At 37.4% G+C, this 144,179-nt stretch overlaps 1 protein-coding gene across 2 annotated transcripts; it reads left to right on the forward strand.

The window, feature by feature from the left end:
- The first annotated feature begins 27,840 nt into the window (after positions 1-27,840).
- On the forward strand, positions 27,841-109,825 carry LOC149302555 (cadherin-12-like). 2 transcript variants are annotated; one of them, XM_089482343.1, is made up of 11 exons: positions 27,841-28,077; positions 58,879-59,173; positions 86,655-86,774; positions 87,129-87,296; positions 91,340-91,527; positions 92,800-93,053; positions 93,671-93,807; positions 104,595-104,716; positions 105,576-105,693; positions 107,608-107,859; positions 109,329-109,825. In XM_089482343.1, the coding sequence occupies exons 1-11, from the start codon at positions 27,841-27,843 to the stop codon at positions 109,823-109,825; spliced, it is 2,388 nt and encodes a 795-aa protein (XP_089338469.1). The 2 variants fall into 2 exon arrangements, with proteins under 2 accessions (XP_089338469.1, XP_089338470.1); XM_089482344.1 differs by lacking the exon at positions 86,655-86,774.
- The last annotated feature ends 34,354 nt before the right edge of the window (positions 109,826-144,179 follow it).

Genomic DNA, 144,179 nt, shown 5'->3' on the forward strand with positions numbered 1-144,179 from the left:
CAATTTGCAAAGCAAATACACAAATGCCAGTGACAACACGTTTCACCCTCAAGGGGCTTCTTCAGTAGTATGGTTGAATTCAGTGTAGTGCATCTTGATTTAATTCAAAACTGTGTATATCCCTCACCAGGTTCAAATCTATTTTGAAATTTTAATTTTTTAAAAATATTTTATGTATTTATTTTTTATTTACTTGATTTATATTACGTTGCAGACCAATACACCAATGTTGAAGTGATTCATACTAGAAATCATACTTTGACCATATGGCAAACTGGGAAAATGGCCAATGGACTTATTTTTAAATTGCACGCAGGGCTTCAAAGTCCTGGTTCAGTTTTTTGGTCCCAGTCAGCACTTGCAAACAATCAATTAACATTTTTGAGCTGCAACTTTGCTGTAGGAGCATTAGTTAGAACTTTAGCAAGGTGCTAGGGCATACTCAATTATTTTTGATATGCCTTTGTGACCCGTAAACAGCATTGTATATGTACATTTTAATTTATAAACACATTGCCTGCTGTTTAGAATAGAGGACTATCAGAGGAGAAACAAGAGACAGGAGGGATTTGCGTCCTAAAAGGATTGACTGTGTTATATGTGGACACTTTTAACCCCTTAAGGACAATGGGCGGTCAAAAAACAATGCATTTTGAGCCCGTACATGCATGGGCTTTGTCATTAAGGGGTTAATATTGTAATCACTTGTAGCAATCAGAATAGGTGGCAAAGGATCAGAATGTACTGCTCTTAAGAGAAACAAAGCAGGTTTGCGAAAAGTGCAAAACCAAGTCTTGCTACATGATCTTAACAATGACCTTAGTAGTATCTGTTAGCTTTGAGGCACCTTAAGAAAGTTGATAATCTGCAGTATATACCCGATAATATACAGCTTGGGCACTCGTTTCTTCCTTTTAATAAAAATGTCCTTTAAATAATTTATTTAATATTGTAACCTTGTCTGCCATATCTAAATGTTCATTTTATAATGTAGAATGTTTTATTCAGGAGAAAGCTATTCTTGCCAAAATATGTTCAGCAAATCTAGAAAACATCTGGCCCGGCACCTGTTTAATTACTAAAATAGGTTGAACCTGAAACCTCTGAAAGCTTGTGACACCTTGCTAACTGTGAAAAGCAAGCTATGTAAAAAAAAAAAAAGGGGGAAAAAAAATCTGTTTTTGTATCTTTGTTTTTCTAAAGCACATATTTTTAACGCTTTCTACACTGGTGACATACCAGGTATAAGTTAAACGCTGGCTATATAGGACCAGTGCCGATCATACCAAGCCTCTGTCAGCGAGAGCAAGCATCCTTTCCAAGGGGATCTTTCATCATGTTACAGAAGAAGTCGAGTGGTCAGTGACGTTAAGGGTAGGGTCACTAAAATGCTAGGGCTGTGACAACATTTTGTAAGTTTTAATTAACTTGCATGTCCCCAAAAAATACAAAACAAATATTAAAAGTGATGGAATCTTAAAAGCTCCCACCCTGATTAGTAAATTTATTTTTACCAATGTTGGTGACAGTACTGTACGCAATATAATGCAATTAAGGCATACATAAGAAGTGTCAAATTTGATGATTGTGCTAAGCAAAACAAAATATAGGTAGAAAATACACGTCCACAAGTACAGCAACCTGTTTTGCACCCCTACTGCACCTGCATTTTGGATTACTCTCATCAGTATTCTAGTTGAGTATGATAAAACTTCATACGATCAAAATAATATTTATATTTATGTAAGTTTGTCTCTCTTTTTTTAAATTGCTTTGGTTGTGGGTGTTTTAAAATGGAAGGGGGCACTTGTAATGTCACTGCCTCTGATCCCTGGATGCCATCAGGTATCAGGGCATCACTGGTTACCATGTTAGCTGCCTGCCCAAATTGTCTGCCTGCTCATTGGAGCCAACTGCTGATTTAGGGCAGCCAATGGATATATGTATATATTTTTTACTTTTTTAACTTTAATTTAGTCTTAAGCTTCTTGTGCACATTGGGATTGGGGATTTATAAAGTTTAAAGCCTTAAGGTACATCCTTACCTCTGCTTTCTGGGATGAGAGAGGTTACATTTAGTAAAATGCCTTTTGATGGACCATCCTAAAAAAAAAACCAACAAAACAACCTATGACCCTCTGAGGTGCTGAGGTCCATCCCAGCACCCTTTTGCAACCATAAGGGTGGAGAGTGAAAATGATTGTCCTCCCACTTGCCAGAGATTTTCTACAATTGGGTGACAACAGGATCAACAGTGATTTTCATGGCCCTCATGCTTGGACGTTCCTTATCCCCCACCAGAAGGACTTAGAGGTGAGGGGGATAAGTAGATTTTTGAAGGGCTATTTATTTTTTTACTTTCTCCTTTATTCAACCAGGTAGGAATGGATTGAGATGATGGGACGTGAGATGGGATGCATTAATTTACCAATGCCCCACCTTGCATGGGGTATTACTTAAACATACCCCCAATAACATCTGTAACAACTAAGTAAAGTGTATACAATGCTACAAACCAATTTGAGAAGCTATTGCATCTACCCTGACCCTATACTGCTGCAGCATTAGTAACAGCATTCCTAGTATTGTAAATCCCAGACATGTGCTTATCAATCAAATTTTGCCTTGTTTATAATTTCTCAGTTAATGTTTAATTGTCTCTTGACAGAAAAGCAGAAACTGATTGGTTATTGCGATAGAAACTGAAAAAGTGTTGTAAATTGCCTGTCTTTCTTTTTTTGTGATTAGACCATCAGATCAAATAATACAATGACAAATTTACTATGATTTACAGTAGGGCAAAAGTATTTAGTCAGCCACCAATTGTGCACGTTCTCCCACTTAAAAAGATGAGAGAGGCCTGTAATTTTCACCATAGGTACACTTCAACAATGAGAGACAGAATGGGGGGAAAGAATACAGGAAATCACATTGTAGGATTTCTAATGAATTCATTGGTAAATTCCTCGGTAAAATAAGTATTTGGTCACCTACAAACAAGATATCTGGCTCTCACAGACCTGTAACATCTTCTTTAAGAGTCTCCTCTGTCCTCCACTCTGGATTAGTGGCACCTGTTTGAACTTGTTATCAGTATAAAAGACACCTGTGCACAACCTCAAACAGTCACACTCCAAACCCCACTATGGCCAAGTCCAGAGCTGTCGAAGGACACCAGAAACAAAATTGTAGACCTGCACCAGGCTGGGAAGACTGAATCTGCAATAGGCAAGCAGCTTGGTGTGAAGAAATCAACTGTGGGAGCAATTATTCAAAAATGGAAGACATACAGGACCACTGATAATCTCCCTCGAACTGGAGCTCCACGCAAGATCTCACCCCGTGGTGTCAAAATAATCACAAGAACGGTGAGCAAAAGTCCCAGAACCATACCTAGTGAATGACCTGCAGAGAGCTGGGACCAAAGTAACCCAGTCAGTAACACACTACGCCGCCAGGGACTCAAATCATGCAGTTCCAGACTTGTCCCCCTGCTTAAGCCAGTAAATGTCCGGGCCCGTCTGAAGTTTGCTAGAGAGCATTTGGATGATCCAGAAGAGGATTGGGCGAATGTCATATGGTCAGATGAAACCAAGGTAGAACTTTTTGGTAGAAACTCAACTCGTCGTGTTTGGAGGAGAAAGAATGCTGAGTTGCATCCAATGAACACCATACCTACGGTGAAGCATGGGGGTGGAAACCAGTCTCCGGATCTCAACCCCATAGAAAACCTTTGGAGGGAGTTGAAAGTCCGTGTTGCCCAGCAACAGCCCCAAAACATCACTGCTCTAGAGGAGATCTGCATGGAGGAATGGTCCAAAATACCAGCAACAGCGTGTGAAAACCTTGTGAAGACTTACAGAAAATGTTTGACCTCTGTCATTGCCAACAAAGGGTATATAACAAAGTATTGATATGAACTTTTGTTATTGACCAAATACTTATTTTCCACCATAATTTGCAAATAAATTCTTTAAAAATCAGACAATGTGATTTATGTACTTTGTTGTCTTATTCTGTCTCTCATAGTTGAAGTGTACCTATGGTGAAAATCACAGGCCTCTCTCATCTTCGTAAGTGGGAGGACTTGCACAATTGGTGGCTGACTAAATACTTTTTTGCCCCACTGTATTTGTCTAGCATAATAGGGAGCACAGTTAATATTTCTGTCTAAGTGGAACAAAATCTTAAACAGCACTAACAAAGTTTAGAAGAACTTTTTATAAGACATTTCTACAGTGAGGCTCATACAATGGAACAGAAATAATGGAACAGAAATAATGGAACTTCAGGTATGCTATTTCAAGGACTTAACATCATAATATATAAACTATAGAAAGTTCAGATTTAATAAAATAGTGGATGACTCCTGGATCTAGAGATTCAGTTCCCTGAATCTTATTATATCTAATAATTTAAAACCAAGTGCTGCATAACATTTTTTTCTATTAACTCAAGTGTGGCATCCTGTTATATGGCATGAGCTACAATGTAGTTGATATGATTTTCAGTCATTGATTGGATCGGTGATCTACTTACTCAATAGTACAGCAGTTAGTCGCATAAAATGACATCTTTAGAACAAAGAAAACCAACGTATGTTGCCAAAGCTGGTCCATGTGACCAGGGTCTAGATTATCTAGCATGCTTGTCTACCCTGTGCTGCATAGACATGGTAACATTGGTCATAATATGGTTGTGCTATATAAAGATTTGAATGTTTTAGCATATAAAATAAAATACTTATCCAATTATGAACATGTTAAAAAAACAAAATTACTTTATGTATATTAGGTCATTAAATGTATCTAAGAAGCTTAAGAAGAAAACAGATACAGATACAGTTTGTTAAATCATGATTCTTTATAAAAATTAATTTCTGAAGAATGGGCATGGAATGATTGTAATTTTATTCAATATGGCATGCCATATGTGCATTTTTATTATTATTATTATTATATTTTATTTATATATCGCCAACAATATATGCAGCGCTTCCTACAATACATATATTCAAGGGGTAGACTAGAATAAACCAAAACATTAGGTAGAGAGGGCCCTGCTCACAAGCTCTAGACTCTAGAGGAAATGGGGTGAGGAGAAACATAAGCTATGGAGAAAGCAGAGAGGTAGTGTGGGGGGGTGGTACTGGTGACAGGGAAGTTCTAGCAACTAAGATTGTACGCTTCTCTGAAGAAGTAAGTTTTGAGATTATGATGGGAGGGAGGACTAAAGGTAGAGGTTCGGTGGGAGTAAGTTCCAGAGTTATGTGCATGTGTTGTTCATAATTGGGGGTTACATGAGAGTTCCTACTCACAAGCAACTCGGAGTGTAAATGCAAGTTGGCAGGAGTAAATAGATGAGTTGGACATTTTGATCTGCCAGCTCACATTCACAAGATCTGTAGTGAAAAGAGGTAGAGTAGTCATTCATGGTTACCTGGTATCTCGAATCTGGGAAGCGTTCCATATGGCGCTAACTTATTTTATTTAATGCACAGCTAGACTCTGCTTCATTAAAAAGATTGATTCTGTTATTTACTCTGCCCTTGGTGAAAGCTGCCTTTATTTTTCTATTGTTACATTTTAGAGTGCTATGCAAAGTTAAATTTAACATTTTAATCTGCAGTAAAAACCATTATGAGAGATACTTACAGTTTAGGTGGAATTATAATTGTTACATTATCCTGCAAATCTTATTTATTTTTTTCCAATAGGAATTAATATAGGTGAACAGGAGTGAAACAGGGCTTAAATATGTCATGAAAGAAAGTTGGCAACTAGAACAGAAGGAAACTGCTGATGAGAGTTTTTTCTCCACAGTACTCGATTGTTGTTTATTGACTTTAGATGCTGAAAAAACGCAAATGTCCCTATGAAACATTCAACATCCAGTGATATACCATATACAGCTGCTAACAAGTCTATCTAGTGAGTCATTCTTTTACTACCTGTATGTTAGGTTAGGACTATGCCTAGCTCCACATTATGCTAATATCATATGGCAAATTACATGAAGACTTAAATCACAGACGTGAGTTTACGGACTATTTTAGACAATGCCCTCGTAAAGCCTAGGACAGGGATTAAATACGACTATGTATATTATTTGTTTATATAGGTTATAGGATTGGCTAAGTAAAAGATGATGGAAATAAATAAAACAGGGAAAACAAATCAACATTAAAGCAAAATACAAGATAGATTCACATGTTACAAACTTACCTAAAATATTTCTTTCACACATGATATTGTATTAATTTCCTGAAATGCAATGAAACCTTTGTAGTTGAGTTTTGGCCAACTTGGATGGGACCCATGGTTTTTTTGTGATTTTTTTGTGATTTTTTTTTATTTTTTTTCCCACTGGCATTTAGTATTTCCCTACATACATTACATAAAGTATACATTCACTCTTGTGTCTGTTGCTTAGCAATTCAGATAGCATTTTCTGTTGAAGCTGAACAGCAGTTAGTGTAATCTGTACTTGGGTCTCTGTATCAGAAATGCAAGAACCTATTGCTGGAAGGCATGAGTCTTAGCTGGTCTTTTAACTTGAAAATGTTGTGCTTGTTACCCATGTTGCATGCTATTACCTTCTCACCATGAGTCTCATGAAATCAATAACATTTTACATTTAACTCTCTATGCTGTCAGATCATATTGTGCGTAGCTTCCCCGTATACATAGCAAATTCCTTTATCCCTACAATGCTTTTAGAGACTCCTAGATATGACCTCTGGTCTAGGTTAACCCAAGCCTGCAATATAGGTTTAATCTTAAATTACCACATATCCTATGTGGGGTTATCCTGGTATCCCCAAGATATGTTAATTATATAAAGTATGATAATCATATTTTGTACAACTTTGACCCCTTAGCCTTACCATATATTGTGTATGCAAATTGCACACTGCATGCTTTAATTTTATACACAGAAAAACACTTTCTTTAAGCCATTGCAGGATGCTATCTCTCCCCCACCTTCAGGATTCAGGCAACATTATAATGTATAAAGAGTGAAATACGTGTTAAACCTGTATAAAATGGCTTTTCACCAATATATATGCATTTATTCATCTAACATTAATATTGAATCAATTATTTGTTTAATCGATTTTGATTTACTGGTGTTGGTTCCAGGTGCTCCCTGATTCATTCCAGTACCTTACATGTTATCTCATTGGCTACACCACATTACATTCTCAAAATTGGTAACATTTGTAAGGGCTTGAAACAAGTCCATGACTAGCTGTGTAATTATTATTATTATATGTTCAGATCCAGATACCTTGTATAAAGGTAGTGGGGACCCTAAAACCCGAAACCCACCAAATAAAGGACACACCACAACATTATGGATTAAATAGGCCACAGCTTTTATTAACATAACATAAATATGCACTGTGGTAGCATAATATTTACAACCTTTATAAACAGTCATACATTATATAAATAATAAATAACAAATAAAAACAAATATACATCCAATATAAACAAATCACATCCCAAATAATACAAAACTCAGCAGTACAAAATTAGCATCGTCTTTGCCAGCTCCCTCTAACATCGGTTACAACCACACAATAAGATGGAACTCGCCCCCCCCACATCCAACAATACTGACAGCTCCCTCCGCTGCCCACAATCATGGTAACCACCAGCCAACTGCTCCTGCACCACAAAATAGGTATAGATCAAATAAACAACACATAAGACAGCACTTGCATGTATAGGCCAACTGAATAAGACATCCAAACCTACATAACTACATATATAAATAATGTATGGAAACATTGCATAGCATAGATCAACACATTAACACACAAACCCAGCTTTGCATGTATAGATCAATTGAAATTCACATGTGAACTCAGCACTGATGGGATAGAATCAGACAAACAAATCCTGTATTTGCAGGTATACAATAATACTGTATGGAAACATAGCAGGTCTAGATCAGCAGAACATACAAGCCCAGCATTGCAAGTATAGATCAACTGGAAATCACATGTAAACTCAGTACTGATGGTATAGATCAAAGAACACATGGAAACAGCACTGCAGAACTCAGCAATAAAGGTATAGATAAAAACCCCTAAATTACAGGCACAGGTTACAGGTTGCACACTCCAAAGCCAGCCCTGGAGTCCACACTGCCCACATAGATACTGACCAGCACCCAGATAACACACATAAGACTTGCCATTTTTGTCCCCAAACGGGCCAACATGAGTCAACTTTGTGCGTCCTATGCCATCTTTGTCCCATAAACACCCTGGCTGTGCTATCTTGGTCCCCAAGGCTCAAGCACCCTGCTTGTGTCATCATTGCGTTTCCACACATCAATTATGCATCTATGATACATACAAATACTTTTACAGTCACTCACTAATTTGCATTAACATTTCATTCACATAATTTATTCACATAATCATTTATTCTCTCCCTCATTTAGACAATTCATCCACACATTAATTCATACTCCCTTATTCTTGCAATTCATCCACACATTAATTCATCTTTTCTCTCCCTCATTCACAGAATTTATCCACACACTAATTCATTTATTCTCTCACTCAGTCTTACTCTTTATTTATTTCAATATTCTTACTACCCAGTTTCTCTACCCCCTCTCCCTCTTTCTCACTATCTACCACCCTCTCTCACTATCTACCCCCTCTCCCTCCCTTTTCATAATCTACCCCCCTCTCCTTGCCGTCTCATAATCTATCCCCCCCCCCGAAAAACAAACAAACAAACAAATAAAAAGGGGAGGGTGGGATTGCTGGCTGTCTCAAAAAGTGGCAATTACCAGGGTCACAGAAGGGTAACCTTTTATCCCCTCAGGGACCCCCCACCCCCAAATTTACATACACCAATCACATAGCACTCACCCACACTCATACATGCTCCCTGTACATTCAGCTAATTCCCAGGGGCCTAGGTCAGGATAATAAATGAAAATATAAAAAGCTAGGGCCCGAATGGAACATTTGTGCCCTTGTTTTCTGCCAATGCTAAATACAACATATCATTATTAACGTTACTACTAATCTTATTTAAGACTTATAGTATATTAAATATAAAATTAAGGGATCGGGTGTGCATATAAATGTATTAATAAGGATTCTGTGGTAAAATTTTAATATGAGTTCAATATGATTTTTAGTAAAAGGTAGGAGGTGGGTTTCATTTTGGTTTTATTGCATGAAGCTCAATCATATTTAATAACAGCCATGAAAATTAGCTATGAACACAGTTTTGCATACACGCATTACCGATGGTTCCAGAATAAGCTGTCTAAGATATGTTTCATTTCTGTTAGAATCATTCAACTATCTCAGATTAAACAGTGTATAAGGCATCTTCCGCATTTGGTCCATGAACTAATGGAGAGTGTAGGGGCTGCACAATGAGACAAATTACAAGTCTTAGCTTGTCAAGGGACAGAAAGGGAAGATAAGAAGTAGGCCAGCATAATGGACTGACGGTGCTTTTAAAGCTGAGAAAGTAATGGTAAAATAATTTGTTCCACATGATCTAGTCCTGGTTGATGTATTATGAATAGAGCTGCTCTAGCAGAAAAAGGAAAGGTGGTTGACGTAGAATGAAATGTCCTAATAATTGCAGCCTGGTGCCAGGGATTCTATTCATAGTTTTCCAATTTCTCCTTTTATGTGTTAGAAAATCATGAATATAGATCAAAATTTGTACTTGGAATATAGTTACATATCACTCCATTTTTCCTTAATAGTATACAAAAAGATGCTGATATTGCATTGATTTCCATATGATAAATATCATTACTCTTTTGATGATGTTAACATGTGTTACATGTAACCTGCATTTGTGATGGTGTCTCCTTTTTCTTTATTGTATTTCAATTCTTTTCCATTCACTCTCTACTTTCCTTGGTTTGCTATCTTTATTATCAAGGTTTAATTAATGAGGTTCACGAAATATGAACCTCTCTACTTCCTGGTCTAATAGCTGATTTTCACAGTTTTGGGACAATGTTTTGTTTTAAGGGAAAGTGATCCCAGCAGTTCCTTCCAGATGTTATCGTTATGTGTCCATTTTGCATATACCATAGGAAGGGAAATTAAGAAGACTCCACCAGTTTCCAATGCATGTTGTTTGCTATAACAACATTATGCCAACTACAAGGTAGACACGGAACCAAGAAGGTTGCTAATTGAATCACATTGTGAATCTAAGGCTTGACATTGCCTGCTATACCTGTTAATAAATAGTAATTAGAAAGTCCCTGGGATTATTGTACCTACAGAGATATAGCTCCACAAACTCTATTACAACACAAGAGTAAGTAAACGATGGGCAACACAGAAACAAATCCGCATGTAATCAATTTAATGTCTCAGATGGGAAATAAAAAATAATTTTATCTATATTTACTCAGGTAGGCTTTTGCGTTTAAACAATGCTCAATTGGTACTAAGGGGCCTAAAGTGTCCCCCACACCATTACACCACCACCCCCAGCCTGAACCGTTGATACAGGGAAGGATGGATCCATGCTTCCATGTTGTTCACGCCAAAGTCTGACGCTGTCATCTGAATGTCGCAGCTAGAATCTTTCTTCTAGTCTTCCATTGTCCAATTTTGTTGAGCCTTTGTGAATTGTAGCCTCAGTTTTCCCAAGTAATGATAACAACAATATAATGCAATTTCACTGATTACATTTAAGGAAGTCTAGTATAAGTCGAGCTCCAGTTGTGTATTTGTTATACCTAGTTTTGTGATTCTTGAGTAATTTTGAGAAACTATGCTTCTGGTTAAGCTGCACTCTCACATAAACCGTGCTGCGCAAGCGCCAGTCTGCCTTAGACAATCTTTTGTTGTCCTGAAAACAGGTTTGCCAAAGAGGTGTCGGACAGATTTACTGCAATGCGGGACATGTGGTCACTGTACCGTTCTGAAGTTGTATCTCTCAGGTGTCTTGTTTGAATGAAACTAACTCTAGTGTACTCTAGCGCAAAATTTATTCTGAATTTACGTGATGAAGTCAGTAAGACTAATTTAAAGGAACACAAATGATGAATCAGTCATAGCGAGGACAAAAAAAATCTATAGCGTATATCAGAAAAGGGTGGGTATACTCAGTGGCGTCGCCAGAGGGAGCCATGGCCCCCCCTACATTATGCTGTGCCCCCCAGGGTGCCCCCCCAATTGAAATGGTATACCATTACACCATTACCATTACACTAAGCTCCAATTGCAGCCGATGCAGCTGACAGTTTCAAAGCGGCTGTAAAACCGCCTCCGCTGGCTGCTTAATGGCTAATGAAGGGGGCGGGCTCTTACGGAACAGTTGCTTGTCACTGCAGCATGAGGGAGAAGAGCAGTCTGTGGTGTTATGGTGGAAGAACGAAGGCCCTCAAAAAAAAGTATTTTATTTTAAATAAATAGTGGAGGTGACAGAAGGAGGGACATTAACAAGGGGGGGGCTGCCTTGGCAAAATTAAATAATACACAAAGATGGTGGCTGGGGACATAATTACACATCAGTGTGGTTAGAAGGATGTCGCATATATCAATACACAAATGGGGGGTGTTAATACACATGGGTATGGGGGCCATTATATTAACCATTACAAGGGGTTGGTGCATCAATACACAAGGGAGGGGGGCTGGCTGGGGGCATCAAATAAATTAATACACAAGGGAAGGGGGCTGGCTGGGGGCATCAAATAAATCAATACACAAGGGAAAGGGGCTGGCTGGGGGCATCAAATAAATCAATACACAAGGGAGGGGGGCTGGCTGGGGGATCAAATAAATCAATACACAAGGGTGTATTGCAAAAAATGCACAAAGGGGGGTGGCTGGGGGGGGCACAAACACACAAGGGTCAATACACACAAACAACAAAGCAATGTGGAAGTCATTTTTTATACTATTAGTAGGTTATCCCATCCTGATGTGGGGGTCCATGTGGCAGCAGAGCCTGTCCTGGTGTATGTGTTTGGGTGTCAGTGTGGCAGACCCTGTCCTGATATGTGTTTGGTCATCTGTTTCCTTGCACTTTACTTGCTGTAGAGGGTTAAATAGAACTTTGTAATTTTTATTTATCCAGATTTTGTGGTCACTTCAGAGGACAAAACTTTCTAGGCCCAGAAATCATATTTACATATATTGGCTGCAGGGACTAATAATATATATCTTGAGTAGAGGCTAATATTAATATATGTTGGCAGCAGGGTATAATTTTTATGTATATCGGCAGCAGAGTATAATATAAGTATAAACTTAAAAGGGGTAGGATAAAAGCGCTAAAAGCAACAACAACAACAACAGCAAAAAAAAAAAAAAAAAAAAAAAAAAAAAAAGTCCTTTTTAAAACAAAGTTATTATAGATGATGATGTAGCAGCAGAACCACTTGCCAAGGTTTCCTCTTCTTGGCTTAGACAGGTAGAGTAGTTCACAAGGGGGTTAGTGGCTGCGCTCTCACGGATGTGTATGAGATATATAAAAGAAAAAAAAAAAAACACAATAGTGCAATATGTCTCAAAGCTTATTTGTGTTTGAAATAAAGGCCAAAAAGGGCTACTCACATTTGGTAGGGGCTTCTTCAGTTAGCCCCAAAGTATACGCTTGGGCGATATAATCCTCGCCTTAAAGATTTCTTTGGCAGCACTATGTAATATGGGCTTCTTCAGTTAGCCCCAAGATGTGCATTTAGGTGGTATAATCCTTGCCTTGGAATTTCTTTAGCCTCAGCCTTTGAAGCAGTCTGGAGTGTCCACAGTTCCTTTTTGGTGAGCAATGATAGAGTTGCTCACTCCTCAGCGCATAGGTGGTAAAATCCCCACCAAGGATATAGTTGTGGCTGACAAGATATTTTGTCTTATAAATTAAAAAAGGTCCAGGAGCAAGATATAAAATAATACACAAACGCGTTTCGCCTAGCACTCTGAGGAAGCCTGTGCTAGGCGAAACGCGTTTGTGTATTATTTTATATTAACCCTTTGTTGGTTTTTATTGTTTTTTATTACCAAAAGTTTAAAATAAATAAGTTTTTTTAAAAACTTTTTTTATCTTGCTCCTGGACCTTTTTTAATTTATAAGACAAAATATCTTGTCAGCCACAACTATATCCTTGGTGGGGATTTTACCACCTATGCGCTGAGGAGTGAGCAACTCTATCATTGCTCACCAAAAAGGAACTGTGGACACTCCAGACTGCTTCAAAGGCTGAGGCTAAAGAAATTCCAAGGCAAGGATTATACCACCTAAATGCACATCTTGGGGCTAACTGAAGAAGCCCATATTACATAGTGCTGCCAAAGAAATCTTTAAGGCGAGGATTATATCGCCCAAGCGTATACTTTGGGGCTAACTGAAGAAGCCCCTACCAAATGTGAGTAGCCCTTTTTGGCCTTTATTTCAAACACAAATAAGCTTTGAGACATATTGCACTATTGTGTTTTTTTTTTTTTTCTTTTATATATCTCATACACATCCGTGAGAGCGCAGCCACTAACCCCCTTGTGAACTATAATATAAGTATGTATCCGCAGCAGGGGCTAATATTATTATATATCCACAGCAGGGGTTAATATTAATATATATCGGAAGCAGGGTGTAATATTGAAATATACTGTCAGCAGGGGCTAATAATAAAGGATGAAAAATAACTTCCAATCAGGACGCACCTAAACAGCAATATACCGTATTGGCTCGGATATAGGCCGCCCCAGTATATAGGCCGCCCCCTAAAAGTTTGGTGCTTTTTTAAAGAATTTTTTTTTTCTTTAAAAAAGCACCAAAAAAACATGCTGCCACTCTGCCCCCCCCGAGATATGCTGTCACTGTCCTCCCTCCCCGAGATATGCTACCACTGTCCGCCCCCCCCGAGATATGCTGCCACTGTCCCCCCCCCCGAGATATGCTGCCACTGTCCTCCTCCCTCCCCGAGATATGCTGCCACTGTCCTCCTCTGCCCCCCGACTTACCGGAGCTGACTCCCGGGTGTCTTGCGAGGCCGGCGGGGGACATCTACGCAATACGCGTATACAACTTCCGGTGCCGGTGAGGTAAAACGCATCGATGCGCTTAGACAACCTCCCGTGCCGGCACCCCCCCGTGGGAAGTGCTGGCAGGGGAGGCTGTCTGAGCGTATCGGGGAGTAGGATGCAGGTCCCCTGCACCGCTGCGGGGGATCTGTATCCTAACCCCGCTGCCTGCCCGGCGCCCGGGACTGCATGTCCCGGGCGTCGGGCGCTAGACCCCGTATATAGGCCGCACCCCCACTTTAAAGACTTAAAGTGGGGGAAAAAAGTGCGGCCTATATCCGAGCCAATACGGTATATGGTCTCCTAAAAGTACTTTTAGTGTGCAAGTTATCCCAGAAACGGGATGTGGTCTGCTTCTCCCATTGGGTATTTTTTTATACATTTTAATCCTTATCAGGGAATGAGGTGAGTAATTTTTTGCGATTTTGTAAGTTGCACTTTTCTCCAACTTGTGCAGATCTGCGGTTGCAAATCTGCATTTAACCAAGTCTTAGTTTAGTCAATAGATCTCACTGTGAGAGAGCACCGCACAGACAGGTCTGTGCCAATACATTACTTTGTTCCCAGTCCTTTTTTTTATTCTAATTCTGCACAACCAATTAGCACAGAGAGATCATAGATGTCAACAATAGTCATTGGTCCATGTGTAGGTTTAAAAAAATCAGCTGTATTGTTAATTGCAGAGTGATACAATTGCTAATTATAAACTAAATGAGTTTAAACTTGGAAAGACAGCTGCCAAGTCAAAATATTTTAAGGACAGTCTACTCAGCAATGATGAAAAATATACCATCAAAAAAATCTATGTCTTGAAGACGTTGCACCTTCAGGAAAATCAACAGGAGTACTTTCTTGTAGACTCCTTGGATTTCCCATGCAAACCAGTGCTGGAGTTAGCTGGTGGTGAGCATACAACTGTTTTATGTGTTTTTCTTGCAGATTTGTATATACCCACTAGGACTTTATAGTAGTCTGAATTTATACCCTGACATACCAAGGCAGATGAATGTGTGTTGGGCAGGACTGGCTACCTTACAACAGGGGTTTTGTCCTTTTTATGCTGCTATATTAATGCCTCATATGGCAGAGGGCAGAGGTAGGTAAAGTGTCCATACCACGGTATCCGTGACAAAGCTTGGGGAAGCCACTTGCACTTACGTTCTTTTACAAAAAAAAAGATTGCTGCTTGCCCATGCCTGTAAGCAGTCCTAGTGAATGTAGGATTTGTGAAAGTTACTGAAATTAAAAAATGTCTTATGATTATGCACAGAAAATTCACAGTTTTCCGATTATACTGATAGGTTGGTACCCTGAGGATTTGAGATCACAGATAATTAATTTATCAATTTTTATGTAGCATGTAATACAGAAAGGATCGAAGCACCTCTGCAGTTTGTTAATCTGTAATATGCCATCTTTATAGCAGGAAGATACTATGCTGAATTTTTGTTATATTTTACTTAATGTACCTAAACAGAAAATTCCAGGAGCAAAAAATTGATTGCATACATCTTCATTCACAGCGTAACTAAAGGGCAGAAATGAAATAATAGATTCTCGAAAATACCAGGCCACTGATTACATTATATGCTGCACACATACAGAATTCTCAGTTTTGAATGAATATCAATTGGGAAACGGGAAATAACTTGCACATTCTTTCATATTTCTAGCATCTCATTTGTTATACCAGCTACTCAGTAATTTAACAGATTATATTAAAAAAAGAAGACAAAATGTAGAGAAACCGCTGCTCGTCATCACGTATGTTGGTCCGAAATAACATTTTATTTGTTAGCCGTACAAGAAATGAATTTCATTATGCAAATATGTATTTTCACATCTCCATGAAAATCGTACTAATAAAAATTTCTGGGCCAAAAACCCAGGGAATAATATTAAAAACATATTCAGTAGAACATTAGACCTTCAATAATTACAAGATTTTTACCACTGTATCCCTTGAAATGTGTTTTTTTTGTTAATGACTAGACATATTACCTCGGTACAGCTGCCATTGTGACCCACCCATGACCATGCCTGGAAACCCAAGGTAGCCGACTTAAAGCTCACCCTCTTCTGTGGGGTTGGCTTATTGAAGGTTTGGAGCTAGCACGCATAAGGGAAGGGCCAAACAGCCTTTAGTGGGTGGAAGATAGGAAATGCTAAACATTGCTCCCTGGCCTAGAAAAAGAAGAAATGACCCGGTGACCCTGGAAAGCATGGCTTCCACCAGAGACTCTAGGTCAAAGCTGGAGAGTGAAAATTAGTAACCCTTCATACCATGTAAAGTGTGTTGTGTCCGGATTAATGAATCTCTGGTTTATTTTATAACACAGCTTTCAACAGACTTTTTTTTTTTTATAGGCATTTCTGCACCCAACAGATACACTTCCATTGAAATTCAAGTCAAAAACCTTTATGTAATTAATTGTTATATAAAAACCCATTCAAATATAGTGGCTTATTACGGAGATTTCATCTGCCTAACTAGTCCTGTTTAAATTTTTGCAAAAACAACTGTTTTTGATACTCTTCAACATTCTTAGGAGTAGTTGGTTTTAAGTAGAGAATGGCAATTTTAGGGATAAAGTGTGGGGGGGGGATTTTTGATGATATTATTAACAGAGCTAATTCCATTCTATTTCTTATATAATATGTTATTTTGCAGCTGCATGTTAGCTATTTGTGTTTTAGCTCTTTTATCTTAGCCCAATCTACTACTAACTGTACTACAACAATGGCAGCCTCCATGTCTCCAGATAAAGGACGTTTATTGGGACAAAATGAGATAAAAACCATTATCATATTATATAGCACTGTATTTTATGCTCAAGTAGAAAAAATATTTTGTTTTCCATGGAATTTCCTCTTTAAATATAAAAACGTGAACGAAATATCGAATGTGTTTATTTCTCTAATAATAAATTTCTCTGTTGGATCTTTTCACAGTAAAGTGTAGCAGTCAGTCTTATTTCATGCTTTCTGTGCTATACGTGCTTCACTTTATGCACTTCTTCTACTGTAACATTGGCTAGACTACTGCAATCTCATAAATTTGAACTACTTTGAACATTTGATTTCCAAATAATTCACAAACTGCAGAAGCAGAAAAAAAATTCCAATGTCGGCAACATCCAAAAAATTGTGGCCAGTGCAGCACTTATTTATTTTAAACCCTTGCTCTTCAGTATCAATTGTATTAATAATTATCTTTTAATAAGCTAGCGGAACATAAATTAGAATCTTACAGCTTTTAATGTGAGATATTTAATTTTAAACTCGCATTATCACTTGAGGTTGAGTTGTAAATGAATTCTTAGCTTAGAGTTTAGGGATTACCTTGCAGCCACAAATCAGATGAATCCCATGCAACCACTGAGCCATATGCTTCAACAAATATTGCGGTAGCATAACCACCAAGGGGGTGACATTCAAGTCTATTGTACGCGTTGGCAGCGATGGAAGGATCTTAAAGAATGAGTAAAATGGTAATCATACAGGCTAATAACATTTTTGCCATTTGACAAAAGGTGAGACTTTTCAATATCCCTTTCAATATATCTTTGTCAGATAAGGAAAAGTGTATATGAAAAATGTTTTATCTATATCAGTGACTGTATTCTGCTCTGTAAACAAAGCTATTTGAAACCTGAACAGGGTGCCATGTACGATAGAGCTGGTCAAGCAGTTGAATGTTGGCAGACACAGCCCGAACCTCTCAGGTGATGGGGATTTTGTGGCAGTCCATAGCTGTATTTATAAAACTGACAGATTTTTATGAATATCCCACCAGGCTGCTTTCAAAATGAACTGCTTCTAAAACATTATTGCCTTTGTAAATACATAAATGCTTCCACGTGACCAGTGATCACTCACACATCTTTCAGTTCGTCAAAAGCCAATGTACATGATCTGCAAAATGTAACATAACAATTTACTAGATTGCAGTCTATCAGACAGCTGCATGCATTGCAATTTACGTTTTCTAAATGAAAGCTAAAGAATAAACGTTCTTGGTGCATACATTTCCCAAAAATGGCCAAATCACATATAGTAGTTTTAAACCGCAGTATACAAATACTAGTTGACCCCACGTAGAATTTGATGGCTTATAGAAGCTATTCGGCCAAATCTAATCCGACATTTTTCTTGGTGCAAACACTTAAACCTGAATTGGTTTTGGTCTCGTCTAAGACTCAGGATAGCCATATTCCTACCCTATGCATGTTTAAACTCCCTTACTGCATTAACCTGTAGTACTTCTGCTAAGAGGCTATTCCACACATGCACTACCCTTTTCAAAGTTCACTGTATTTGTTTACACTTTACAAGTTACACGTTGTTTACATTTTTTTTCTTTCTTAACCAATGAGCTGTAAGCATCTTCCGGAGGCATATGTAGCAGAAGACAAGCACATTTACCAGCAGTCTACTTCAAACTGTATTTTGAGGTTTCCATTAATATTAATGTAAGAATAATATATTTCTGTGTGCAGTGCTCCATGGAATAGATGATTCTTCTTAAATTCAAAACTTAGCAAAATGAATCAAACCCGATGATTTTAATCAAAAGTGAACGGCATGCTTAATATATAAACTCAATATCCACCTTAACCAATTATTCATTTCATAAGCAGGGGTTAAGGCTGTGTCAGTAAGGGAAATATTGTATTCGCCGGCTAATCTTTCTAAACCTTTCATTAGAAAACTGACCATAGCATCACAGCATTTAATTGGAATGCGGTGGCTTTTGGTGTAGTACCGTATTTGCTCGATTATAAGACGAGGTTTTTTCTAGAGCAAATGCTCTGAAAAATACCCCTCGTCTTATAATCAGACCTCAAATAGGTCTTATTATGAGACTAAGATCCAGATCCCCCGCAGCGATGCAAGGGACCTGGATCCTCCTGTGTTATGCCCCCCCAACTTACCGGTGCTTCTGAGTCCCCGGTGCTTAGTCCGGGCTGCGTGTAGAGCTCTACACGCTTCCCGGACTAAGCACTGGGGACCCAGATGCAGGGGACCTGGATCCTCCTGTGTTATGCCCCCCAACTTACCGGTGCTTCTGAGTCCCCGGTGCTTAGTCCAGGCTGCGTGTAGAGCTCTACGTGATATAATCGCATAGAGCTCTACACGCTTCCCGGACTAAGCACTGGGGACTCAGATGCAGGGGACCTGGATCCTCTTGTGTTATGCGCGCGCCCCCCCCCCCAAATGTGAAAATGCATTTTAACCCCTTTAATGCCACTCTGCCTCCTGAAATGCCTTTTACCTCCCTATATGCCACTCTGCCCCATAATATGCCTTTTAACCCCCTAAATGCCAGAGTGGCATATAGGGGTATAAGGCATTTCTGGAGGCAGAGTGGCACATAGGGGGTCAAAAGGCATATCATGGGGCACAGTGGCATATAGAGGGTTAAAAGGCATATCATGGGGCACAGTGGCATATATGGGGTATAAGGCATTTCTGGGGCAGAGTGACAAGCCTGGGGGCAGATGTGCAGGTTGGAAAAAAAAAAAAAGGAAATAAAAACAAAATATTTTTCTCAATCCATAGCTTTTATTAACAAACAATTGTTCACATAGTTTACATGAACTAACATTTACTGGTAAAACTTTTTTCCTATAGGGTCGTCTTATATTCAGGCTTTTTCTTTTTTTCATAAGTTAATATTCAGATTTTGGGGGGTCGTCTTATAATCGAGCAAATACGGTATTATCTATGCAAATCACAGCACAACAAATTTGTTGATTGCCAATATTTCCTTTATTGAGCATTTCAAATGTCCCAATATTTTCAAGAATGGCAGAAGAATGACATGGTCACCAAGAGCTACAGTCACAGTTTTAGTTCAAAGTTACTAACGTGCTATGAATATGACCAACCTAGATGATGACGGTTTCCCACTCTGTGTATGAAACATGCTGGTGTCATTGATGTGTGTGACAGTGCAAGAGTTCCTATGGTCTCATCAAAAGTCCAGTTTGTAGGAGAGACTGCCACTTGCTTAATAACATTTCCTTTGTTGTGGAGAAAGCACATGTTTTGATGCAATTCTGCAATATGACACAATCCTTTCTTTTAAAAGATCGAGTCGTATAATGCATGCTTTCAACATTTAGACAGTAGAAGTATTATTAAATAAGGACATTAGTTTTACTGTTGTCAACCACTATGACTGCTTCAAAGTGTTTCACATTCATAAACCTCACATATGTTTGTTTCTAGCAGAAAACATATTTATATATTACATTCTGTAAGTTGTATACATTATCTTTTTAGCTCAAACCAAAGTGTACCTCTTTGGTCTTTTCAAATTTTGGGGAGGTACGAGATGTCCTCATGTCATTTTGCTGCTCATATGCACTACTTGTGGCACGTCATCCCATACGGCCTATGTGTCTCAGGTGGCCTTGCCAGCATTATCTCATCAGTTTTTATGAACTAAAGTTATCTTTAAATGGGATAAATAATGCAAAACCCATTCCAAAGTTTTGGAGGACATTATTATTTTTAATAACATAAGAATATTCATTAAAAAGAAGACACTTTTTATTTAAGAAAAATGCAATATTCCAAAAAAAAACCCAACAAAAAAACATTGAGGCACAGGCATAAGAAACAGAATTGATGAAGTGGACCAGTGCCCATACATTTTTCAACAGAGATCCTGCAACAATCATCATTTATTTAAAGCTTGTCGTATAAGAGAACTGAGTTTGCTTACAATTTTGGACCATCCCAAAGTCAATACAGACTTATACAAGAAAATTTGGTATTGTGTGAGTAGGGTCAAGTACCCCATCCTGAAATGGCTACTATTCTGTACTGTACTGTTTAACTGCTTAATACATGTCATAACTGAAATATATTTGTATGTCTTTGTTTTGTTTTTTTATTCTTTTTTTATTTATTATCAGCATATTGTTTAAAAGGACTTTTACCAGTTCCTTTACACGAATGGAAATCTCTCCGATTGCACACAATTTAAATTTTATGTTATTATATACTGGGGTTATGTATAAAGAGCAATTTTGCTGTAAAATGGTAAAAGTGGAGCACATACCAAAGCAGCTCGCAAGATACTTATGCTGATTTCTCCACTTTTATCACTTTACAACAAAATTGTTATCAAATCCTTGTTCTAGGTGTATATGTATTCAATTATAAATATACATATTATATACCATTACATAACATTAGACTATGTATATTTTCAATACTATTTTTTTCCCCCCAGGGCATATATACGTCCAGAATACCATTTTCTGAAAATAGATGCCTTTTTACTTGGAATCCTTATGTCAAATTGAGCTGTGAAATGCATTATCTGTTGAGGAATTTCTGAAAGCATAAATGCTTCACAAGCACGGACCTTGGTCTCATTGGATCTGTCAGCTATGATGGGGCTCTCCAGGTCTATCTTTTAGTGGATAATCCATTCTGTATTCGAAAAGGAACTCTCTTAAACAGAAAAGGTGAGAAAATGTGAAAATAATTACTTCTCTAAGCAAAAATAACAACTCTGCACTGTTTTGAACTATTTTATCATTTGGAGTGCTTAAAAAAATACCATATCTTAGATAACTTTCAAAAATCCATTTTTGTGCTACTTCCTCAATAAAATTGATGTTGCCCAATTTAATACATATAATTTTTTCCAGTGGTTAAGATTTGTATTGAAGCTTCAAAATGTATAATAAACTACAATCAAAACATAATAGATTGTAGAATATCAAATTTTTATATATTTTTCATGATCATTATTTTCTAGTCTGTCGTCTAAGTCACAGTTTACTTGACAAAAATGTAAACTGTATTTATTTATAGGATATCCTGTAAGGAATCTAAAATTATTTCTTATTTAGGGGAATCACGGGATGAATGGTTTCAATTGAGACAGACATTTTTGATACATATTCTTATTAAATTATGATTTATGTTTCTACATCTTTAGGAGCTTAAATTGAAATATGATACTTTATTCCTCTATGGTATGGGTATGAATTAAAAAATGCATTTACCAAAGTACATCAGGGAAATAGGTTTTCCTAAATGAAGAAACTAGCTGTCACGCTATTCTTCTTCTTATAGGCTTAAAGAGAATGGGAAAAATGTCTAAATTGTATTGTTATCAATAATGTGGCTGAAACTGAATTAAATGACCTACAGGCAAAACAATGTATTGCATACAGAAATGTGATTAAATGATAAATAATTATGGATTTTAAATCCTCCTTGGGCTATTTATACAGAGCCAGTGTTGTCCATGAGTAGATATTTCCATGCAATTCATGGATCAGTATTTTCGATTAATTTACCTACTGTGTCTATAGTACAGCTCAAATGTTTTTTTTATTCATTGTCTCTTAACATTAAAACTGAACACTAAGCAGCGTCGTCCACTAGGTTTTGTCATGGAATTTGAAGAATTTACATCTCCTAAATTGTATCCTCCTTTGTACAATATACCCATTCCTCATTGCACGATCCCCTCTGAGTAAAACTCATTGTATCTCTTTAATTGTATATCAGATTTTTTTTTATTAATTTACTCATTTTGATGGTGAAATAATATCTTCTCATATCTTCATTTTAAAATGAGTGATTTCACACATAAATTGAATATTGATTTATAACACAGAGAAAATATGCCATGTAACACGGGAGGGATGCTTTTCATCAACTGCTTAAATATTTCAATAATTCATTTATTTCTGCTTTCAACATAATCTTATTGAGGGATCATAATGATGATCAGAAGTACATTGTTATAGTCCTGAAGCAGGGCTGGATGACGCCTACAGCGTTACTGTTCAAGTGATAGTTACGTCTGCCAAAAAAATTCAATATATTTGAACCAAGGTGCTTCAATTTAGCCAAAGTTTGCAGATGTTTTCAAAGTTCTTTCAGATGTATTTTTAGTTACTTTCCATTGGGCCGTTAGGCTGGCCTTGCCCCCGTGCATTAACCGCATAGTTTAGCCCTGAGTATAGAAAAACAGATGATAGACGTACTGATAAATAGATACAGTAAGTCGAAACACATCTACCGTATGTCCCCATGTAAATTACACTGAAAATTACACTTCTATCATGCCCAGGTTCCAGGATGAGTGTGATGTTAGCTGTGCTGGAATGTGGGTATGTCTGGGAATGATAGGCGTGTTATTGCTGTTAGCAATCATGTATCTTTAATATAGCAATCACACTCCTATCATGCACAAGCAGCAAACACATGCTCATCACTTTCAGCCTCCCTGTGCCCTGCCCCCCTACTTAAACATCCATGCTATCACACACACGTATTCATTCATGCAGACTCATACACCCTCCCCCACCCTTACATGAACTGCAGATCTTCCGGTGCCGCTCGCAGACTTCGTTTCCCTCTGTGTTGCTCGAACTCCAAGTGAACTTCTATTGTCCTGCCCAGGGGAGCAGGAACGGAGCAGAGTCATGTGATGTACATTCAAGGGACTCCACTGGATTCCTGTGTCCCCTCGACCGAACAAGAGACGCTGCTGAGCAATACAGATGTTAAAAACATAAATAAATGGAAAAATTAATCTACCACCATTGTATAAGTCTTATACATGGGGAAATACGGTATATATTTTACCTACATACTGCTTGTATACAGGTTTTCTTTTGTGCAGACATCACGTTCTAATTTGAACTTTTCAAACTAGCTCCTTGTGATTTGCTGGAAATCACTCATTATTTCATTAAGTGGATTGAAAGTGCAACTATAATGTGAGTTTTTACTTTTCAAAATTCCATTATGTGAAGTTACTTCCTGTAAATGTCTTGCCCTGCTAATGTGTAAAAACCCAAACTGATATGTAAAGGTCTTGACAATTATCATGACCCATTTAAAGTATGCTTGCTTCCATCTCAAGGAATTATAGCCTTGCTATTTAATTAAAAAAATAATTAAAAAAATACAATTTATATGCCTTTTACTAGCTAGTTTCTTCCTAAAATAACACAATTTTGAAGGTAGTTTCTTGCTCTTACCTTGCAGCTTAATTCATTCCTGCTGTCATGCTTATTTAGTATATTACAAGATAATACAAAATATATATATAACTTAATTTTGATTTCTAACTATATTTATTAACAGCTCCATCTGTTCTCTAGTTAGGACCTGTAAAAATTAAGACATTAACTATGAATTGAAAAATAATTTTGAACTCATTAATGTTCATTATTGGAGTTCTAAAATCAAAATGTATTATAACCTCTGTATAATGTTATTTTTTCACCCAATATTATATGACTTAATTGATCTAGGCATCTCTTTCTCTTATCAGAATTTGGATGTGCCCTTGGCCTGGAAAAGGACAGTGTGTTGTTTAAAAGCAGCCTGTTCCCTGGAAAAGAGAGCACCTCGTCTGTTTTATTTGTAATGATGTAAGTGACTTTACATTGTAGATGATTTTTAACCCCCTGATGACATAAGAAATATAATATGAATACTATGTTTTCTTTAATGTAATAGTCAACACGACAGAGTAATACATTCAAACCAAAATCATCTGTGTTGTTATATGCATTCCACATTCAGTAGATATTAAGATTCAGCTTGGCCTGGAATGCCATCTGGATATGTCAGGATTCCACTGCATCTGGTCTTAGTTGAATCCTGCCAGTGTTGGCTTTCACTGACAACCATGGAGCTCTTGCCATTTCACCTAGAACCAATTGGTATGGTTCCTAGTCATGAAACCCTCACGGCTGTCATATATCAAGTTTCATGTGGGAAAAAGTCATTGTTAAATAAACACTGGAGCTTGTCGGCAGCTTTGTGTTATCCACTATTAAGTGGCATATTACAAATGTGGTTTATTGATCTGATTTTTACTGATCTTATTGATTAACCCAATTACGCATTTAGATTTCATATTTTGGTCTAATCTGTTACTTTTTTCATGTGTTTCTGTTGCTAGTGAAAAGTTGCCAAGAGATTACAAATATAAGAGCAAATATGGATAAAGGTGTTAAATAACCACCTTTACCACATTGCTGTCATAAGGCACACATAGGCCTAATATTGCATGTACCTAACTGTATTTGCTGTTATGTTTCTGTGTTAACATTTCACATATGTAATTAGTGTACTGTACTGTATTGTCATTTTACCTAGATATGGTTGAAATTTCACGCTTACTCATACTGTTTTAAATCTTTTTAGTGGTTTACTTAATGTGCAATGCAAACACTGTAAGATATTCATTGTATAGCGAAATATACGGATGTACAGTATGGTGCAAAGGTTTTAGGCAGATGATCAAAAATAGGCATGCTAATTGTTTATTTTTATCATTAAATAAAATGCAAAGTGAGGGAACAGAAGGAAACTAAATTAAATTAAGAATTTAGAGTGACCACCTTTCAAAACAGCATCAATTCTTCTAGGTACACTTGCACACAGTTTTTAAGGAACTTGACAGGTAGGTAAGTTATTAGGTCAAATGACTTATTGATATTACTGGGATTTGGTATGCTTTGTAAAATTATGGAATTATGATTTACCAGAAACAAAATCTTTGCACATACTCTTGGCTTGACTTTGGTGATTGATACTTGTAATATTTTAGTCAGTTTAACTGTAAAATTTGTCAATACATTTGTGTGAAAATGTGCCAAATCTCATATTCTTCCCCATTAATAGCAGAAAAGCTTTAAAGTTTTAAAAGTAATTCCATACAAGGGACCTCAGATAACAAAAGTTATTAGTCTTCTGGGTCCACTTTATATATAAACCTGCTTGCTAATTTTTCTATGTCACACTCCGTTTCCTAAACTTTTATTTGAATCAGGTGCCATATCACTGACAAATCATCTGATAAAAGGTGACCTTCTGGCAGGGCTGTATCTTGGCCTAGGCTGATTAGATCTAGGGCGCCACTTTACTGGTCACTTTGGCAAAAAGGCAGGAGCAGTGACGTACTTGGGAGCGTTCCAAAATTGTTAACAAAAGGCAGCTCCAGACAATAGGACAAAAAGGATGAAGTCCTAATGATAACAAATGGACAGTGGCTATAGCCACAGTACGTACATTTTTTGTTTTCATCTCACAGGTTGGACTTCATAAAATGTCTACTTTCATGTGGGCATGAATGATGATTAGATGATGTTGTGAGTATAGAGCCAGACACAGCTCAGAAGCAGTGAGACACAAGTGACTTACACTAATTCTTTATAATCGCACATGTCATCTATGTAAGCACCATCATCTTCATCATCGGCATCATATTGTACAGAAACTGCCCTATGCAGAAACTCTATTAGGGACGCTAGGTACATGCCTAGGGCCTCTGATCTCTGTGGGGCCTGGTGCTCTAAAGGATAATGTGCTGACACATACAGTAACAGTAGCTGCAATTGGTAGGCACAGAAGATTAGTGGTCTCACTTTTACTTGGCCCATTGAGCAATGCCTCTACAGGGCACATGTTTGACTCTTTGTTATGTGGCAGAGGGACTGCCTCCCCCTAGTACACCTAGGCCAGAATACATAATACAGAACATACTACTTCCATGCGTTTCGTATGTGGGGGAAAATTGCCAGTCTTTAACCAGGAGGCTCAAAATAAAAGTGAGCTACCAAAAAACCTGTAAATTGTTGATTTGTTGAATCATTTTGTAAGCTTGGTGTATAAGAAGTAACAAAATTTCAACATACACTTCACTTTATAACATAGACCTATTATGCTGGAATAAGTATATCCAACTTTATAAATAAATCTACAGGACTAAACATAGTCTGAATCATGATTTAATAGTAAATTTATTTTTTGTGGATTAACTGGCCAAAAAAAGTATAAAGAGAAAATAAGCTTCGCTAAGTCCCAGTCTCTAAAATATTGTTTAGAGTAGCCTGCTGCCGACAAAGTAATATTTTGGAATAAACATTAATACCAAATTATTCAGTCTTTTTATGGTGTGCATTTTTTGTGTAATTGGGATCTTATTGAGTTGTCATGATTTGGTTCATAAAATCTTTATAGTTTTGTTTTTCATGTTGTGCATATTTAAATGTAATATCATATGTTTTATTTCATACACAATAAACTACTTTTATTTTCATGTGGCGTCTGCTAACGCCTTTCCTCTCATTTTGCATTACTCAGCTGTTGTTCAGCCTTACATGATTATATGCCTCCACTTTAAATGAATTGCGTCATTAACAGTTGAATAATGGTAGTGCAAACGAGCAAAATTGTCCCTGTTGCAATTTCCCTCAAAATTGCATGCGTTTGATATGGTTTATGCATAAAAGCCTCATAAAGCCTTATCAGAGTGTGATGCAGATTAAACTGGAAATTTTCTAAAACTGTTACATATTTTCTACAAAATTGCATTCAGGAAATTGATATATAAGACTAGATGAAGCGGCTGCCAGTTATTTGAAATGTGGCAATCATCTAGCTGCAACACATTTTTTCATATCACTGCATCCAGAAAACAATTAACTGTTTAGTGCCAATATAGTGTATTAGGAATTCATTAATATATATATATATATATATATATATATATATATATATATATATATATTGCCAAACATGTTTAATATATTTTTTGTCTTTGTTTAATTCCAGGTATTCATTGATTAATATTAATAGGATGCCAAAGCTGTTAAGCGGAGAAAACATAAGTTTTGTACATGCTTTAACACAGTAACAGCCCAAGGTAAAAAGGGAAGAAACATACACCTCAAAACTGGATCCCACACTTTTGCAATAAGTGTTGGAGTTTTAACTACCTGGCTGTAAGGAAGTCTTTTCCAATGCTTACAAGGAACTGCTTGTCGCTGCTTCTTTGGTTCCTTTTTGATGGAGGTCTGTTAACGCCACTGCAGTCACAACAGCCACCACAGACTTCAGCATCCAAGCAGAAAGAAAATGTTATTATCACCATGTCGGGAAGGAGATCAGCTGCTCAGAGAGTTAAACGAGGCTGGGTGTGGAATCAGTTCTTTGTACTTGAGGAATACATGGGCTCTGAACCACAGTATGTGGGGAAGGTATGGTATTCTCTCTTTTATTTTATCTAGGTATGGTTAAAGTAAAAACAAACAGTTGACCAATGTCTTCTTAGCTGTCATAGTCCTACAACGGTTCATACCTCCCAGCAGCCTTGTTCATCCTCTCATCCCCATTCAAGCAGTCCTTTCCTATTGATTCACTTCCTCCTCAACCACCGATTAGATTGTAATCTTGCAAGAGCTGGGCCCTCTTCTACGTTTGTTCCACTTTGTCATTGTGTGTGCTTTTAAGTGATTCCACTGATTGTAACAGCGCTATAGAACATACTGGCGCTATATAAATGTATTAAGAAAGTGGAGAGTGCGTTTGTAAGTGAGTAATTGATATCTGTGCTGTAAAGAGTCTAAATTTTTTTTCAAACGTTGGCAGCTATGATACTGATACCGCTTTCTAGTAAACCTATTATCCTACTGGCTCTTCCTGAAATTTTACTATACTCCCTGCTAGCCTTTATATCACCCAAAAGGATCAATCTAAAATTCCTTTCTTCTGATGTAGATGTTGGAGCCCTTGGATTTTCGTGTCGTAAATGCATTATTTTATACTTGACCGCATTATATTTTACAATTTAAACAGTAGTCCATTCGTCTACTTTTTTTTTTTATTTAATAAAGTTACATTTGATTTGTACCAGCCTGTGATGTTAACCCTTTCACACATTTTTGTGTCTTTTGGAAAAAGGCATACCTTCCTTTGAAGTAATATAATTAAGGACTATATTAAATAAAATAGAACCTGTGACTGACCTGGAACTATAATAGTATCCCTTCCTTTCTTTGAATGTACTTTATTTACTACAAACCTCTGTTTCCTATTATTTAGCCGGGATCTTGTCAACCAACTACTTTTAAGTCCAATCCCAACATATGCATTTTATGAAGTCACTTACGGTGTAGGGCAGTATCAAATGCTTTACTTAAATCAAGATATGCTACATCCATTTCTTTACCATTATCTTTTATTTTAGTTATGGTGGCGAAGAACTCAATAAGATTGTTTCGGCATAATCTATTTGCAATAAAACCTCATCTTATCTATGTGTAGGGTTTCCATCAATGTTCACACTGCTGTTGTAAGACATACAGGCCTCTAGTTCCCAGAGTTATTATTTTTTACTGCATGACCAATGTTTCAGTCATTAGGAACTACACATTAAGGCAATGATTGAATAGTTAAGTGAGTGATGCTGCATGCATGGGCCTCAATTTTGTGAAATACCTTTGGATGTAACTCATCTGAACCCACAACTTTGAATCTGACCTTTAAAACATTATTTTCTGTAAAAGGAGACATGTATGATCTGTCACTGTCTCAACAGCATGTCTCCCAACTGTCCCACTTTGCACAGGGCAATTCCGATTTTGCTATTCTGTCCTGCCAAGCTGTACCTCTGTCTTGCTTTTCAGGACAGAGGTAGAGCTCAGGGGACAGCAGGATTCAAGACCCAGTGGTCCAAATTTCATTCTCAGAATTGTGTTCGGTAGGTATGCAACAGGGGTGTGTTCGTTCCACAACTAGCTTTAAAATCAGAGCAGAAATAGTTATTTAGACAGCCTGCAATACACTGACCTCTGACTCAAAAGCACCTAATTCCATTACAATTCTAAGTCTAACAATTCTGCTTTTTGTTGTTCCTCTTTCTCTATTATACCTAAGGAATGTTTTTCCTCCCACTGCCTGGGCTTTCTCCTCTGCTCAAGCTTAAGCTTGCCTAACTATCATTGGTTCTATGTATACAATGTGTGCTCATAAATAACTATGGAATTCATTAGAACGCATTATTACCACTTTAAAATAACCCAATTTTGCACCAAGAAGCCTTGGGGGCCTCTAAACCCCTAAGCACTCCAACAGGGATCTACGTTCCCATCTATACTCCTGAAGATATCAAATAAACTTCTACCCTTTTAACCAAGTGTATTCTCCTTCTAAAATATCTGCTACCTCTCCTAGTCATGTTTCAAACATACAGACTTGCATATGCCAAAGGGAAAGGGTGCACAATCAAAAGCTGTTGGGCCAATGAGTCTTGGCCTGTTTGTCAACTCCAAAAGAGTGACATAGTTCAAATTAGGACACAACAAAAAGGTACGCAGAAGAACCAACTCCTCTAATATTAAAAGGGAAAGAAGTGGCACCAGAACTCCAGCACAAATGTTATCGTCAACAGAATACCATATTGTCAAAAGTAATTTATTAATGCATCAGCAAGGACAGTAGAAAAGTCAATCAGGGACATCATTAGGCACTATTAGCACAAAATGCATTAGTTGTTGCATTTTTGTTTGACTTTTCTACTGCCCTTGCCTATGGATTAATAAACATTTTTTGACAATATAGTTTCATTGTGAAGATTAACCTCTTTTCCACATTGATCGCCTCCCAGCTGCCACAAGCAGCTTCAGGGACGGGGCAGAGGTTACTTCAGTCCCTACACCAGTGTAGGGACCACCCATGACCCTCCCTACTGCAGAAAACAGACAACAATAAAATGTAGAGAGAGAGAGGAAGAGAGAGAAAAAAAGAGTGAAAGCTATACTTTTTTTCACAGTCGGCTAAGAAAAAAAAAAAAGCAGACATCAATTAGCTTTGCACTGCATAAAGGAAAACAAAGTAAGTAACACAGCATCCAAGCAGTCAATAAATGTGATACAGCATATTGCAGTGATTGTAAATTATGTGGTAAAGGAATATAAGAATGCTAAAACTAATCACACATTAGGAAACAGGCATAGAAGAAGGAAACAGGAGATTTTGAGGTTAAGCAAAATCCAGTACCTGCTGCGAATCAGCCAAAGTAATGCTCTTTATAAGATATACCGTATTTGCTCGATTCTAAGACGACCCTGATTATAAGACGACCCCCCAAAATCTAAATATTAATTTAGGAAAAAAAACAAAAAGCCTGAATATAAGACTACCCTATAGGAAAAAAAGTTTTACTAGTAAATATTAATTCATGTAAACAACTTTTTGATATTTAATAAAAGCTATGATTGAGAAAAATATATATTTTTTTATTTGCCAACCTGCCCCCCCAGTTATGCACATCTGCCCCCGGAAATGCCTTATACCCCCTATTTGCCACTCTGCCCCATGATGTGCCTTTTAACCCTCTATATGCCACTCTGCCCCATGATATGCCTTTTAACCCCCTATATACCAGAGTGGCATATAGGGGGTTAAAAGGCATATCATTGGGAAGAGTGGCATATGGGGGGTTAAAAGGCATTTCTGGAGGTATATATATATAAAACTGCTAACAGCAATCACACTCCTATCAAGCCAAGGCAGCCAGTACATGCTGAAACCTGGGGATGATAGGAGTGTGAGTACAGCCTCCCTATGCCATGCTACTACCACCACCACCCTTACACATCCATGCTATCACACACTCATTCACAAACATTTAAATACTCATTCATTCCACACATACTTGCTCAAAAACCCTCCCCCACCCCCTTGCCTGAACTGCAGATCTCTCACTCGAGGACTTCTGCAGAGGCCCGGCTGTGCGAGCAACTTCTCTGGCCCCGCCCCCAGAGGAAGGAGGGGGAGGCAGAGTTATGTGACGCTCTTCTAGCTTCCTGTTCTCCTGCTGCTCGCGACCAAAGCACCGGTAAGCAGCCTTGATTAGAAGACGACCTCGATTATAAGACGATGGGTATTTTTCTGAAAAAAACCTTGTCTTATAATCGAGCAAATACGGTATTCCCATACTGATGAGCTATATATATATATATATATATATATATATATATATGAAAGTAAAAGGGCAAACCAAGGATTTCTACTCGAAATAAGAGACAATTTATTCACACATTGTGGGTATCACAATGGAAACTTACCCTTGTTGATACCCACAATGTGTGAATAAATTGTCTCCCTTTTCTCAGCAGAAACCATTGAAGTGCTCCTTAGACATTGGTTTAAAGTTGCACCCAGGTATGGATTTATAAACTTGACACTGTGTGTGTGTGTGTATGTATGTATGTGTGTGTGTATATATATATATATATATATATATATATATATATATATATATATATATATATAATGCCATGTTTGATTAATACCCTAAGAACCAGCAAAAATAGTAGGTAAAATAACACATTACTGAGCGTAAGAGCTCATGCGTTTTTTTAAATTTTTAGATCTCTGTCTTCATTTTACCGTCACCAATCTCTTTCAATTCATTCCAATTTATTACCTTTTCTGGGCATTTCTCTTTCATTTTAGCCCTGGTGCCATAATTCACCATGTCACTGTACTTCCTTTATCATTCTTGGTCTTTCAAATACCTTCAACTTTTTTTTTTTTTATCTTCTGCAAGTTATGTCACAACATATAATGGGAAAAAAAAGTGTGCCAGTAAATTATGACATAAGAAATAAGAAAACTTTGTGTTATAAATCTCTGGGGTTGGTTACAGGCAATTGGGTACAGTTTATTGACATCAAAAAAAATCATGAAAAATAAATGAAGAAGCCTCTGAAACCATGTATAAACTAAATTTCTTTAGTGTATATTTTATTGTAAGTTGGTAATGAAAAGCATCATCTTAATATTAATACCCACTGGTTTTAAACACTAGGGGAAAAAAAAACGTAATCCACGTTTGGCAGCTATATTTTCAGCATTCCGTGGAAATGAGACATGAGGAATGAGACAGTAATCGGATATGTTTCTTATGGATATGATAATGAGGACATTAGCAATTCCCCCATTTGTTTATTTCATACGACAGCATGCCAGAGATTTATACAAAGAATATTACGGAATAATAACGCTCATACATTTTGTCTTTTATCTCTAAGGATACAGATTGCACTTTACAAGAAGCAAAGAATAATAACTGGTCATTGGCTTTTTAAGGTCATTGGCTACATGGCAGAGGTCAGCCTTTGTGCACCACTTCGGCCCAAACTAACCTGGTTTGGGTTCATTATCATTTATGTCTCACCTAACTTGTTTTTAGAAGATAATAAAAGGCAAACAGAGGGCCAGGAAATAATTAGTGAAAATGGACAATTAAATGTCATCTCCGTGAAAAAAAAAATCCATGAAGCCCTAGATTCTCTGTTTTTATGGAAACACAGGTCAGGGAACATCAAGATAAGCCCCGTGTCTCCTTTTTGAGTGTTGGAAAGGATTCTTGTCCAGTGTACTTGTAGGGATACTGAAGTATTAAGTGCTAACAAGATGTAAGTAAGAATGCACGGAAGAGTTAAAACATGTTTCTGATCTCCCATAGCAGGGCTTGTTTGAGATGCTGAATTTGCAGTCACAGAGCATGACATAAGGTTCAGGTATTTCATATTACAATAATATTGTTTGAAGAAATTGACAGCCGCATTTAAATGTCTGGTTGGAAGGTCAGTCACTGGCAAAACAGTAGACATTTTGAAAGAGTATAAGGAATCAAAAGGTATACAAGGAAAAAAAGTGACAACTTGTATTGCCAGTCAATTTGCAACTACGGTTTTGAAAGCTAGGTAGTATTTCATGAGTGGAAAAAACGGCGATTTGGAACAAAGTTGTAACTTGAAGCATAGTAATGTCTTGCTGAAACAAAAGTATTCCTTCTGAAAATTTTTTTTTTTTTCCCTTTTATTATCAAATATCCAGGATTGTCCGTGTTTTACATATAAAGGGTTACAAGTATATATCTGGAGCTGACATAAACCAACAATTTTTTTATATTGCCATCAATAAAAAAAGATGTATTTGAAGTTTTGGCTAAAAAAACACATACACACTGTAATTGATAATAAATATATTCCAGATTGCACAACTTTTCATATATTTTATAATACTTTGCAGAAAAAATGACTTTGTTCTATAAACCTGGGTAATATCATATTGAGTCAGAATTGAGTTTTTATAACGTTATTTGGTGGAGAGTAACAGAGAATCGAAAAGCCTGTATTAAGGTTGTTCCTTAGAAATATTGTCGAAGAGCACGGCTACAACACTTGTAGCGCTGGAAAGTTAATACATTTAAATGCTTTTTTCCATGAATTCTGAAATTGAATTCTGTTGTCAAATTAAAACAGGCTGACAAAATGAAATATAACAAGCGTAACTAAATCTACGCATTCAGATCAAATTAAAATAAGGTAATTGCAGAGCAAACCATGGCATCTGCAGATTGATATCTCATATTAGTACCTTTTATAGTTAAAATATTTTTAAGCTTTGTATATATCGCTATATATGGCTTCAGTTATAAATACTTTACATAAATCATAACAGACAACATATTGAAGGGGTAGATTACTGTCCCAGACAGCATCATCAAACAAGAATGCATATTAAGGTATTAAGTGAGTATGTTAATATACATTCTTTATTTATTTATTTATTTTTTTCAAAAAATAAGTTCCTTTCCTAATTCATAGTTGAACACTTTTTGCTGCAGTGGTAGGAAAGAGCTCCCATTGAAATCAAAGCCAGCACTTTCCACACATGCACATATCTGCCCCTTGATATAGCATGAACCAGAGCTGGGGCTGACTAGCCGTAAATATATCACGCATCAGCAGATGTGTTCTGCAGAATCCACTGCATGCATTTTGCAAAAGGGAAACTATATGAATATTAAGGGATCCATGAGCTATTATATGCATTAAAGGGCAAATGATGCTGCAGTGTCCCGTTATTAAAGGTGGTAAATAATTATTGTTAGCATTTGCTCATATTCCAACAGTATCCAGTATTTTTATGAAGTGTTTAGGGTATTTCTCATACATTATGTACTTTCTAGAATACTTGATACATTGTTGATACTTAAACAAACCAACACATGAAGGTAAATGGAAAGTTGTTACTGTCGCAGCTTCAAGCATAAAAACATGTATTTATTAAAACTACTTATAGGTTCTGATTCTTTGTTTCTTAACCCCTTCGCGACCTTTGCCGGTTCAGGACCGTCATAACAAGAAGGTCACTAAATGACCTTTGACGGTCCTGAACCGTCAAAAAATTAAATAAGCTTAGAAAGTGATCAAGGATCACTTTCTTCGCTTAAACGGCCTTGCTGCAATGCCTCGATGTCGAGGCATTCAGCAAGGCCGAGATCGGCATCGGGGGCCATGTCTGGCCCCTCCCCGGGGCGTCAACAGCCGCCATACATTGACGGACGCCCGTTTTAAAAGCGTTTTAAACTTAAATGGTGTCGCTGGAATGCCTCGATCAGGAGGCATCCAGCGACACCAAACACTTACCTCTGGGTGGGAAATAAAACAATAAAGACGAAAAAGTTCGCTAGAGGGTCTCCAGACCCTCTAGAGAACTGGCTCCACTTGCTGGCTGAATACAGGTACTGCATTCAACCATGCAAGTCAATGGAGCCCAGCTTTCTAATCACTATGTGATTAGTAAAATATTCAAAAAAAATAAAAATAAATAAAAAATGGAAAAATTTTTTAAAAAAAATGTGCTAACATTTAAAAATAATTATGCAGTGATGTCACTAGATGAACCATCCAGTACTAGCAAAATGTGTAAAAAAAATATAAAAAAAGTATTAAAAAAATAAAATAAAATTAAAAAATAAAGTTTATTATTTTGAGCAAGTGCTAAAAATTCTCAAAAATCTCAACAAAGAGTTAAAATAAAAGCACTTCAAATACCCAAGGGGTGTCTAATATATAAAAAAAATGGCTGATGGGGTAAATTGGAGTGGCCTAGCTCAAATATAGGGCATAGGTACAGACTGACCAAAATGGAGAAAATAAGCGCACTTCCCAAATGTGGCATTTTAAATCTGAAACAACCCGACAAACCCATGCATGTGGGGTATCACTGCACTCAGGAGATGTTCCTGAACACACATTGGCGTGTTGTTTGACAGTGGCATATACCAGGACCTGTATATCTATAACTAAAGTACAATTTGTGTGAAAAAAAAAATTACTATTACAAAGTTTGACAAAGTGTAGTTCTATAATTGGTGCATGGAAAGGGTTAAAATAACAGCATTTGGAATACCCTGGGGTGTCTAGTTTTCAAAAATATATGGTTTGAATGGGTTAAATTGAGTTAACCGGCTTCAAAGATATTCCAAAGAGGAGAGGGAGGCACAATGACCAAATGACCACCTGAATTACGCATGCCCCAAAAGTAGCCTTTTACCAGCCAAACAATCTGACAAACCCATGCATGTGGGGTATCGCTGTACTCAGGAGATGTTGCTGAACACATATTGGGGTGTTTGACAGTGACATATACCAGCACCTGTATATCTATAACTAAAGTACAATTTGTGTGGAAAAAAAAATAAAAAAAATTACTATTACAAAGTTTGACAAAGTGTAGTTGTATAATTGGTGCATGGAAAGGGTTAAAATAACAGCATTTGGAATACCCTGGGGTGTCTAGTTTTCAAAAATATATGGTTTGAATGGGTTAAATTGAGTTAACCGGCTTCAAAGATGTTCCAAAGAGGAGATGGAGGCAGACTGACCAGATTTGTTAAAAAAGATTTGGAAATCATAAAACGCTGCTTGTACTTATTGCCCTATAACTTACAAAAAACAGCAAAAAAACATAAAAACATTGGGTATTTCTAAACTCAGGACAAGTAGTAGAATCTATTTAGCTAGTTTTTTTACTTGCTTTTTTAGGTGAGTAAAAGATTTTTCAAATAAAAGTCATAAAATGTGTTTTTTTTTCAATTTTTCACCATGTTTTTTTTATTTTTTTTTATAGTAAATAAGATGATACAATCAAAATAATGGTATCTGAAGAAAGCCCATCTTGTCCTGAAAAAAACAATATATAACTTATGTGGGTACACTAAATGGGTGAGGAGAAAATTACAGCTGAACACAAGCACCACAAAAGTGTCAAAACAGCCTCGGTCCCACAGGGTACAAAACGAAAAATGAGCCCGGTCCTTAAGGGGTTAATCGCCTTAATTGTTTTGTAGATATGTAGTTTAAGGTTAGTGGCTACAAGGGCCAGAGCCAGCACTTGGTGACAAATGTATTGTTCTTATGTTCTTTCCTTTCTCCTTACCCACTATTACCAGAGAAGAAGAAATGAGATGTAAAATCCATGCAGATCCTGAGACCAGGAATTTAATACTTGTCTCAATGGTGTTCATATGATGTGGGTTTAAATATATATATATAAAAGTATTGGAACACACCTCTCTTAATTATTGAATTAAGGTGTTTTAATGTCACAGATCTGGGTCACCAAGTGCCAAAGCACATGGTACGTGAAAGTCGGCAACCCTCTGCTGACTCCATAGATCAAGAGTTCCAAACTTCCATTGGCATTAATATCAGCACAAAAACTGTGCAGCGAAAGCTTCATGGAATGGGTTTCCATGGCCGAGCAGCTGTATGGAAGTCTGCCATCCGCAAGTACAATGCCAAGTATTGGCTCAAGTGGTGCAAAGCCACATGCCGCAGTGGAAACGCATTCTGTGGAGTGACGAAACATGATTCTTTGTTTGGCAGTCTGATGTGTGAGTCTGGGTTTGGTGGTTGCCAGGAGATTGTTACGTGCGATCGGGCATTCCTTTCCGGGTTGCGTCACTGCTTATGTAACCCGGAAGGTCATCGGAGGACAGGATATCCTCTGTAGGGGATATCCTGTCCTCCGATGAGGCACAGACCCTGCAATCTATATGCACGTCTGTGAGGACCTGCATAGAGATCACAGTGTGATCAGTGCAAGGGGATCGCGGGGAGGGGAGTGAGAAACCATGTCTCCTACCTCCCCCTCCCGTCCTGAAACGGAGAAGCAGAAAAAAAAAGTTAATTCATTTAAAATATAATAATAAAAAAATCATTAAAATAATATAAATAATAATGTGAGCTAAGTGATGTCATTGTGACATCACTGGCATGTTCACGAGGTCCCTAAGAGGACCTCTAACCATTTTTGTGTAAAAAAAAAAAAAAAAAAAAAAAAAAAATGAAATAAAAAAAAATCTATATATATATATAAAAAAAAAAATAATCATAAAAAATTAAAAAAACCTTACATCCCATTGCCCTAGCATAACACCTAGCCAGTATAACCCTCCTGCCCCCGTTCACAACACCCAAACCCGTTTAGCCATAGGCATAAAAATTATACAAAACATTTACACCTTATAGTATGCTCCCTGGTGCTGGGAAAGTATGGAAAATCTATATAAATTAGGTATTTCTGAAATCAGGACACCTGAATTGATACATTTGGATGGAATTTTCTGTCACTTTACCTAATTTTGTGAGGATTCAGAGGGAAATGTAGGTGTTTTTTTCTATTTCTTGCTAGTTTTTACTAAATTTCGAATTCTAAATTTTCAGCTAATCATCCAACTATGGTATCAAAAGAAATCTCCATCTTTCCTTGAAAAAACAATATATAGTTTACATGGGTATGCTATGAAAGGGGAATAATTGCTAAACCGACATACCGCAAAAATGGCAAAATTGCTCTGGGACATGAGGTACCAAAACCTCCTGGGATTGAAGGGGTTAAAACAGTGAGTTTTAAGCCAACTCTAACATTGAGTGGCAAAGAAGCAGAACTTACAAAAAATGTGACATTATTTATATCTCTTCTCAGCAATTTTGTTACTCCATTTAAAACAAAATTATGAAAGCTAATTGGTGTAACGTGTGCAAGATCCATGTCTTATCAAATCAGATCGATTTTTTTAAATCTTTTCCGATTCAATTACTTTAGTCAATTTGTATATGTGATTAAGACGTAGTGCTGCAAAATATATTTGAATCTATCTTGATTTAATCAAGGTACTGTCTATGAATTATACAGGCAAAACATTATTCTGGCTACCTTGTAAAATACTCAATTTAATTAATTAGGTCACAAAACAGACAAAAATTCTAAAAACAAATCAAGTCATTTTCCTGAAGCTATACCAACTGTAATTTACAACTTGATGAAGGAATAGTGCAAATGATTTTTTTGAAATCCTCTCATTAACAACAATATTATCACTGCATCTTTCAGTATAATATGTTGCGTGAAAATCCACAGTATTATTATGTTGGTCGCTATAATATTTTTACCGTCAAATATAATAGGATAATTATGAATGCGTACAAAATAGAAGTCCATTATGCAAATTGAAATAATTACTAATTATTAGCACAGTATAACGATGGCAAGAAATAAATGCCCATTCATCCTAAATTAATTTGAGAGCCGTTTTACGATTATTATGAGCTGAATTAAAATATATTGGAACATTGTAATTGTGATGAACGCACGCATTATTTTAAACTTGCACAATTGACTTTCAAGACATGAAGTGGAACAAAATTGAAGTCTAAAAATATCACTTTGAGCAAAATTAGGAGTTAACTATGCAAAATAATTTACATTATGTCTAGACTGTAAATATTCTTAACATAATTTTGTCTTTGCATTTGGTGTGGGGGGGGTGCCACTTACAGGATCCGCCCCGGGAGCCAAATACTCTAGGTACGCCCCTGGCGTTAGTTTTAAAAACTATGGCTCGTTGAAAATAAAAAGCATTATTGATCCAAGTCTCTCAGAATTTTTCAGCACAATTCATGTATTTCTGACACCATAACAGATGGTATTTTTTAAATTAAATTTACACATATATTGGTGAAATAGATTTAACATCTTATGTAGAATCTTGCATTGGCACAAGATGGTCTTTACTTATTCTGTGAACCTTGCTTTCTACATCTATCATATTATTGTCTTAAAGTGTAATTTATTTATTTTTTTGTAGATTTACACCTCCAACCTCTATCTCATTTTTCTTTGTATTTGCAATACTCGTTCTAGATCACAATAGTCACAATCACCATGTTTACCTAAATATTTTCAGCGTTCTAAATTATAAACTCTGTCTCCCTCTTAACCGTCTCACCCACAATCCACCATAAATGCTGCTGCCAGACTTATCTTGCTCTCACATCGCTTTACTAACGTCTGTCCCCTCTGTCAGTTTCTTCACTGGCTGCCTGTGCGCTTCAGGATTCATTTCAAAATCCTCACTCTTACTTTCAAAGCCCCTCACAGCGGTTCCCCTCCCTACATCTCCTCACTCATCTCTAAATACACTCCTAACTGGTCTCTTCGCTCATCCAATGATCTCATTCTATCCTCTCCTCTGATTTCTAGCTCTCATGCCCGCTTACAAGATTTCTCAAGGGCTGCCCCAGTCCTCTGGAATGCCCTCCCCCGGCCTATCCGTCTCTCCCCCTGCCTTTTATTCCTTCAAAAAATCCCTCAAGACCCACTTCTTTAAGGACGCTTACAACATAGCACATTAATGCCCTCCCATATTCCTTTAGCTCACCTTTCCTAGTCCCAATACTTTTACTAGTGTGGATGGTCTATTCCTAACAATGGCACTTTTACCTATTGTGTAATACACCCTAAATCCCTCTAGACTGTAAGCTCGTTTGAGCCCTCCTCACCTGTTGTCTCTGTTAGGCTAGGTTTCCACTTGTTTTTTTTTTTTGCTAAAAACGCCCATAAAAATGCCAATTCAGCCACACAGCGTTTTTTTTTTGTGAAAAAATGCTGCAGCCAGATGTTAGCTGTTCTTCAATAGGAAATCGCACCATGCCATATCCACTTGGCGTTTTTCTGTTTGGCGTTTTTGTCAGTCCTCTTTGGCGTTTTTCTGCTTTTTTGGGCTCTGTGGCAGTTTTTCAAAATCGCAGCATGTTGACACTCTGGCGTTTTTTGCAAGGAAATCTTGGCGTTTTTCTCCAATAGAAGTCTATGGGAGAGAAAAAATGCCATGAAAAAGCCATGTGGGTTTTTTGCCTTGGTGTTTTTTATGGCGTTTTTTTCAACAGTTACAATGCAGAGGATGGACCCAGTATCTGTGTGTCCTATGAGAAATAGGCTGGAAACAAACAGTTTCACACAAAACAAAGTTCATATTGAATTTTACACCATTTGGAACAAACATGCCATTACAAACAAACATACCCAACTGGATCCTGCGTGCCAAAAGCAACAGCAAACAATTTGCACAATCATTTGGGGCCAATCTTCCTAGAGGAGCAGACATTCGGAATAAAGCATGCCTTACAAACCACAGAAAAGAGACAAAAGGGTCCGCCGGGGCGTTTAAGTAGAACTCTGCCAAAGAAATGACATCAGGTGAGGGCAGATACTTGCCATTTATCCTAATCCCTTTTAGCTGGGTGAAACTTCTAACTTGTAAAGGCAGGAAAATGCAGTGGCAGTTTTCTTGGCGTTTTTCATCAAGAAAAAAACCGCAGGACAAAAACCCAAGTGGAAACCTAGCCTTAGTCAATTTGTTATGTTATATACTACTTGTTATGTCCTGTCTACCCATTGTACAGCTATAAAAAACAATAAGTAATAATAATAATAACAATAATATAAACCTAATGCTGAAGCTATGCTATAGGTCTTAAAAGACATTGTACTGCCATGTAAATAAAGATATCTGAAGAAAGTCATGAATATGTAAATGGTGTTTGGGCCTATGTAGAGCACAATGTAGGGATTAAGAAGACCTATAATGGCTGCTACATAGTACATGAAATCAACCCATAACCCTCATAATATGATTGGGGAGATTTGGCTGTGATCATACCTGGGACGTTTCCAAAGTATGTTGGGGAAGTGGCTTCATAAGGGAATTTTGGTTAGCTGTGCGTGGGCAGCCTTAAGTGGGTGAGGAACAGCAGAGAGAGTGAAGGGGAAGGGAAGAAGACTGGGCATAGCCAAACACTGCTCCTTTGTCCAGCTAAAAATAATTCACCCAGAGATCCGGGGAAGCAGCATTTTGCCTGGAGACTCCAGGTTAAACAGAGATTTTGCAGGTATGATTATTAGTTTAATTGTTTTTTACTTTACTGAGAAGATGTAAGATAAGTGGATCAGCCTTCCAGCAGAAGTCTTAATGGTTAATACAGTGAGGGAAATATAACGTGCATGGGGTAGGCATAAAGCTATCCTAAATCTAAGATGAGACCAAGGGCTGATTAAGGTTTGAGACTTTACCCTGGGGAAAATGAACAAACTAGGTGGGCAGAATATCTGCCGTCAAATACAATGTTTCTGTGTTATTTTTTCTGATTTATACTTTCCCTGACCCCAACCACCTCACCAGCAAGACCAATACAATATATATTAATACAATATATAAATATAAGGCTTTTGATGTGATATCTGGCCACAACACATCACTGCAGTTTTAAGTATGTTTGACCATCATAAAACAATTAACATTTTATTAAATAAATTGTAAGCTAGTGAGCAGGGATCTCTCTACCTACTGTATCGGTTTGTCTGTGAATTCTAGTTTTGAATATATGTCTTGTAAGAAGCATAAGTTGTCGGCGCTATAGAAATAATAGTAATAAAATGTAATCAAGACAAAGAACTGTTTCATTTGTTTGATATATTCTTTTTAACAAGTTTTTGTGCTTTTTTACCCATTTTCCATGCCTTGCTGTCTTTGCCTTTAAAGCAAACATTAACATTGGTGCAAAATGCAGAAAATTATTGGTTGTATAATTTGATACTTATGAAATGTGCAGTCCTATAAAGCTATTTTTACTATTCTAAATAGCTTCTTGCCGAAATAGACCTGTTGGAGCTTTGGTATTCTGCCACACATGCTCCTTTCAAAAAAAAAATAAAAAATACTTTTTACAAAATGCACACACTTACAATTTTTATATCTCGAGCACTAAAGGGATTGATATTTTTAGTATCCATTTATTTGTTGGATTAAATTATTCGGTTTATTGTATTGCACATGTTGAGGCTTCAGATAATTGCTGCCCATTAATGTGAAGTTATCAAAATATATATATATATATAATACAGTATAGTATAATAATATGAAATATTTATTCATAATTTTAATTAAAATAATATAATTATTTCCTTATTATTGAACATTCCATAGCTTCAAACAATCAGAAGGAATGTTAAAAAAAAATCTATTTTGCTAAAAACAAAACATTAAAACCAGTACATCACTATGCTACACTTATTGCAAGGTTATTATAGGCTAAAATAAAAATCAGAACAAATAACTACTGTTTTTACATGGCTGCACATAGCTGCTAGCTGGAAAAGAGAAGATTTGCATTTTCAGTCACTGAGAAAATACATTTTATTAACTCGAATGTTAGAATAACATCAATAGCTAATGACATGCGTGGGAAATATAATTCCTGGGGAGCATGGATACAACACAACTATTGGGACTGTCTAAAAATATGAGTGTTTCTCTTTTATTGGTAGTAATCAGTAAAAGTGATAATGGCATTGTTTTCACTTCTGTCCTGTTTCCTTATTTTTTGTCACTTTTGGTATTGTTTTTTTTATCAGCTATATAAATATTTAACCCTGTTTTTTTCTGGAATATCACTGCATGACATGGAACACCCGATTTTTTTTTTTTTTTTTTTTTTTTTTTTTTTTTTTAACGGCAGCACCTTTAACGCCATTTTTACTTAAAAACCTTGACCATCCCTGTTGTAGTCATAGAGTAGTTTTTAACTCATTTTTACAAGAGTGATTATTCCCACAAGATTAGATTCCAGGTTGAATCAGTTAAAACACATTTCAGGCAGGAGGAAAACATCTAACCCAATCATCCTGTTAAAGGGGCAACTATAGAGAACTGTGTAGGCCATGCAATAATCTCTTATATAAAAGTTTGTAAGGAAAGTAATCAAGTAATTCTCATGTAACCCTGGGCAAAGCCCCTGATTGCATGCTGGAATGATGGATGGCCATATCTAGTTTATATGTTCCACTATATGTCACTGCACCAGTCTTTAAAGACAAAGGTTACTTATTCTGCTAAATGGTAGCATTTTCACTAGAATCTGCTTCTGTTCAAAAACCTTTAATCAAAATGATTTAACATGAATAAAACAGCAACATGTGACACTGGAGCAATAATATATATTTTAATTGCAAAGTAATATAACAGGAATCCCCATGTAGACTATAATGAAAAAATGAAGTTAAAACATAATGTATATTGGCCCTGATCACTAAGTTTTTTTCTTTAAATCGAAAAATTGCCAGTTTGACCTTAAGCATATTTGTCACCTTTTTAATGTACACAGCGGTGCTAAAGCTCTCTTCACACCTTGATCTTAAAAGGGAATATCGATGGAAGGTTGGGCATACAATGGTTATATGGCCTGGAATGATAAAGATCATAAGTAAGGAATCATTCATGTAATTAAATTCTTCTTTAAGACACAAATGAGCTTAACTGCTCTGAGATAAAGGATGTTCTTTGACCAATGATTGTATAGAATGCCCTCTATTCTAGTACTCGGGTCTTGTACAGTGATTGTAGAGGTGCGAGTGCAGTAACACTAACAGTGTTTAAATGCCCAGACAGATGTTCAGACATTTGTTTCCTGCAGTGTCGAAGCTGACATCAGACACAGCAAAAGAGACCCTGGTGGATCTGAATGACTTTGCAGGAGTCTTCAATGACCCTTCCAGCTTTATGATCACTATGATAAGCAATAAGTGTTTCTACCTTTTCATAAGACAACAATTAAAACAATAATGAAAATATAATAGTAAAACAAATAAAATAAAACATACAAATAAATTATAGGAGTCATGTAATGTCAATGTGACATCTTAAGGTGTGCCTGCTAATTACAAAAGAGCTGTCTTCTCAAAAGACCCCAAGAGAATTTCAAGTCATGTTACATTGCTCTCTGGTGAAAGCAGTGCAAACAAAGTTGAAAAAAAATATTTAAAAAAACTTAAAACAAAAAAGTTAATAAAACATACAAAAAAAAATAGCTGTCCACAACCCAAAAATAGTATAAAAAATAAAAGTGTTGTACGTAAGGCACAACGCTTTTTTATTTTTTATAACACGGCCATCAGTAACGTAAAGAAAAAGCCTACGCATGTGTGAGTAAGAGTTAAGTTAGTGATGAACAAAGACATTAGCAAAAGTGCTAAAAATGCTTTGGTTCCCATCTGTCAAAAAAAACAGCCTTGGTCCTGGAGTTGGACTAGACCACTAAATATGGAATGTCAAGGACATGCTTGTTGGCCCAAACACTGAAAGAGATGCTGGGTTGTAGTCAGTATGGTTCAGGCTAATATTCCCCCCCTACTGAGGAACTGGTCAGAGACATATGTTAGCCTAATGACACATTTTTGTTGCCACCTAAGTGAACATTATACAAATAAAAAATCTTCAAAATATCCCAGTTCTTTTAAATGACCTTCAGCCCTATCTTCCACTAATTAAGCACTTTTCATTGTCATCTACAACTAGTATGGCTCTCTCTGATCCTTGTGTTTTAATTTCCCGTCTTCTCCTCGAGGCTGTAAGCTTGCAGACTTGACCATCACAATTCCCTAGTGATCTGTAATTTAATGTTATACAGAGTTGTGTTTTTCTTAACAATGCCAAGTGATACATTGGTTTGCTACTTAAATTGCTATCTATATCATACAGTACATAACTTATACATCGCGTTCCTTATGCTTTCTGAAAATAACACATACAAGAGCACATGACTTTCCTCCCCTACTTGCCTACTTGTCATCAGGAAAGGTTTCCTGTTTTTTGTATTACATAAAAAGAAAATACCATTTCCACTCGAACAAGTGACTTTTGATAGACCACTTTAAGCTCTTGTTACAACCTACTGCCTTACTCATGTCTTCATTTATATTACTAAGGTGTCAGTACCTGAAGTCTTACCAACACTATTTATCCAGTGTTTTCTCGGTTTCTGTTATCTCCAATGTTTCACTCGGAGAGGAAAAACATAGCTACAAACATTAAAGATTCCTCTGAACAAAAATACACTTCCCTCATAAACAATTTTGAAACCAAACAAAGAACTCAGTGCTAAAATAAAAGACCAGAGGGTTATATTACATTTCCACTGCCAACAGAAATGTACTGTCAAATATATTTTCAAAAGGTTTAGTTTGCAGTTCTATTTCAAATACATCTATTCTAGATTTACATCTTTGACAAACAATTTAAATGTACAGTTCTATTGCTAAAACATTTACATTAACCCTTTCAGTGAGAACACGTTACACTGTACCTTCTTGACATGCTGTCCCAGAAGTGCCAGGAATTTGGATTATTCCATTAAAGTGGGAACTATGATATAAGGGAATTGCTTTCCTTGTTTTGAAGGAAGTGAATAAATATACTCCATGTGAGTCCTTTGGTGTAAATCTGAAGGGCACATGTAACGGGGAAAAAAAAAACAGAAGGCGAAGATTCCTTCAAATTTCCCTTTTCATTACTTTCCAAATAAATGAATACTAGCTGAACAATTAAATGATAAAAATACATAGATAATATATTAAAATGTATTTTTATTTATTTCTTTTATTCTCAATCATATAATATCAAATAAAGTTCATAGTCTTAGTTCATAAAGTATAGGCTTTGAAAACACAGGGACAGCTGTTATGGTAGCCAGTCTTCAAGTCAACCTGTGATGGGGCTGTTAGAGAACAGGGTCAATACCCAGGCTTTCCATTAGAGTAGAGTGCATTCACATCTCGCCCAAATGAAAATTGCTGCCCCTTCCAGCTTATAGTTAAACTTTTTATGGAGTCTTAGGTAACCCTCTTGATTATATGTGAATAATAGAAAAGCACATCTATACTATAATTGCTTCCTAGAAACAAAATTGAAAAGTGGGAACATACTACCCCAAAAGGTATTGGACCATAACTAGTTACATTTTATGCTAATCCAAGAGGTCATATGAACACTGCTTATACAATATACAATGCAAAAATAAAAGGATTGAAAAAGACGGGTAGAAAACAGGTCAGAAATAAAGAATCAAACAGCTTGTGGGAATTTCCAAAAAGAATGAAATACTCTGTTGGAATTTCCAAAAAGTCTGCATGTTAGCAGAAATCTGTTTTTTTCCCTGCATGCTGGCCACAATAGATCAGCTGGCAGCATGCTGTCACTTTAACTTAATCATGTATTACATATGTATGTGACTGAGATGGCTAAGGGCCTATTAACCTTTTATTTATGTATTATCATTATTTTTACAAAGAGTAATGTCTGAAAAATATCTAGGCGGCTCACCTTAGTCAGGTTCCACTACATGATATCATTTATAACTACAGAATCCTGCATTACCATAGATAATGAGTTAACTTTTTTTTTTTTTTTAAAAACAGCGAAAATAAATTTGGAGGCTTAAATATGAGAGATAACCATTAATCTATATACTTATTAATGTATACATGTATTATACATATTTAAATACAACATTGCGCTGTTCTTTTTTGTGTTTTTTTTTCCCCATCATGGAATTCTTGACTTTTAAACTGAAACCTAACATTTTGCATTCTACTCACAGCTTGCAGCTGTTAGTGACTAATTTATTCCCATGGTAATGAACTAAACTAGCAATTTAAATGTCATTGGGGCATATTCATTAAAGTCCAATTTTGTCAATGTAAAATAAGAATGATATGAGAAAAAAACCAAAGGACTGAGAATGATAGCCTGTGCAGGTGAGAATGAGAGATTAGTACCTTATATAGCTCAAAACATAGCCAAGATATCTAAATACAGGCAAATATTATTGGATTATTTGGTGTAATGTGATATGGCTAGTATGCTTGCAGGTAAAATTTCAATCAAGCAGAAATTATCCTTAAAATGTCAGTGTTAAGTAAAATGTTAATGTCTACCCAAACTGATGCTGTTGGCACATGTTTTGAAGCTTACTTATGAACCTCGCTAAAACAAAATTAACATTTTTCTATGTCAAATCATTCTTTACTTTTCTCCTACGTCCTGTACCCCTTAATTAATGCACATTTAAATTAGAGTTATTAAAGGGACAGTTTAATGTTCTAGACAGCCTTGTCAGAAACAAATGCATATTAAAATACTTTATGTTTACTTAGGTTCATGAAAGTTTTACATTGTGGGTATACTTCTGTAATTTATCATTGACTAATTTTGCTTTTTCAGTTGTGTTTAAAGGCATTACATATAGGTTAAAATGTTACTGGTTTCCCCAAAACAAACCACTGCTGTAATGTAATGTAAATAAAATAATACAGATGCTCAGCGATAACAACCAGAGAGTACCGAACACTGCAACAATGTATTGTTATAATCACATGAATCAAATGGTCAAACGTGTTGACTTAAACTTGCTAATGGATGCAATCTTTGTTAGCACTGATTCTGACACAAAACAATACAAATTGGAAGAGAGGAAAACAAATCCTTGCAGCAGATGTATCCAAAGTGATATTTTCCAATCTCTCATGACTCATGATCTGTGACCTAAAATCTAGACCCCCAATGATTCTGTATCCCAATTAATTCCCATCCACTCAAGCAGCCCTATTAATGCTCCTGTGTTGTTAATCAAAATACCCAGAAATCTTGTTATGATACAGCGAGGCAGCCCCTTCAATGCTGCTTGCTGGTCTGTTATAAGCTAACAAACCCTGACAGTGTCCTATGCTGTTTACTCTACTGTGTACGATACACTTTTATTGAAGTCTGACCTGTAAGCTAAACGTAATGCCCATTACACTACAAGTCACTACCTATATTCGATGACCGTTACATGCACCGTCATCCAGCCCCTGCATCAATTTTTAATGCCACGGCTGTTCTTTTACTCTGGTCTGCACACAGTTAAAGAAAATAGCGCACTTGTATTTGTACAATAGTCTCGCCTGTATCCTATTGAACATGAATAAATGATAATGGCTTGTATATGTCTGATCCTCGCCCCGGAGAAAGAAAACATTAGCAATACCACCCTGTCATTAAAGGCAGGAAATATGATTTTTATGCTTATATTTCATAGCATGCTATGACTGTACAGTGTTTATAATCAATGCCTCAGTTTCCAGTCCATCAAGCCCAGCGGAATTTTTAAATCCACCATCTGCAAAACAATGCTTGTCCCCAGGGAACTGAATGTATTAGATATTGGTTGTGAAATGACTGAATACAACACCGACCTATATTCATAAGCAAGGTCATGCCCCTGGGCCATGTAAGTGATTATGTTATCCTTCTAGATGGTGATACCCATTAGTAACGTTGGAAGTACAGCAGGCCAATTTGTTTAAATGGTTGCCATCTAGGCAGGATATCAAAGAAACTTTTAGTGTATTAAAAGATTTAATACACTTCATATAACTAGAGGTGAATGTGCAAGAGAACTTTGATTTCTTGAAATTATTCGACTCTTACACCACTATGAAAGCTGTCATTGAAAAACTCATTTTAAATTATTACATAATTTTAAAATGATTGGCATAGTTGATAAGTGCAACCCAGGTAAACAAGTTTGGCAATTCTACTAGCTGGATGCACAGAATTTGTACTGCAAATCTTGCATGCTCAGCACGAATAGACAATTTGTCCAGGCATCCTGCCCCATTCAAAGCCATTCTTCCAGGGATCCTCCTAAGCACAAATATTGCAAAACAAGCACTTTTTATTTCCCAAACACATGTTCTCTGAAAATGTTGGGTATTTAAGAAAATTCTTTTAATTCTTTTTTATAATTATAATATAATTTATAATAAATTCAAGTAACTTGAAAATTCAAGTGGTGTTTTATACTAGTCATCTGAACAGAATGTAAAAACATAAGACATCATTTTGTGTTAAGCTCTTTCCATGATGAATGTACAAAGTGAGTTACAAAAATCATATGAACACTGGCAAATTTAGGATGCAGGATTCATTCACCTGCAATAAAATATGTAAATGCTTCTTGTGTTTTGTTGCAGAATAGGTTCTTTCAAAAGCATGACCACCTGCCTAATATTGTGTAGGTCCCCCTTTTATTACCAAAACCATTGCTCAATGGTCCAGTTTGTTTGCTCACGTGCCCATTGTAGGTACAATCTCCAATGCACTGTGTATTCTGATAACTTTCTTTCAGAACCAGCATTACTTTTTCAGCAATTTGAGCTACAGTAGCTCATCTGTTGGATTTTAACACACAGGGCCAGCCCCCCCCCCATGCATCAATGAGTCTTGGCCACCCAGGACCCTGTTGCCGGTTCACCGCTTTCCCTTCCTTGGACCACTTTCTATAGGTATTTACCAATGAAGAGTGGGAACATGAGCTACAGTGCTGGAGATCCTCTAACCCCGTTGTCAAAATTTGGCCCTTGTCAAAGTCTCTCAGATCCTTATGCTGGCCCATTTTTCCTGCTTCTAACATATCAAGATGTTTTACTGGCAGGGGGAATGGCTCATTGGCACCTCAAGCTCTCCAATTGGTCTACCTCAGGACACATATAGTTACATAGTTATATAGGCTGAAAAAAGACACGCGTCCATCAAGTTCAGCCTTTCCTATATCTGTTAATTTGTTGCTGTTGATCCAAAAGAAGGCAAACCCCCCCCAGTTTTGCTCTTTCCAATTTTGCACTAACCAGGGGAAAAAATCCTTCTTGACCCCAAAATAGCAGTCAGATTTCTCCTTGGATCAATAAGCGGTTTTCCCATAATTAAAGATTATATCCCCAAATATTATGTTTTTCCAGGTATCCATCCAGTTGCAGTTTAAACGTCCGTACAGACTTCGATAAAACTACCTCTGCAGGCAGAGAATTCCACATCCTTATTGTCCTTACTGTAAAAAACCCTTTCCTCTGCTTTAGTCTAAATCTCCTTTCTTGCAGTCTAAACGCATGACCACGTGTCCTATGCATAGTCCTGTTTATGAACAGATTTCCAGACAATGGTTTGTATTGGCCACGAATATATTTATATAATGTTATCATATCCCCTCTGAGGCGCCGTTTTTCTAAACTTAACAGATTTAAATTAGTTAACCTTTCTTCATAACTATAGTCCATTCCTTTTATTAATTTTGTAGCCCGCCTCTGCACCCTTTCTAGTGCTATGATATCCTTCTTTAGAATAGGTGCCCAAAATTGCACAGCATATTCAAGGTGCGGCCTTACCATTGATTTATACAGAGGCAAAATTATATTATTATCCCGCGACTTGATGCCCCTTTTTATACACGACAATACCTTACTTGCCTTAGCAACAGCAGACTGACATTGCACATTGTTGCCAAGTTTGTTATCTATAACAATTCCCAAATCCTTCTCATTTGTCGTTACCCCTAATTCACTACCGTTTAGGGTGTAAGTTGCTTGTGCATTCGCTACCCCGAAGTGCATAACTTTACATTTGTCTACATTGAATTTCATCTGCCATTTGTGTGCCCAGTGCCCCAGTCTATCTAGATCCCTCTGTAGCACAGTAATATCCTGCTCGCCCTGTATAACTTTACCATGTTTAGTGTCATCTGCAAACACAGAAACATGACTTTCAATGTCTACTGCCAGGTCATTTATAAATATGTTGAATAAAACTGGTCCCAGAACAGAACCCTGTGGGACACCACTTACCACTTTTGACCAGCTTGAAAATTTACCATTTATAACAACTCTCTGTTCTCTATCTCTAAACCAATGTTCTACCCAAGCACAAGAATTTGCATCTAGACCAATTTCCTTCAGTTTGAATACTAACCTATTTTGTGGAACTGCGTCAAACGCCTTGGCAAAATCCAAGTAGATTACATCCACTGCAACCCCCTGATCTATACTTCTACTTACTTCTTCGTAGAATGCAATTAAATTAGTTTGACAGGACCTGTTTCATAAAACCATGCTGATTTTTGCTAATACTGTTCTTCCCAAGGAATTCTTGAATATTATCCCTAAACAGCCCTTCAAATACTTTCCCAACCACGGAAGTTAAGCTCACAGGTCTATAATTTCCGGGCACAGAGTTTGAACCCTTTTTGAAAATAGGAACCACATCTGCCTTTCTCCAATCCTCTGGTACAATTCCTGAAAGAAAAGAATCCCGAAAGATTAGAAACGGAGGTTCACTTATTTCCTGACTCAGCTCCTTATATTGACCACCTACCTGAATCGCCAGCCGCCTGTACGGAGGGAGACCCCCCTCTAACAATCAACAGCCGCGGCCATGGGGGACAGGGACACCCCCCTCCATTAGCCAACAGCCGCAGCAGCTGTTACTGTTGGTAAGATCAAGAACTGCAGGCATCTATCTATAATACACTCAAGATGGCCACCGGAATCCACCAAATTCATCAGACTTTTTATATTTTAGGGCCAATACCTCTAATTGGTGCCTAGTCACTTCCCATCCTTCAAAAACCCTTAGTAGTCATCAAGACTTTGCCCTCTGATGGTTTCATAGTGCTACTCCTCAGTGCGCATTCTGGTTTTGTCTTCAGTGTTTGACCTTGGCTTGTTCCTGTTTACTCTGACCTCTGGATTCCTGACCTCAGCTCGTCTATAGTATTTCCTGACCTCTGGCACCCTGACCTCTGCTTGACTTTGGCCTTGCACCCGTCTGCTCCTTGTGTCCTACCTGCATCAGTGTCTCCAACCTTGCTGTGCGCGACATATATATGTTAAAATAAGCATGAAATCTAAAAATGAGAAGTATATTGCTCTAAAGTTTACTGATAACTTTTGTTATGTTACTTCCAAAACAATATATTTGCTTTGGTTTCCTTATTATAAGTAAACGGCTTTTTTTCAAATCAAATTTGAAATCTGACCTTGTAAATTACACTTCTCTGACTGTGACAAGAACAGAAAACAAGAAAAATATGTCAGTCAGGCAGAACTGTGTTTATGAATCGATTCCTCAAACGCAGAACACATTCAGCCCATGGCTCTAAATTTTCTGCATGTGGATAACGCAGGGTCTTTTTCTTCATAATATAATTTTTTATGTAAAAACAAAGACTCATTTTTTTTAAAATAAATATTAACACTAACCCCAGGGGATTACTCATTTGTTTTATTTTTTTTTTTAATAAATAATGCAGTTTGAAAACCTTTTTCCTGAAACCTCTCAGCCAAATTGTGCCTCATTTTTAACCTTTTCTTTTTAAAATGGAACCTAACTGCAAAGGTGTCTCAAGGGTGATCGTGTAATAAATCTATGGAAATTGTAATTCAGAGTGCAATGGGAAAATACGTTTTGATGCCCACAAGGTCTAAAGCTCTAATCCCTTTTTACTATAAAATTCTAGTTTTACATTCACTTGTACATTATGAGAAATATTGATCATGCTTGGAAGTAACATTACTTCAAACAAAAGCTGTAGGGTGTGCGTTTCATCTCAGTGGGGAATATAACTTCTTTTTATATATAATTAGCTGCTAGAATATGTCATTCCAAACCGACTTTGCAAAGATAAGACACATTAATCAAATGTTTTGTTAAACTATAAACTTTCTTGATGAATTAGTGAGAAGCAAAATGGTGACATGTCTATCTATAAATAGCAGCTTCTATTTTTTTATTGGATTATGCTAGTTTTAAAAATGAGCAATCATTAATATAAATGCCTTGGAGGTGAGAGAGGAGGATATTATAGAAACTTTCAGTGTATTAAAAGATTTAATAAACTTCATGGGGGAACAAAGTCGTTTTTCATATAACTATGACATGCTTGTTTATTTTTACAATATGAAAAAAGACATCATGGAAAAGTTGAGTGGTATTGGTTAATACAGTTAAAGAGAATACCATCAAAACGTTAAGAGTTTAATATTTGCTTATTTGGTTTCATAATGAGTAATTACGTTTGAAGTATTCACTGCCCCCCCCAACAATATGACTTATTTCTCATTTTGTGCCTTGGGGTAGCTGAGTAATATGGCATTTTTTTAGACGTATGTGACTCATGGAACCGTTTATTAGGGATGGATGTTGCTAGAAGTATATTAAATGAAAGTAACTCACAAATAACATATGTTATGTGTTGACCTTACTCCTTCCTTAAACTTAAGGATATCTTATATTATCACACAGAACTTAAGCTTTGTCCAGTGAACCAGAGACTGTAAACTGAGACCAGCTATAAGGATTTTGGGGAAAAAAAGTGTACTGTATTTGCTGAAAAAGACCCCCTCGTCTTAAAATCGGGGTCGTCTTATAATCAGACCTCAAATAGGTCTGACTATGAGAATAAGATCCAGATCCCCCGCAGCGCTGCAGGGGACCTGGATACTCCTGTCTTATGCCCCCCCCCAACTTACCGGTGCTTCTGAGTCCCCGGTGTGTAGCTGGGACAGCGTGTAGACGTCTAGACTGTAGACTTCCGCTGCAGCCAGAAGGAGGTGCGGTTAGCAGTGGGGGTTGTCTGCGTCCATCTCGCAGACCTTCCCCGGCTGTCAGAGATCAGAGTTCCCCACACCGGTGCACGGGTGAATTCTCTCTGTTTACATGAATTAACATTTACTGGTAAAACTTTTTTCCTATAGGGTTGTCTTATATTCAGGCTTTTTCTTTTTTCCTAAATTAATTAGGGTCGTCTTATAATCGAGCAAATGCGGTATATGTTTCATTACTTATTTTTTTTTTTTTTTCTTGCAGCAATAGGCGCCTCCCCATCAAACTTCAGGTGTCCAATCTGGACCACCTTTGTTTAAGGACAGGGTAGAAGGTGAGTGGGATTAGTTTATCGAACCCAAATGCAAGGATACGGCATCATATTCTGGAAAGGAAAGGAGTTAACGTATCAGTTGGCATCCCTAAAGAACTGTCTTTAGGGATTTTTTTTAATGACTGAAGGCAGGCTGAAATTTGGATAAGCCAGGGAAGGGTGTTCCGGAGGAAGCAGCAGCTTTGAGAAAACCTGTAAGCATTCATGAGAAGTAAGAGGACACAACACAGACAAAAATCATTGGATGACTTGAGGAACCAAGTATAATTATATGTGGAGATAATTGAGTAGATGTAAGTAGGGTAGCCACTATGAACAGCCTTTAAAATGAGTCTTGAATTATACAGACAGCGGTGAAATCATTTAAAGAAAGGATAGACGTTAGTGAAGAGATGAGTAAAAAAAATAAGTCTGGCAGCCCTTTAACAAATTTACAGGTTTAATCTATTATGTTGTAAATGTGTGTTTACAAGTCTCTACAGTCAGATTAAAATATATTTGAAAATTAAGTCTTAAAATGCTCTTGCATCCTTTGCTTCTTTCTCTGTTATAAATGAACTAACACCCCCCAATATTTTAGGTACCCAAATAAGGAGTTGGGGGTGTGGTTAGAGGCAGGGAGGGACAGGACTAAAGGCTGGGATGGTAATTCACCCACCTTATCTGAGAAGCCTCCTCGTGCCACTCAGTTGAGTGACAACATGGAAGCTCCTAGGGTCAGTCAGAGGAGATCAGAGTATATGCCAACTGGCCTATGACCCCCGTTGTCGCAAACTTAAGTGATATAAATATTTTGTTCCTTAATATTGTCTGTGACAGAATAACCTGTCATACAGGCCCCCAAGGTACTGAGATAGCTCCAGCCTGGCTGCCAAACAAAGATAGCACAGGTAGGAACTCCATTGTTTAACTAATCCCATCAATAGGATTGCTGCCAGGAGAATTAAAGGTTGGGTGGTATACATGTATCTGTTTATCTATGTTAATAGAGTTCTGTGGATATATGAGTCTATGTTTTACAACAATAAAATGTTAATTCCTGCTGTACTCAATTGAAGGTAGTTGTGTGTCTACTTATTGGGTACACATAGCAGGGTTCCAAGGTGTGCATGGGGACAACAGGAGGATGCATCTGGGTGATCTCTGGGAGGGACTACAGCTCTCTTGGTGAACCTGTTACACTGTCTATGAAGATATTCAAGACTGTCTAATGCACAGTGCTATATATATATATATATATATATGTATATGTATATGTGTGTGTGTATATATATGTATATGTGTGTGTGTATGTGTGTGTGCAGCACTATGATCTAAACAGCATGTTGAGGCTATAACAAATAATTAATTGAAAGCACAATAACACTTATTTCTCCAAATATGCTCTCTGTTTAAAGCAAGATCATTTAAAAAAAAAATAACACAGTTACAATACCCTTAATCATTTATCTTCTTGCTGAGCCTTTGGGAACAGATTGTAGTGTTTCCATGGTACATGATAGTTTCATTGCTTAAATATAAAATACTGAGTATGCTTTTAACAAAATATATTTATTTGCTGTATCTGTGGGGTGTACTGCAGTAGGTTAAACAAAATGTGAAAAAGGGTTGAATTTATTTATTTGTCTGTTCACCATCACATAACATGTTGATGGCCTATACCTCGGTAGGGTAACAGATGTTCTAGCATCCCATAATCACGACTCAGGAGGCATCAGTGCCTTTTATTGTCAATGACAAGAAAAAATATAAGTCATATGTAGAGTTTATATTCAAGGATTCAATAACATAGACTATCCCGCACCTGTGTTTGTATAGTATGTTTTTACTAAGCTGATTTTAAGTATAACTCTGGTTTAACAGATACATAAATATGTATAAATAAGAATTTTTGCATTTACAATGATTTAAGTAAAGGTTCTCTTTCTCTCTCTCTCTCGCTCCTATCTCTCTCTCCTATCTCTCTCTCTCTTCTCTTCTCTTTGTTTAGATTGGAGATTCTAGGTATCTCCAGTTTATGCAATTTAATAGTTGAAGGTTTACAATGTAAAATCAACAAGTTTATAATGTAGAAGTAGGGGCTGTCGTATAGCACCGCCAGATTAGCCCACTTACATGCATTTCTAGCATTTTCTCCCATAGTGGCAGGATTCAGTTCTGAAACCTAACAAACAAGAGGAGGTTGTTACACGAATGTTTTATGTTACTGTACTTAACATACTTTGCCCATTTAATGCAATATTAAGGAAAAACCAAGATAAAGTATGGAGTGGCATACTCAGAAAAGCAAGATCTTAATGTAACTTCATTTAAGCAAATAAAACTGAAGGTATAGGAAATAGAAACAAAAGCATGGATAAATAGTATGTACTGTTTGCCATATAGAGCAAGGATAGATTCAGTTTTGAAAATGAAATAGGTCTTTGTGAATTTGTAATCCTTACAGTGAAAAGGTAATGTTTTTGGAAAGTTATTAGCTGTTGCTTACAAACTCTTATAACATCTGAAAATCAGTGTCCAAAGATTTATATGTATTCTATTTACTATTTAAAATTATTGGAAGACTGGTGAACCCTCTGGGAGTGTTGACAACTCCAATGAGGAAGAGACTGTGCAAAAAAAGTCATCCACGGGAGAGTTGCAAGGCGAAAACCACTGTTGACCAAGAAGAACACAAAGGCTGGTCTCACAAAAACATCTTGATCTTCTCTAGACTTTCAGAAAATTATTTTGTGTAGAAGAGCCTCATTACATCGTACCACCAAACACTGTGATAGTCTGTGGCTGCTTTGCTGCTTCAGGACCTGGGGACGGCTTGCCATAATTTTGGTCTCTACCAGAGATTCCTGAAGGAGAATGGCCGGCCATCAATTTGTGTCCTAAAGCTCAAGTGCTGTTGGGTTATTCAGGAAATGATCTGAAACACACAAGCATGTCTACCTGAATGGCTATAAAGAAATAAAATGAAGGTTTTGGAGTGGCCTATGATATGGCATGACCTCTGTACTTTCAATAAATGAAATAATTTAAATGTTGCATTTTTTTGTTTACTTGCATTGTCTTTGTCTTATAATACAATTAGTTGGATGATCTGAAACATTGAAATGTGACAAATAAGCAACAATAGAAGATATTGGGAAGCAGCATTGTATATATATATAATGTTATGTAGACACTACTGTTGACATGATGCATCCTAACCAACTGTGTATTGCTGATCACAGTGACAGAGAAAGTGATTGTTTCCAAGATTTTCCTCTAGAATGATGAAGCAATTTTTCACATATCCCAGCATTTATCACCTATCGGTTCTGTATTCAAATTGAATTTACTGCTTGTCAGTCACTTTAGCATGATAAATTATTTTCTACCCACAACACTATAACTTTTAAAAATAAACCTGCACATAAATCCAAAATAAAATTTCTGCTTGAAGAAAATGTCTTAGATATATTCTAGTATTTTAAATGCTGTATATATTTGCAAATGTAGTTGGGAAGTGAACAGGTGATCAATATTTTATTTATTTTATTAGTTTTATTAGAATACTATTGTATATTGTATCTTATTGTATTTTAAGATTAAATGGATATTGTGTCTAACAAAAGGATACCTGCCATTATATACTGTTACAGTCTTTCCTGCCTTCAGTATTGTTGATCTAAAAGGACCTAAGCCTTATGACGCCTCAACATAGTTATAAAGATAAAATCTAGTGGGCATTTAAAGTTATTTTAGTGACAATATAATTTATAAAGTGACAGAAGGACATTATTGGTATTAACATTAAACGGTACTTAGTGATTTAGACTTTGTGCCATAAAATTCTTGTTTTTCAAAAAAGTGTTCATAACACTCCTTATATACCATGCCCATACATTATTTCTGCTATAAAATATTAACCAATCCTTGATGGTATTACATTAAGGTTAACCCTGTGCCTATCACATGCATGACAACTGTATCTCGTTTCCTTCACCCTATTTGATGTGGATTGCAGGGAGGTAATGAGATAAAACCCTGTATTTAAAACCTACATATAAAATTTACCATCCATGCTTGATGGTATGGGGGGATTAAAAAATTATAAATAACCTTATAAGAGGCATGAAGCACAGAGGTAATTCAGATGCTACCTCATACCTGAAGAACAAGAAGAGTAAACTTGCAGGTGGTGAATGAGTAAATCTATCTGTACCATTGAAAGAGTTAGCATTTAGCAAATGCAATGCATTGCTCACAGATTTAAAGGTATCTCTCTCTCTTTTGCAGCTTCATTCAGACTTGGATAAGGGTATTGGGTCTGTAAAGTATACCCTTCTTGGCGATGGAGCAGGAACAATTTTTACAATTGATGACACAACGGGTGACATCCATGCAATTAAAAGTCTGGACAGAGAAGAAAAGCCTTTCTATACACTACGTGCACAAGCAGTGGATATAGTTACAGGAAAACCAGTGGAGCCAGAGTCAGAATTCATTATCAAAGTGCAGGACATTAATGATAATGAGCCAAAGTTTTTGGATGGTCCTTATGTTGCCAGTGTTCCAGAAATGTCTCCAGTTGGTAAGTTGGGCATTTAACTTTTATTATTTTGTCAGTATTAAGATCTTGACATATATTTAATTAACAAATAAATGGAACCAGAAGACAGGCATTACACAATCCACACAACGTCCTGTAGTAGAAAAATTAGCAAGATGCTAAAATGTTATCTCTGTAAGAAGGTTCATTTTTAAAAGCCCATAGTAAAATATTAACACGAACTTTCAACTTAATATTTTCTGATTAGAAAAAAGATAATGTTGTTACATTTATGTACAGTAGCATGGACTCTTGCTACACCCTTCTCAAAACATAGGGGGCTATTGTGTAATGATATTTTGGTATATTGGCAACTTTTGGTATTAAATACATTGCTTTACATCAACATATGTAATGAGATGTTCATAAGAATATATAGCCTGTGCTTGTCAGTCTTGTTGTCAACCATATCATAGGAAATATAACTACAAGATGGTAGAGCTATACTTATCCTAGGGTGACCACATTGACCATGTTTGGGACCCATACATTTTATTATTTTCATTAGTAATATTACAGAAGGTCTTACAAATATGGTACAGTATGTACTTTTTGCAGATGATACAAAGGTCTGCAACAGTGTAGATTTATTTAAGTAAATTAGAAGAATGGTGAGAAAGTGAGGGTGGCTGAAGTTTAATGTTGATAAATGTAAAAAAAATGCACTTGGGACATAAAAATCCCAAGCCAGAATAAAGCATTGGGGCAACTGTTCTGTCAGAGACAACAGAAGAGAAGGATTTAGGATTAAGTATTTCTGATATTAACAGGATCCTGCCATGTTTAGCTTGAGGGGGGATGCAATAGAAACACTTACAAAAGGATTAACAAAGTACAGGAGGCAAGCTTATTTGAAAGGAGGATCAATGTTAGAACAAGGGGTCATGGTCTAAAACTAAAGGGTCAGGGGCTTAGATGTAAAGTAAGGAAGTCCCTCAGCAGAAGTGGTGGAGACTAATCAGAGGCGTATCTAGGGTATGGCAGCTATGGCTCATGCCATAGGCGCCATTTGAAAGGGGGCGCCAGTGAGGCGGCTTTTAAACGCCGTCTTTTTTTTTTTTTCTTGATGCGGAGGAGAGAGAGGGGCGCCTAGCAACGGCTCGGCGCCCCTCATTCTCCTCCACGAGCCCTCTACCTCCATCCCAGTGCTGGCATTTCATGCTGAGCGCCGTAATATGACGTTATATTTCGGCGCTCAGCAGTGAAGCAGCGGGCACCAGCGAGCGGCTTTTAAACACTTTTTTTTTTGATGCAGAGGAGAGAGAGGGATGCCTAGCAATGGTTCGGCGCCCCTCGTTCTCCCTGGCATAAAAAAAAAAAAAGACAGCGTTTAAAAGCCACTCGCTGGTGCCCGCTGCGTCACTGCTGAGCGCCGAAATATGACATCATATTACGGCGCTCAGCAGTGAAGCAGCGGGCACCGCAGCAGTGCGGGAAGACAGAAGACTCCCATCGCTGGACCTCAAGGTGAGAGAACTACAAAGGGGGAGAGGAAGAGGGTAGTAGGGAAAGGGGTTAGAAAGTGACAAGTGACAAGGGAGGGAGAGGGGGTAGTAAAGAGTGTGAATTAATGTGTGGAAGTTTGGACAGGGGCGCAATTTCAGTGCTTGCCATAGGCGCTATTTTTACTAGATACGCCTCTGAGACTAATACAGTGAGGGAATTGAAACAGGCATGGGTTAGACATAAAGCCATTTTCCCTATAGGGCCTGACCATACACCGACAGGGGTTTAAACCCCATACATCAGGAAAAATGGGCAGACTAGATTCTAGATTCTAAATTCTATGTTTTGAGGGCACCTAATTTTCACACATTGCTGACCAGCACATGTAAAATGCTGTCCACTGCGGTATGTAGAATGTAAAAACTCATTGAAGGAAATCAGTTACTTAGCTATACATCTTAGACACTGGAAGACAGCCCAGTGTGGGGGTTAGCAATATAATAAAATGATGTGTCCTCAAAAATTTGGACAATGTGGCCACCATAATTTGCCTGCTTTTACAGTCAAACATTCTCCTGTGGTCACAGCAATGAGCTGTGCAAGGCAGTGGTGAATCCTGGCCTCCATTGACTTTATTAAAAGGGGCTGAGCGCCCCTAAAACACAGCGCAGATATGGAATCATATAACTTCTTACTGTACCTTGGAGACTGGACATGGAGAAAAAGTGCACTGGGGCACTACGCCGGGTCAGGCCTAGGGCAGCCCCAAAGGTAAATACATTACTAGTGCAAGTTACACAAGTTTTGTTTTTAACCTGGCTATTGGATGAATCCATTTACTAGGTAGCCATTGGCTCATTGCATTACTAACATAGGTAAAACTTACTAAGTATATATATAAGGCTATATGTTTTTGATTACGAAAAAAACCCAGTATTTTGTTTATATGTGTCTTAAAATGCCGTATTTAAATATTATGGGATTAATTGTAAATTAAAAATGTGATTTAAATATAATATTTATTATGGCTTTCCGTAACTGCTTTAAATGTCATGCATTAAGCAGATACAAATAGACCTCAATAGAATAGTGCTGTACTGAACTAAGTACTGAACCAAATATTGGCAACTTTTTGTTAAGTGTCATCAGAGAGGAAGGGTTGAACCAGAGCCTGACCTTAGGAGGGGCACTCACACTAACACACACCCAGACACACTCACTAACGCACACATCCATACACTCACACCAACACCAACACAACTAAACACACACATTTAGAAACTCAGAGCAGCGAGACAGAGGCCTCGCGCTCCCACTGCAGGACTTCTGTAAGATTCTGAGAAGGGGGAAGAGGGGGTAGATAGCGAGAAAAGAGGTAGTAAGAATATTGAAATAAAAAGTGAGAATGAGTGAGAATGAAAGAATGAATGTGTGGATGAATTTTATGAATAAGTGAAAGAATGAATGTGGATAAATTGTGTGAATGAGTGAAAGAATGAAAGAATGTGTGGATGAATTTTGTCAATGAGTGAGAGTATGAATTAATGTGTGGATGAATTGTGTGAATGAGTGAGTATGAATTAATGAATTTGTGAGAATGCATTACTGAATATGTGTAAATGATTTGTGTAAATGAGTGAGAAATGTGAATGAAAGTGTGAATTAGTGAGTGACTGTTGGTTATATGGAATGGTTATATGGCCATTTCCAAACCATGTTAACTCCATCACTCTACAGTGAGAGATTATTCAAAAGTGGAAAACATCCAAGACACATCCCAGCAAATTCACCCCAAGGTCAGACCGTGCAAAAGAAGTTGCAAAAAAACCCAAAAGTTAAACCTCAGACTACAGGCCTCTGTTAAATGTTAGTATATGACAGTACAAAAAAAAAACTAAACAAGTATGGTTTGTTTGGAAGGATTACTAGTAGGTTTGCAAAGTTGGATCTGAACAAACCACAAGACTTCTGGAACAATGTCCTTTGGACAGATGGAGATGTTTGGCCATAATGCACAGCGTCATGTTTAGTGAAAACCAAACACAACATATCAGCACAAACACCTCATCCCAACTCTCAAGCACAGTGGTTGAAGCATGCTGATTTGGGCTTATTTTGCAGCCACAGGAACTGGGAACCTTGCAGTTATTGAGCCGACCATGAACTCCTTTATATACCAAAGTTTTCCGGAGTTAAATGTCAGGCCACCTGTCTGACAGCTGAAGCTTGGCCAAAACGGGGTCATGCCACAGGACAATGATCCAAAGCACACCAGCAAATCTACAACAGAATGGCTGAAAAATAAAAGAATCAATTTGTTGCAATGACCCAGTCAAAGTCCAGACCTCAACCCAATTAAGATGTTGTGAATTTAACTTTGTAAGAGAGCTGTAGATAAGCAAATTGCCGCAAACCTCAATGAACTAAAGCAACGTTGTGAAGAAGAGTGGGACAAAATTCCTCCACAACGATGTGAGAGATTGATTACTTAAACTTATTGCTGCTAAAGGTGGTTCTACCAGCTATTGAATCATATTGTGTACTTAGTTTTTCACATATGGCTTCCCCATTTTGGCTTTATTTTTGGTGAATCAATCATGACACAGCGTAATTGTTATATGTAAAACCATAGAATATAACCTTTGGCATACACCACGGGGACAGCCTCATCCCTGATGGTACTTCCAAGAGGCAGTGGGGGTTGTCTACACGCATCGCGCAGAGCTTCCCCGACTGCCAGAGAGGAGAATACCCTGCAGCGCAGCCGGGGAGGGTAGACAACCTCCCCTGCTACCGGAACTTCTGTCGGCACTCGGGTATAGACGCCGGTGGAATTGCTGGCAGCAGCGGAGGTTACCAAACAGCGCAGCGGGGTATCTGGATCTTAGTCTCATAGTCAGACCTCTTTGAGGTCTGATTATAAGACGACCTCGATTATAAGACAAGGGGTATTTTTTTTTAGAGCATTTGGTCTGAAAAAAACGCGTCTTATAATCGAGCAAATACAGTAAGTAAGCATTTGTTCTCATTTTGACTTAATTAAAATGTTTTTTTTTATATAGATAAAAACAAATTAGCGTGTGAACAATTAAGCACACTACATCAGAAAAAAACTATAAAAATATCCTGAATGAAAAGGTGCTTTTCTAAGCAAAGATTTGTTCATAATGTGTAATTTTAGAATTCATTTTTCTTGATTAATATATGTTCCTATAACATTCTTAACATTTTTACCTCTTCCCAATAATATTTCTTTATTACACACACACAAAGTATTTTGATTGCAAAAGTTCACAAAGTCATTGCATGGTTGAAGTGATTTGTTTGTCTTGTGATCACCACTATGAACTTTTTATTTGGATATGACCATACTACTGGATGATGGAATGATTACCCATTTATCACAGGAAAGCTGCTTCAGCTCTGATGAGTTTACTGAGGATCATCGATATACGTCAATCTTGAAGTTTATCCATAAATTTTGTATGTGAGCCAAGTCTTGGCTGATAGGGTTACTCAGCATTATCCATTATCTTCTTATTCAATCATTGCAATGTGACTCTGTTTTAATTCATTGTCCTGTTGAGATGAGAATTTAACTCGATTCTAGAGAGTTTAATTTGGATGAGGCATTTCTTCTTAAAGAATTTAACTTTGGTTACCCCCTCCATCCCCGATCATCAGGATATTTGGATGAGTATCATATGACAATGGACCACTTTATTCATGTAATTTAGTAACACGCTTATTAGAGTCCATTTTTTTATTGGAGTCAATGGGAGCAGAAGCAGCCAGTCTCATGTATGCTAGCTGAACAGTGGCATGGTACTTATTGTAGACATATAGATTGCTTATCTTAATATACTTAGTACACTGTCCTGTAGCAGTAACATGTAGCAAAGAGTATATGAATACGTGTATTATTAAATATTGTATGTATTAAGAGTTTGAGTCACAATGAAATGGATTATTATATGATTCCAATTGTATTGAACACTAACCTTTGATATATGATATGGACATTTTAAAGAACTTTATTTATACCTTTTATACCGCACGTGGGAAATATGCATTTATTAATTACATATTTTCATTGTAGGCTGTCTATGAATATTACAAATCTTTTCAGATGATATGATGAACTGAAAAGTTCACAAACTATTCTACATGAAACTTCCAGGCTAATTATCTTTTTTTTGTAATGTTAAGGCTTTATTTAGACAGGACCGCAATTAACAGATTACTGTAAATTGTAGAATTCTTACTGAAAAACTTTTAGCTTAGTTATGGCGACCTACAATTCTACTAGGACCTCATTAACAACTTTTTTCCTTATTTCATAGGGGATGTTTTATGAGTCATGTTTACGCTTCTAATTTGTAACTAAATCAAATTTAATTTCATTTGACATCGTAAGGGTCACTACGTTTTAGTCAACTTTGTCAGTCTCCAGTTTCAGCGTTTTGTTCTGCCCTGGCTACCTACTATGCTGAATCAGAATGTTACTCAGATGAAGCGTCTCGGGGAATGCATTGTATTCTGGAATGGACCATAATCCTGACAAGTTCAAGAAGATTTATTGAAATGTTTGGATTTTCAGTTGAACTCCTTAAGTTCCTTCCTTCCCACATTGCTGGCTAAAAACAAACAAATAAACAAACAATACAACCCCTGTACATACCGCCTTGCCATTTTGCAGAGTGCTTTGTGAAGGCTGTCTCAATCCTTAAAGAGGCAACAGCCTGTGAGCTATTTTTGGCTGTGTCTGCCATACAAAACATACCTTTTTTAAATTAAAGTTTAATTTATTTATTAATTTATAGCACCAACAGATTCCATAGCACTGCTACAAAAAGAGGTAGTGAAAAAAAAAATGACAGTTTAAAATGACATAACACACATTAACACATACTGAGCCTTGCTCGCCTAAGCTTACAGTCTAGTCACAGTGAATAATGACAGTAGAAACATTTTGCTTAAAATCTTTCAAACTCAGTCAGATTAGAATTTTATATAAATATTTTACAATTTTTACACACAAATCAGAGCTTATATTAAGACATTTTCAGATTTTTCAGCTCATATAAAACTCCATCTACATTATAGTGGCCAACCAACATAGTATTTTATTGTCACATTAATCTGCAGATTACAATACCATAATTGACTGTTATTTACTATTTGTTTTAAGTTGTTAATAAACGGAATCATTCAGTTAACGATGTGGCATTTATCTGCAATAACTATAATACAAAGGTAAATGACATTATGCAATAGATGGATGAATAGATAGAAAGTCAGTTTTTTTTTTTAATATTCTGTATATAGATACTGACAGTTCTGGATAAAATTCAATAGAATGACAGATATTAAATTACCAGGCGCTACATTTGAAAACATTGCTCAATCTCGGGTAGCGATTGAAACCTATGAAATGTCAATCTTGATAGCCTGCAGCGCTTTTTGTTTATTACTGAAATTATTTTGAGCACAATGTTGTAAGTTACTGTATGTGCCTAGTGCGTGGAAGAAGATAAGGATGCCCAGTCCTGCGTATGTTGATGCTCTGTCTGTAATCCAGTCATTAGTCAATAAAAGACACAAATGTATTCATATTAATTTAAAAAAAAAACCAAAGGCAACATAAAGGCACCACACCAAACACCTTAAACAAACAGATTATGAGTTAAACTTCAATATAAACTGAATTATATTGGTATTCAATGTGCATTGCCCAAAAGGCAGAATGAATACCAAAACTGGAAGTGTCATACAATTCCCATGAATAAGTCAGAGCAGTTGCTGGATCTATAAAAAACTCCTGGACCTCAGAAGTTGATTAATGGACAGCAATACCGTCATCGATTCAGCTTGTTCTGTAGTTTGGATGCTTCTCAGCAGTGTTGGCCACCATTATTGGGTATAATGTTAAACTGGTGTCATAATTTATTACGACCTTGACATGTGACCATCAAATAAGATGTTTTTTGACAACATCTTTTGAGTGCCAGGGGTCAGAACCACATTTTTATAAGCCAATTTCTCCAGTTTAGCTACAGGAGGATTTAGCTAAGGAAATGTATAGACACTTAAGGCAAACAATGTATTCCATCACATCATATAATGGTAAACATAAATGCATTATTCTCCCTTTATAAAGCAATGGAAACGGTAAAAGTAACTAACTGGTGGTGCCAGCTCACCCCTTGTTGCTGGAAAAAACTTGCTAGTGTTGGCGCTTCATAAGGAATAGGGATGCCCCTGGCCGACAGTCAGCCTGTGCACAAGGAAGAGGCCACACTAAAGGTAGACATGAGTAAGGAGTGGATAACCATGGTACTGTTAGGGCAATATGCAAACAGCCAAGAGTTAAATAAGTAATATAAATACATGTGTACAGGGGACCTGGAATCCCTAGATATATCAGAGCTGCTTATCTGTTTAGCTGGATATTTGACTGAAGTAGTGCTTATCCGTTGATAAATGGGTATTTAGAGTCTGTTGTCCTGCTCTGTTATGAAAGACTCAGAGAATCAAAAGAACTTATGAAGGTATTAGATATATAATTGTTGGGATCTAAATGAAAAATGTCTGGTACAGAATTTCTTGCTATCATACTGAAATCCATACCTCTCACAAGAACAAAAAGCACAATCAAACAAACTACATTTTTTTTTCTAAATAAGTCTCAAGATCTTCAGTACATGTGTTTACCAAAAGTATAATAGGCTACTGAGTTACTCTGGTATTACAGACTACGTGCTTTCAATTTCATGCATTTTTGGTCCTGATTCTGACCAAAAAGTATTGGAGGTGCAAACCAAGAAGTCTGTGCTGTGTGCATAATAATATCAAAATAAAATATGGAGCTGTTATTCAATTCTTTCCAGGGCTGGTTTTTATTCCAAGTAGAGTAAAATGCACCAAAAGTCTTAGCGTAGCCCAGGGCAGCTGTTGCCTCTTCTGCCCTCCCTTTGACAGTCCTTCCTAACCCCCCCATATGGTTGTACATAGTTGTGGCTTGCACCCACAACATATGTCAGGGGTTAAACGCCATAAGTATGGGGTAAAACTCTACAAATATAATACTCTTTTTGCACCTCTAGTACACCTATTTTTGAGGGCTACAACATCATAAGGGTCTTTCTTGGTGGCTGTATCAAAGCTGTAGCCCACAAAAGCTCCTAAACCAATTTTTACTTAAATGTACTTAAAAGCGAAAAAATAAAAATAATGAAAACATGTGTGCCTGTTTTTATTTATTTATTTATTTGTAATGAACAAGGCATCCATTTTATTGCAATTACTGATTTGTAGACTTTAGCAGCATCAGATATTTTTCCTGGATTCTGGCAAACTAATAGATTACCAACCACTTAACAGACTACATTTGCCGCACCTGATCCTTGAGCTCCTGATCTGTCGTGAATCATACAATCTCAAAATGTTTAATACTGTTACAATATTTTAGAATTATGAATGGCATAATGATTTAATAAGTGTATCCAATACGTTATCTGTTGGCCCACAACGGACTGATTATAATGATCCTAAACTAGCCAAAATATTTCTTTTGGGACGATAGCTCTAAAATTAAAATCTTCAAGTTGAAATTGCAGTTTGATATTACGTTCAGTTATGCTTCAGGGTTCATAATTTTGAATTATATTATGAAGTAAAGTAAGGTAAAATTTGAGGCAGATCTTTCTAAGCAATTCAAGAAATAGTGACAAACAAAAGAAAGCTTCTGTAAGAGACAAAACAAAATACATATTTTACATTGTTACAGTAATATTGTTAAAATATCCCTTAATTGACTAGAATACGTGCTTCTTGGGTGCTATACTGTAATGATGAGTGAGACCTGGTCCATGATAAGAAGCACTGCACATAGTAGTAAAAAGAATGTAATTAGACGTAAGTTTGGCTTTGTCTAACTTAAATAGCCCCTATTATCTTTTAAATAATGCCGCAAATTTTATAACCCAAAGGTTACTTCATTACATTAGCCAGTTAGAAAAAAAAAAAAATTAACACATTAGGCATTACATCTGCAGTATTGGCTTGGACAAACAGTGTAGGCTAATAGACTTGCTACTGTTGCATCCCCAAAAATCCAGGACATGTGTGAACAATCTTTCCAGAAAACAGTGCAAAATAGGTCAAATATAATTTTAATTCAAGTGAATTCAATGAGCAAACTGTAGTTAAATCAACAAACTGTAGTTTGAACTTCAAAAATGTTTTATTAAGAAATACGTGGCTTGATTCAATAACCTTTCTAAACTGTGATGGTAACATTAATCCCGAATCAGTGCTTGCGGACAATAGTAAAAAAAACAAAACCATACAGTATTAGCATTACTTGGATGGATACATTATACACATATACTTTAACCATAATGCAATATTGTCCAGAATCCACATGGCACATCTAAAAATAATTACCTACAGTTGGAAGCTGGAATAAAAACTTTGCAGAAGTGAAATAGGAAAGAAAAAACACAGAATACGACAGTATTGAAGAATCCAAGAAATTACATAGTTATATAGGCTGCAAAAAGACATGCGTCCATCAAGTTCAGCCTTTTCTATATCTGTTCATTTGTTGCTGTTGATCCAAAAGAAGGCAGAAAACCCCCAGTTTCGCTCTTTCCAATTTTGCACCAACCAGGGAAAAAATCCTTCTTGACCCCAAACTGGGGTCCTTGGATCAATAAGCTGTTTCCCCATAATTAAAGAGTATATCCCTGAATATTATGTTTTTCCAAGTATTCATCCAGTTGCTGTTTAAACGTCTGTACAGACTCCGATAAAACTACCTCTGCAGGCAGAGAATTCCACATCCTTTTTGTCCTTACTGTAAAAAACCCTTTCCTTTGCCTTAAATGAAATCTCCTTTCTTCCAGTCTAAACGCATGGCCATGTGTCCTATACATAGTCCTGTTTATGAACAGATTTCCACACAATGGTTTGTATTGGCCCCGAACATATTTATATAATGCTATCCCTTCTGAGGGGGACCTCACTCTTCATTTCTGAAGAATAAGAAAAAAACACCTACCTGAGGTAGAAACTGTAGCCCTGCAGTTACAGATTCCCTCCTACTCTGTTGCATGACAACTCCTGCCACTGATTGGCTGCTCATTACACTTGGCTGAAATGAGCTTTCAGCTGTGGCAACAACTTGTGCCAATGCCAATAAGAAGGTTTCCTTTTAGCTTATAAGCCACACAGTGGTTTAGGTATGTAATCATTGAATGTATAAGTGCAGTAACCGGTTTTTATTTTTAATTAATTTATTATTTATGCCCTGGGAGTTGAATTTAATTATTTTTTATCAAGCCAATGGACTCCATGGAATAATGTTTTTGTCTTTAAAGGACCACAACATTAGACTGACTAGCGTCACATTTGAAGGAATAACCCACTTTTAGAGAAAACTAATTTTTTATTTGAGTCCAAATTCTCTGTGAATGTAGCGACATGATGTGTTTTGACATTAATTTGGCACTAGATAAACAATGAGCAAGTAATTTTATTTTGTTGATATATCAATTATATGTTTCATATGAATGCATATATCTTTCAGGAAAAAGAAGTTCATTTTATAGATGACATTTATGCCAAAGCCAGGTTTGTTCTTTTCAGTGATAATAATAAGCTAGGATAAGGTCAAACACTAATGTATAATAATGAATTTTATTATTAATCTGTCTACACACACAAAGGATCTAAGGAAATGTATTCTTATTAGAATAGCTTTGCTCTTAATCATGTTAGGTTTGCTTTGTAGATGTTCAGTATAAACAAGTTTCATCCATAATAAAACACCAGTCTCGCTAACAAAGCCACCAGTATGTCAAGCCTATTAACTTTTTCATCGTGTTGTATCTGTGTTCAGGCTCATCAGTATGCAACGATAAAGTAGAAATGTAAAAATGTATTAGTGGGTTTATGTCTGCCTGTGGTGTAGATGCTCTAAACTTCTGTTGTCAACAAACTGTTCACATAAAACAAACTTAATTTTGAAGTCAGTATTTGACATTTTCGTGAAAAGTAACGCTAAGGTTACTGAAAAAAAAGATATGAATTAATCTGAAACTGTTGGACTATTGATTCGAAGTACAGCTTGTAATATATGAACACTTTGAGTGCTAGAGGCCAGAAAGCTTTGAAACAATGCCTTTATAATGTCTACTGGGCATAAAGAGTTAAAGTCTGTATGATATAGTAGAACCCTTTGTGCCAGCGTTGGCCACAATGAAAGGTCATCTGAGCAATTGAACTCCACCCAATGTAGGTTAACCAGATCTCGCCCTTAACTGTGTACAATTATAAAAAAGATATACTGCAAGAGAATAAAATTAGCTTTGGGTAATCTTTGTCTTCTCTTCCTTTCTGTTAAATACATGGTGGATGTTGATGGAGGAGGTTTTTTGGCGAGGGAGTTGGTTTCCCCCCAGCTTTGTGAAGAAAGCACCTGACGGCTATTTGTCTTTTATTGTTTTTTCTTTATGCAGTACTATATTCGGAATATATATTTTCAAATAGCTGAACCTAACCTAGACATGTCAGTACAGGTTACTGTTTTAGATGTGTTAAAGTGGTGTAGAGAAATGATAGAGGAAGTCCACTGTAGGCTATTTGATATTTGCTATAGGCATTTATGGCTCTCTGTAATTGATAGTAGTGTATGTCATTGGTTGGATGTTAACTGGGACATCAATTTGAGTTTCACTATGGGTGGCCATGAGAGCCATTGTGTCAAAGACACACCTATGTTTCATATAATGCCTACCATCATATCTAAAGCGTTACCCAGAGATATTCCTGAGTAATTGATTCATTCAAGTTCGTATGGCCTGCATATTTTATGGTAGGGCTTAACATGTTACAGGTATATGTGTTCTAAAAAACATGGCTGATATTGTCACCCTGGTTTCTCTGTGGTAAATGGACACACAAGATATATGGGAAGGCATGGCTGCCTGCCTTACCCAACTGTCGCCTTGTGATACTAGGGTTGAGAGGTGGCCACGTGAAAGCTGCAATGTTTCACTGTTTTTTACTCTCCCTGGGACATTGCTGGGAGATCACAGGATCTCCCCTACCAGCAACAAGAATCATGTGTCTGAATTAACTTACTACATTATTCCTACATTTGACATTTTTCTAAAAGTTTTGTTAAAGGAGTTGCTGACATACGATCGACGAGCTGTGACATTGACTTAGCTATCTCAAGTGAAAATGTATGCTATTAAAAGGCAGGAATTTATAGTACGTGATAAATTTTATGTACAGATAATGTTGCATGATGTGCTAGCACAGCAAAAAATACTGCTATACTCTCTGTGTTTCAATTACAGAACATTAAGTTGCTTTTAATTGCATAAAATCTATATAGCGGGGCCGCACAATTTTGTAGCCAAAATAATGGGATGCCACATCAAATGTCGCCAGGAAAACCAGTTGTATATATAATATCTGCCCCCCCAAACTCCCCTATGGGGAGCAGATGCAGAATGCTACCAGAATGCCAGCAGGGTGAGGACCTCAAACAGCATACGTTTGGATAAAGTAGCATGTGCGCATACATTTGTGTTGCAACATTTTACTTCGTATCAAATTATACTGCAAGATACAAAAATAATCGTACTAAAATTTCACAACAGCCACCGATGATATTTATTTCCTTCCAGAGAATATTGAGAATATTTGTTTACGAAAAAAGCATTAAATGTAATATAATAGTCCCGTTGTTCAGTGAATTTTGTTATTTTATAGCTCTGTATCTGTACGTCTTTAGGGAGTTAGTGCCGCGTCTGATGTTGAACATGTTTGCTAATAGCTTGTGTGAGAATCGACACTAGGTGGTTTCTAATTAGACACCCCCAGATGGTAAAGCAAAAGCAGCTGCAATCCCAGCTGGAAATGCAATGTATGAGATGCTTCTCCTGCTTTATGCGGTGGGGTCAATATGTTTTATTTGTAAGATTTACATTGAAGACTATTTCCTGCTTCCCATTCAGCAGTAGAATTTTGTCTGTCTTAAGACATTGTCATGCAGATAGTTATGTTGTAAATTTTAAAACAAGCCACTTGCGGAATTTATTTGTTTCTTAGAGTGATGCTTCTGCTTCTAGAAGTACAGTATTGAGAAAGATCTAATTCAGTCCAAGCTGGGAATTCCTGCTCTGTGAGCCATAACACCTGCATCAGCAGAGTCAGGAGTTGTGACTCTGATGTACATTAACAGTTTGCTGCTGCTGCAGAAGGAGAAAACCAACAATACTACAAAAGTCACTTGCAATCCAACTTGTTTATGGTAAAGGCAGTATAGCATATAGAAAGGTTACACACTACCAAACACTACCAGATAAATTATGCCATACATTACAATGCAATTGATGTTTTCTGAGAGGTTGAAGGATGCTACCTTCTGCCCTCAAGCCCTCACTTCTATAAGCTTGGTCTACAAGGTCCTATGAAAATGTGTCAAATGATAAGCTATGACTGCTCAAAATGGATAGAAACATTTTGAAGCTACTTATCAAGTTCTAAGTGGTACCGTTTTGTAAGTGGTACTGCTGCCCCCTCCATGGCTGTCATCTTCGCTGATGTCATGAAGGCTGTTACTGCGTCCTATGGAGACTCTGCAGTCTTATATAGCGTAAAGGGGATGGTTGGGGAGATCAGACATCCCGCTTGTAACTGGCCAATTGAGCAATGGTGCACTGGGAGCGGGGGCTGATTGCCTACAAGGTAATTTTTTTTTTTTTTTTAAGGGGGACTACTGTCCCTTTAGTATGTGGCCCCTGTTCCAAGTTGACCTAGGCTAAGCTCTACTGCTTTAACTACTAAATTACTACATTACTGACATTACTACAACTATACAGTATATGTTAATCAGATCCCACAATGGCATATTTTTCTGTTCTTAATGGGCTTGAATTTGAAGCACACGGATTTCCTTTGGTATAAAGCACACAGTGTTGTGCATGGCATCAGTTGCTCATGTGTAAATAGCTTTTATGAAGCCATTATTACTTATGTTCAGAAAGGGCTCATAATTCCCCCCCCCCGATGCGACTGAAATGCCATTAAGTGTAACAACTTCTATACAATGGTGTCCTTTTCAGTTGCTTGACATATTTGAGTTACATTATTCAGTGCAGACTTATATTGCCAGAAGTTCAAACAGCTTAGAAGAAGACTGCTGAATTTCCCCATTAAACTATGGTTATAGTGCTATTTATAACAAGACGTCAATGAATTCTTCATTCTTAAGGAAACTGGCATATGCAAGTAGAGTTTGCAGAGGTTACCATAAGGCCCATCAAGTGTGTCAGGATTTCAATTTAAAGAATATAACAAGTGCCTGAAGATCACGAATTGTGATGAATCATTTTTCCTCAAATGAGAGCTGAAAACAGGGCAAATCAGCATTTCGATGTTCTACAAAAAACATTTTTATGGTAAAAGCTTGTCCTAAATGTGATCATGTGTGCCTGACCCTGATGTGCATATGGGATCTCATAGAGAAATCATAATAGATGTCCACCAGTATTAAGTCCAAATACATATTAACATATTTGCCATAGACCAAAACAAAAAAAAAAATGTTTTGCTCCCACTAAATCCTCCTCCAGATATCTATGCCAATAAGATTTTTTTTTTTTTTAAATGCCACTATAATGATGTGTGCACAATGTATTAGAAACCAAACATCAAATATGAATTACAGTTTAAATATTTAAAATCCTTTAGCACAAACAGCCATGGTCATTATTCATTATTAATTTTTTACAAGAAGGGGAATTCTACCTCATTGCCTAACTCTGGATGTTTTTTTTTGATGTTCGTTCTTGCATAACCATTGAAAACATTAAAAACACATTTTTATCATGTCTCAATGACAATCCCTACTGGATCATCTGCTGATCCAAGCAGGGGGATTTCTTTGGGATGCGCATTTAGTACATATGTGTACTTCAATTCTTGGTTTCCTGACTGCTTAGGCCTACAGCTGTAAAGAACACCTCAGCACACTACTTAGGCCAGCTGTAAAACAAGGAAACACTTCTCCAGAACATACAACAGGAAAGGGCGAGAATGATGCCAAATTAGGAAAGTGATGTCAATTTTACATTTACATTCTATGTATATTGTGTCTCTTAGTATTGCTATCACACGCAAAATAATCAGTCTGAGGTATACATTTAGTAGACAAATGTAAACAATATATCAAGAGACATATTAACATATTTGAGCTGCCATTCTCCTTCTTCTGGTGTCCATTACACCTCCCCTCATTTCCTATTGTCTCTTCTCTTGCCCTTATGTCCCCTTTCCCCCTACTTATACACCAGTCAATAGCAGAAGATAATAGCGTACTATGTTGTTAAAGGGGCTGACAGCAATATTCCATGTTGTTAACAGGTCATATGACCCATTTTACTACAATAGTGCATAGCAGCATTATGAACTTCCAGGGTACCATCGGGATCATTCATAGTTGTATATGCTGCAAGGCTGCATTTCTGATTTTGTCTCTTTTTAAAAGTTTTATTTCAGAATTATAATTAGGTTCCAAACCATGTCTGCTATCTGTATATTATGTACTGAAAAATGTACAGTGAATAGCACAGAAATGTAATGCATTGCTTACTTACTGTTAACCTAAACAACAAATAAAAGAAAATCTAAATGTACAGTATTAAATACAGTATATAATTTTGACATTATTCCATTTTTTTTATTCTTACACATGAAATAGAAAAAGGGGGGTTAAATAAAATGTTCTCATTTTAATCTCCACTTTACATTTTAGTATAGATTTTGTAAACCTATTGATCTCTGACTTTATGCTGTTGCAAACGAGGAACTTAACATTCTGCACAGCAACTATTGCCAAAGACGAACAAACTGACAGTTCATAATAGAAAGCTTTTGAATATATACACAAATGCATTTATTATTATATTTCTTCAGCGTCTCGCCAAAAGCAGTTACAGATTCAGCAGAATTTCATATTTAGAAACACATGCTTTTTTTCAGTTGACAGAGCAGAACTGGAAGAGTGTAAGCACCGAAAATCAAAGTTTATATTTTATTCAAAACACATACAGGGATTCCTACAGAAAACAAATCTCACCTTGAATTTTGTAGCGTTTTATCGTGAAAATAAAACCACCAAATGTTGTTAATTCTGTTGTGTTGGGTATGCTTTCTTAACAGCAAGATGGTTCAACAGAAGGTTGCCCTTGAAATGATTCATTAGTGGTAGTGTGTTCTAGAAAGGCATACTACAATTTGTATGCTGCTTCAACTGACAACCATTCATTTTTGGTCATTAATAGAAAAACGAGTTACGCCAAACCTCTTTTGTATTATGTTAAAATGAATAGTGGCCCGCACTTCATCTGTGTTTCTCTATAGAAACGGTATTCATTATCACACACACTATGTTGTCTAATGATACAAACTAAATATGTGAAGCCACTTTTTTATCTAGATTCTTGTCCTCATTGGAATTTGATTTATAATATATATATATATATATATATATATATATATATATATATATATATATATATTTAGCAAAATACTTGTATCCAGGCTAAGCAAAGAAATAAGCTTTTTCATTTTCTTCCATTCTATATTTTGTGTGTGTGTATATATATATATATATATGTATATGTATATATATATATATATATATATACCGTATTGGCCCGAATATAGGCCGCACTTTCCCCCCCCACTTTAAGTCTTTAAAGTGGGGGTACAGCCTATATTCGGGGTCTAGCGCCCGACGCCCGGGACATGCAGTTCCGGGCGCCGGGCAGGCAGCAGGGTGAGGATACAGATCCCACGCAGCAGTGCAGGGGACCCGTATCCTATTCTCTGATATGCTCAGACAGCCTCCCCTGCCAGCACTTTCCACGAGGGGAGTGCCGGCGCGGGAGATTGTCCGAGATATGCTGCCATTGTTGCCCCCCCCCCGAGATATGCTGCCACTGTCCTCCCCTCAGCAGATGTGCTCACGTCTGCACAATGTGCTTTAACAATCTCCCTTGCCGGGAATTCCCATGAGGGGAGTCCCGGCAAGGGAGAGTGTTAAAGCACATCCTGCAGACGTGCCGGCAACGGAGGTCGTTTACGCGCATCGCCGCAGCCGGTGAACGTCCACACGATGCGTTTTACCTCTGCCCCCAAGACTTACCAGAGCAGACTCCCGGGCGTCTTGCGGGCCCGGCAGGGGACATCTGCGCAATACGCGTATACAACTTCCGGTGCCGGCACATCTGCTGAGGGGAGGACAGTGGCAGCATATCTCGGGGGGGGGGGGGCAACAGTGGCAGCATATCTCGGGGGGGGGACAGTGGCAGCATATCTCGGGGGGGAGGACAGTGGCAGCATATCTCGGGGGGGGACAGTGGCAGCATATCTATTAAAAAAACTTTTTCTTTAAAAAAGCACCAAACTTTTAGGGTGCGGCCTATATTCGGGTGCGGCCTATATCCGAGCCAATACGGTGTGTGTGTGTGTATATATATATATATATATACTTGATTATAAACAATAGTAAACAAAGACAGAATTTGATGGCAAAAAGAACCATTTGGCCAATCTAGTTATTCCCTTTTTGGTAATATAAAGATTCAGGATAGCTTTGTGCCTATTCCAAGCATGTTTAAACTCCCTCACTTTATTAACCGCTATCACTTTTGCTTGGAGGCACTTATCTATCACCCTTTCAGGTAAGTAAAATGTCCTTACATCACATCTAAGCCTCTCACTCTCTAGTTGTAGATGATGACCTCGTGTTCTTACATTCTCCTCCTTTGTAATAAACTTCCATCCTGTACCTTGGTAAATTATCCTTTAAATTGAAATGTTTATATTGAGATCCCTTAGTCTTTCATAGTAATGTTTAACGTGCAAACCATTTACCATTTTAGTAGCCCTCCTCTGAACTTCAAAATGTTAACATTTCTTTAGCCATAAATTAAAATGGCAGAATCTTACATACTGTCTCCCATACACAGGTAAAACCTGTGCTACGGATCCTTACCTAGTTTACTGAATATGTCTGTTACCACACTGACCTAATTACATGACAAATTAGTCCCTTTATCAAACTCTCCTTCCTGTCTTGCTTTTTTTAAAAAAATAAAAAAATAAAATGCTTATTCTATCTCTGAAATACACCAGTCATGGTTTCTACAGTGAGGAAGCACTAAAAAGCTATCGGGAAAAAAATAAAATATGTAAAAATCAGATAAAAGCAGCAAAATTGGAGACAGAAAGACTCATTGCCAAAGAGAGTAAAACAAACCCCAAAATGTTCTTTAACTATATAAATAGTAAAAAGGTTAACAATGAAAGCGTTGGCCCCTTAAAAAGTAATGAGGGAGAAGTTATAGACGGGGATCAGGAAAAAGCTAATCTATTAAATATATTCTTCTCTGCTGTATTCACAGAGGAAAATGAAATGCCAGGTAATATACAGCAGGATGAGATAAATGCCCCAGTACATGTCGCCTGTCTAACCCAGGAAGAAGTGCAGTGCCGCCTAAAAAAAATCAAAATAGACAAATCACCAGGTCCAGATGGCATTCACCCCCGCGTTCTAAGGGAGTTAAGTAATGTAATAGACAGACCCCTATTTCTAATATTCAAGGACTCTATAGTGACAGGGTCTGTTCCCCAGGACTGGCGCATAGCAAATGTTGTGCCAATATTCAAAAAGGGGACAAAAAGTGACCCGGGGAATTATAGGCCTGTTAGTTTAACTTCTGTTGTGTGTAAACTGTTTGAGGGTTTCCTAAGAGATGCTATTTTGGAGTATCTCAATGAAAATAAGTGTATGACTCCATATCAGCATGGGTTTACAAGGGATCGGTCCTGTCAAACTAACCTGATCAGCTTTTATGAGGAGGTGAGCTCAAGACTGGATCGGGGTGAATCGCTGGATGTCATATATCTTGATTTTTCCAAAGCATTTGATACGGTGCCACATAAAAGGCTCGTACATAAAATGAGAATGCTTGGGCTGGGGGAGAATGTGTGTATGTGGGTAAGTAACTGGCTCAGTGATAGGAAACAGAGGGTGGTTATTAATGGTACATACTCTGAGTGGGTGACTGTTGCTAGTGGGGTACCACAGGGGTCAGTTTTGGGTCCTATTCTTTTTAATATATTTATTAATGACCTTGTAGAGGGATTGCATAGTAAAGTATCAATCTTTGCAGACGATACTAAGCTCTGTAACGTGGTTAACACAATAGAGGACAGCGCACGATTACAAATGGATCTGCATAGGTTGGAGGCTTGGGCTGGGATGTGGCAGATGAGGTTCAACACAGATAAATGTAAGGTTATGCACATGGGGAAGAAAAATCCAGGCTGGGAATATGTATTAAATGGGAAAACACTGGGGACGACTGACATGGAAAAGGACTTAGGAGTTTTAGTTAACAGTAAATTTACCTGTAGCGACCAGTGTCAGGCAGCTGCTGCTAAGGCAAATAAAATCATGGGGTGCATCAAAAGGGGCATAGATGCCCACGACAAGGAAATAATTCTACCCCTGTACAAGTCACTAGTCAGACCACACATGGAATACTGTGTACAGTACTGGGCACCAGTGTACAAGAAAGATATAGTGGAGCTGGAGAGGGTTCAAAGACGGGCAACCAGAGTAATAAGGGGAATGGGAGGACTACAGTACCCAGAAAGATTATCAGAATTGGGGTTATTTAGTTTGGAAAAAAGACGGCTTAGGGGGGACTTAATAACTATGTATAAATATATAAGGGGACAGTACAGAGATCACTCCCAGGACCTATTTATACCCAGGACTGTATCTATAACAAGGGGACATCCTCTACGGCTGGAGGAAAGAAGGTTTCTACATCAGCACAGACGGGGGTTCTTTACAGTAAGAGCGGTGAGATTATGGAACTCTCTGCCAGAGGAAGTGGTGATGGTAAACTCAATAAAAGAGTTCAAAAGGAGCCTGGACGTGTTTCTTGAAAGCAATAATATTACAAGTTATGGATATTAGATTAATAGGGACAGAACGTTGATCCAGGGATTTATTCTGATTGCCATATTTGGAGTCGGGAAGGAATTTTCCCCCTGGTATGGGGCAATTGGCATCTGCTTCATAAGGGTTTTTTGCCTTCCTCTGGATCAACACAGTAGGGACAAAATATGTATATAGGTTGAACTTGATGGACTTTGGTCTTTTTTCAACCTTATGAACTATGTTACTATGTTACCATCATGGCCTCCCTCCAGAATACCACCTCTCAGTATAGAGTCCCCACAACAAACTTTTCTCAAAGGGGTTTACACTTCTTATATTTTCATCAGTAGATGCAGTCTTATCTCCTTATGTAGCTGGGTACGAGGTGTCAGAAACCTCTATAGCACTGTAAGGACATGTCTCAGGACAATATTCTGAAAGGGCAGCAAATTAATTTTATAGCAGAAATGTGATAGACTGTGGGACATACTTCTTATCTACTACTGTCCAGAATCAACTGTAGTCCATCTGCCATTTCTAGGAAGTCTCCGAGGAAATAGCACCCGCTGATTTTGTATCAGACTGGAGTTGCTGAGTTTATAAATCTCAGCCTTCAATTTATGAAGGTATGAAAAGAGAGAATTTGTTACAAGTTGTATAGCATTTCACACTTTTTATGCCATGTTATCTCCCATTATCATGTCTACCCATAGGTAGACTGCGTGAATAAACCAGGAGCCCTAAATGGGGAAAGTAACATAAAACTGGAAAAAAAGGTAGTGGGCCAGATTCAATTTTTAGATTTAAATACATCATATGTTTTAGAATAGCAGTCCTGCAATCTGAAAACTGAATACAATTGATGTAAATATATGAGATTTATTAATGCATTACTGTTTTTATCTTGTTTTTTCATTTGCCATCTATGGAAAAACTGCTCTTCAATTCCTTCTGATAGATTTGCCTCTATATCAAGTAGTGTTTATAATCTTATACCCTCTGCGGGTCCTCGGGTAGTGGTGGTTGTTTGGATTGATAGCATACAGAAATATAGGCTTCAACAAGACCCCTTTGATCCTGCTAGTATTTTATAAATGAAAATGTTCAGGACCGATTTTGCATTTTGTTGATTTTCCTATAATGTGATTTTTCCTATAATTTACATGATTTTTTTTTAAATCAAAGATCTGTGTACATGAAAGAAGTCACTAAAACAAACTTTTGCGACAAAGATCTCTGCTTTGTAGATATCTGGTGATGATATAACGGTATACAAAAAACAAAATACTGTCTGCGCTTCTCACCCTAATAAAGTTGGCAACAAATATATAAACATAATATAAATGAGAGGTTTTGGTTATATGAATTGACCAAAGCATAATTAAGCTCACCCGCCACGTCAAGGCACACTCTCAATAGGGTGAGAACCTACTCTCACCTCCTACATAGTGGGCACACAAAGCAGTTTATACTGCTACCAAAACCAAATTAATGTGTTGGGGGAGGTGCAATTAAACCTCCTCCCATTTAACCCCTGGACAGCAAGCTGCAACCAGACTAATGAGGAGCCAACAACCTCAAATATGTGCAAACAGGGAAAAGAAAAAATGTCGGTGCGCTAAGCTAGTCTCAGGCTCAAATAATACAAATGTATAATATGAGGCCTACCAAACAGTGTGAGCATGCTGCAAATACAGTGTGTTGGCTGTACAATGTATACAAAAAACAAAATACTGTCTGCGCTTCTCACCCTAATAAAGTTGGCAACAAATATATAAACATAATATAAATGAGAGGTTTTGGTTATATGAATTGGCCAAAGCATAATTAAGCTCACCCGCCACGTCAAGGCACACTCTCAATAGGGTGAGAACCTACTCTCACCTCCTACATAGTGGGCACACAAAGCAGTTTATACTGCTACCAAAACCAAATTAATGTGTTGGGGGAGGTGCAATTAAACCTCCTCCCATTTAACCCCTGGACAGCAAGCTGCAACCAGACTAATGAGGAGCCAACAACCTCAAATATGTGCAAACAGGGGAAAAAAATTAGATTAGTCAGGGTGCCCATGCTGACCCCTGTTCACTGCTGAAACCGCCACAATGGGCACTTGAGCATAAGAACTGGACCATGGAGTAATGGCATCAGGATGCACTATGGGAAGAAGGCAAGCAGGCAGAAGCAGTGTGATGCTTTGGGCAGTGTTCTGCTGGGAAACCTGGGGTCCTGCCATTCATGTGGATGTTACTTTAACATGTACCAAATACCTATGCATGTTGCAGACATTGTACAACCTTTTATGGACACGGTATTCCCTGATGGAATTGGCCTCTTTGAGCAGGATCCGCCCTGTCACAAAGCAAAAATGGTTCAGGAATGATTTCAGGAAGACAACAACATGACCTCCAAATTCCCCAGATCTCATCTGTGCTGAACAAGCAAGTCTGATCCATGGAGGCCCCATCTTGCAACTTACAGGACTTAAAGGATCTCCTGCTAATGTCTTGGTGCCAGATGTCTAGTGGAGTCCATGCCTTGACAGTGACCTACAGTGGTCTCCTCTTGATGCTCCCCCTTTCTCATTATCTCTTCCAGTTCTCTTCATCTCAGCACTCCCTTTGCTCTGGATCTCTTCTCTTTTTTCACTTTATTTCTCCATTCTATTGCCTCCCTTTTGGTTTTTAGCTCTTTGTTCTCTTTATCTTTCCATCTTTCTCTTTATCTCTCATTCTCTTTCTCTCCACTTTCTCTTTATCTCTCCCTTTTCTCCCCTTTCTCTTTTCCTCCTTAACACTTTGGTCTCTCTCCTTTCTTCTTCCTACCTTTCTTTCCTCTTATATCTTTCCCCCTTTTCTTTGATTCCTCTTTTTCTTTGTCTCCTCTTTTTTATTTACCGCATATCTTCAATTTCTCTTTATCCCTCCTCAGATTTCACTTTCTCTTCTCCCTGTCTTTCCCACTTCTCATTATCACGCCCCCTTCTCACTATCTATCCTACTTATTCTCATATCTCCCCTTTGTCTCATTATCTCTTGGTTTTCTCCCTATTTCTCATCTTATTTTATTATATTTGGCCCACCCATTTGGCACACTTTCCCTCCTTACATCACACACCCCATAGCTTAGCTGTACATTTTTCTTAGCTGCTGCAGCAGGGTCATGTGACCTCACGTTATGTGACCACGAGCTGCTTCTGCCTCCCTAGGCCAGTCTAAAATTGTTCACAAAGGGCTGGTCAGACCTGGGCCAGATTAGACGAGTTTGGACCGGCCCCGGCAGCTGAGTGCTCTATGTATGCCTCTGGTGCTGGCGGTATTAGTTTGGGGCCAGTTCCCATAGTCCTGGATAAAGCATACTTTAGCCCCAGAGTCTCTGGGGCTATGAAGTTGAGATTCTGGGCTTCAGTCCTAGTAGCCTCCCCTAGCAACGCCCCTGCAATCAGGTTATTATCTATTTTTCACACTTTGATACAGTATGCCCACATAGATAATTTTTGTGTTGTACAGAATTGCACACTGCTCTTTGTAGCTGCTGGTGTGTTTCACTGGGCACTGAGTTCTCACAATACCTTTATCTAATATGTAGCCACACACACCATTCTCTAGAAAGCAGTTGCTTAAAGATAAATATTTTCTCTGTGTAGATGGGTTTACCTTTAAACACTAGGGCTCTGTGAGGTGAAGAAAAACCTGCTAATCTGGATGGTGGCTGTTAAGAAAATGATTTAGTCGTAGTTTCTTCTAGTCAGTTTGGCATATATGGTGAAATAATAGGGACATTAAACAAAAAAAATGCATTGTGTTAACTTACGATTTTAAATATTGAAAAACAGATAATTTTGCTTACATAATACATTTTTACTTATCATGATAAACTAGATGATAAACATTTCTATATATTAAAGGTGTCTAATAGATAATTGTCAAAACATTACCATTTAAAATAAATTTAAGATAAATGTTATATGCAGTGTGTAAAGAGGACTGGTGCCACCTAGAGTTAAACAAGAAATTAGCATTCTAAAATATCTACAAATAGTCAACATTTCTTACTGCTTTTCTGTTTATTTTTCATACACACAGAGAGAGAAAAATATTGAGGGAGAAATTAAAAAATATAAATATAGAGATGCACAATACACAAAAAGACAGACACACAAAAATGCCTTCACTTTCTCTGTGCATAAGAAATATTTAGCCCATCTAGTTTTCCTAGATTGCCAGAATAGTCCATGATTCTGTATGTTTTGCCCTTGGCCTTACATTCTAGCTTCTTTGTAGACATTCTTATGTCATGAATGTGTAAATTCCTTTACTGAATTAACCTAGAGTTCTCCCTCTTTTACAATATAAATCCATCCTGTAGTTTTTTTTTATATATATTTGTGTCTGTCAGTCATTCTGGAATACCCACTCTTTTGATTTTCCTCCATGCTATACATTTTGAGATTCTTGATATTTTCTTTTTGTAAAAAGACAAAACATTATTATATGCCTTCCCTGCAATCTTTCTAGATGTTTTGTACTTTTCTGAAAATGCACTGAATTAGGTCCAGTCAACTCAGTACAAAGTGGCATTATCACCTCTTTCCCCATCTACCCCATGGTGGATCTCTACTTCTATTCTCTTGGCTTTTTTTAAACAACAAGTGTGGTTAACTTTTCTCTTGGGATGTATACTGTGTTAAGTATATTTCTACTGTATGCAAAAGCCATGAGCCCCAATTCAGAATCTTGAGGCTTTCTTCCCCTGGGAGTCACAGCCAGTTTTAGTCCTCACAAAAGGGATGTCGTCATACAGAAAATGTAGATTTTTGGATACTTTGCTATCGTAGAATGTCCCTTATAAGGAAAAAATGTTGTTAACATCAATCTAACAGTAAATATGTACTTTACTTGCACATTATGGTACTAGGAGAAAATATTACACATCTTTTCATTAATAATAATCAAAATCTACTAGAAACACTTTCACTATTTATGGAGATGGATTGCAGTTTACAAGCATAAAACCCAAACCATTTAAATTTTAGAGCAGTCAATGAAAATATAATATATATTTTTGTTGGTTAATCATATATTTTGACTCATGTTTGTGTTGTGAGGCTCAATTTTAAGTACTACCCTTCTATGAAATATTTCATTCTTGTTATTCATGCACATGCTAGCAGTACTCTGTCAGCCTACATTACTGTTATTTTTTCGTAGTTCATTTTTTAAGTTAAAGCACACAAGGGCAATGTCAAAATCTTATGTTATAGATGCATAAACACATACACAGCGTACTAAACAAAAGATGAAATTGCCATTGACATTTTTAAGGCAATGGATTCTGAGCAAGGCCTCCCTTTGCTGAACTTGAAAACTAATGATATGGCACACTGACTTATACAACTACTTTCATTATTCTAAATAAAATCAAACCGTAGAAAACAACCACATCCCAAACAAAGCGCTGTATGCTATGCATCTGATAAAGCATAGTATGAGTTATATGTCTTCTTGCTCAGAAGACAAGGACCTAATTAATCAAAGGTGGGGGGAAAAAGACCTTGATGGCAAAATGTTTTCCTGTGTTTTGATGAGCATTGTTTTTTTTATAAAGTTTATGTTAGGTAAAGTTAGTAGCTTCAACTCAAACATACACATCATGCTTCTCAACCACACAAAGCAATCTCAGCCACACATACCACACACTCACATGATCAGCTTATTAGTCTCAAGGTGCACTCATTCAATAGGAGCACTGAGTGCTACTACCACTCAGTGCCCGTCTACAGGATATTGTTGGAGAGATGCAATCTGTCTTCCATATCCTTGCTTCAGAATGTTGACAGCCATGCCATTGCTCACAAAGCTTTCTTTAATTTATTCTGCAGGCAACCTGGTGGCCACTATGATCATATTTGTCATAAGCTGTTGGCTCCATTTTTAAAAACTCTGCTCTACACTGAGCATGTTTTGTTTGTCAGGAATTAAGCTTTTTAATTTCTTACTGGAAGAAATGTAGCATTGTATTTTCCAATTTGGGATGCATTGGTTTTGGGGATTAGAACCCGACCCCCCCACCCCCAAGGATCACTGTGTCCCTCAGCAGTGTCATGTAGTACAACAACAGTGAGTGAATTCTTATAGGGTAGTCTTTTCTTCTGTAAGAAAACCATATTTTCTCTTTTCCCATATATTCACATGAGTGAAACATGAGTGCTAGGAACATTTGTTTCTGTTAGGTCTTTCTGGAATGCTAGCCCGTTACATGAATGATCCAATAGAATTAGGAATATTCATATATTGCCCATATACCTTCAACATTATACTCGTAAAGAGGTATAAAAACTCATGTTTACAAGAATGAGGTCTCTTTCTCCTCTTTCTCATGTCTAGAGCATACAGCACCCAAGTTCCATTGTCCTGTTACGATTATCTGTCATTACTTAGTGCTGTACGTATGGTACTTTGTCCATGAAATACAATCTAGAATACATAGAAGCTGTGATTTCGTCTTAACTTTGGTCACATAGACATTTAGATGATTAGACAAAACAAATATCTAACATTTTCATCACAAATATTATTAATGTAAGGTAAGAAGACACACCACACTTAACTGTACTTTTCTTTCCTTCAGTAGACCCTAAATGGTATACCTTCCAAATCATGGTATGTTTTGCGGTAGATGTTAAGTGTTAATTTAGTTTAGTCTCAGCCTACGTTTTCTGTCAAGTTTTATCGATGTGTTTGAATGAACCTCTTTTAAATGTTATTGATGTTTTGTGGTGCATTTAAAAACCAGAACAATTAATACATTGAATTGAACCATGAGCAGCACCTTAACATGTTGTTTTCATTAAATGTTAATATATTCTCAGTAAAGACGTATGGATCAGCTCATTAAGGTAACACGTCTCAGTTTGCAGTCTTTACAGACAAGTGTATAAATAAACAAGTGTGATTAATATTATTTTATTGTTCTTAGGTGCCTATGTGCTTCAGGTCAAAGCTACTGATGCAGATGATCCTACATATGGAAACAGCGCCAGGGTGGTTTACAGTATTCTTCAGGGGCAGCCTTATTTTTCTATTGATCCTAAGACAGGTATTATGATTCCAATTTTTAATGTGCACCTAAATAAATAAACCATAGTCTGTGAAATTTTAATTTGTAATAACATTATTGGTTAATCGCCATGTGATTTATTTTTATTTTTTTTTACACGTTTTTCTAAATTCACAGGTATTTGGTCACATTAACAGCAAATCTTAATAATGCTATTGTAAGTTAAGTAGTTTTAACATTGATAACCCATTTAGTTTTGCTTATGGTTACCTATTTAACACCTTCATAATTGTATTCACTCAGTTCCTCAGTTATTTTCCTATGTAAATTACCAGTATAAAATCTTATAAATCTTTTAAAATGTGCCAATATGCTATTCCTTTTTTTCTGTAGGTGTCATCAGAACAGCTTTACCAAACATGGACAGGGAAGTGAAGGAACAATATCAAGTCCTTATCCAGGCTAAGGACATGGGAGGACAACTGGGTGGACTAGCGGGAACTACTACTATCAATATCACGCTTACAGACGTCAATGATAATCCACCCAGATTTCCTAAGAGTAAGTTATGCGTTTCTTAAAATTCCACATATATGTTGCCATATCTAGCCTTAGTTTAAATATATGAAGTGGGTTCTATTGAAATATACCATTAAGCGCAAACAACAGAAAGGAAATGGCTTACTATGCAAGTTAAATATTAAAAAAAGTGTTTTTTATTAATTTTGTTGGACTGCAGAAATGTGACAAGGTGCATAGTGTGACATCTGTCCATCTGGCTTCCTTAATATGCAATCCATGTCAGTGAATATGGGTAGGCATCCGTAATTACTAGCTCTTACCACTCCAGTTAGGCCAGATAACACATCTACAAGTCTACATGCAGCAGTGTGGTAAGTGCGTTTCATGGTACACAAACTAGCACATACTAAAATATATACATTTGCAAATTGTACACTCATAAGGAACAAGACAACAATAGCAAGTAAACAGACAGCTTAATGCCCCTGACACCCCCCTACTTTAATATACATTCTAACAAACCAAATGAAAAACTTAAAAAGTTCTAGCCTTGGTGCAGCAGTTGCCCTATTTTTCCTTGGTCCAACATCAATAGGAATACTTGTCACACATGCCGCATATGCAAATCCATGGCTGGAGCTGACTGGAGGTGACTATGGGGGGATTCTGCATAATCCCCCATGCGTTTGCAAATTGGACACCCGTAAATTTAAAGGGACCAAGCAGCTATCATATGTGTTAAAGTAAATATGGCTGGAGTGTAATAGCATTTTTTTTTATTTCACAAGTGTTTTGTTTTTATTGCATGTATTTTGCTTTCTTCCGTGGAAAGACAAATTAGTCTACATTTCCATATAACTCAACCAAGAAATTAAATAGAACCAAACATGAAGGCTGAAGGTCAGCTTATGAAATATGAGTTTGCAATATACTCAAGTTGAATTAATAGGGACTCCATAAGCTTACTGTCCTGCCTCTTCAAGTGGATTATGGATATGTATCACATATAGATCAATACACTGTGATATAAATCAGGGGATGAAAAATGAAGGCAATTTATACTGGACTACTCATTCTAACACTAAATTTATAATGTTTGCTCAGTGTTTATTTCTGACTCCTGTATTTTATCTGCCTTCTTAATTTTAATACTTTTAGGCCAAAATAAATATGTGAGAATTCTTGGAATGTTGATTTACCGGTATTTGTTTTACATCTATAAATAATATACACAGTATATATACCATAACTTCACTGTTTCTTATTAAGTATACCCATACAAAGTATATAGTAATTGTTTTTAATTATTTTTCTGTGAAACCATAACATTTATTAGAACTAATATATGAAAAGTATGAACATTGGAAAAGAAAACATTTTCACAAATTAGCTTAATATTGACTTCCACAGAATAGGTGTCTTGGCTGAAGCAAAAACGGTTTATGTTCATCAACACTATTGAACTACAGTAATAGCCTACAAGTTTGTAGGTTTCTCAAGGACAAAATTCTCAGTTACACACAAACCATTTTTTTTTTCTTTCTAATGTCTTAATATATTTGGGTTGGTATATAGTAAATTTTGTTATGTTATACTGGAAGGTGATGTTTTTTGTAAACTGTTCACTTTTTTTCTAAGTTCCTTATTTTTTCATACCAGAGTTCAGATCCTGTTGTAGTCTTTGTAAACTCCAGGGATATGTCTAGTAACTAGAGGGTATTCACCGATGATGTCATTACAAGGTACATGCACTATATAACCAAAAATATATGGACATTTGACGAACACACCTATATGAGCTTGTTGGACTTCCCATTCTAAAACAATGGATAATAAATATGTAGCCCCTCCGCTTTTGAGGGTTTAACAGCCTCTACTATTCTGAGAAGACTTTCCAACAGATTTTTGAGTGTGTCTGTGGGAATTTGTGCCAATATGTTTGGTCAGACAACGATGTTGGATGAGAAGGCATAGTTCGGAATCAGCATTCCCCAAAAGTGGATCCTTATGTCCTTATGTCACGCTGGGAACTCCAGAGAACATGTTTCCACTGCTACAGAATCCAGTGGCAGTGTATTTTACACCACTCCAGCTGACACTTGGCATTGTGCATATTGATGTTTGGCATGTGTGCAGCTGCTCGGCCATGGAAACCCATTTCATGAAGCTCCCGACACACAGCTCTTGCGCCCATGTTGGTTCCAGAGGCATTTTTAACTCTGTAGTGAGTAATGTTACAGAGGACAGGCATTTTTTATGCGCCACTTCAGCACTCTGAGTATGGTCTACCGATTCATGGCTGCATGCCTTTTTATTTGGTATCCAGCAATCCCAACTTTTAGGTTGCTCATATTTTTTACTTAAGGGGAAAATTGAAGTAGGCATTTAGTTATGCTTTGGGAGCTGAGAATACAGATAATGAGGACATTTTATTACCACTTGCTGAAAATCATCAATCCAAACAAAAACAGATCATGTGACTTTGAATAACTATTGTCTCTTTCAATACTTTCAAATCAATGTATCAATTCTAGTTGACCATGAAAATTATGTTTTTTCAGATGTGTGTGCCCGTCAAGATAGATTGCTCGTTGAATAGATATGTAGAGTTAACAAAATCCTCTTTCCTCTTCATCTACTTTGAAAGTTTTTAATATTTTTAAAATTGGACATAGATTTCCTATACTAAATTAATCACATTTTGACTTATGTGCACCCATGCAGAAGAAGCTTTAAAACATGCAGTGTTGGTAAGAATTAGAACATTATTTTGGGTAAAGGTTGAATGCCACAGTATGTTCATATGTGACCTCCTTTTCTTTTAAAGCTTAGTATTGCATGTTACTCTGAGGGCTATTAATCCCTTGATGACAACTGGCATTATGGGGTTACACGAGTATAGAAAGCAATCAAGCAATTACATGAGTGTAGAAAGCTGGTGTTTATGCAAGATGGTGGTGCTCTCCAGACCCTCCTGATAACGTTGAGCCAGTGCAAGTCAATGGAGCTCAGTGATCAGTTAAATAAAATTAAAAAATATATTGAAAATGTAATTTAATACAGTTTAAAAAAAAAAATATCCCAGTGCTGTCACCATAACATCATAAGCGAAATCATCCAGTTCAAAGAAATTATGTCCAAAAAATGTAAAAAAATAAAATTGGTGCTGTATCTTCCCAAAAATCCTGGCGTGAAAAGAGTTACAATACCACCATTTGAAATGCCCTGGGGTGATCTCATTTAAAAAAAAATGGTTTGATGTGGGTAAAGTGAACTGACCGGCTTCAAAGCTGTCCCAAACGGCACATGGGGGCTGAATGACCGGTTTTGAAAAATTCGTTTTGCAATAGCAATATGCTACTGGGACGTATTGCCCTGTAACTTGCAAAAAAAAGCAAATAAACACTAAGGCATTTGTAGATGAGTAAAAAAAAATTAAAACAAAAGTAAGAAGCTTTTTTTTCTATTTTTTTTTTATAGTAGATACTATGATTAAAATACTAGTATTTAAAGATTTTGTCCTATAAACAAACAATACTGTATGTAACTTGTGTGTGTTCAGTAAATGAGAGAGACAGAAATTACAGCTAAACCTGAACACTGCAGAAATGTTCCATTGTCATGAAGGGTACAAAAAAACAAAACAGCTCTGTTCTTAAGGGGTATAATGTCTACATTCTTTAATGTCTATCCATAAACCAATAATTTGACTTCTCTTTGTGATATCAAAGTTAAACATATTTTCCAAAAGGATTGAATTTTATCACCATAGCCTGTTTTGGTGGATCAGTATGTTTTCTTTAAAGGCAATTAAAAGCAGTTTTTGAACATGTAATATCAATTGTATGGAATCATTAGAATGGGTCTATAGTTGAAATTACTATATTAATGTTTTTAAACTATTATGTGTGCATTCATAATAATAGAATTTAATAAGGGTAGGATATGTGAGCCAAAATGTCTTTCCTGAGACCAAAGTCTGCTTATATGGTGTATTGCCAATAGCTTTTGCTGCAAATGTTAAATAAAATGACTATGGAATGTTGCCACAGATGCTAAACTATATCGTCTTCACTCATCAGGTATATTTCATTTAAAAGTACCAGAGAGTTCTCCGGTTGGGTTACCGATTGGTAGGATACGAGCTGTTGATCCTGACTTTGGGCGAAACGCAGAAATTGAATATAATATTGTTCCTGGAGATGGTGGAAACCTTTTTGACATCAAAACGGATAACGACACACAAGAAGGAATATTATTTCTTAAAAGGGTAACTTTAACCACACAAGTATACAATTTTCATATATTATGAAAAGATATTGGCCATTAGTGGTTTTAAGTAACTTAACCACTAATGGTCTTTAAATAATTTAATATCTCCAAATGCTGTAAATATATTGATCTTATTAAAATGCATTATGCATGTGGATATTATAATATGTAATATTATGCTATATGATTTTTCAATTATATTGTAAGCAAATGCTATATATATGTTCATTACCGGTCAGAAAAATATACTTGCCGTTTTTACAGAAACATTGTTATTTTCACTGATTTTAGAACAGTAACAAGTAGTACAGGAGCATACAAATTGTAGACTGACAGAGGTTAGGGAACAGATTGTTGATTGGACTGTGCGCAAATGTTTTGTGAGTAAAAAAGTCTATGTCAAAGGGAATCAATAATTGTTAAGAAGCGGAACAAGAGAGATATTTAGTTTAGGGTGGAATGATCAAAATTTGGTATTGCTTGCAAAGTAAATGACAGCTCACTTTCAGTTGACTTCGTTGTGCATTAGTATTATGAATTGAATTAATTATTATTTTTAGTGGACCGCAATACTTAGTATGTTATACCAGGACTGGAATGGCAATGGCTCTTTAAGTCTTTGTTTTTATACTGACATAGCATGTGGCTGGGTATATGCATCTGTGCTGCAGGTGCCACTCTGCAGCACCTGATCAGCCGGTGGAGCCCAGTTTGCCAGATAGCCAGTCCCGGACAGTTTTTTTTTTTTCTTCTTTTATTTCATATTTTTTCAGTTAGCAGAACGTGAGGATACATGTGGTATTGCAATTTAACAAAATAAATATTTTTTTAGACACAAATACTAACTCTCTATTAACTATATCATGCAATGGAATAATACAGACGGTACTGTGAGATCTCACATTTCTATTTACTTTCTTTGCAAGCTATTTAAGAGTAAAGCTTGTAGTGAAATTTTCATATAAAGCCACTAGATGGCAGTGCTGGACAAAAAAATGTCCAGATAGTTGTATTTTTTGAGCTCTGGTGAAAAACATTTGTGCTGTAATAATTTTTATCTGACAGCACAACCTACACATGGAAAGATACTCAGAAATACTAAACATATTTGAAATAACACCATAAAACAAAAACATTGCCATTATTGGACATTACTGCAAGATCTTTGAAGATCTTAATCTTTTTCAAGTGGTGGTTATTAATATGAGCAAATATACCAATGTCTATGTATGTGTGTGCAGGTAAAATCAGAATCTTTTTATATCTTTAGCCACTGGATTTTGAAACAAAAAAAGCATACACATTTAAAGTTGAAGCTTCCAATGCACATCTGGATCATCATTTTAACTCTGTGGGACCTTTTAAAGACACTGCTACTGTGAAAATTAATGTCTTGGATGTGGATGAGCCTCCCGTGTTCAGCAAACCTTTCTACACAATGGAAGTCTATGAGGACACCCCCATTGGGACAATCATTGGAGCTGTTACAGCACAAGACCTTGATATCGGATCCAGCTCTGTAAGGTCTGTAACACATCACAAAATGCTGCAACAGGCGTTTAATATTGTATTCATTGTGCAGCTGTTTGGATTGTCCAAACTCCCCAGAAACACAATTACCTTGAGAAGGGCTGTAACAATTCTCAGTTTTAGAACTTAAGGAGACAGTGTAATGTTCCTGACAGCCCCAGTGAAAAAGAATGAATAATAAAGTATTGTGTGAGTATTTTATTCTTAAAAAAAAATAAAATAAAAAAAATCTAAAAAAAACCCTGCCTGATGTACTTGGACCTTATCTGCGGTCCAACAATTCTTGCAGCTGATTCAAGCAACTAATCTGTAGCAGGAAAGCACTCCCGTTGAAATCAGTGGGAGCACTTTCCACTAAGACACATTGGGGAGCCAATGCTGGAGCTGACCGCAGGTAAAGATATAATATGCAGGGAGATGTGTTTCTGTAACTGCATGTAATCAAAAAGCTTCAGCGGCTTCTCTTATTGCTCGGTTCCTGGAACATGTCTTCCAACTGTTGCAGTGAGAAAACCAGTTCACCTCCAGTACATTACTATTCATTTTAATAGTCTTTTTAGACAATGTTTACAGTGATATGTATATTTTCTCCCTTCATTTGTATCCAACAGATACTCTGTTGATAAGAAGACTGATATTGACAACAACTTTGTAGTTGATGCAAATGAGGGAACTGTTGCCACGAATGAGATACTGGACAGAGAAACAAATGCACAGTTTAATATATCTATAATTGCAAGTAAAGAAAGTAAGTATAACTGCTGCTATAATGTGAATATAACAATAGTAACATTTTATATAACTATTATGCATATATATATATATATATATATATATATATATATATATATATTTAAATGACTTTATGTTTGGGAGTAGCTATCATAACTTCTTGTTCTCAGGATGTGAATAGGTTTGGTGAACCAGAAAGATATCTGGAGTATGTTTCCCTCAGACCTCAGCTTCCTTAATGCTAAAATGCCCCTTATTTTTAAATCCGACACATCGAAAACAGTATACTATACTAACCAAACTTAAAGGTATTTTTAATAAAGATTTTTTTATTCTAAACCCTGTGTTTTAGCACAAAACAAGCAATTCCTTGTTATTATTATTATTATTGGAATAGGATAGAACCAAATAAAAAGTTTAGATTGATACCTTGAATGCTAACTGAAGAATAATAGATTGCAAGCTTTTGAGGGTACCTAAAATAAAATGCATGAAAAAATGTAAATTATAAACATATCCCTAATTTCAAGGTCTATCCCATGCATGTTTAAATTCCATTACTAATTTACTATCTACCACTTCTTTTCTGAAGGAACATCTGAAGGATATTCCATTTATGTACCACGTTCACGGTGAACATAAAACTAAAAAGTAGACTTTTTGTTTTGTCTTTGGACAACAAATTTCTTTTAATGCCTTTTCAGTATGGATGAAATTTGGGGGGCTTTTTACATTAATTCATACTTTCTCACTCTCACATTATCTGACACTCTCTCAATGTCTCCCTAGCTTCTCCCACAACCGCTTCCATTTCTCATTTCCCGTAGCTCCCCTTCATTTTAAAGTAAACTATCAGTGATTTTTTTTTTGTCTCAAGACAATTTGAGACAATTAAGCGTTCCAGGCGTTATTTTGAATGAGGCAATGAGGAAATATTTCACACGATTAAAGAACTACATCTGGGAAAGGCTTCAATACTTAGTACTAAGAATGATGCTTCTAATGCTGTGTTTAGTTGCAAAAGTGTTACATTCAGCAGACTAGGTAGAAGTACCTTAAAGGCTGTTATCAGTTATTAAAGAATTATTACACATAAAGTGCCTTGCTCTCTCCCAGATATTGAATTCAGATAAAATGATATCTTAACCCTTTAATGACAAAGCCCGTACATATACGGGCTCAAAATGCATTGTTTTCAATGGGTTTAGGGACCGCCCATTGTCCTTAAGGGGTTAAGATGTGGACAACAAACTATTAAGCAAGATAAACACGAGAAATTTGAGAGAAAACCCCTACTGAGATCCAATATAAAACAGTACTCTGTTTCGAACATCTAACAAATGTGTCAGGGCTTGACTAATGTTTGCAGACCCGTGCAACCTATACAGTGTGTATCGCTGCAAGGCATTCTGCATTGATGTTAAATGCGATTTCAACACATTTATTTTGTACAACTAGCGATGCAGTTTTCAGTGAACTTTAGAACTTGTTTTACTTATAAGTATGTTGTTACATTTTAAGTAAGGCTTGATAAAAATGTTACTCGACAAAGGAACACATTTCTTCTAGAAAATACAGCTGAAAGGCAAATCACGAAGCAACGCTTTGCACTAAATATTAATGTGAGTTTTGCCTCCAGATGAAGATATTATTATATGTGTCAGAAGTTTTGCCGCAGCATTGCCAAGTGTTTTACTGACATACTTTTTATTCACAAACTGCACTTGACAGCTACAGACCAAAACCTATTTTACCAGACGTAAAATATTCATGATAATGACAGATGGGATCTATTCTTTTTTTGTAACACTAGCTGTCTGCTAAGTAATTTTTTTTAGCAGTCTCATATTTGCATGATGTTTCTGAAAAAGAAAATGCTTGTAAATGAAAGTAGAATAGGGTACATCTAATGTATGAAGCAATAAATCTTTCATAATAGTTGATCACACCCCAGCCACTTTACCAAACTTACCTTAGATAGTTGAATCAGTCCATACATTGGAATCCCCATTAGTTGCTTAAGACACGTATTCTAATTGAAAATCATGTGTGTCTATTATGATATGCAGATGTGATAAAAAAAATATATACATATATATATATATATATATATATATATATATATAGGTAGGTAGAAGCTATTTTTTTATAAATAATCATGTGACTTGCACACTAGAAATAAGATATATATATATATATATATATATATATTTATTTTTATTTTTTATTTTTTTTTTTTATTTTTTTTAATACACGTTGCAGTATTTAATTGCAACCTCATAACAAAAGCGACATCATAAGAATAAATACCACAGCATACGAAAGAACAATAAGGCAGTATGCAAGAAGGCATGGCACACGCAGTAACCTTTACGCTAAATAATGCCATTCTTAATCCATACCTGTGGAGACCTTGTTAAATTGTATAAACACAGTCAAGCATCATTAAAGTGGCTGGCAACGGTGAGCACAGTACATGCAGGCATGTACAGAAAAAAGTAAAACAAAGTAACAATAAAACATGTAAACACTTGGTTGAGACAAAAAGGATTAATTCTGATAGAATAAAAAAATAAACAAACTATACATGAACATATGAAAATCACCAAATAATTGATACCTTATATTTAAATATTGAGAAGATTTTTAAAACAATATGCACCTGTAATGTCCACATTACTGATCCTTACATGTAAGTCCATGCACAATATCCAAAGCATTAATATCCTGCATCAAATCCACCAGGGTGATACTCCCAAAGATCCTGAATCAAATAAATATAGAGTTCATGTATCACATAGATAAATACTCATTGGTCTGCCATAAGGCATAATTCCCTCAAAGTGGTGTTATATTGAATCACATATCAAAGTAAAGGTGTCTGATTTCAAACTAGGGTTTCTTAAGAGTGTCTGGATAGGAGGAATTGCATGCAAAACTCATAATCTGTTAATAATGTTTATCCATTTGTCATCTAAATATGTATTTACTTCCAGAAGAACGTCTAAAAATGAGATATACGAGTATATTGTAAAGTGAAAACAATCGTCTACATCTTGGTATCCAAATATATTTTGAAGGATTGTAATACTTCTAGAGGCTCACAACAAAAAAAGAAAATGTTGTTCATATAAGTCTGCCAGGATGACACATTATAAACAAATGTTCCACCATAAAAAGATTAGAACATGGTGCCACATTGAACCTCATGGTGTATTACATTTATTTACATAGCGCCAACAGATTCTGTAGGGTTTGTAACAATAAGAGGCAGTGAAAATAAATGGTTTTAAATAACACATAAAAGGAAAAGAGGGCCCTGCTCTTACGAGCTTACAATCTAGTCATTGGTTGAGCGGTAAGTAAAACAGTGAAATAGGACTTCTTGGATAGGAATGAGTTGATTCAGCCAATGATGATCTGTAGATGTTGATCATTCCCATGACTCTGTACCCCAGAGAAGGGGCACAGCCCATGTGAAATACTGAATACAAGAGGGTAAAGATGGTAGTGTCCTGAATTTGAAGATAAAACATACCCTCAAAGCAAAAGTATTACAAAGGTTACAACGTGAGATACATAGAACCCTCATCCAGATCTTGATAAGGAGTAGATAAAAAAAAATAGATAATATAGCTTCAATGTCCTCTTCATGGGGAATAGATGTCTACCGTAAATATGCTGTAGGGTGCACCTTTGTGAAAATCATTCTATTATATACATTTATACTTACCTGGCCCTTGATTATTTTTTATTACATCAGTACTTGTCTTTGTACACATGGTGTTGCTTTTAAATACTTTCTTTTTGTTGTTTTTTTTTTTTCAATTCACCGTTTATTGCAGGGAAAACATGACATAGCACAAAATCACAGTAAAAGCGTTATACAGTCAGAGTCTATATTGGACACGAGGGATAGGAGGGGACGAGACCTCTTTCACATAAGCGTGATAGCTCCGACATATACAAACATGTGCCATAGAAAGTCAGCTGAGATATGTGCCACATTATAGTCGCATTCGAGAAACAGTGAGTAGATGCGGATTGACGTTAGAGATATCAACAAGGAAAGTACCCAGAGTACACAGAAAGTCGAAGGGTAGTACAGAGGCCCAGACAAGGCCCCATGCGTCCCTGTGCTCTAGGTAAGGTGGAGATGGAAGCAACCTACAAATAAACCTAACAAAACACGGTAGGCAAGAACATACGAAACGAAAAAAAAATAAAATATTAAACTAGACTAGATATATTGGACTGACATCGGAAGACCTACATAGTCAGGAGAGGCGAGCATGAACTCAAGGCCCGAGAGAGACAGGGCTATCGGCTAGGGAGGAAACATATGCACGCCAAGGATACCACAAGAGCTCGACCGAATGGTCGTGTCCTCTGGCTGCCCCAGTGAGAGTCTCCATTTGATAGGTAAATTCAACCTGGCGAAACCAGGCCGACATGGAGGGAGGGCTGGCAGACTTCCAGAAACGAGGAAGAGTGGCGAGAGCAGCGTTAATAAGGTGAAATTTGAGGGAGCCTTTGTAGGGCTTGTACGGGTCAGCGGTGTGATGCAAAAGCACGGAAGCTGGGGTGGCTACAAATGACAGGTCCGCCACCTCACGGATGACTGAGGACACTTTATCCCAGAAAGGCTGAATTGCCGAGCATGACCACCAGATATGATAGAGGGAGCCCGGGGAAGCATTACATCGCCAGCACATAGGGGAAATTTGTGGAAGGAACCTATGGAGATCTACGGGGACTTTGTACCACCAGGTAATGAGCTTAAAGAGAGTTTCCTGCACTCTACTAGAGACGGTCCCTTTGTGAGCAATCAGAAGCGACCATTCCCACTCTTCAAGAGAAAGAGAAATCCCGAGATCCCCCTCCCAGAGACCGAAATAGTAGGGCTTAGTAAGGGTCATCGGCTTAAGCTGAATGGCATAGAGGGCAGAAAGAAGATGCGGGGGCTCCTTGTCCGCCAGACACAGATGTTTAAACACGGTAGGAGCACGAGACCCACCCGCAAGGGCACCAGAGGAGGTAAGAAAGTGCTTAATCTGGTGATAAAGGAAGACCACCTGAAATGGGTTAGCTGCGGAGCCCGTCAAGTCTTCCAACGACCGGAAGCTAGTGCCTTGAGATACATGGCAGACCCTGAGTATACTAACAGAGGGAGGGAGAAGCGACGACATACGACTGGTAACCCCCCCTGGCATGAAATCCGGATGTCCCGAAATAGGGAAGAGAGGGGAGGGAACCGACGAGATACCGCCTATTTGTACAGCCCCCCGGAAAGCCTTCAAAGTGGGCGTAACTAACGGGTGAGGCGCCAAAGTAACATAGCGCTGTGGGTCCACAATCCAGGGTAGAACCTCTAGTGGGCAAGAGAGAGCCGCCGCCTCAATCTGGAGCCAGGGCCGTCTCGAGCCCACAGACCACTCGACCACACGGCGAAGATGGGCAGCCCTCCAGTATAACTCCAGGTTAGGAAGACCCAACCCCCAGACGTTTTGGGTCTCGTCAGGTAAGAGAAAGAGAGCCGGGCAGGTTTGCCCCGCCAAATATAACGGAGGAAGGCACTGTGGCATTTACGAAAGTAGGAGCGGGGGAGGAAAATGGGCAGCGTCTGAAAAAGGTAAAGAAAGCGGGGAAGGACGTTCATTTTGAGGATGCTAACCCTGCCAAACCAGGACACATGGGGGAATGCCCACTTAGTCAGGTCGGCATGGAGGGTGGCTAAAAGGGGGTCAAAGTTCAGGGCCTGAATTTTATGCAAGTCCGAGGGAATAAGAACGCCAAGATATTTGATATAGTCCTCCTTCCAACGGAAAGGCATGTTGGAGCGGATATGATGAGAGACGTCCGGGGGGAGGTGGAACCCCATCACCTCGGACTTGGACAGATTGATTTTATAATTAGAAAGGTAGTGGAAATGCTCAAGCAAGGTCAACAGCGCAGGAAGAGGATGGGTCGGGTCCGCAAGCGTCACAAGGACGTCATCAGCAAACAGCGAAATCACATGGGAGTGTCCCGAAATATCAATACCCTTAATCTCCGGATGAGTGCGCACCGCCTCAGCGAAAGGCTCAACCGCCAGAAGGAATAGGAGCGGAGAAAGCGGACAACCTTGGCGCGTTCCGTTAGACAGAGCTACCCCCCCAGACTGAATACCATTTACAGTAACCCGGGCCATGGGGGATGTGTAAAGGGCTCGGATACAGGTCAGAAAATGCATACCCAGACCAATCCCCTCCAGGACCTGAAAAAGGAAAGACCAGGAGACTCGATCAAATGCCTTTTCGGCATCCATAGAGGCAAGGACCATAGGGGTCCGGTAGTGTCGGGCATGTGTGATAATATCTAGAACTTTAATGGTATTGTCCCTTGCCTCTCGCCCTCGTACAAAACCGACCTGGTCCGGGTGGATCAGTTCCGGTAGTAGGGGACGAAGGCGATTGGCCAATACTTTAGCAAAAAGCTTAACGTCGGCATTGATCAATGAGATCGGCCTGTAGCTACTGCAGAGGTCTAGATTCTTATCGGGCTTGGGGATGACCACTATACTGGCATCCAGGGCTCGAGGATCGAAGGGCTCTCCCCCAGCAACAGCATTAAAATGAGAGACCAAACGGGGGCCCAGGAGGGGAAGAAACTTCTTATAGTACGTAGCAGAGAAACCATCGGGGCCAGGACTCTTGCCCGGGGGCGAGCCCCTAACCGCCGATTCAATCTCGGAAAGCGTAAATGGGTTCTCAAGCACTTTACTGTCCTCTGACGTAAGGACTCTCCGGAGATGTGTACCAAGGAAGTCGGCAGTGGCCTGAGAGAGAGCTGTCGGGGGACCAGGGGCAGGGGGAAGGTTATAAAGGGAGGAATAATAATGCTGAAAACACTCAGCAATCTTATGGGACTGGAAATGCACCCGATTGTGTCCATCGCGTATCCTGAGCAAGTAGCTCTGGGCCCTCTTTGCCCTCAAGGCCTTAGCTAGTAATTTACCTGGCTTGTCCCCGAATTCATAAAATTTGCTACGCGTCAGGAGAAAGTTGCGTTTGATACGTGTGTCAAGCAAAGATGCCAAGCGCATCCGGAGGGAGGTGAGCTGAAGTTGCAGGGACGGATGGAGTGTCAACTTGTGTCTCACTTCCAACTGCGTTATCTCCCTGGTAAGGGACAAGATGGAGTCTAACCTCAATCGCTTCGCAGCGGCCCCCATGCCAATTAAATGACCCCTCATTACTGCCTTGTGAGCCTCCCATACGACCGTCTCTGAAACGTCCAAAGTGGAGTTCTCCGCAAAATACGCGGTGATATGGGAGGACAAAGTGGATACATTATGGGGATCATCTAACAGGGACTCGTTGAGCCTCCAACTCCACTGAGGTGCAGGAAGTGCGGACACAGAAATGGATATAGAAACAGGAGCGTGGTCGCTTATAGTGGAAGGGCCTATCTCAGCAGAGCGCAGGGAGGGAAGGTGAAAGTGGGACACAAAAAAGGTGTCAATTCTGGAGTAGACAACATGAGGTGACGAAAAGTGGGTATAGTCTCTGCCGTCTGGGTGTAAAACCCGCCAGGCATCAATGAGTTGGGTCAATTTAAGATGTTTGAGTACTCTACGAATCATGGAATACGGAATACGGGATCTGCCAGAGGATGTGTCACAAATAGGGTCAAAGACCATATTGAAGTCTCCGCCCAGGATAGTTATCCCCTCCTGGAAGTCCGCCAGCCTGGCGAGGATAGAGATGAGAAATTTACCCTGTAGCCGGTTGGGGGAATAAATATTTGCTAACGTAATTTTCTGCGTCCCCACATAACCCTTCACAAAAACACATCTCCCCTCGTCATCGCTCCAATCTTCTAATGGTTGGAACCGCGCCAACTTATGGATAAAGAGGGCCACCCCTTTCGTTTTAGAGGAGGGCGAGCTCGAGAAATAGCAGTAAGTAAAGTGCTGTTCCATAAGCCGTCTCTCTGCCCCACGTCTAAAATGAGTCTCCTGAACGAATGCGATGTGAGTTTTAGAAGACCGGAGAAAGGAGCACAATTTAGAGCGTTGTTCTGGTTTATTCAAGCCCCTCATGTTGAGAGTAGTAAAGCGTAACTGATCAGCAGACATATTAGCGTCTGGAGACTAGTCAAATAGGGGGAGATAACCCCAAACAGTCAGTCCAAAAACAAAGAATAAAAGAAAACAATAAAACAAACAAGTGTATAGTGTGTAGTGCGTAGGTCTCAGACAGGCCGGTAACCCGCCTAATAAAGCGACACAGAGTGTCAAGAACTAATGAGCAGCGGGACTGCAGAGAGTCCCTAGATCACTGTCCGCAAAGGACAGGGGAGCTCGGGGGGGGATAGCACGAAGTCAGGGATGGAAGAGGAAAAAGAGGGGGGTAAAGAAACAGGAAAAGAGAGTTAGTGAAGTGGGAAAAAGAAGGGAAACAGCTACTGCGCCGCCCGCTGGAAAATATCCCACTAAGCCCAAGGGGAAGGGGGATTATACCAAAGGGCAACGGGTACCCAGAGAGAGATACTCAAGCAAAACATTATGCAAAGGCCCCAGGGCATTCAGGCATACGTTGACAGCTCAGACAGAGCAAAGAACAAAGAATGGTATATTGATAGCCCCAAATGTGAAAGTATGTGCATGTGTTAAGAATAGAGGGCCTATCAAGGGGTGAACCCTCCAGGCACCAGAGCCAGGTGAGAACCGCTGGGCCAAACATCCAGGAGAGAGTCCCTGGAGCTCCCAGGGCTAAACTCCTGAACAAGAACCGGAACCCGAACTTAAGCGAAGGGAGGGAGACCGGCACGGGGCCCCCATGGCTCACAAATATATGTGTACGAAAGTGGAGGTGTAGTGTGCAATGGTAGTAAATAGGAAGAATAGGAAAAAAAAAACTTAAGCGCCGAAAAACCGTCCGATCAACATAAAAACTAATAATAAAAAAATACTAATAAAACGAGAACCGGTAGCGAAACGAAGCGTAATACCCGATCGAGGGCGTGGAAGTCCCGTATAACGAGACCAGCACCGAGGAAGTCAGACCGTGAGACCGGATAGCGTCCAATGCAAAACAGCCCCGCAGGGGAGCATCTAATCCCAGACCATTATCCTCGATGAGCACTCCGGAGAGACAATGATGAAAGCGACGATCAAAGTCACCCGGTAGCTGCAGCGTCCGATGGAGCGCGGCGGGTCCTCTTCCTCCGGTTGGAACGTGGGATCCAAGAATCCGCCAGGTTGGAGAGAGGCTGCATCAAAGGTGGGGCGGCATCCCAGTCGGGAACCTCGATGGGCGGAAGGTCAAGCTCCTCCAAGAAAGACGGCAGGTCAGTGGGGTGCTTCAAAATAGAGGTAACTCCATTACGACGTGCTATGAGCATGAACGGGAAACCGCACTGATAGGGGATCCCCGCGTCACGCAGAGCTGAGGTGACGGGTCGCAGTACCCTTCGCTTCTGGAGGGTGAGTGGAGACAAATCTTGAAATATAGATATCTTGTCCCCCTCAAATTCCACATGGCTGGCAGAGCGACAGGCCTTAAGGATCGCCTCCTTGGTCGAGTACTCGTGGAGACAGCAAACCACGTCTCTCGGCGGCGAGGACGGGGGGCCCCGCGGGCGAAGGGCACGATGAGCTCGATCAAAAATGATGGGCGAATCGTCCGGGAGCTGAAGCAATGAGTTGAAGAGAGTTTGCAGAGACGAACGTTGCTTCTCCGGCGGGATCGTCTCAGGCAACCCTCGAATCCGGAGGTTGTTGCGGCGGCCACGGTTGTCAAGGTCTTCCAGTTGACGCTTCAGCATGTAGATTGAGTCTGTGTGTGTGTGCAGTGTAGAAGATAGGTGATCAATTCTCTCGCAGGCGGCCGAGTGGCCCTCCTCCAATGTCATCACACGGTCCCCAATCTGTTTCAAGTCGTGTTTGATGACCACGAGGTCGGCCCGAACTCCATGAAGGGCATGTTCCAACGAGGAATCTATGACAGCCACCAAATCAGCTTTGGTCGGCAGAGATTGGAGAGCCTCCCGCCACGCTGAATCAGCAGGGTATGAAGAAGGTAAGTCCGGAGCTTGATCGATTGGGCCGCCGTCCGATAAATCGCTGGCCTGGCTAGCCGGGGAAGGCGCCATCTTGACCTCTGAGTCCCGGGAGTCATGATCAGACAGGCCGTGGAAATAAGACCGGACGGACGGGTGAGAAGACTTGTCCCGGGTGCCTGGAGCTCTGGGGGTACCCCCAGTACGATTAGTTTTCCCCATGAGAGGGATAAAGCGGAACAAATAGTAGTTTAAGGCGGATGGCAAGCAGAGCTAGCAGCTTAAGCAGCCATCTTCTTCGAGCTCAGGCTCCGCCCCCCTCTTTTTGTTGTTTTATTGGACTTGTTTACCTTTTCATTTTGAGTAAACACATGAGCTATGATGGTAAAGTTGTGTGATGATTTTCTGTATCATGCCCACTGGCAGCTACCATGTCGATGTTGGGTGCTGTTAATACATGTATTAAAACAAGCGCGTCACAATTACGCATTGATTCCTGCACTTTGAGATCAACATTCTTTACTGTAATGTTGGGGCTGTCTATCTGTTACAGCATGAATTTTAGGATGCCACTTTTGTTATTAGGTTGTGGCACCATCTTGTGGTTGCTAGGCAATTTGTATCATTATGTACACTTAGTTCTTATCTAAACTATTTTTGGTCACTTTTTTTTAGATTGTGTGTTTCCACGAATAACTTCCTTTAAGCCATTATGTTAACATTTGTTTTATCCTGTATAACCTGGTATTACTTTTTCAGGTAATCGACAGTTAACAAGCTCTGTCCGAATTGTAATTAATGTGTTGGATGTTAATGAATTCCCCCCAGAAGTTGCTGTACCATATGAGGTGTCAGTATGTGAAACTGCAAAAGCTGGACAGGTATGATGTCAACGTTTAGAATTATGGATGATGATGTAAGATGGCGGTATACCGTACACGTTATATGTTTTATGGGATGGATTCCAGCAGCTGAGGTATTAGTACATGCTCTCACTCAAAGGCCAAGAGAAAAAAAATATTTAAATTATTGAACCTAACCCTATGGATGAGTTATATTAAAGTAAATCATCATATATGCAGTAGGAAATTCTCAATGTCGAAAAAAACACAGCAGAAACTCAGGGATGAATTTACCCTGAAGTTGCTAGATAGTTATAAATGATTGCTGGAGGGGGTGCATGGACAGCACAGCTTTTGCATGCACAGAGTGCATTGGATGAACCTTGCCCCCATCTAAGGGGTAGGAGTGGTATCCAGTTGTTTTTTTTTTTAGATTACATTGTAGTTTATGGAAATGTGTTATCACTGACATGAACTTTTGCAACATTTGCAAATAACTTATATATTAATAAACAAAAAGCGACTCAACTCGACTCACCACCCATCCTTTAGTGAATAGACTCCATTAAATATATAAGCACTGGTATAGCACGTTGCTTTGAAATCTGCTCGATAATGCCTTTAATCGAATTTGAAGTATAAGCAGGACAGCTAAAGAAAAATAACTGCAGCATCTCCAGTTCATACTTTAAATTATCTTTAAGGATAGCTCTGTCAGTTATAGCTGGAAATGTTCTTTAAATTGTAAACAGCTTTCTTCCTGCTGCTTTGTTCCTGTCATTTTTCATGCTAAAAGCCTAACCCATCCCAGAACAGATATTATTCTAGCTTTTGAAGAAGCCTACCATAAGTAGTGTTTACATGAAAAGTAAAATGCTCTCTATGTGGTTTTGTTCAGATCATCCAGATTATTGGTGCCACTGACAAAGATATGTCACCTGCAGGGCAGACTTTCTCATTCAGGCTACCACCCGATGCTTCTACAAACCCCAATTTTACCATCCATGACTACAAAAGTAAGTATTCTGATTATATACATTTTTGCTGTGCGGAAATAGCACTACACAATAATGATTCATGGAACAATCAAATGGATTTGATGTATGTTTCTCCACACTAAAATATGTTGTTTATTCCACAGCATATTCTTTGGACTTTGGAGATAAAATTCTGTTTCCGATAACCTTAGGACAAAATACATAAGTTATGAATCTAGGTTAGGTATTTAGTAGTTTTTTTTAAGATTTTCTTAGTTTACAATCAAAGTCAACTAATATACCATGATATGGAATTGTATGGGGGATATTGGAACCATGATATGGAATTGTATGAGGGATATTGGAACCATGATATGGAATTGTATGGGGGATATTGGAACCATGATATGGAATTGTATGGGGGATATTGGAACCATGATATGGAATTGTATGGGGGATATTGGAACCATGATATGGAATTGTATGGGGGATATTGGAACCATGATATGGAATTGTATGAGGGATATTGGAACCATGATATGGAATTGTATGGGGGATATTGGAGATGACAAGGAGTCTGTGTGTTTGTCAGGGCTAGAATACATACACATGGTAAATATGTCTAAAAAAGTTACATTGTGTGAAAAGTTGAATTGTTTCTTAAGGGTTAAAACATAATTTTTTTTTTTACTATTAATTTTTTACTAGTAATACATTTTGAAGCAATTTGTAAGTTAGTTTTTTTTCCCCGTTCAGACATGAGAACAGGTCATGAGATGTGTGTTGTTCATGGAACGTGGCAAGTCCAACCAATGTGTATAGTTTCTGAGAATCACTCATATTCAGTGGCATCCATGGGCTTTTACTACCAGCTGTTAATATAATTTACTCAAATCTTTTCTGTTGCTATGTGGCAAAATCCCCTTTATTTGGAAATCATCTGATAACATAGATGGCTTTGTAAATGTTGAAAAACATTCAGAGTAGTCAACTTCAGGGAGGAACTAAAATATTCTTGAACTTTCTACCTTCTGGAATTATGTTATAAAATCCAAAGTATGGGGATACTTCTAAATATTCTGCATAACCACTAAAATTACAACTTGCTTTTTAACAATCACTTCAGGTTGAAGACTTTAACTAAGGCTTTTTTTAATGCATTGTCACAGTGCTTCACCAAATGGCATATTTCTTTTTGAAACTGTCTAATGAAGAACAAAGTAATCCTTCATTATACTTATACTTTTTTTTTTAAATTAGAGTGTATATACAAATAATTGAAACTCTCAGTGGAAAATGCTATGTGACATGCTTTTAAAATATTAAAATGGTTACTGGGAAAATATACATAATTTTGCTAACTTAACGATTCATTATTTTATTTTATTAATTTAAACTACTTTGTGTTGTAAATAACATTCTCAGCTCATTCAATAGAGATCATACAATAATAACAACAAAAATGAAATTGTTTATTTAAACTTGCTCTTGTTTAAAATTATATCTAGATATTATTATTAGATGATTGTGAAGTATCCATATTTTCTACTACTGAAACTTGAACAGATGAACAAGATATTCTTCCTGCCTCCAACTTTTTTGAGCCAGAAACAATTTCATTATGCAATTAAGAATATATTCTTATTGATACATTATTATTTCTACATACTTGTTTTTGAATAAATGCAAAGAAAATGCTTCTTTATGTATCCAGGTAAATGTGTATATTTAGTGAGCACTCAGCTCTTAGGAGGTGATTTGTTCTCCTACCCTGTCCATTACATTTCATACTTAAACAAAGTGTGTCTCAGAAAACATCAACACATAATTTATAGCACACAACATGTAGGCACCTTTTGTGAGGAGGGGGAGCAGTATCCTCTCCCCACAATCAATAATTTAATTATATTAACCATAATGTTTTAGTATTAATATGTATTTTTTATTTTATAGACAACACAGCTGGTATACAAGCACAAAGGCATGGATACAGTCGCAGGCAGCAGGAGTTTTACCTGCTCCCAGTGGTGGTAGAAGACAGCAGCTATCCTATCCAAAGTAGCACAAGCACATTGACCATTCAAGTATGCAGATGTGATTCCAAAGGTGTCGTTTTATCATGCAATGCAGAAGCAATCTTCTTACCTGTTGGATTAAGTACAGGTGCTTTGATAGCGATATTATTGTGCATCGTTATACTTTTAGGTAAGTCAAAAGCATGTTGCAATATATGCCGCCAGTGTTCACCTTTCAGCCACTGTAAAGCTTACCATGAACAAATACGTAGGAAAAATTATAAAGATTTTCATGTTATCCTCAGAGCTGCATGTTAGATTCTCCTGGTCTACAGCCAGAGATGCTTTGGTTTTATCATGTAAAGGTTAAGCTGGCCTACTAGCCTAACAAAGATATCTGTGTTTTTCAAGTTGCACAAATACATTTACCAAAAGCAGGTTAATGTCTAAAGAGCACGAATATGCATATTAACAAACAGCTTGTATTAATTCCTTAATTAATAAATGAACATTGTTATTACAAGTTAATGGTGTACTGTATTCACTAAAGTCTGAGTGCTTGCATGTTGGCAAACCCCCCACCGCCCCCAGAAAACTTGCAAGAGTTAGACAAAAATGCACAAAAAAATCACAGGAGAGTTTAATGTATATAAGATGAGAAAAAGCAAACTTGCAAATTCATTAGCCTGTGAGTTACAAATCACCTCCATTTATCTACCCTGTCCACTGTGAGTTGGGGATAATTAAATCAACCTGAGGAGTATAGTCCCTAAGTCCCATCGCGCATAGGGTGGGGAAAGAGGGTGTGATCATCACCTCATGGTTATTAGGGGATCCTAGGGCCCCTGTTTTGTTTCTTTAACACTGTTACTTATTTAAAATGTATATCTATTGGGGGTTAGTAAGTGTTTTTGAGTTTCATGTGAGAACATTTAAGTTTTTACTCCATGCATACCCACACATGAAACACACAACATGTAAAGTTGAATTCTCTCCTGTGCCTTACAAACAACTCACATTGAGTCTTGGCTTCTTAATGAATACACTCAATTATATAAGTTGGGTCATGGTGTAAATATTCTGCATCATTGAATTTACATATACATATACATGAATGTTAAAGCATACACAAATTAATTCAGCTAGAAAATACTTTCTTAAATTATCCAGTTATTGGGCTCAATTCAATTATGCCAGCAAAGTCTTCAAAGTGTAATTAGACGCAAACACATGAAAATAGTTTCATTGCCGCAGTGTATCGACATCATGTAGGAGATTCACCTATTGTTTCCTAGTTGTTTCACCTGATTGTTTGAACAATGTATGTAGATGCACCAGGCTGGTCTGCAAGCTTTTACAATTTTGGCTTTATGCAGCGTTACCTCTATTCAATAAAATGATTAATGTTTTCTTAATTAACTTTTCATTTTTTTTTAATCAAAATATTTCAATATTTCTTAACAAATTACATAAATATTAATTGCATATATATACATATATAAATGTATATATATATATATATATATATATATATATATATATATCAAATGAAAGTCATTCAAACTATTTAGTTATTGAAACTCTTTGGTATGTAGAAGCCAATCTTAAAATGCAACGCAAGTTACTGCATCCTCACTGACATTGTCTTGTCTAATTTAGTTATAGTGGTACTCTATGTAGCATTAAGAAGACAGAAAAAGAAAGGTGCTCTAATGACCTCAAAAGAAGACATAAGGGACAACGTTATCCATTATGATGATGAAGGAGGTGGGGAGGAGGACACTCAGGCATTTGACATTGGTGCCCTGCGAAATCCAAAGGTAATTGAAGACAATAAAGCCCGCAGAGACATAAAGCCAGAACCTCTTTGTTTGCCTCGTCAAAAACCACCAGCAGAATATAACAGTGACATCAGAGATTTTATTAATCAAAGGCTGCAAGAGCATGATGTGGATCCCAGTGCACCACCATATGACTCACTGGCAACTTATGCATATGAAGGCACTGGATCTCTAGCTGATTCTCTAAGTACAATAGAATCAGTAAGTGCGGAGGCAGATTATGATTATGGTTTCTTAAGTGACTGGGGACCACGTTTTAAAACTTTGGCTGAAATGTTTGGTGAAGAAAATTACAACCCAGACAAAATCACTTAACTTACTGAAGAAAAGGAAAAAAAAAAGCTTTATTTAACATTATGTAAAAAAAAAAAAAACAACAATTTTATATTAAAAAAAAAAACTTCAATATTTATCATGTTGGGTTTTTTTTGTTTCCCAAAAGACGAATTGATCCTGTCATGATATTTAAGGAATTGTTTCTGCTATTTATAATTCAAGCTGAGAAAAACTCAGGTCTGTAATGTAAAAATTGCTGTCATGACACTTTTGTGTTTAGTGGCATTTAGTGGCATCATGGTGGAGAGAGGTTGATTTTCTTAATTCCACTAAAGTGCCTATAGAAACTTTTATCTGAGAGAGCACTGGACTTCTATTAATGTAGTAAATAATTATGCAGCAGTAAAGAGTAGAGTACAATGAAAATTACAAATGTGATGTCAAAAAACATCTTAAAAAAGCTGATTTTATTTAAAATATTTATACATAAATATAAGTAATTTGTGTTGTGTTTTTTGTTCAATTTGTTCTATTTAATTTTCCACTGATTTATTTAATTAAAAAAAATAATTTTGTTCACAATTTTTTTTTCCTTTTGATTAAGGAATTGTTAGAAACTCAAATTAGATTAGATTTAAATTCAACATTTTATGTTTAAAAATAAACAGGCACTGGAGCATTTTCTTTGGTTTTTTTACTGCAAAATAACGGTTGTCTTTGAAAAGGATTTTTGTTTTAAATAATAAACAGCAATAAACATCTTGAAAACAATATTAACAATAGCATATAACCTTATTGTATGTAAAAAAAAAATAAAAAAAAAAAATATTCTGTTACTCAACAGAAACATTAGGAATGATATTACAGCACAATATGACCATAATGCTATCTCTATTTTTGCGTATCCAAATCTGGAATAACATATAAATGTTTTGAAACATGTTATTGTTATTCACAATATATATTAACATCCAAATTGGAAAAGTTATTTTTTCAGTTGAGTCCTATAATATTAATAATTCACCCTTTATTAAAAGTGCTTTTGGTTATTTCAAGATCAAAAAACTCTGAATTATTAAAATTCCTATACAGTTACTGTACTATATATATCAGTTATACTTATATATAAGTTTATTTTGGTATTAATAAACTTTTTTTAAAATATGAGTTTAAAAGAAACTCTAAAAAATGAAAATAGGATACTCTGATATACTCTCTTCATATATAATTTCTATCTGCTGTTTGTTTAGGTTATTTATGGTTATTTTCACATCAATAACATATCAAAGGCATAAGCAGCTCTCTGAATTTATGTAGTATGGAATTTTGACATTACCTTGGAATTTTTAGAAGGCAGTTATGCCATTACTGCATTTGAACTTATGGGGTTAATTAACCTGACAGGGTATTCAACATTAAGTACAACTACATTAAAGGTTGGTTATGTAATTCTGAGATTCAAGCACTGGTGGGGATGTGCATGCGAACATGACCACGAAATCGAACACTTGGCTGCAATACTTTGGTGATTTCAGGTGACGTTTCGGTTTTACAATATTTTACTAACAGCACATTGTTTATGTTACAGGAAATAAAACATTTCAACCAGATGTTTGGTGCGTACATTATTGTCCTCTGAATGATTTTTATTATACTAATAAGTTATGTACAGTATCAGTGTTGGTTTATCACATGTCTTCTAAGCTCAGATCACAGAGAAAACATAACATATATATATATATATATATATATATATATATATATATATGAGTTTTAATCCACTAACAGTTTATAGGTCCCCCTGGTTTCTTTTGAGGTTTTTTTTTACTTCTAATTAGCACACAAATCTCTCCTACGTTACAGGCAAACACAAATTTCTCTTAAAATGTAAGGGTACTTTAGTGATCCACTCATGTTTAAGAGATGTGTGCTCCGTAATTTAAACATATTTGATTGCTAGAGGGTGAATAGACTTATTAATGAAAGTGGTTTAAAAAGCTAAATGTTGTAATCAATTTTAAAGTCACACGCATCTCGTTTTTTGTTAAAATGCTTAATGAAACGTCAAGCCTGTAGTGAATTGTATATCTTTTTATATGGAGTGAGATTATTGCAACTTCTACAAGTGTTGCCTACTACAACAACCTGGGACAACTGATATTAACTCTTGAATTACACATCACATAAAGGAAAAGCACATGTCTTACAGGGTTATTGCAACTGAATATAACCAATATCTTCTCTAAACTACTACATGGCATGAAGGCGTGGCGAATAATAAACTTTAGCAATGCATGCACGCTCATCATGTAGCTTATCCATTATTTTCCACCTTATTACCAAGGTGTTTTTATTTAGTGCAATTATACATTGGTGAGGTTTGTTTCATCCCAGATAAGCTACAATACTAAATGTAGAAGTTAAGGTCATGAATAAGTAGAATAAGTGAATAAGTGGCGGGGCACCTTCCAGATATAATTAAGTTCATAAGTGTGGATCGTTGTTTTCTAATATGTGTGCAAATGCATACATCGAATGTATACCTGTAGGTTTCCAAAGGACATCCTTCGAAAAAAATATATTCCTTTTGAAGGACGTTTGAAAGGTATCCTACAAACATGACTGTCTGAAGCACCTTATATTTCATGAAGAAAAAAAAAATCTATTTTCTAAATTGCCTTTGGAAACTTGCAAAGTGTAAGCAAACCGTAAAGAAATAATGTAGCATGTTATGTTTTATGCATCATGAATTTGAAAATACTGAAGATTAATAGCTGGTTTCGTAGAAAATGGCTACTTTATCATTGGAAATAGATCAGATTTCCTCACGCACAGGCTGTCTGGTTTAAATTTGAATATCTCTAATACAATATTCAAGTGTCACTTGTATGGTTGATTAGCTAAGTACCGTAATTTATGATTTTGTATATATACTATAGAGATATGTACAGAAAAGGGAAATAGCCATTTTAGCCCAGAAAAGATATAGTTAAAAAAAGATGGAATCCATATGTAGAATAGACTACTGAGGTCCCTAAAGCATGTGTAATTTTACACGTTTCTGTGTTGGCTTAATAAAAGACATCACATAAATACTATATAAGTTCTCAAGTTTTGTTCCAGGAAGCTAGAGATATACACAGATGTGCAAATAAAATAAGACATTTGCACAATCCATGTCCAATCCGAGTTTTGGTCAGCTTTACTTCAAGGGGAACTTTTTGTTACATTTTTTAACAAGAAGTTGGGAGATATGGCAGAATGGGATATGACCAGCAGCATGGATGAGAACATATGTTAAGTAACTTTATACGAACTTAGAGATGGAGTCATCCTACATACTTTGACCATGATCTAAGATAGGGTTACAGAATCTTGTCCTTGAGGGTTGCAAACAAGTCAGGAATTATGTGTATTCCTGCTTAAAAACAAGTACTTTAATTTTTAATGTATATGCCTGTGCTCAAGCTGGGGTATTCAAAAACTGTGGCCTGTTTGCACCCCATCAGGACTACAAGTTTGCAGTCCTGATCTAAATTATGACATCAAACACATCAGAGATGTAAGAGGGCCTAATGTGACAATAATTTAGGGACTCGAGAGACAGATTTCAGTGATGAAGATATCGCTGGTGAGATCATTGTCCTAGGGGGCCAAGCAATACCCAATGCACAGGTTTGAGGAGTTGTAGGAAAGTTATTATGGAGCTCAAAAAGTATACTAACCATTCTCATGCACTGGTAGTTTTTATATTGAATTTTGCAATTCATTTGGGAACATATCAAAATAGAAAGTATTATTTCAAACTCTTTGTCTGATTACATTATATGCCTCATTATATCATAATTGCATTGGTGTTTGAAGGCTTGGAAAAAGTGTCATTTACATGTTTGTTGGAATAGAAAAAAATCAATGTATTTCTCTTAAAGTAGATTATTAACATTCAGATCATAAACAGAAATACAACATTCATTGTAAATTGTTTTTATAAAGTACATTTGTCAAGCTGAACTTGTTCATGCTATCTCAAATGTCAAGGGAAATAAATTCAGATGAATTAAATTCTGTAAACTTTGATGTTCACATCGACAGTGAAAATTAAATGTTGTTGTTATAAATAATATTACAACACACACAAATGAATATACAATTATATAAGACTCTCATCTAAAAGACAATGTTAAGCCGAATTAAGTATAACCTTCAATGATTTTTTTTTCCTTTTAAGTTACTAGATAATGCTATAGCTGATCAACTCTCAAAGTCTAATATGTTCCTGCCAAGAGTCCCTTTCAAGTGCTACTTACATCCAAATGACGTCTTGTTGTTTGGGACATTACTAAGAAAAGAATATCCTACCTCATGTCCTCTGTTAAACTCAATAAATTTACATTTTAATAAAGAAGATAACAATTCAATTTGAGGGGACAATCTAAACAAAGAGGCTGATGAAAAAATACCATTATAACCACTGTCAGGACACTTTACTGGGGGAACATCTCCTTACTCAAGTGTATGGTGTGTATGGGGATATCATAGTGCTGTACAGCCCAAAAGCTACTATAATATTTTGATAAAAGGCAAAGCAGAAATGTGTTTATAAATTAAATTGCGTAAAAACATACAACTGTGGTGCCATTTGGCCAGGGACTGCACCTGAATATCCAGCACAGATAAAGGAACACAAGTTGTCCAACATTTTTCAATGCTTGTACATACCACATTAGACCTCATCGTACCAATATTAGACGACAGCTTATATATCCATATATTTAACTGCAAACAACTGTGATACTCTATGACCTTTTCAAATTCCATTATGTTTACACTCATTCTGACGCCACTAGTCTTGTCCCTGTTTATTTAGTTGGTTCACACTTAGAGTGGATTGTAACTTTACGTTAATATCTTTACTTGATTGTAATTGTTAATATTAACCACAGCGCCATATACATTAACTGGCTGTACACCAAAACACTTTGAGAGGGAAACTGTCTCTGACACAAACATGGTGACAATTTAATATGCTGTCATTTTATGCGAATATGATTCCTTTTAGGAGCGCTTATGTAAGATAAGGGGAAAAAAACAGACAATAATAGTGTAGAGTGTATAGGAAAAAAAAAACTAAAAATAATTGTATGGTGTCAGTTGCACTCACAATAGTGCCGAAAATATCCTTGTGCTTCTTAAAGTGTTGTGTAGCTAAAAACAGAAGAGACACAACCAATGGTGTAATATTGTTGATCAAGAACTTATAAGATGGAATATATCCATATATGTGCAAGACGCTCAGGGAGGGGATATAGGAACCCTTCTGTGTCCAGACATTGTCTTCCTGATATGGCATTTCCAAGGTACTGCAGCTTACTCTAATAGAACCCAATGGATACAGACCAAATTTATTGAGGGAACTAGCCCCTAAAATTATCTAATATAATAATATTAAAAGATTTAAATGCATCTAGAAAAATAATAAATAAAAGTCCTTCCTCGATGCGTTTCGCCTCTGTTGGCCTCCTCAGGAGGTAAAAAAAAGTCCTTTGTTGTTCCTTCCGTTCCCTTTTTATATGTGTATTGGTCCTCCTTCTTCCTGTATGTGATTCCGTGTCGTCCTTCTTCCTGTGCGTGATTCCGTATCGTCATGACGCCAATCGCCATTGGTTGTGTCTCTTCTGTTTTTAGCTACACAAGAAACGCAAGAATATTTTCGGCACTATTTTCCGGCTGTTAGCAATCGCACTCCTATCATGCCAAGTCAGCCAGTACATGCTGGTACAGGGTGGCTGTAAGTGATGTGCAGACCCCATACTGCTGGCAGCATCAATACACAAGGGGGGGCAGCTAGCTAGGTTTCAGCATGTACTGGCTGACTTGGCATGATAGGAGTGTGATTGCTAACAGCAATCACAGTCCCATCATGCCTAGGTTCCAGCACTTACACATCCAACCAGTAAATGCTGGAACCTAGACATTATGGGACTGTGATTGCTGTTAGCAATCACACTCCTATCATGCCAGGTCAGCCAGTACATTCTGGTACAGGGTGGCTGTAAGTGATGTGCAGACCCCATATTGCTGGCAGCATCAATACACAAGGGGGGCAGCTAGCTAGGTTTCAGCATTTACTGGCTGACTTGGCATGATAGGAGTGTGATTGTTAACAGCAATCACAGTCCCATCATGCCTAGGTTCCAGCACTTACACATCCATGCTATCACACACACACTCATTCATTCATATACTCATTCATTCTCAGATTCATTCCCTCAATCATGCATACTTATTCAAACACCCTCCCCACCCCTTACCTGCACTGCAGCTCCTCGATGCTGCTCACAGACTTCAGCAGGGGGCGCAGCCTCCCTCTGCGTTCTCTGGTACTGCCAGAGGAAGCAGGATGTGATGTGATGTCACGTGAACTCTGTTGGGTTCCGCTTCCTCTGTGCAGTACAGAAGACCCTCCCACAGGTAAGTAGCAGGGCTTGAGGTGCGGACCGCGTAAGATCGGTTGCCCTGGCTGCCGATCTTACGCGGGCCGCACCTCGAGGTCTTGCGGGCCGCATTTGCAGCGTTTCTATTGGGGGGGTTCCTACGGCCCTGGGGGGGATTTCTTCATTATCGCCCCCCCCCGCATGAGTTACTGGGGGGGATCTGTCAATTTTTTCGTTTCCTATGCCTTAAATGCATCATGAATCTAAAGCTAAAATTGGTATAGGGAATGATGAACATTGGAATAATATCAGGGGACGGTTGGCATGACCTCAGCACATGCCCCTCAGGCCCGCATGTACAAATACACACACTTGTCTGGACCCCAGCTTGTATGTAGTGTTAGCTACTGCATTCTATGAAGTTGGTAAAAATGTAGATCTATGAGTGGCAGTAGATGTGATCTATTTAACTTTGTTAAGGCATTTGATACTGGTTCACAAAAAAGGTTACTATACATATTGGCAGGAATAGGCTTAGGGGCAAATGTATTTGGATTGGAAATTGGCTAAAAGGTCAGTACCTCAAGGGTCTGTGCTAGGTCATCTTCTTTTTCATTTGTTTATTAATGCTCTCCCATATTGCGTTGAGAATCCTGTCTCAATGTTTGCAGATGACACAAAATTAGGTAGTATAATACAGTCCAACCTTGATGTTGCTTTGCAGGATGATTTTGATGAGTGAGGTTCAATTCATATTAATTCATGTAAAGTTATGCATTATGGGGAAGCTAATAACAATACATCAATAATTGTAGATGACAGACTACAACAGTGTGCAATGCTAGTCAACAGAAGCAAAGGCCAATAGGATGTTGGCATGTATAAAAGCGTACTGATTCATAGGAGTAGAATATCATCTTGCCGCCTGCTGTTCTGGGCACCAGTCCTTAAAACTGACATTATGGAACTAGAAAAGGTACAAACGAAGGCCTCAAAATTAATAAGGAGATTGGAAGATTTTAGCTATTAAAGGAGACTAAAAATATATTTTTTTGCAGTATACTGTATGATATATATATATATATATATATATATATATATATATATATACACACACACACACACACATCTTACTAGGCTATTGATACCTATTTTTCAGTATTTGCCTTGCTAATATTGTTCATATTATTTTTACTGAACTAAAAAACTAATTTTGACTTTTTCATTAATATGTAGATTGCACATCACTGGTATTTAAGACAACTATTATTTAGGATTTTAATAAATGATAATTCTTTAAATGCAAAATAGCACAAATGCATTAGTAACATTTTTAACCAAGTACAGCCTTGTAATCACTCTAACGAGCTTTATAATTTCACACCATTTCTGCTGCTCAATTTTAGTCTGCATTATGTCTCAAGTTTAATTAAAAGAGGCTGATTAACATACTCTTCTTGAATTTATTTCTTATTGTGGGGAAAATTATATGGAACAAGCATAAAATTGGAATAATTAGAAAAATAGTTGAATATGGCATTTACATTCCAGACAATTAAATACTATGGCTATATGACATCTTTTAGTCTTTTGGAAAATAAAGAAGTAGAGACATATACAATTGTACTAATGCCTAGTAATCTCATTGCACTGGTACTCTCTGAACAGAAACAACCAAGTGGGCAATTACTCTACATCCACCAATATCCCCACACACATTTCCTTTTAAACATTTTTTACTGCAAGCATTAAGGGGATTTATATATGAAGGACACGATTGCTCAAAGTTGGCCCCTAAGTGTATTTGATTTTTTAATGTTAACCTCCTCCATGCTACTGGAATGGGATAGGGGTGAGTGTCTCCCATAGGTTATTTTTTATTATTTCCCTACCTTTACAACGGAAGGGGTAGGGGAAGAGGGGGCAATCATCGGTCCTTTCTTGGTTAATAGGGGGACTTAATATATATATCTATCAAAGTTCTTCAAGGTACACTTGCGCAAAGTCAGGGATTTTGTAGGCATATATTTAGGTGGATGATTAAACAGTTATACCAAACAGGTGTTAATAATCATCACAATTATATGTAGGTTGGAATACAATCATTAACTGAAACAAAAACAGATATGTAGGAGGAATAAAACTGGATGAGGAACAGCCAAAGTCACTAATAAGGGGAGGTTGCTGAAGATAGTTTAATGTGAAAAGTCAAATCTGAGCACAGCAATACGACACACGGTAGTTACACCGCATCAGCAAGGTCTGTCCTAGCAAAAATTAAGGCAGACTGGAGTTTCCAAAAGTTCTGTACAAGCTCCAGTAATGCTGAGGACAGTACACGCAGTGGTTGGCCAATGAAAACTTAGTGCAGCAGATAAAAGACACATCACAGTAGCGTACCTAGCGGGGGGCAGGGGGGGCAGTAATGTCCGCCGCTGGAGGAGCAGGCTCACAAGGGAGCGGTATCGGAGGTCTTTAACAGACCTCCGGCTCCCTTGAGTGATTTTAAGCCGGTTCAAGGATCTCCCTTGAACCCGGCTTAAAATCACTCAAGGGAGACGGAGGTCTGTTAAAGACCTCCGATACCACTCCCTTGAGATCCGCGCGGCAACAGCTGCTGTGCGCCGGGGTTTGTTGTCAGATCCCGGCGCACAACACTGAAGCCGCGCCCACCGCTGTCCGTGCCCTCTGAACTGGAAGAAGACAGAAGAACTGAAGAAGAGGAGCGAAGAGGAGGAAAAGAAGCTGTAAGGAGAAAAGAGGAAAGGTAGGAAAGCATTCAGTGAGAGTGAGAGTGAGAATGGATTGGTATGTGTGTGGATTAGTATATGTGTGGATTGGTATATGTGTGGATTGGTATATGTGTGGATTGGTATATGTGTGGATTGGTATATGTGTGGATTAGTATGTGTGGATTGGTATATGTGTGGATTAGTACGTGTGTATATTGGTATGTGTGTGGATTAGTATGTGTGTGGATTGGTATGTGTGTGGATTGGTATGTGTGGATTGGTATGTGTGTGGATTGGTATATGTGTGGATTGGTAAATGTGTGGATTGGTAAGTGTGTGAGAGTGATGGGTGTTATGCTGTACCATTTCCAAAGTATTTTTCATTATATAATTATGCTCTAAAGTACATAATAACTCCCATCACTCTATACTGTTCCATACAGTGGCAGAGCTGGGAGACAGAGGCCTTGCACCCCCACCGCAGGACTCCTGAAAGTTAAGTGAACTTCAAAGAGGGAGAGGGTAGATAGGGAGAAGGGAGTGAGACGGGGGATAGGGGGTAGATAGGGAGAAGGGAGTGAGACGGGGTAGATAGGGCAGAAGGGAGTGAGAAGGGGTAGATAGGGCAATCATACTCCTGTCATGCCAAGTCTGCGAGTACATCCTGGAATCTGGGTATGCCTGGGCATGATAGGAATGTGATTGCTGTTAACAATCATATATATATATGTATATAGTGATAAGTGTTATGCTGTACCACCGTCAATGTCTGCCTCAGTATATAATGATAACAGTAATGCTGTACCACCTTCAGTGTCTGCGCCGGTATATAACAGCAGAAGCTATGCAGTTTTAAAGTGTGTGTGGGGGGGTGCCACATACAGGATCCGCCCCAGGTGCCAAATACTCTAGATACGTCCCTGACACATCATGCTTACTTCCCTTCATAATTGAGAGATTTCCAGACTTGATGTTGAGATGAGGGCTCTGTGGGGGCTATACCATCACTTCCAAGACTCCTCGTTTTTCTTTACACTGAAGAACGTTCTTAATAATTTTGGTTGTATGTTTGCGGTCATTGTCATGCTGCAGAATACATTCTGGGCCAATTAGATGCCTCACTTAGGTACTGCTAGATGGATACGTATCTACCTGTACTTCTCAGCATTGAGGAGACCATTTATTCTAATCAAGTCTCCAACACCATTTGCAGAAATGCAGCCCCAAACATGCAAGGAACCTATACCATCCTGCAAGCATTCATTCTGGTAATGCCCTTCAGTCCTTTGGCAAACACACTGCATTCTGCTATAGCCAAATATTTCAAATTTTGACTCATCAGACCAGAGCACCTGCTTCCATTTTTCTGCATCCCAGTTCTTGTGTTTTCATGAATAGTTGGATAACTTGTCTTTAGAGCTTGTCTCTGCAATTAAGTGTATTTGTTCCTGCTCCTCCTTTCCCTACCCTGAGTCCTGCACCAGTTCCCACTCCTGTACCAGTAACCTGTTGCTAATCTTGGCTTGTACAATGACCACGTCTCAGTCTCCAGAACCCGTTAACTCATTACTAACCCTGGCTTGTTCTGAGACTATGTACCTGGTTCCTGATTCGTCTGCTCTACGGCTCCCAGGTTGTTTTTCCTGGCCTGGCATTCCATCCTGCCTGGAGGTTCCTACTACTTTGATTCAGGTAGGCAATGCGTGCCTCTGGCCAGCCAAAAGCTGACATCTTCCGATTGCAAAGGGAAGTAAGCATCATCTGCTTCACTAAATTTCCTTGGCTGACTGTGTCTAAAGTCCTCAGAATTGCCTGTTTCTTTGTTCTTCTTAAAAACAGCATGGGCAGGACATCTGGAAACTCATGTCTGCCTTGAAATTTCTGCCTGGGTTAGACCTTGCTGCTGCACTACATTGTGTCTTAGTGCTGCGCTCAGTCTTGCCATGATGTGTGACCTTTATAAGACCCCATGTTTTGTGAATTTCACATAAGGACATGGGAGTTCATGTTTTCCTTGCACACCTTTGTCTGTAATTCTTAGAAAGTAAGGTTGCATGGGGATGGGTGTGGTAGAGTCTGGTCAGTCGAATTAACCCTTAACGACCACTTGACTCCTTAGTGACTAGAAGCAAATATGTTTAAAAAAATATTGAAGTATCTTGTCAATAAGTGTAAAATTGCCTCATTGGAGGTAGCCATACTGTAGATTTTCTTTTGGTTGCAACAGTATGGGATTTCATTTTTTTATAGTAGTTTCATTTACAGACCAACACAAAAATAGGACGCTGTAATATGCTTCTTGGTTGGCTAGGTTTAGCATTTTACCTTAGGATTGTGGAAAAATAATCATTCTGATAATATGCCTTGGCTGTCAATCCATGTCTACTTATACCATAGATATCAGTTGCACAAACATTCATAGGTAAATATATAATCCGTTTTGTGGGTGAAGTATTAATCTAAAAAATTATTCTGTTGTGCTGCTTGTTTTGGGAGCCATCTTTCCTCTGCATCACATGATTTAAGTAACTTCCTCACTCTAAGATATTTGTGATCACATCTTCACTGAGCATCTGTATCTCAATAAACAATCTATAACACTAGAGCTCTCTATGCAGTCTTCTTAAAGAATCCATAAAAAGACCATGAAACATGTTTTAACTTGCATCTTGAGCTAACAATTCAAGTTTGAGACTGGCATCATTAATGCATTATGGGATGTGTAAGATTGTGACCAGGGTCCTCTTTTCTTAATGTAACAGTTTGTCTTGAATATATGTATTGTAAGAGGTGTTGGATAAATTGTTGATGTTATAAAAAAAATAACAACAACAATAATAGTAATATCAAAATATGAAATTAACCAGGTTGTTGGTGAATGTTTCATTATTAATATTTGGAAATGGGACATTATCTAAAAATAAAAAGTGGCTTTCCATGTTGGATTCAATATGGTTTTGTCTTAGACCTGAAAAGTGCCTTAACTAAAGACTTGAGGTTCAATTCATAGATACATGTACCAAACACAAAAAAAGCTTATAAAAATTAAACACTTTTAAACACTTGCATATTATGTTTCCTGTCATAGGGAATAACATTTGTAATTAGAATGATGTATTGCCAACAGCTAATTTTCTATGGAATGCATATACATAAGTTGCATAACTTTTAAATTATGGATATGATATTATGGATTCCACGTCACAAGTTGAACATCCACAAGGCATCCCAAAATAAAACTAGTATATTTCAGAATGAGAACATTGTATGGTTATCATAAAATGTTTCCTGCATTGTATTCCTGTGTGTAATTACTCTTGTAGATATTACCTCAGCTGAGCTAAGGTTTTAAGGTAAATTAAATTAAAATGTTTTAGACACCTTGCAGTAGTATGCATGAATAATTAACTTATTTTGGTATCAGTTGTATTTAAATTATTTATGTAATTATAATAAAATATTACGCACATCTGAATTTTAGATTTAATCATGACAGAGCTTATAAAAAAAAGTGTTATCAAAATTTAAGCCTGTGGAGAATTCAATGCCCTGTATTAGAGAACAAGCTTATAATTATAATATCAGTGGCATAATATGTTTTTTATCTCAAGTGGCTTGAATAATTAATGTGATTAGAGAGTATGTATAATGTCTATAACCAATTGCTTCAGTAACTCATTTTTTTTTTTAAAGACTTTTAGAACTTATATGATTAAGTAATGGAAATGTAAAGCCATACATTCTTCCTGCTGAAAAAATATTCATATTTGGAGTTGGATAATAAGCTAGTACCAATTTTTGAAACATGTTTTACTTTTGGCCAGCAAAGTGGTCAGAAATTAAAAAATCTCTCATCTCCTTGTGAAGACAAACCCCCCTTTTCTTGTCTAGATTCAGATGTACAGAACTTGTATCCTATGGTTAACCGGAGTGACTAGACTCAACTGAAGTTATATGCCTTGCATGCTTACGTTTGCAAAGCAACTTGTAGATCTTCTAAAACGTGAGTTGCTTGCGAGAGCAAGCACGTTCAATGTGAATGTGCATGCTTTTGTCTGAAACTTTCAGAATTTTTGTATCCCTCCCACCCAATACACAATTTCTCCCATCTTTCCCCACCATGTTTGCTATGGGGATGGGGTAATTAAATCAATCTGGGAGGACTAAAGTCCCTAATTAACCCCTCTCTCTCCCAACTATCGCCTGCTCGAATGGATGGAGGGTTGAAAGTTATTAAATTACGATATTGGAGACCCTAAGCCATGCCTCACCCTCATCCAATTCCAAATGGAACGAGGAGCATCCTTTCCCCACTTCTCCTCGCAAGGGGCTTAAAAAGTCTACAAAACCCTTTGGAGGAGAATGCATCCCATTCTAATTCCCAATGCTCCATTCATCCTTATTCTATGGAATGGAGGTGAGGTAAAGACAAAAATGCATTGCATCTCCCCATTGAGTTAAATCAGCCCCATTTAAAACAAAATCTGTTTTCCACCCATAGTTGGGGAAGGGGAGGTGCTTGCAAATCCCCTACAATCCTTTGAGGTTTTTCGTTACTAGGAACTCATCCTGTTGGTAAATATATATTCCAGTGTGTGATGTAATGCAGGGAGGACCCACAGTGCAGGGCCCAGAGGCGTATCTACTGAAAATAGCGCCTATGGCAAGCACTGAAATTGCGCCCCTGTCCAAATAAAAACCCATTTACTAGCCCCTGCTGCCTATATATATATATATATATATATATATATATATATATATATATATATTAGTCCCTGCTGCCGATAGCGGGTATAGATCAACACGCAAACCCAGATCAATTGAAATTCACTTGTGATCTCAGCACTGAAGGTATATATCAAATAAACAGAATCAGACATACAAGTCCTGTATTTGCAGGTATACAATAATAATATATGAAACGCAGCATCGCAGGTATAGATCAACTGAATAAGACATATTAACCCTGTATTTGCAGGTACACATAAATAATGTATGGAAACATAGCATAGCAGATATGGATCTACAGAATAACACACAAACCCAGCTTTGCAGGTAAAGATCAATTGGAATTCACATAAAAACACGGCATTAAAGGTATATTTAAAACCCCCTAAATTACAGGCATAGATCACAGGTTGCACACCCCAAAGCCAGGCCTGGCGTCCACACTGTCCACATAGAACCTGACCAGCACCCAGATTACACACATAAGATTTGCCATCTTTGTCCCCAAATAGCCCACCACAAGTCAACTTTGTCCCCAAACAGTCCGGCCAGTGCCATCTTTGTCCCATATACACCCTGCCTGTGCCATCTCGGTCCCCAAGGCTCAAACCTCCTGCTAGTGCCATCTTTGCCCTTCCACAATTATACATCTATGATACACAAACACTTTTACAGTCACTCACTAATTCACACTTTAATTCAGACAACTCATCCACACATTAACTCATGCTCTCCCTCATTCAGACAATTCATCCACACATTAACTCATGCTCGCCCTCATTCAGACAACTCATCCACACATTAACTCATGCTCTCTCTCATTCACTCAATGCATCCACACATTAATGCACACTCTTTACTTATATCTACCCCCCTCCCTCATCACTTTTTAACCCCCTCCCTCCCTTATCACTTTTTAACCCCCTCCCTTCCTCCCTTATCACTTTTTAACCCCCTCCCTCCCTCCCTCATCACTTTTTAACCCCCTCCCTCCCTCCCTTATCACTTTTTAACCCCCTCCCTCCCTTCCTTCCTTATCACTTTTTAACTCCCCCCCTCACCTTGAAGTCCAGCGACGGGAGCACGATGTTGCTGTCTTCCTGCACCGCTCGCTGGTGCCCGCTGCTTCACTGCTGAGCGCCGTAATATGACGTCATATTTCGGCGCCCAGCAGTGAAGCAGCGGGCACCAGTGAGCGGCTTTTAAACACTGATGCGGAGGAGATAGAGGGGCGCCTAGCAACCGCTCGGCACCCCTCTATCTCCTCCGCATCAGTGTTTAAAAGCCGCTCGCTGGTGCCGGCATTTCATGCAGAGCGCCGCAATATGCCGGCATATTGCGGCGCTCTGCATGAAATACCGGCACCAGCGAGCGGCTTTTAAACACTGATGCGGAGGAGATAGAGGGGCGCCGAGCGGTTGCTAGGCGCCCCTCTCTCTCCTCCGCATCAAAAAAAAATAAAAAATGCCTTGGCTGCCATACCCTATATACGCCTCTGGCAGGGCCTGGTCAGAAGAATAGTAGCAGTAAGAAGTGTAAGGCCAGTAAGGGTCTACAAAAGGAGATTAGTCTCTACTATTCTTTGGAATCCGGAGGAAGCAAAGAAAACAGGACAGATAGAACGTGAAGTCCGAGAGACTACTAAAGGAAAACTGGCAGTGGCACAGAAGGGGGTGAAGTGTAGATAACAAGAGGCATGGAGGGAATTGGTCTTCTGCTAACAGAGTGGAGATGAACTGACAAGGCCCAGCGTGAGAATAGAAATGCAGACAGTCAGACAAGGTCAGAAGAAAGCTGAGGTCAGAACTGGAGACGGTCAGACGAGGTCAGCAGCAAGCCAAGGTAAGGTAAGAAAATGCCAATCCAAAAACTGCACTTCTGGGATGCCTGTCCCTTTAAGAAATTACTGTATGGAACTTAGAACTGCCACACTTCCATACAGCAGAAGACTCTGTTTTTGCAGGCATACTCAGAGTTCCAGAGGGCCACGTTGAAGTATTTCTGGTCGGTGTTGTGCGGCACGGAGGGGCTGCCTGGTGGCAGGAGATACCAGCTAATTTGAGATTTATTTTTTTTGTAAGTGATAATGAGAGTTAGCTTTAGAAAATTTGTGAGTTGAACTTTTGTCCAACTCATGCAAGTTGCCAGCAATATCAGTTTAGTGAATAGACCTGGGTGTAACACATTAGCTTTTCTAAATAACCATAAAAAAGAGTCATAAAAACAATACTAAAAGCCCATTGCCGTTTTTCTATAAATGTACTGGTATGTCCACAAAAAAGGTGACAGGATGTCACTTAGGGGGAAAGAATATGTCTAGTCTTTATTTAACAGCCTGGGCTCTCAGCAGAAGTAACCATTGCTGGTTTCCTGCTATCAGTTCAGGAACAATGCTATACCGTTATAGTGCGGATCCTGAATGTCGATCCTGACACCAACCATGACCATGATGTTATCTCTTATTGCCCCCCCCCCGGCTTTCTGATCAACAATGCTGGGCTATGGAAATCATAGGAAGATCAGAGGTTGAAGAAAGAAACAAGCATGTGGGATTTTGCTGTAATTAGGGATTATTGCTGAACATAAATTAAGTTATAGTTCTGCAGTGGCATCTACTCTGTAGAGGAAATCCTAAGCACAATTGCAAAAGAAAGTATAGCAATCATAGTTATTACTTTTATGTGTTTCTACGGTTTCAAAAGAAAGCTCTAAATGACCTGAAAAAAATTATGAATAATTGGGTGAGGAAATCACAAAAGCTATGGTGTTAAGGGTATAAAAAATTGTTGCTTCCGAAGAATTCTGGCCTTTCTGAGGGAGAGGTAACAATAAAAGAAAATATTAATAATAAAGTAATAGCTGTGCTAAATAGTTTTATATATATATAAATATATATGTATATGCCCTCCAATAGAGAACTTGTATTTAGCCCGGCACCAAATCACTTGCAACAGTAAGGAAAGTGAGACATCTGTATTTTTTATGCTTCATGTTCATGTTCAGTCTCTATGCTATGTTAAGTCTGACAAAGTCGTTTTCATATTACAGCTGCTCAAAGCCTAGTTTTCACTATAGCACGTGCCCCTTTTCACATTACATCTGTAATTAGAAGGGAATCCAGTTCAATAATGTTTAGTGTGAGGTCTGATAGCATAGTGATTAGCTCATTAGCTTAGCCTAATAGAAGCTCTGTTTGCATTTAAGCAAGCTGTTCAATTGTGACTTTTATCCATTGTGACAGGCCTCCCTTTTCCTTGGGATTTTTGTCCAGGATCTTGGTTGTTACCACAGTCTTCTAGGGTAAATGAAGCCCAGGACACATCCAGCTCAGTTTCAATGTTTATTTTACAGGAATAAACAGCAGCAGTTATAACAGTCTTTGCTTGAGCACTGGCTTAGTACAAAACAGGTCACAAGTTACCATCAATACAACTTTGCAGAGAGAAACCACCCCTCAGCTCTCCTAGCTGGCATAACAGTGGCTTCTCTCTCTGAATCAGGCTCAGTTCCTTTTACCCTCTGCCTGCTAATTAATCAACCACAGGTGAGCTATTACTTAGTCCACACCTGTGGAGCTCCTGTCCAGAATGCAGACTCTGGACTGGATCAATACAGCAATTAGTGCTGTTGGAGCACTGGCCCACCCTGCTCTTCCAGATGCTCCGCCCCAGGGACCCTTACCATGTTTTGCAAACTGCTAGTAGTGCAGTTTGTAGACAAACAATATCTTTCCCTGGGACATATTTTAAAGCAGACTACTATTGACCAAGGCTGGTCTAATATACCTGCCATCTACCACTTTACCACACCTTTTGTCACACCATGTATATCCCATTTCCAGGGGTGTGCACATCTCTGCCCAATAATTTAACAACTGTCTCATGAAGCAGACGAAACACTACATAAAACAATTAAAGAAACACCTAAGTATAACTTTGTTTACTGTTGAAAACCCCAGTTTCACAAACCATTGAGACATTTATTTACAGGCACAACAGAAAATTGATTGCACCATAATTAGGACGGGATATGCTATAATCTTGACTAGGTACATACTCAAATTGTGGAAATGTAACAGCCCAGTCATTCATACCAACTAGACCCTCTTTCTTTATGCTTACAATGCCAAATTACTGTTATTTACAATGTATAATATACCCGAGGGAGTGGGCTTTTCTTAGCTTGAAATGCTGCCCGTCTATGTACATTAGAAGAATATATTTTTCAAAAATAATTGACTCTTGTCCCTAAAACACATTATATAGTTTCACTTCAATAAACTTTCTTATATATATTTTAATTTTTAAAATTATTTGAATGTGTGTTTTGTATTCTATGGGACAAATTACATTTCTGGTCCAGTTTTTATATCAAAGTTAACAAATTATCAAAATCAAAACATACTTTGGCAGCTAGGTGTCACTGTTATATCACATAAAACAATTATACTACAAATGCACTATATGACCAAAAGTATTTGGACACCCCTCCTAATTACTGTGTTTAGATCTTCCCCAGTCCATTATAAGTTCTATTTTTGTAAGGTGGAAGCATCTAGAAGCAACAACAGCTCAGCCACAAAATGGTAGACTATGCACACTCACAGAGCAGTGCTGCCAGTGCTGTTTAACTTTTGTCAAAAGAGTGATCAGTAAAAAATTATACTAGATGTGTGCCTAAATTTCTATTTTTTTACAATTTATTTGAAAATGTAAATTTCTCCAAAAAAAAAAAAGTTGAAAAAATAAACAAATACACCCTATATATTTCTTAGTTATAAATACTGCATTTCACATCACCAACTACAGCACTAGGAGGACTTTTATGCATCCAACTTCTGCTTCCACTGATGGTATAATCAAAAGCAAAAAAGTAAGCAAGGCATTCTCCAAGCAGATAAAAGCAATAAGAATGAATGCTGTTTTGATGGCAAAGGGTCATCATCCAAAATTTGATTTAGATTTTTCTTCTGTTGACTCACTTTGCTTTTTCTAAATTATCAAAATAAGTCTGTGGATGTCACACCCCATTCAGGCTGCGGAGCTGCTTGTCTCTAGGTTCCCCTGTCTCACTACAGTTCTCCTGTCTCGCTACAGTTCCCCTGTCTCGTTACTTTCCCCCCTTTGCTGTAATCCATTCCTGGATCTCCTTATGCTCTGTCCTGTACTTCTGATTCTTTGATTTCAGTCCTGCTCTTAGCTTCAGCTCCTGTTTCCTTTATAGGGTGTGGCCCACCTGTTTGTTATGTTTGTCTCAGTCTGCACTCTAACGGTATGTCCTTCTCTGTTCTGTGTATAGATTTAATGTTTAGTTTCAGCTTATTAGTGATTCAGTAGGCAGGGTTTAGCGTTGGGACGCACCAAATATTGGAGTACAATCTCCAACTGTTATTATATAGTCCTAGGCTAGTCCTGTGTTTTTTTGTGTGTGTCTTTTATGTGCTTTTGCCCTCTTTTCCCTGAATCATCTGAGGATTTAACCTGAACAATTTTAAAGCTTGTTAACCTGGTGTGTGTAATACTGAAATTTACTTTAACTCCTATAATTCCCAGGTGAGCAAAAGTAACATAACCAGCAGCCAACTAGCTGGGAGAAGAGTTGGGTATTTTTTGTTTTTAGCCAATCAAAGGGGGCAGATTTTCTATTGTGAACTAGAAGGACTTAAACTCCTTGAAGTGTGTGTGACAAATTTTATATTCTTCTATTCCATCTAGAAATAAGAAAACATTCTGACACATGTAAAAAGGTAAACATAGTTATGGACTTCACTTCTAAATATAGATAGTAGATATTGTAAATAAATGTCAAATACATTTTCAATGCAGGAAAGTTACAGCACTAAGTGCATTCTAAGTGCTAACATATTTTTGCTACCATTTGTAATTGGTTAGTAAATTATGAGCAAATTGCTTTTGAAACTCTGGCAGAGAGCAAGCCTGCTGTTGAACACATGGATGAACTATTGAGCTATAATGAGCACACCTACATACAAGGTAGAGGCAACCAATATGGTCCACCACTACTTCATATTAACATTTGGAATCAATGAGAATCTGCGGCTGAAAGGCCTTGGTGGAAGGCTGGCATCATCGTTCACAAGCTTTGTTTCAATGTAGTCACCCAACTATGTGAGTTTTCTAGATGGGTTGAGAAAAGACTGCTTCAAGTAGAAAACTGCTTATCTTCAAGGTGTCTCTGCACTTGAACAACCTGCTCAAAAATGTTATTGCCCTTTAACTGCTGACGGGGAACTTGGCCTGTCTCCCCGCTCCAAGTTTAACTCCTGACGGCGAACCTACGGATTTCCACTCCCCTTCTATACGATGCATCGCAGGGGTTAACGGGAGTGGAAATCCGTAGGTTCGCCTTCAGGAGTTAAAAAGGCCGTGCGAGTGAGCCTATTGGTCGATGCCAGAAGAGGCCCCTGCAGGCGACCAATAGACTCGTTTGCGCGGCATTTTCCGTCCCGGCGGTGAACCTACAGATTTCCGCTTCCGTTAACCCCTGTGATGCTGCGTAGATAAGGTAGGCTAGATGGGGAAGGGACCAGGGAGATTAGTAGACGAAGACGAATCTCACCTGCAGATTTTCAGCCCAGGGGAAGCAGGAATGCACCGGGGTCACATGACCCTGCTGCGTTTCTGCTTCCTCTGTGTGGTATATCGAACAAGGGGCGCAAGAATATGTGGAGAAAAATAACAACACAATAGTGTAGCAAATTCAAACAAAGTATCTGTGTGGTGAATATATATTGCACTCACAAGAATAACTGGTAATAGAGGCTCATCAGATAGTATCAGATCTTGATCGATCCTGAAATGCAGATAAAAGAACCGCCAATGGTGCAGTATAATTTGGAATAAATTTTAATAAGAAAAAAACTGGATAAACTCACAAGTCTGTTGGCACAACACAATGGTTATGCTAAAAGCGCAGTGTAGAAATTAAAATCCAGCAGAGTAAAAAATGTCCGTATAGCAAAGTCGTTCAAAATCTCTCTCAACGCGTTTCACCAAACTAGTTGGCTTCTTCAGGAGCAAAATACAGATATTACAAATGAAATACACTAAAGTAAAAAGCTGCAGTCTATACATATCCGTCCATTTGATCCATTTTTAAAGATTCCCGTCCAATCACGTCCTCGAGCGGCTACGTCATCACGTCCTCGAGCGGCTACGTCATCACGTTACCATGCATTGACGCGATCACGTTACTTTTATCATCCGTACAGCAGCGCGATCTCGTCATTGTACGTGTTTCATCAATTTATTCCAAATTATACTGCACCATTGGCGGTTCTTTTATCTGCATTTCAGGATCGATCAAGATCTGATACTATCTGATGAGCCTCTATTACCAGTTATTCTTGTGAGTGCAATATATATTCACCACACAGATACTTTGTTTGAATTTGCTACACTATTGTGTTGTTATTTTTCTCCACATATTCTTGCGCCCCTTGTTCGATATACTGCTGTTGATACACTTGTGAGGAGTGTTGTGTTTGGGAGCTGCAGAACTTGTGGGGAGTATATATATATTATTTTCACTTTAGACACGTGAAGGTGTTATTTTCTTGTACTATTATCACTTTATTTCCTCACTTTTTCACCTTTTTTCACGTTTTGATATGGCTTCGGCTAATAGTTTTTACACTAAGATTAGAGATTCTAGATTTCAGAAAATGAATCTCCTATTCACTCAAAATAATGATAACCATACATCACCAAATTTATTTAATAAATTAGAAAAATTAGCGGAAAAAGAGCTTAAAAAATGGTGGGAGGTCACGTTTTTAGAGCACTACATAGGAAATAACTTAATACCTAGAGGTCTGAGATTGCAGAAAAGTCCTGCATTTGGAACAGATAATGAAATTTTCATGAAAAAATGGAACAGTATTTTAGATCAATGTTCCACGGAATTAATGAAAGCACTGGTATCATATCAAAAAGAGAATTTAAACTCTATAGAGGAAGAAATAAAACAGACAGAGGAACTTATAGAACAACGATTCGACTCCTCAGAAATAGAAGCCAGAAACAAGAATTTAACAGCAAAAATACAGAAAATGGAAGAAACTATAATAAAAATAAAAAGTAATAAATTATATAGAGATAAAAATGATTCTTTAAGAGGAATACTAAGACATCCGTATCATCATAATAGAAACGAAACTAATTATACCCGTAAACAAAATATACATTATCAAAATAGGAATAACGGATTCTATTCCCAGAGTTCTACATCTAGAACTTCTGGAGAGAATCATATAGAACGACATCATAGAAATTATAGGCCGGTATATAACCAATATACTAGAGAACCAAGAGAACCAAGTCTAAATATTAGAGAACCAAGAGAAAATACTAGAACATCTACAGCATTTACTCCAAAGAGAAAATCAGATTCCTCACCTACTCGATCACCTATCATGACTAGGAATAGGTCCCAGGCCCCTAATGAATTTAATAAGGTTTTTTTATCCAGGGGGCCATCCCCAAAAAGAAGACCTATACTGAGGGACCAAACACACTATCCATGCACGGACCAAGAACTGAAATTTCCAATGACAACTGGCTCCCCAATAAAGAAGCGAAAAACTTTAAGGTATCACGAGGATATAGAGGAAAGGGAAAGCTATTAAGACCTGAGAATACCCCTAAAAATGAAATAATGAATCTATCAACACATCATTTAAACTCAGCAGAATTGTCTTTACTAAATAAAGGTTTAAAGTTTGCCCCAAATAGGGGTCCTAACAATTTTAACTTGTTTATAGATGTCCAAAAATACGTTAGAAAATTAACTATAAAAAAGTTCTTTCTGAGTAAAGACACTGAATGTATTGACCGTAATGATATGATAGATCCTTTTATCCACACTGGGTTTAAACCTAAATCCACTTTTTTTCCCCAACACAGTAAGGGTGAGCATCTGGAAGTTTTTTCAGACATGCTCCTTAAAGAATTCAGCAAATTTGAGAATGACAATAAGAGAAAACACAATCTAACAAGGAAGGAACAAGAAAGTTTGAAAACTTTAAAAGAAAATAAACAAATTGTCATTAAAGCTGCTGATAAGGGGGGGGCCACAGTTATACTAGATAGAAGCTATTATATGAAAGAATCATACAGGTTACTGAATGATGATAGTACATATGAGAAATTAAAAGATAATCCCACAAAAACATTCCAAAATGAACTATATAAATTACTATTGGAAGGCAAGAATAACAACATTTTAAATAAAAAGGAGTTTGATTTTTTAAATATTAAGTTTCCAAAAATTGCCATATTTTATTTTTTACCCAAAGTCCATAAAGACCCTATAAATCCCCCTGGTCGTCCAATAATTAGTGGAATTGATTCTTTGACGAATAATGTGTCACAATACGTGGATCATTTTTTACAAAAATTTGTTACTCTTGTTCCTTCGTATGTTAAGGACACTATACACATACTAAATATTGTAGAAAACATCATCTGGTCAGAAAAATATATTTGGGCTACGGTAGATGTAGCCTCTTTGTACACTGTAATCCCACACGAACAAGGGATTAAAGCAATTGAAAGGGTTTTTGACACAGATGAAACAATGGATCATAAACAAAGCGAATTTATTTTGGAGTGTATCCGTTTTATCCTTACTCATAATTATTTTTTATTCGACAAACAGTTTTACTTGCAGAAATGCGGAACGGCCATGGGGACCAGATTTGCACCAAGCTATGCCAATTTATATGTGGCCGATTGGGAGTCCAATAACATCTGGACTAATAACCCGTTTGGTGCAAATCTGGTCCTCTGGAAACGCTACATTGATGACGTTTTAATTATTTGGAATGGACCAATGGAAGATTTAGACAAGTTTTTATTACATATAAATAAAAATGAATATAATTTAAAATTTACCTCGAATATAAATAAGAAACAAATTGATTTTTTGGACCTCACTTTAATTGGTATAATAAATGAAAAAATAGACACTAAAACTTTCTTCAAACCAACTGACGGAAACGGCTTCATTGATTTTTCCAGCCGTCATCATCCGCAATGGCTTAAAAACATTCCGAAAGGACAATTAGCGAGGATTCGCAGAAATTGTACACAAGATCATGATTTTATATCACAAAGCCAACATTTAATTAAAAAATTTGAAGAAAGAAATTTTCCTAAAAAACTTTTAACAGAGAGTTTTACACAAGTTAAAAATATTAAGAGAAGTGATCTGTTATTAAATAAAGAAAAATCACAAGACAATATGGATTTTAATTTCGCATTTTTCACCCAATACAATGATAGAGCCGCACAAATTAGAAGAGCCATTAAAAAATGTTGGCCTATCCTACAGGGAGATAACATTCTACAAAATCACTTACCAGAGGAACCAAGAATTATATATAAAAAATTGAATAATTTGAAAAATATTGTAGCACCTAGTGCCCTTCCAAGAATTCAAATGGAAGATCATTTTTTAGCACAAAAACCTCTTGGTTTCCACCGATGTGGGGTATGTAAATTCTGCAAGACATGTAATCTACAAGATAAGAAAATCACAAAATTTAAATGTACGATTACAAAAAAAGAATATGAAATTAGACACTTTATTCATTGTAAAACAAAAAATGTTATTTATCTTTTAGAATGTAAGTGCGGCATTCAATACATAGGCCGCACATCAAGAGAATTAAAAGTAAGGGGTCTGGAACATTTGGGGGGAATAAGAAATAAAAATTTCAAACACAGTGTCCCTAAACACTGTGTTAACTGCGACAAATTTTCCCTCCCCGATTTTAAGATGGTGGGGATTGATATGGTATCCCCTCACTGGAGAGGTGGAGATATTAAAGAAATGCTCAGTAAAAGAGAAACTGAGTGGATATATAAATTTCAAACTTACAAAAAGGAAGGTTTAAACGTTGAATTGGACATATTAACATTTTTTTAAATTTATTTATGTATTTTAACTTATATTTCGTACACATCACTTTTATATATATATTTTATATATCTACACATACATCTATTTTTATTATTTTTTAACATTTGTATTATATTTATCATTTTTATTTTTATTTTTTATTTTATTTTATTTTTTTAATGTATTTTAACTTATATTTTGTATACATAACTTTTATATATACATTCTATATATCCACACATACATCTATTTTTATATTTTTTAATATTTGTATTATATTTATAATTTTTTTTTTTTTTTTTTTTTTTTTTTTTCTTTTTATCTCTCATTAAAATTAGGGTTAGGATTTACGATTAGGGTTAGGGTTAGGGTTACTGTTAGGGCTAGAGTTAGTCGTTAGTGTTAGGGCTTAGTATTAGGGTTAAGATTAGGGTTAGGGATATTGATTAGGGTTAGGGATTAGGGTTAGGGTTAGTGTTAGGGTTAGTGTTAGAGTTCAGTTTTAGGGTTATGGTTAGGGTTATCGATAGGGTTAGTGTTAGGGTTAGTAGTAGGGCTTTTGTTAGGTTGATTATTCTTATCTATATCCATTCAGCCTTTTTTACCATTCCTATATATATTTATTTATTTTATTTATTATTATCATATTACTATATTATGTATTATTAGATTGTCCTAATTCACCGATTTATGCATTCCTTTTTGATATTCCTTTTTGTCTGTCTTCCTATTTTTACTTTTCATCTCACTTTATTCTCTATTGGTTTTATATCTATATTTTTACTTACCTTTCTCTTGGTCCTAGTATATTGGATACTTAATACATACACATTATTTAGTTTTTAAATATGTTTTTTTGACTGTCTTTATTTTTACCCGGAGTGTCTATCTACAACTCCTGTGTCCGCGACGTCCGAAACCCTTCAAAACATACGGGTTAAAAATATCCGACCGTAGAGAAGAAGTTTTCCTCCGTTGCATTGAATCAACTTTATCCAATAAACTGTTGAGGAACAAAGATGCAAATATAGCCGGGAGGGAGTGATGAAACACGTACAATGACGAGATCGCGCTGCTGTACGGATGATAAAAGTAACGTGATCGCGTCAATGCGTGGTAACGTGATGACGTAGCCGCTCGAGGACGTGATGACGTAGCCGCTCGAGGACGTGATTGGACGGGAATCTTTAAAAATGGATCAAATGGACGGATATGTATAGACTGCAGCTTTTTACTTTAGTGTATTTCATTTGTAATATCTGTATTTTGCTCCTGAAGAAGCCAACTAGTTTGGTGAAACGCGTTGAGAGAGATTTTGAACGACTTTGCTATACGGACATTTTTTACTCTGCTGGATTTTAATTTCTACACTGCGCTTTTAGCATAACCATTGTGTTGTGCCAACAGACTTGTGAGTTTATCCAGTTTTTTTCTTATTAAAATTTATTCCAAATTATACTGCACCATTGGCGGTTCTTTTATCTGCATTTCAGGATCGATCAAGATCTGATACTATCTGATGAGCCTCTATTACCAGTTATTCTTGTGAGTGCAATATATATTCACCACACAGATACTTTGTTTGAATTTGCTACACTATTGTGTTGTTATTTTTCTCCACATATTCTTGCGCCCCTTGTTCGATATACTGCTGTTGATACACTTGTGAGGAGTGTTGTGTTTGGGAGCTGCAGAACTTGTGGGGAGTATATATATATTATTTTCACTTTAGACACGTGAAGGTGTTATTTTCTTGTACTATCCTCTGTGTGGTACAGCTAATCAACTAATTTGGCTTCAAGTATCATCTATATGCAGATGATATTCAAATCTTCATGTCTTCTCCTGATCTCTCTCCTTCTCTCATGTCCCGTATTGCAAACTGCTTGCCTGCTAAAAAAAAAACCCTGGTTAATTCCTTTATCATTTCTCATTTTGACTACTGCAACACTCCTTTGTCTCAACTCTCTCCTCTGGAATATATCCAAAATGGTGCTGCTAAGCTTATCTTCCTTACAGAACACTCTTTTTCTTGCTTCCCCACTATGAAGCCCTCCACTGGCTCCATATTACCTAAATAATTACATTTTAAATCCTTGTACTAACATGTAAGGCCCTCCATAATATTGCTTCTCCATACATTTCTCCCCTCATAACTAAATACTCCCTTAGTAGACCTTTATGTTGTTCCCATGGGCAAAGGCACACTCTTTCTTTTCCCATCTACAAGACTTTACTTGTGATGCCCCGTACCAACTTCACTTGTGATGCCCTGTACATCTGGAACCTACTTCCACCAAATCGCCACCTTTCACCCCCCCCAACATTTATGAAAAATCTCAAAACCCACTTCTTCAAAGCATGACATCTCATTAACTATAACTTACCTGACACTAATTTAACTCCTCCATACCTTATGTTTCTCCTCTAGATTCCAAGCTTGTGAGTGGGTCCCTCTCTACCTAATTTATCAGTTTGTAAGAAGCGTTGTTGTTTATAATTTGTTGGCACTATAAAAATAAAATAGTAATAGTCGGAATTATGTTTCTAACCCTGCATTTAGAAAAGTAGGTGAAACAACACCTTTAAGAATCAGTTTTAAACTTTTCCAATCAGGTTTACTTTTTTTGTTCTTCGCTAAATAATGACCAAATGATTATCATCATTATCCCTCCTCTATTTTAATTTTTTTATGTTTGGCAGTAAAGTCTCTTTAGCTTTTCCGAGCTTTTATACAAATTTGGATTTACATATTGGAAATTGAAATCATTATTTCAATCTTTCTGAAGCAGGAAATATGTTGATTAGCTGTAAACTCAAACATAATCTCCAGATTAGAATTAGACATTCCCTGACATTTGCCTAGTTTTCTATTATCAGAACCATAATAATTTTTTTTTACTTATAATTGAGTCAGGTTATTTTTGTCCAAATAATTTACCTTACCTAGTAATTTTATTTTGATTTATTAGTCATTTTCTAATCTGTAAAATAAATATAATAAAAATCAAATCTAAATTACTTTGATTTCCCTAGGTCTTAAATGTATTTAATTTATATTCATATCATTAATTTTATTAGGCTCAACCCCTTAAATTCCCTCAGTAATTTGACCTTTTAAAGAATATATAGCCTTATTAATTTGTTTTAATCTTTCTTCTTCATAAATAAAATGCCTCATGAAATTCAAAGACTAACCATTCAATAAATCAATTGTTTGCAAGATGAATTTTCATCCCACGTGTAAAAGCCTTTAATGCTCAAAAGCCATAGCTAATTCATATAACACAAAATATTTATTCAGTGCAATCATATTTCACTAGATACATATCAATGTCTCGGTTCAGTTTGTTTAAAGGGATACTTTGCACTTTCATGCTAAGGGGTGCCTTTTAATTTCCCTTGTGCAAATTCTGGGCAGAATTTCCCATATGCATTTGCCTCCTTCTCTACCCTTCCAGCCTTTTGACTTACAGGATATGTGTATAGTAGACTTGTGCATTCAGATTCATACCAATTTTATTTTTTAAAAAAATTGCCAGTTTCATAATTTATGGATGTCTGAAAATGAGAAGAGCCCCAATAAAACTAATGAAAATGAAGCATAGAGCACCAAATTGTTATTTGCATCTGACTCACACTCACTCTTTTACACTCTCTCTCACACTCTTTCATGGTCCCTCTCAATGCCCACTACCTTCTCTGTCAACTGCTTCCATATTCTGTCTCCTTTTCCGCAACTTTGCTTCTTGTCTTGCATCTTTTTGTTCTTCTTTCTTCTGTTTTAATGAGTAGTTAGCGCTCCCATTGATTTTTGCTGCTAATTGGCTGCTTCAAGTAGCTGGGTCAGCCAGAAGTAGAGACATCCTAAATTAATTATAGGGATTATGTCAAATGGTAGAGAAACCAACAAAAAACTGTTTATTTAGATTAAGTGTTTGGTAGAGAAACCAACAAAAATGTTTAGTTAGATTTAGTTTTCACTAAACTTGACAGTGATTATCAATCAAAGTGGCTTAATATATGGACAGAAATTGAGTTGTACCACACTCAGTGTTTTAGATTTTAGAAATTAGCAATTTTTTCTCAAATGACAAGATTCTCGTGAAGGTGAGTGTTTGATGGTCTTGACTTCTTTAGATGGAGTCCAGTAGAAATTGAACTATTATGGGTAAACAATGGGTAAATTATTATGGGTATACAATGGGTAAACAAGACAAATAGTTACAGAAACAGAAGGTAAGGAGAGACCTGCTCAAATAAGCTTACAATCTAGAATGAGTAGAGTATATAACACAGAAAGTAAAGTAGCCATTCGTTGTGATTAACCACCCAGTGTAAATACTAGATGAATAAATAATAATAATGCTGGACATAAATACAGTCCAATTGCAGAAGAGGGATTAGGAAGGGTGAGCTAGAGGTAGTTGGGAGGAAGGGAGTTAACCTGTCATTTCAAGATTTTTTTGAAGGACCAAATGCACAGAGAGAGCTGGATAACTCAGAGAGGGTATTTTAAAGGATTTGGGCAGTTCTTGAGAAACCTTGTAGGCATGGGCGTAGGAACCGGGGGGGACAGATCCCCCCCCAGTAACTCATGCGGGGGGGAACGATAATGAAGAAATACCCCCCAGGGCCCCCCAATAGAAACGCCGCAAATGCGGCCCGCCGTAAGATCGGCAGCCAGGGCAACCGATCTTACGCGGTCCGCACCTCGAGCCCTGCTACTTACCTGTGAGAGGGTCTGCTGTACTGCATAGAGGAAGCGGAACCCAGCAGAGTTCACGTGACATCACATCCTGCTTCCTCTGTGCAGTACCAGAGAACGCAGAGGGAGGCCGCGCACCCTGCTGAAGTCTGTGAGCGGCATTGAGGGAGCTGCAGTGCAGGTAAGGGGGTGGGGAGGGTGTTTGAATCAGTATGCGTGATTGAGGGAATGAATCTGTGAATGAATGATTATATATGAATTAATGAGTGTGTGTGTGTGTGATAGCATGGATGTGTAAGTTCTGGAACCTAGGCATGATGGGACTGTGATTGCTGTTATGCCAAGTCAGCCAGTACATGCGGAAACCTAGCTAGCTGCCCCCCTTGTGTATTGATGCTGCCAGCAATATGGGGTCTGCACATCACTTACAGCCACCCTGTACCAGCATTTATTGTCCAATTGTGGTGTGTTACCTACTTTTATAAAAAATTTGAGTTTTTATTATTATTTTTAAAGGTGGGGGGTCATTTTTGGTTTTGGCTAAGTGAACCATGAATGTTTTGGTCCAGAATTTTCATTTTGGTGCATCCCTAGAATAAATAGAACTATTTCATTTTTAATTATCCTGAATTTGTAGTCACAAAACTTTCTAGGCCCAGAAATCAGTGAGAGGAAAAGCAAAGGTTTTGTGTCATTTACTTTATTTTAATCTGCATATTTTATTAAAGGCCATATTTTCTCACAGTGAAAAATGAGTGCGGCCTGCACACGTATACAATTCTGATGAAGTGGCCCACTGCAGAAAAAACTTGGACACCCCTGGGGTAGACAGTGAGAAGGGGGGGTTGGGAGAGGGTAGCTAGTGAGAAGGGGGTAGGGAGAGGGTAGATAGTGTGAGAAGGGAGGGTAGGGAGGGGGTCGATAGTAAGAAGGGGGAGAGGGGGTAGATAGTGTGAGAGATGGGGAGAAAGTGGGGATCTGATGGGGGAAAATGCTGTCCCCCCAGATTTTTAGGGGTTCCTACGCCCATGCTTGTAGACATACATGAGAATTGGAAGTAGCAGACGACAGGCGATGAGAGAAGAGATCAGGTAACAGTGTAACTGGATTAGGTAAGTGATGTAAGTAGAGGAACTGCTATGAAGAGCTTTGGAAGTAATAGTCAGAACATCCTAAAGTGTAGAGTCAGCCAGTAAAGAGATTGACAGACTGACAGAGGGAAGAGGTGTTAGAAAAGCAACGGGAGCAAATGATTGTAAGTTTGGCAGCTAGATCCATGATGGCTTGTAAGGGGACAAGATGTTCTAATAAAGGTAGCAGAACATTGCATCAAACTTAATAGTGAGAAAATCAAAACTAGTATTTAGAAATCTGCCTTGAGTTAATATTCCATTTTAAAAGTAACTTATGACATGCAAAAAATTGATTTAAAGCACCATATTTCATGGTGCTACTTTTGGGCGCACTGCACATTTGGGCTTTTTGCTCCAATATGTTTTGTTAAGAATAGGACCAAACCCTGCATTTTAATGTATATTTGAAAACCACATTTTTTCTTAAATTAAATACATATGAATACTTCCTAATATGAATGTGAGCCTTGACCTCATGTAATGGGCTGGGACCAACTGAAAGAGCCCCGGTATAGTATGTATATAGCGAAAAAAAAAAATCTAAAGTATGAAATTAACTGTTTTCAAATGTATTTAAATAAATCACTGAAAACAACGTTTTTAAAAACAGAGATATTACTTTCACAGTAGATAATAAACATTGCAAATAAACTTGTAGCTCTCCTACAAACTTAGAGCTGAAATTATAAGAATTCATTCCAATACCCAACCACAATCATTATCCCCCAAGCACCATATTCATACTCCATCATCATATTTGTGCCCACCATTATTTCCATCCGCTACCATTATCAACTCATATAACCCTACCTTTTTCATGCTCCCTAACACAACTTCTCATTATCTCTATACGCAACCTTTATCAACCCATCATCTTAATACCCTTCCCTTAGCATGCCCTCCTTCATATCCATGAACTATTCAACAATAATTTTAATTAATTCATAAAATTTAACACAGTGGTGTAACTAGGGACTATGAAAATTGTCAAGTGGCCCCCAATTAGATGGCCAGGCCCCAGGGGAAGCGGCCTACTGTTAAACCTAGCCACCAAACAGCTTGGCTGCGCCATGTTAGCCGCCAAACAGCTTGTCTATTCCGTATTTGCCTCAAACAGCTTGCCAGTGCCATATTTGCAACCAAACAGCCAGTCATGACGTCACAGTGCTATGGAGAAGAGCCCTATGTGTGTGACAGGGTTAGAGCCCAAAGTGTATCAAAAACACATATAAACATATGCAAAATATAGCAAAAACACTCCAGATAGAAATATCAAACATGTACAAGTTGCATCAATTAAAAAAAGCAAGAAATATGTAATATAATATGATCGTGGTAACCATGGCAACATGAAGATAGCCACAATATAAGCAATAGAGGCATACATAGCCAATCCTCTTGAAGACTTTTACTTAGTATTTACTGGGTGTGATCTGTTGCTTTGTAAAATTTAAGATGTTTACATGTTTTGAATTGAAAAATAATATAGCGTGTATACTGCCCTGGTCTACTGGAGCTATAACAACATTTCAAAACAATATTTTTTTAAATAATCAGCCAGATTCAGAATATAATAATAATAAAGGATCTTCATCCATTAATCTCCTTATATATATATATATATATAAAAAAAATAGCCAAACAATGATAAGAGCAATTAATTTATTGTAATCAACACACACAGTCATATACACACAGCCACATAAATGCACACACTGATACATACACACAGTCACTTACATATAGTCATATTCACAAACACGCACACTCTTGCGCGCACACACAAACAAACACACCGTTACATAGACCCAGCTACCTACAGCTGACAGCTCCCTCATGTTCTGTTGTTTGTGGTCCTCTCTTACTGTCCATGTTTGTGTGCCGGGAAATATTGGTGAATATCTTGCAAGCTAAATGCCCATTAAATTACCTTGTTGTGATGGCGTTTGTAGATCCATCAGTCAGAAGGCAGGTAGTTTGTATCATCGTATTGTGTGGGCTGGGTTTTGTTTAAAATTATATACTAGTGAACCTATAACAAAATCTCTAGTTTATATAATAAATCATACCATGCCTGTGAATGTTGAGTTATGCTGATTTTCTTATTTGAACACTTTCTCAGCAGACTGAATTAAAAACATGATGTTTGATGTTAGTATTTGAAAGGATTTGATAAAAACACACAGAACTGCTAATTTTTCAACTCTTTTAAATCACCTAGTTTAATCCCCCAAAATGATTTATAAGCTATAAATCTTGCAAAAGGGAAATTATAGTTGTTTTTTTCTGACCGTGCATAACATGTTTAAATTAAAAACAGGGCAGTAAACTTAAGATGCTGACGGAAGATTCTGTCACTGTGTTTTTCAGCTCATCAGGCAAACTTAATTCATATACCCTTCATTGCCATTAGATGTGCATTTCTACTCACAAAAATTGCCTTTAATTATCCTCTTCAGATGCAGGTGAAACACATTTTATTTAGTATGTGGAGGAGAGCTTAAAATGGCATTGCCAGTGACCTTCATATGAACTCCTCTGTAATTCGTAAGGCTTGATTTCTGGGTATCATAAAGAAGATAGTGTACCATTCTATCAGGTTTGAAGTATGCAGTTATTTAAAGATTGTGCTGAAAAATGAATTAGGTTAGAAACGACATCAGTGGGAAATATACTCAACCCAGGAGTCGTAGATTACTCTTTATAGATGGATTAGGTATTATAAACCCAATTTATTGGACATGTTCTACTTGTATGTCAATGTATTTTAACATAAGTCAAGATAACTATCTGCATTTTAAACCTTTGCATTTTTTGTGCTGAATAACTTTTCTGGCAACTACTGACTTGGATCAATTTCCAGATAAAAATCTTAAAATATTAAATATGTCCAGATTAATGATAACAAATATGCGCACATGCTATTTTAAAAATGAACAGTACAGGCAAAGAGAATAGGTTTATAGGTGAAAATAAGTTGTTTGCTACAAGGTCTATCATGTACCATTAATAACGAAATTTGAAATTCTTAAAAAAAATCTGGCAGAATATAGATACATCCACTTGCAACCATTGAGCAAGAAAGGGGGACAGTATGTCATAGTATTTGTAAACATATTACTGTAAAATATATATATATATATACACATATATATACACACATACACTGGCCTCTTTATTAGGTACACCTTGCTAGTACCGGGTTAGACCGTCTTTAGCCTTCAGAACTGCCTTCATTCTTCATGGCATTCTTTCTACAAGGTGCTGGAAACATTCCTCAGAGATTTTGGTCCATATGAACATGATGGCATCACGCAGTTGCTGCAGATTTGTCGGCTGCACATCCATGATACGAATCTCCCTTTCCTCCACATCCCAAAGGTGCTGTATTGGATTGAGATCTGGTGACTGTGGAGGCCATTGGAGTACAGTGAACTCATTGTCATGTTCAAGAAACCAGTTTGAGATGATGTGATATTTGTGACATGGTGCATTATCCTGCTGGAAGTAGCCATCAGAAGATGGGTACACTGTGGTCTTAAAGGGATGGACATATTCAGCAACAATACTCAGGTAGGCTGTCGCGTTTAAAGGATGCTCAATTGGTACTAAGGGGCCCAAAGTGTGCCAAGAAAATGTCCCCCACACCATTACACCACCACCAGCCTGAACCGTTGATACAAGGCAGGATGGATCCTTGCTTTCATGTTGTTTACACCAAAGCCTGACCCTGCC

This window comes from Sceloporus occidentalis, unplaced genomic scaffold (genome assembly GCF_023333645.1).
Source record: "Sceloporus occidentalis isolate IW3139 unplaced genomic scaffold, rSceOcc1.0.p SCAF_18, whole genome shotgun sequence".
In the NCBI taxonomy this organism is placed as follows: domain Eukaryota; kingdom Metazoa; phylum Chordata; class Lepidosauria; order Squamata; family Phrynosomatidae; genus Sceloporus; species Sceloporus occidentalis.

Coding starts and splice junctions, on each gene's coding strand:
- LOC149302555 (XM_089482343.1), top strand. CDS start 27,841: ATGCTTACAAGGAACTGCTTGTCGCTGCTTCTTTGGTTCCTTTTTGAT. Junction 59,174..86,654: donor TCCAGAAATGTCTCCAGTTG/GTAAGTTGGGCA, acceptor TATTGTTCTTAG/GTGCCTATGTGCTTCAGGTC. Junction 104,717..105,575: donor AAACTGCAAAAGCTGGACAG/GTATGATGTCAA, acceptor GGTTTTGTTCAG/ATCATCCAGATTATTGGTGC.